This window comes from Schistocerca gregaria, chromosome 1 (genome assembly GCF_023897955.1).
Source record: "Schistocerca gregaria isolate iqSchGreg1 chromosome 1, iqSchGreg1.2, whole genome shotgun sequence".
Classification (NCBI taxonomy): domain Eukaryota; kingdom Metazoa; phylum Arthropoda; class Insecta; order Orthoptera; family Acrididae; genus Schistocerca; species Schistocerca gregaria.
The window spans coordinates 258,591,584-258,735,762 of NC_064920.1; the positions used below are offsets into that span (position 1 = coordinate 258,591,584).

The 144,179-nt window shown below is 39.2% G+C and overlaps 1 protein-coding gene across 5 annotated transcripts; it reads right to left on the reverse strand.

The window, feature by feature from the left end:
• Positions 1–2,045: 2,045 nt before the first annotated feature.
• On the reverse strand, positions 2,046–101,871 carry LOC126339492 (peroxisomal acyl-coenzyme A oxidase 3-like). Of its 5 annotated transcripts, none has more exons than XM_050001638.1 (14): positions 101,795–101,871; positions 100,942–101,225; positions 86,251–86,382; positions 81,430–81,585; positions 70,442–70,588; positions 52,159–52,291; positions 47,337–47,624; positions 44,486–44,649; positions 22,258–22,350; positions 21,990–22,113; positions 17,344–17,583; positions 14,897–15,030; positions 3,186–3,318; positions 2,046–2,997 (listed from the first exon to the last, which is right to left on the reverse strand). In XM_050001638.1, the coding sequence occupies exons 3-14, from the start codon at positions 86,368–86,370 to the stop codon at positions 2,741–2,743; spliced, it is 1,989 nt and encodes a 662-aa protein (XP_049857595.1). In that variant the 5' UTR covers positions 86,371–86,382; positions 100,942–101,225; positions 101,795–101,871; the 3' UTR covers positions 2,046–2,740. The 5 variants fall into 5 exon arrangements, with proteins under 5 accessions (XP_049857595.1, XP_049857596.1, XP_049857597.1 ...); XM_050001639.1 differs by having other exon boundaries at positions 101,323–101,851; XM_050001640.1 differs by having other exon boundaries at positions 100,942–101,245; positions 101,323–101,820.
• Positions 101,872–144,179: the final 42,308 nt, after the last annotated feature.

Consider the following 144,179-nt stretch of genomic DNA (forward strand, 5'->3'; position numbering starts at 1 on the left):
ACAAATGATCTTTAAACAATGGTTCCACAACTGCAATGTCTGCTGCTGGTACAAGAATGCTAACAAGGCCCCACAGTGAATCTTATCAGACATAAACCAAATTATAGTTGAACAGGCATATAACTGGTTCACTGAAGTCAATGTCATAATTTCATAAAGACTAATATTATGCAATTTAAAAGAAACAAAAAAGACCCGGTAGTACTAGAAATATCCATTGTTGACCGTACCCAAAATGGAACATAGCATGCAAAGTTCCTTGGGATTCAGCTGGGTAACAAATCAAAATAGGGTGACGGGGAATGGTGCAAAAGACCTTTGAGAAGCTTTGCACCTAAAGTTGCTGATCTAAACCAAGTGTGTCAACTTGCTCATTTTACATACCTTCACTTTCTGTGGTCTTATGGAATTATGGAGAAATGCACCTAAAGTAAATAAATATTTATTGACCAAAAGCAGGCATTAATTATATTGTGTAAAAGAGATTATTGTACATCTTACGGAGACCTCTTAAACACGTTGACTGCCACGAGGCCATCGCTGGTCAGAGCAGAGTGTTATGCTTGATTGCTGGCCTGATGGTGAAACATCCGGTGTTAAATGTGCAGCGGTCAATGTGTTAAGGGTTTTGGAGTTATTATGCTCACTTCCTTGAGCATTTACTTCTTAATGGTATCTGTTGCCGATCATAAAAAACAGTTTCTGCTGAATTATGAATTCCATAATCACACTACAAAACACAAAATAATTATTATGCAGACTCCGCCTCTGTATATGGGTTCAAATAGGAGTTACATACTCTGTCACTAAGGTATTCAACAACCCTCCATCTAATATAAACCACGTAGTTGGGAATCCCTACAAACTCGAAAGAGAATTATAAATAAACCTCCATCAGCCACTACACCTAAAAATTAATGGATTGCCTAGATTCAGGAGCGAAAATTTCTAATTATGTAGCAAACAGTAATGTTTAGAATAAACTGCATCATAAGTAGTAGTGTAACACAAACAGACCTTTATTGTAACAGATGTTCATAACTATTTTCTTTGAAAAATACCATTTACATACATATTAAGCTACCAGTTTCAAATGAACAGTAGCTATTTAATATAATTAGAAAGCAACAGCTTCCCATATATTTCATTTGAATACATTTAGCTGGTGTAGGCACAAATATTATTAATCATATATGCAATGTACTGCTATTCCAACATGAGTACATAAGTACTGACATGTGGGCAGGAGATGAATTTGGCAATCATGTGCGAGGCAAATGTGGGAACATGAACTACCGAGACGTTATTACCAATTGCTTCCAAACAGGACCAATGTGCAATTGTTCTTTTGTTGCCTAGTAGAGGGCAATCTGTAATAGGCATCAGTTTGAGAATAAAAAATGCAAATGGGACAGCATATCTGTTGAAAACAAATGTGACATAACAACACATGTCCTCATACTGCAAATGTTATAATGCAGAAGTTACACCAACTCAAGTGCAACACTACTGAGCAACTGACCTATATCCATATCTCCCCATGTGATTATCATGCCTCTCATCCCTGCAAAAAGACCTTGAAGGTCTGAAGACTCTTGTCAGATGAGAATGTACAGGAGAAGTTATGGATTTCTTCACTTAGAAGGATACAGTGTTTTACCAAAAGGGTATCTTCAACATGGTGCATTGATGGGACAATTGCCTCAATGCTCGTGGCAATTTTGCCTGATCGGCATACTGACTCTGGATGGAAACTTTTGGTCACCCTTTATAAGTAATTTTTGAACCACGCAATGTTCATGGCCGCATGTATATTAGTATTTCTTAGTATTGTTCTAATAATCTACAAATGTACATAAATGTAAATTTCCTGATGATCCAGCCTATTTCAGAGAAAGCAACTTTTTGATACCAAATATAAAAAAGTACTACTACTGAAGTGGAAATACCAGTGATGTAGAAACAGATGGAGAAGTATCATAACTCATCAAAATTTAACTTAAATTATGACAAATATAATCACATGGCTAGCCAACAAGCAGAAATCCAACAGCAAAATATATTATTTATTCAATCACATAATTGTTCAAGTGTACAAAAATACCCCCTTTAAAAATAGACAAATATAAAATTTTATTTCACCACATATAAAAAATATATTCTTATTAAAAATAAAGCTTTGTACAAATCTTTCTATTGACCACTTTCTTTTTCAGTAGTAAGAATTAAACATTCAAGTGACAGATATTATCAATCTTATTTCTGACTTCAAAATGTATCTTCAAAGTAAATGAATCACAACCATATTGGTTGCTGTACTAAAACATGAATTCCTTCTGTCTCTTTTTATTCACATGTAAGCAGTTTCATTCACCTCCCATTATATATCTAACACTGGTACTGCAGAAAGTGAGAGCTACTTGTTTCTTAAGCTCCGCAGGACACTGGGACACATTTTGAAGTGATACTAAAAGTGTCTCTCTCTTATAATCTCCAGTTCAAGTAACTGATATAAGTTTCTTTTTGTAAAAGAATGTTTGTGAAAGGTTTTTTTTATAAAAAATATGAATATGTAAGTCCCAGTTTTAGGCCAACTTAATGTTTTATAAATAGGCAGTAGGGATACTGTTCTTTGTGCATGAGGAAACTAACTGATATACATAATTCCAATCACCTGAGAGTGAATTATTTTGTATATGAACATCAAATATGAATTTCAAGCCATTTCATAGAAAATTCTTCAGAGTTTTGAGTGCTGCCAAAACACAACATCTTTCCACCAAGCTGGCCGTTCAAAGGTCTGTGGATTGCTGAAGAATGAAGCTTGCATATTACGATATACATGTCCATCAGACTGTCCCAGCACAGATGACAAAAGCCTATCTGGAGGGGCCAGAACATCCACCAGACTAATAGCTTCATATTTCAGTTGTTCACAGAGTTGTAAGAGGCCTTCTTGTATGAAATGTGCTGGCTCACTGTCACTCATGTAGCCACCTGTTAAAAATAATTACTAGTCATAAACAGCAGAAGTGGGATAAGATGTAAGTAATTCTCATAGTGTCTGAGCAAAGATATTAACTATAACTTTCTCATTGTAAATTATTGTAGTTTCGCTACTCAGTTTCTATTATAAGCTGTAGTTTTGGTAACTTATTCATCACATGTCATTATCTTGTATGTACCTTGGTAGAGGAAGGGCAGGTGCTTTTCAAGGGACCATACACCATACAGGGAACACAGTTTACGGAGAACAACCTTCACAGAATGATTGTTTGCACTGTTTGCTTTTTCCACAAATTTCTGCAAGATAAAGTGCTGAAACAGAAGATTAATATTATTGACAGTGACTTTACTAGGTACTGAAAACAAAGAAATCTATGAATTTCTTGAATCACTTTAAATTCAACAAGCACAAGTGCATATACAGACTTCTGAAGTTGAGTTTTGCCCTCAAGGTTTTTAACCACAAGCCATAAACTCTTTTTTCACTCAAAATAGTTCTTCGATAACTGATCCAATAGTGCTTATTTCTTTTTCCCCTGGCAAAGTGGCAGTTTAAGCATGTTTATTTTTGTGTATTTTTAAATTAAAAATGAGCACTATATTTTTTCACATTGCTGCCAATTAAATGTGATACAGTTAAGTTGAGGAAAGAGAGGCATGTATCAAAACAATATTAGAATTAAAGCAGAGGGTGATAAGTGGAAAATTGATTGAAATCTAAATAGAAAAGTCACTTGGAAGTCAAAGGCATAACAATAATACAGAATGAAGAGGGGCAGAACAGTAAAAATTACAGTTAAAAATAAATTATCACAATAATAAGAAATAAGTTAAAAAAACAAGAAGGTCATTAAAAAGCCTGAGATATATGGTAGATTCGTCAAAGATGGGACATAGTTATCACAAGATTCATACAACTTATCAAGATGAGTGGGGTGGTTTGGAAAAAATATGAATTCTGAAAGAAATACAGTAAAAGCCATTATATGTTAATTAATGGCATGCATATAATGGAAACCATTTGTGTGTTGATCTGCCGGTCCAACTGTAGTGATTTGAAACAGTAGTAGTGGGAGAAAGTGTCTAAACTATCTGCAAACATTATGTTAACTTTCACATTGTCACGGAATGTGTATTGCAGCTCCATTTTGTGTGACATATACACAGTGAGGTAGTTAAAACAGGCCACCACAACTACACTCACACCAATGTGTGGTTTCAAGGAGTTATAGTGGAACATGTTGCTAATTTCCTGACAGGCATTAATAAAATATCATAGCTGCTGTATTATAACAGTGGCATATTTTTAACTTTTGTTATTTTTTATGGAACTGTATACTTTATTGTGTACAATTGGAAAGAGCATTCGAAGAGAGCTTTAGTGATATAAGTTGTGTAGCTTGATCAAATAGTAACAATGTAACAGTGATGCAAACAATTGCCCTACTGTACCAAATGTATGCAAACATATAATTCAGTATATTATATAACTCAGTATAGTTGGTATGTTCACTAATGTACTTGAACCTATCAGTCTTTGCTTTGCTGCTGGAGTGATCAAGCTATTCAGACTTTCACAATGTGCAGACAAAATGTGAAGTTTAAGATGAATGTCACCAAACTGTTAGGGCAGTGATGTAGCTGTATGCTGAAAGGTAAGAATAAAATACGTCAACAAAAATGTATAGGAATTGATTAGAGAAATATAACACCCATTTTAGCAGCAGTAATGCACAATCCACATGTCACTCTGAAGCAGTGTGATGTGTGACTGAGGTCAGCCAAGGAAATGTCCGGTGAATATTACAACCCAACACCCTTAATCCTGAAACTTGTTGGCAGACTAAAATTGTGTGCTTGACTGGGACTTGTACCTGGGACCTTTGCCTTCTGTGAGCAAGTGCTACAGTAACTAATCATCCAAGGATGACTCATGACCTGCCCTCACAGCTAATCCTTTTTTCCGGGCATTCTAGTCCCACAAGGTTGCAGGAGAATTTCTGTCAACTTTAGAAGATAAGAGATATTGGCAAAAGTAAAGCTGTGAGGCAGGTTGTTCATCATGCTAGGATAATTCAGTCATGAAAGGCAAAGATGTCAGGTTTGAGTCCTGGTCTGGCACACAGTTTTAATCCATCAGGAAGTTTCAGTTAGTGCACATTCTGTTGCAGAGTGAAAATTAATTCTATGCACTTGACCCTTTCCACATTTTTCTCCATCAACAGCTTCAAATGAATGACTTTCAAAATTGGTTACAGTTCTGTAAACGGTGTCTATGAAAACTGCAAAGAGATCTTCTGTTTCTGTGCGAGATTTTGTTTACAGATGAAGAATCCTTTACGAACTTTGGACAAATCAATGCTTGCAAAACACACTACTGTTCACACTGGCTGAGAGAAATGAATAAATAACAGCCAGTCGCATGGGGTAGCCACACATTCTACGGCGCCTTGCCACGGTTCACACATCTCCTCCCACTGGAGGTTTGAGTCCTTAGTGTAACTTAGTTTAAGTTAGATTAAGTAATGTGTAAGCGTAGGGATTGATAACCTCAGCAGTTTGGTCCCACAGGAACTGACCACAAATTTCCAAAAATAACAGCCTTGGCCTATCAACAAGTGGTGGGCACTTCCCAAGAATCACATAATTGGTGACAATTTTACTGATGGGACTCAATGAAAATGGGTATCTACCATGCCCAACAGATAAGCTGCCACAATTATTGCAAGACATTTCACAGGACAAAAGGGAATCCATACGGTACCAACACGATTGATATCCCACCCATTCTACACAGATAATCACAGACCCTCTTAACAGAACATTTGGAGATTGTTGGGCCAGTCCTTCAGGAAAAGCAAAATGACCTATACAGCTCTGCACTTTCATTTATGTGGAAAATTAAAATGTCTACAAGCAAACAATGACAACTGCCAAAGATATGAATCGCCTTATAGCTGGGGCCTGTGCAGGGACAAGTCCAGATGAAATTCTATATGCATATTGTCCGCTGAAATTGTTTTACAACATGCATCATTGCTCAAGGCTAGCATTTAGATAAAAAACAGATGAACGATATATTTGTGGGATCTCTTTTCTTAATAGCCTGACAGTGTCTTGCAGTGCTATTATCTTGTTATGATTGGGTCACATTACATACTTTCTGTAATCCTCTTTCCAGTGCCATGGAAAAACTATATATCTCTATTTTTAAAAAGTGTCAATAATTCAACAACAATAAACGTTAAGAATTACTTCCATATGTCAAAAAATTCTCTGCCCATACACTTTAATTTAGCGGAAACTACATGCCGATGTAATCATGTGCTTTAAATATATCTGCGGTTTCCTTTCTTAGCTTCCTACCCTGTATATTGTTTATCTGTGCTCAATATTTTGTACATATGACAGCCAACAATGTTAAGTTTTTATATGATGAAGTTTGCCCACGAGTGATATCCCTTTTGAAGAAACTGGACTTTTTGATGATACAGACGCAGTAGCTATAAGTGAGGTGGTGCAAAAGAGATATTTTAACAGGAAGCACCAAGGCAAGGTCCAGACAGCAACCAAAGTTATACTGTAGCTCAAGAATTTTATGAGAACTATATTGATTACTCTGGGACGACTGGGAAAATTTTAAAAGAACTGACCTGGTCTCAAGATTTATGGATATTAGTCTCAGGATTAAAAGTTAGTCCTCTAGATTCACAAAGGTGTCCACAGCGGAATGAACACTGCTTCTCCATTCTTTGAATCCCCTGTTAGTAGTATCTTATTGAAAACTTGGAAAATAAATAAAAAGCACTATGGAAAATTAAAAAGAAGGAAATAAATACTGACAAAATAAATTATAATATTTATATCATAAAAAAACTTGGAATGGGGATGTCAGTCCATGCAACTCAATATGTCAGTTTTATAAAATGGTATATCCTTGAAACTACAGTCTTTCATACAAACTATTATATTTAATGTACTATGCAATTATTTATAATAACAGAGTCAAAGCTATTAACTGTGGAATATAATCTAAAAATAAAAGGTTAACAGCAATACATGAAGTATTAATTTGTATGCTGAAAGACAGTTTACACAGTCTTGTATCAAAAGGGAAACTCACTCCAGAAAACTATAAAATTATGAAACAGTATTTCTGGCTAGGGGGTGAAATTTTTAATACTGCTAGACAGGCTGACTTCCTACTTTCCAGTAACTGATAATTCCTTCCATGGATAGGAGAGAGGTATAGTTTGGTAAATGTTAAAAAGGGAAGACAGGTCACTCAGAGGGAAGACAGAGACCCCTCTCCCCCCCTCTGTTGTGGGAAGGGGAAGACACGTCTCTCCTTGAGGTGAAACGTGAGTCCCTTTCATTCTTGAGTCTGAATGACAATTTTAAATAATCTCTTATGCATATTGTATCTTGTATGTATGTGCTGAAATTGTTGGCAGAGATGGGTCATTTTAAATATTCACATCTAGGGACACATTAATCATTAGAAAACTAGAAACCCGCCTCGACTGTGAAAAAAAGCACCTAGTTTTAACCTAGGTTTCGGCGTAGATAACTACACCTTCTTCAGAACAATAAAACCCTAAAGTGCCTAAAAACACCTTTGTCTATTATTAAAAGAACACCATGGCTATACATTTATAAACGATAAAAGGTGGGACACAAACAGTACATATGTACAAAGTCAAAAACCATTACTTAACTTAATGGTGTAACCTCCACCTCACACCGGCTTATGTTCGATGGGCCACGACCCGACATACACTGCAGCTACAAATGGTCGCTCACTTACATGCTCGACCTGCTACCTATGCACATGCGCAAGATAAGGGAAGTTACTTGAATGCGCATGCGCATACTAATACGTAAAAGTTTATACATGGGTCGTGGCTACATAGCCCTTATATTCCCAACCATGGATCAACATATTTCAAAAATAGAATGGATAGAATGAGTGATGAGCTACATTGGAGACGAAGCTTAAAAATAACCGCACACAGTTGTTTATGCTAGGAAAGAAACATATATGAAGCTAGCTATGGCAACAGATAAAGATATAGGGATAAAACGTGAGGTGTTCAATGGGCTAAAATCACCTTCATCGTCAAGGAAATGACGAAAAAAGAAAAGATAAACAGCTTCACCAACCGCGCTCGTCAATCAGCGCACGCATCTGAAAATCCCCAGATCATCAAATTTACAAGTATGAAGAACAAATTACAGGTGCAAAACCTTCAAAAAAATTTCTGTTTCTTAGTAGGAGTTGGGCATTAAGGATATTGTCTTTATCATGTTGCAGATGCTTAAAGATCTGCATTTCTTCCAAAACATCCAGTTTTAAGCCCTTAACCTCGGCATGAGGTAACTCGATGTTAAATGGAGGGCTTGGTGCATGAGCTGTTTGCACGAGATGTTCCGCGTAAGTAGAGCCCTTAGTACCGTCACTGCGTCTAGTAGGAATATGCTCTTTATACCTGAGACTCAGAGCTTGTCCCGTTTGCCCGATGTAAAATTTTGGACAATCCCCGCATGTAATTTTATATACTCCTGATTGGGAAAGTTTATCGCTCTTATTGTGCAAGGAGTGGATTAAATTCCTGACAGAATCTAAAGAATTTAGGAGTAAAGATACCAAGGTAACAACTTACCAGATAGTAGATGTTTTTAGTTATCGACAGACATAAAAACACAACTGAAAAACAAACAAACAAACAAACAAACAAACACACACACACACACATACACACACACACACACCAGTACAATGTGTCAGCTGAATGCTCACTGCCAGGACTGAGGTTCTATAGATTGCCTAGAGTGAGAGGATAAATTGTGTGGAGTGAGAGAGGGGAGACAGGAGGCAGGAAGCAGTGGGAAGGCTGGTTGGTGAGTTGATGATTTAGAGGGAGGCGGCTGACGTACAGGATGGGAATGAGACACACAGACACCAACACTAGTGAGTTCATGCAGCACATGATGATGATGTGGGGGAATGGACTGGGAGTGTGTGGCAGAAAAGAGGAAAGGAAAGATGGTATGCATGTCAGGATGAGTGAAATTAGGGTCCTTACATAGGAGGCATGTAAGGGGCAGGGAGCTATCTTGAGATTGAGTCCAAGAGGATTACAGGAATGAAGGGTGTGTTGCATCCATGCACTTCAGAAAAGCTGGTGCTGGAGGAAAGGAAGGAAGATTAGGGTTTTAACATCCTGTTGACTTTCACAGAAAGCAGCTTGGAAAGTTTCACGGATGGATAAGGAAATTGGCCACGCATATTTACATTAACCATCTTGGCATTTGCCTGCAGCAATTTAAGGAAACCACAGAAAACCGAAAACTGGATGGCTGGATGCAACTTTTGAAATTGAGCATGGTTTGCTCAGCAGCATGTTCCACTTCTCGGGGATCAACTCTGCTCTAGGTTGCAGTTTGGCAGTGGCCATTCATTGGAGTGGACAGTTGTCTGGAAGCCATACCCCCATAACATGCTGTGCAGACATTGCAGCAGAGCTGGTATATCACATTATTGCTTTTGCCGGTGGACCTGTCTCTAATGGGATATGATAAGCCTGGAACAGGATGCATTGGGCGGTGAAGTGTGACAGGTCTCACATTGGGTCTTCCATCAGGATATGACCAATGTGGCTGGGGGATAGGAGTAGGTGACATGTAAGGATGGACTAGGACTTTGTGAATTGGGTAGGCACCAGAATTTGACTCTAGGAGGGGTGGGAAGGATTTTGGGTCAGATGTTACTAATTTTTGGGCATGGTGAAAGGATGTTGAAATCCTGATGAAAGTTGTGGTTCATTTATTCCACTCCAGGACAATACTGGCTGTTAAGACATCATGAAGTGGAAAGAGTGAGGGCGATTGATATAGTACATTCAGTTCACCTTTGCGTTACAGCACATCGAGCAGTATGTGGTGAACATAATAGTGAAAGACATCACCCATATACATGGTAAGAATTATTGAACTATGAAATAAAATCATAGCTTGCGTTAGGATTTTCAAGCTGCACGGTCATGGAGCATGATGGGAGTTAGTATGGTTCGGTTTAATGACAAACCCCACTTTCATTTGGATGGGTTCATCAATAAGCAAAATTGGCACATTTGGGGGACTGAGATTCCACATTTCGTGATCATGAAGTCTTTTCACTCTCGAGGTGTGACTGTGTGGTGTGAAATGTCCAGTCACAGAATAACCAGTGCGTTATCCCTTGATGGCACAGTGACCAGCAAACTGTACGTGAAGGTTTTGGAAGATGATTTCATCCACATTATCCGAAGTGACTCTCGTTTCAACAAGATGTGGTTCATGCAAGACAGGGTTCAACCCCATCGAAGGAGGAGAGTGTTTGATGTCCCAGAGGAGCACTCTGGCGACTGCATTCTGGTTCTGTGGTACACAGAGGCCATTGGCATGGGCCTTGATTGGCCACCCTATTCTCCAGATCTGAACACATGCAACCTCTTTTTGTGGGGCTGTATTAAAGACAAGGTGTAAAGCAGTAACACCAAAACCATTTCTGGAAAACAGCCATTCAGGAGGTCATCGACAGCATCGATGTTCCGACACTTCATTGGGTTACGCAGAATTTTGCTATTTGTCTGTGCCACATCATTGTCAATGATGGCAGGCAGATCAAACATCTGAATATCTGTAGTGATGTTAACATGTTGAATTAAGTGTGTTCACGCAGTAGTTTCTAGCTAGTTTATGTTTTTTTCCCACATAGTTCAATAACTGTGACCCTGCATAATTAGAATGTCACAGATCAATAGTGCATCTCATAGTAAATATTCAAGCTGCCCCAGGTAAACAAAGTAAATTCTTAAGCAACTCAACCAAACAATAACAAATTTTAAAAAAAATCTTAGTTTGGATAATAAAGTTGGTAAAAAATTACTGTGTTAACGCAAAAATTATGCTTAAATTGAATTAACTAATTTTTGCTATTCCACTATTTCAATGAAAAAGTATTGTGATCATAATAATGCGCTCCGTCACCAGGCCACAAGTGGCCCATCGGGACCATCCGATCGCCGTGTCATCTTCAGTTGAAGATGCGGATAGGAGGGGCGTGTGGTCAGCACACCGCTCTCCAGGTCGTTATGATGGTTTTCTTTGACCAGAGCCACTACTATTCGGTCGAGTAGCTCCTCAATAGGCATCACAAGGCTGAGTGCACCCCGAAAAATGGCAATAGCACATCGCGGCCTGGATGGTGACCCATCCAAGTGCCGGCCACGCCCAACAGCGCTTAACTTCGGTGATCTCACGGGAACCGGTATATCCACTGCGGCAAGGCCGTTGCCGATCATAATAATGGTGAAATAATATTTTCATTTTTGTCAACTTTTTGCAAATTTTAATTTAGTATGAATATTCACATTTTCATGCTACTGCTAATTAAAACCACGTTTTTTACTAAAAAAAATTAAGGTTCAGTATTTGTATTTGAGAGTTAAATTTGATAATAAATATAGAATTCAAATAAAAATTAACAGGTATCTAAAGATAATTAAGTCACAAATAATGCTGGGGAAACATATTTCTAACTTCATTTCTGTTTCATTGCATGGTGGTACTTGACAAGTGGTGCATTTGTAGCCTTGTTGTTTTACAGACACAAATGACAAAACACAATTATCAATTTCAACAAAAATCCTCTGAGGAGATCTGTGATTATATTGGCATTAAATGCATTTTTTAAATAATTTCTTAACCAACTAGTTGATGATTATGAATTAATAGCTCAAAATTATGGACATTCTGTAAGCAACTTAATGATGATCTATCTGCCACCCTGAACTTCTGGCATGACAGCACTCTTGTGCACTCTAAAACAAGTACTTTCCCTAATAAATATGTCAAAATAGTACCGTTACCTGACCTCCAGCATCTTGAGTTTTGTTTATAGGATTGTAATAAGACACAGGTGTATATGAAATGCTGTACTGTAACCTCATAGTTGCAGTGGTATGTCAGTCCCCCCACCCCATTTTGTTAATTAGGTGAGACACCAAGGGCTGCAGAAGCCTCTGCTCCTTGTTCTAGTATGAGCTCATCAAGAACAACATATATGTAATTGTGAAAAAGTTGTTTGTTGTTGCCTCTGGATTGCTTCCTGAAGTTCGAATGTTGAAGTCAATAACGTTCAAGGCATTTTTGTACAGTTCCTCTACTGAATATAATTACAAAAATGTCAGAATTCCTTTTAGCCAAACATAATCATTATGCTTGGTGGCACAAAAAAGTATCCAGTCTGGCCACAAGGTGATAATAGTGCTACACACCAAAGTCACATCATTAGCTGTTGCAGGATGTTTTGATCTTTGTAATTAAGCTCCAAATAATAAAGTAAAAGAATGAAAAATCCAGGATGGAATGTAACAATATTATGAAAAGGAAAGTTGCCACTCACCATAAAGTGGAGATGCTGAGTCGCACATACTCATAACAAAAAGACTGTCACAAATAAAGCTTTTGGCCCATAAGGTCTTCAATAAAAACAGGTGTCCCCCCCCCCCCCCCCCACACACACACACACAAACATAAACACAACTCACACACATGTGACTGCAGTCTCAGGCAACTGCAGTGTGGCTGCAGTTGTCCCACATCCCAGACATTTCATCCTGTGAATTCGATGAGTTTGGTCGCAAAAGGAAGTGCTTCATCTCAGATAACAAAATTAAGGACTCAGTGGAGGACTGGCCACACAAATTCTGGGAACAGGGAATCCTTTGGCTCATGAAACAGTGGGATAATTGTGCTTCAGCCTCCGGTGATTACTTTTGAATAAATACTTCAATTATACTTGCAGTGTTGCTTTGCAATTTTCTTTTGAACACCCCTAATGGTTTGTGCTGATCGGACTACATCGAGGTTTATTGGCAACCTGGCATCTATAGACTGACATGTACTGAACCATCTACCTGTTCTACTACCTTTGTTGTTATTAATAAATATGTGAGGCCATACAGTGTTTACAAAGGTTGTGCAAGCCAAGGCTTCTACTGTGGTAGAGGGGAAGACAATTGTAAGATAGGGTAATCTGAAAAAGATTTGGACTCCATGTGTGCTACACCATTGATGCCATGACCTATCTTGCAAAACTGCATGGCATATGGAAGATAGTTGCACAATGTGACTGAATTTCACAAGAATGTAAGGTTCAAGTAGTGCAGATGCTATTTCCATAACAAAGATCCAATTAGTCATACTTTTCCTCTCTAATACTGTTCTATCTTGTCTTCTTGTGTAGCTATAATGACCATTAAGCAATTGGCATCTTGAATCAACTGCATTCTATTGGTTCTCACATTACCATGTTGAACTGTTGGACCCAGGGTGATAATGGCAGATTTATTTTTGTGTGTTGATACTCATCCATGATTTGTTCAACTCACATGTCACGGTCTTGGCTGTTCAGTGAACTGCTAAGGTCATTAGTATAAATGTGCACAACAGTTTTTGCACCAAAGATGCTAATTCCTGACAGTTCATTGAAGATGTCAAATGATTTTGGTTCTAGCAGTGAGCATACATTTGTTTACAGTGGTAAATGCTCTGTCAAAACCTGGTTTATATGTGACATGGAAATGGGAGTTCTATTTGAGTCTGTTGTACACTTTTTGAAGGTCTGAAAAAGTGACCACCAGTAGTGTGTGAGCTTCCCAAGATCTCAACATTCATGAGCTTCCCAAGATCTCAACATTCCGCTACAATGTCAGTCATTTTGCGTCCAGGATTGGCTGTCTTTTGATACAGTTCTATCATTTCCTGCAACACCATTTTTGACTGGACATTTGCCATTCTGTAAATAATTTAATTTCAGCCACCAGATGCCAAGATTTAGAGTACAAACTCTACAGGAAGGCTGTCAATTCCTGCAACCTCATTCTGTAGAGCCATTTTTGAGGGCACAGAGCAATTCTCCTTTTGAAAAGGATCTCATGAATTCTATATTTTTGTGTCTCTGTAATTGTTCTCAGGTTGCCTGTCTTCTCCAGCCATTCCTCAAAAACAGCACAGCCATTAAGTTCAGTGGAGGACTGCTTGATGGAATGTTGCTTCATGGTTCACTCGCTTGCATTAAATGAAATGCAAGGTACAATTCAGTGATTTTACTGATAGTTCTCTATTAGATTCCTACATCTTATTCACAGCTCCTGTCATGGTGACGTGTTCCCACATGCATGTGATGTCCCTTGATCTAATTCTGAATTCAGCTGTGTTTCCTGGTTATATCAATGATTTTGGCTTTAATCTGCCAAGTAAATAAGCAAGATCACTATATAAGTGATGTAATGCTAAGAAATAAAATTATTGTGTGTGACTTTGCCACTGTAAAACTAAGGTACTGTGTGGCATGTAACTTGCATCCAGTTCCAATTCTGTACTATCAAAGATGTCAACTAAGGATCTTGCAAGGTAATGCATTTAGTTTGCCATGCTCCTCTTCCCGTAAAACACTCTGTTGGATATGATATGCTGGGTGGTCATGGAAGGCAGTCAGCTAGAACTCCATCAGCTAGAGATTGTGAGGTATAAATTGTATCAATCCAGCTGTACTTATAACAAATGAATGTGTTACACTATCAGGGTTCTTCAGTTCTCTATTATTCTAAATTCTTGCACTAATTCTGCCCTTGGATCATCAAATTTTCAAAGTCAATTTTTTAGTGTTTTTTGGAAGTGTGCCATACTGCTTTAATGAAACTGATATATTGGCACTGACTTTAAATCCTTTAAGCATGAAGAAAATCAAAGAGATCCAACACAACAGTTAGAAGGTTATCACTATCTTTTAGTAATAACACATATGCTATTACAAGACTTTACAGCTACACAACAAACTTACTTCGATATATGCTCTTGCCAGTGGCGCTGCACAGAACACTTCACATTCAGAAAGCTGACGGCCTTGTTTCCTTAGTTTCTCTTCTGTTGCTTGCAGCAGCCAACATACTAGCCAACGGTATGTTTGCAGCAAGTCTGTAATGGAGATAAAGGCTTAGTAATAACTTCAGAGAGACGAAAAAATGAAATGTGCAGTGACAGCAACATATTGTTAACATAATCGATTGAGGTCCTGCAACTAGTAGGCAGTGATTCTCTGCTTTTCTAAAGGTTTGATGAACACTTCACGTGAGGTAGCACAGTGATAAGGCTCAGTTTCCTGTGGTTCTCCCAAAAGTTGCTTAAGGAAAATGTCATATTGTTTCCTGTGAAAAGGAAATGACCAATTTCCTTCATCATCCTTTTTGAGATCCAAGTTTGTGCTCAGTCTCTAATGAACTTGTCAAAGGGTCATTAAACCCCTTCCTTTCTTTAGTGGACATGGGTATGGCAAAAATTGTGTGCGGAAAGCTTGTGTGTGCAACATTTTCACATTATAAACAATAGTGCTTGTTTTTAATTTTGTTACTGATTAAGTACCAGTTGTGATTTGCTTTCAAAAACCCTGTTTATGGATGAATCCAGTTTCGCATGGAATAGAATTAATTACGTATAATAACCACCAGTGATCACAAAAGAACCCACAAGATACAGAACAAACATTTTTCCAACTTAGATTCTCTGTCATCGTGTGGTGTGACAGGATCTGTGTTATATTTGTAGGTCTTGTTATTATGGAGGAACAAATGACAAAACATTTTTACCAAGGAAAATCGCCAAACAGCAGTATTTTTTGAGAAATTATTTCATTTAGACAACCAGTCTCAGCATCTCAATAAGTTGTTGTCAAGTCTTGGAAGTAAACACTCCAAAAATGAATTCACTGAATCCAGATATTGATGGCTACAGTTATCCAAATAATGACATATCTGGTTGTCTATACACAGAGTGCATAGAAGCCTGAAGATGACATAACAGAGATGCTGAAACTGGTAGTCTAAACAAAATAACTTGTCAAAACATACGGCTGTTTGGCGATTTTCCTTGGTAAATATTTGACTGGTCGCTGTCCTATATCCACAGTGGACCATCAGAGAATGACAAAACAGGTTTAATTGCATTTTTAATGCAGCAAATGCACATGTAATTTTTTTTGTTGGATATGACACTCAGGAATACTGATACTTAATTCTGAGATGTCCTGATAACCAGTAGATAGCAGCTATCTGTACAATTAATCTATAATTTTTTTAAATGAATGTTCAAGAGATATGATGTGATAATGGATATTCAAGGCAAAGATAAATAAACAAATAAATAAAATAAAACAAAAAAAGGGGTGCTGGTTATGAGTGATTGCCCAGGCAGTCAGAAGTGTAGGAAACAAGAGGTAAAATGGTGTGTGTTTGGGGGGGGGGGGGGGGACAATATTTATGGTAGCAATAAAAAATAGAAGGGGTAGAGCAATGTATAAGGCGGAGCGGTACCGAGTCAGGGAAGGAACACAATAGAAGAGAAAATGATAGGGGGAGGACAGAATGAAGATAAGAGAGTTTAAAAGCTGATAGTGGGAACTAGTGAAAGTTGAAAGTTTAGAATATGGGGACTATGATAATGGAGAATGTTTTGGAGGGTGTTCTCATCTGGACAGTTCACGGAAACTGGTACTAGTACTGGTACTGGCAAGATGGGGGGCAGGGGGACAGGGAGATCCAATTGGGTGGTGTACACCTTTGGATGGTTGAGTAAGCAGTTAACCATAAAGTTGTTCAACAGTGGGTTAGTTATCACACCACATGGAGAATTGCACAATAATTGCAGTACAGATGGAAGGATGTACCTGATTACACATATGGCCCTACTTTGATTAGGTTGAAAATTCCTGTCAGTGAACTGCAGTAGTGTATGTAGAGTTAGTGTATGAGGCTGTTTTTCATATGGGTTTTGCACACAGAATGATCTGAGGGGATCAGAATTTGGAGCAGCAACACCACAAAGATGGGGTAGAATACTGCATAAGCTAAGAGCATAACATAGCACTATTTGGGGGGGGGGGAGGGGGGGGGGAATTAGGGTTGGATTTTGAGTAGGATATTCTACACCTCAGTGCACAATTAGAGATAACTGAACCACTAGCAACAGGTGTGATTAAGTTTTTCAGTGTGCAGGAACTGCCAGTTGGTCGCTATTTCAGAATCTGTGAAGAGTTTGTTAGTGTCGAGCATTAATGTACTCTGTTTCTGGCTGTGCAGAATATTGTTTACCAATAAAGGTTCTCATAAGGGCTGTTTGGAGAACTCTTACTTCCAACTGCAAATACAGTTCTAACAGGTACCAAGGCTGCTCATTATTCTACATCCTAAGGATGTGTGTTTTGCCTACACTCTTCTTGTAAATGCAGTCACTTACCTTCTGGAACAATTGTGTCATTCACTGACTTAGCTCTGAAATGTTTAGTCATTAGGTCAGTGTGCTCCCTTATGAATGCTAGTGATCCAAGTGCAGAACTAGAGAAAGGTAGTCCACCCTTCTTGTTCTTTGACCATAATTCCAGCAACCACTCACTACACTGGCACAGTACAGTACTACTACAGTGAGCAGATACATGCTCTCCATCATTATCATTTCTTATGTCACCTATGCCAGCAACTGAAAAGAGAAGCAATGATTGAATGACTAGTAGTTTACACCACTTATGAAAAGTGAAAGAAACACATTATGTACAAAAGACAAAACATATCTGTTGAATTAGGAATATATTAAACTGATGAATACAAACCTGTCTTCTTAAAGTAAGTATTATTTGGTGCATTTAATATGGGTAGATGATTTTGTGGAGCTTCCAGGACTGTGATGATCATATCAAAGTTGGGCAGGTGCAATAGATTCTTTGGTAAATAATGGTACTTCCAGGTGGGAGCAGAACACAGGTATAGATGAAGTAATGACAGCTGCTGTTGAGCAATTAAGCCCCCACTTTAGCTAGTTACCAGTTTTTGTGATATTGGCACTGCTATTCATAAAATTATATTAAGAATATGAAATAGGATAGAATGAGATTTTCACTCTGCAGCAGAGTGTGTGCTGATATGAAACTTCCTGGCAGATTAAACCTGTGTGCCAGGCCGAGACTCGAACTCAGGACCTTTGCCTTTCGCGGGCAAGTGCTCTAGCAACTGAGCTACCCAAGCACGACTCATGCCACGTCCTCACAGCTTTACTTCTGCCAGTACCTCGTCTTCTACCTTCCAAACCTTACAGAACTTTGCAGAACCTTGCAGAACTAGCACTACTGAAAGAAAGGATATTGCGGAGACATGGCTTAGCCACAGCCTGGATGATGTTTCCAGAATGAGATTTTCACTCTGCAGTGGAGTGTGTGCTGATATGAAACTTCCTGCTAGATTAAAACTGTGTGCCAGACCGAGACTCGAACTCGGGACCTTTGCCTTTCGCGGGCAAGTGATCTACCAACTGAGCTACCCAAGCACGACTCAGGCCCCGTCCTCACAGCTTTACTTCTGCCAGTACCTCGTCTCCTACCTTCCAAACTTTACAGAAGCTCTCCTGCGAACCTTGCAGAACTAGCACTCCTGAAAGAAAGCATAGTGGGGAGACAAGGCTTAGCCACAGCCTGGACGATGTTTCCAGAATGAGATTTTCACTCTGTAGTGGAGTGCATGCTGATATGAAACTTCTTGCCAGATTAAAACTGTGTGCCAGACCGAGACTCGAACTCGGGACCTTTGTCTTTTGCGGGCAAGTACTCTACCAACTGAGCTACCCAAGCATGACTCACGCCCCGTCCTCACAGCTTTACTTCTGCCAGTACCTTGTCTCCTATCTTCCAAACTTTACAGAAGCTCTCCTGCGAACCTTGCACAACTAGCACTCCTGAAAGAAAGGATATTGCGGAGACATGGCTTAGCCACAGCCTGGGGGATGTTTCCAGAATGAGATTTTCACTCTGCAGCAGACATTCCACTGATAATATTTCTGTTACATAAACTAAATTGTTACAGTTTTCATTACAAACTGTTCCCTTGCTCTCCTACTGTATAGCACAAATCAGATTCCATGTTGAAAATTTGACCCTCAGGTAGGCTCAAATGGTTCAAATGGCTCTGAGCACTATGGGACTTAACATCTGTGGTCATCAGTCCCCTAGAACGTAGAACTACTTAAACTTAACTAACTTAAGGACATCACACACATCCATGCCCGAGGCAGGATTTGATCCTGCGACCGTAGCAGTCGCGCGGTTCCAGGCTGAGTGCTAGACCACCGCGGCCGGCGACTCTCAGGTAAAATTCATGATGAATCAAGTCATTGCTATTGAAAAAGGCAATAAACACCATCTTAATCTTGGATTTTTTTTATGTGAGGAAGAAGATGAACACCAAGCAAATCACTGTTGCTTGGTCTCTGGATTGTATTGATAGCATCAGGTCTCATCTCCTGTAATGATGATTCCCAAAAACTGTGGATTCCATATCTTAATATGAGGGAATATTTGCTTTATTTGTTGGTCTCATGTTAACAGGAGTGGTTTTTTTTATATAATCACTCACTCTGTTGATAGGGTGTCTTCTAGTGGCATCTTCAGTTACAGTCATTGCCATGGTTTCTTAGATATTGTTAACCACTGTTCATAAACTTGCAAAGAAGACTTAAAATGTGTCAATACAATCACCTCTATTGTACAGCAGAAATGAGATGGTCGTCTAAACAAAGTGTGTTTTGATTTAATTATCGTCATGTTGATTCTGGTGTTATTTGACATTTGCTATATCTTTTGCACACTTTAGTGATGCATCTTTGATGTTGGTTGACTAAATATTTTAAAATAAGAAAGATTGTGACAATGTGATACTAATAATGACAGCACAAAAATTATTTTTATGATTTCTATTGGTACACAGATTACTACAAGGTATACAACTTTGCTTCTGCCATTTTTCCCCAACATTTGAGGCTTTAATGAAACTAATTGGATACAAATATATTATTCAAAGTACCTTCCATCACTGGCCACTACTTTCTCCCACCTTTCGGGCAGTGTATGAATCCCACGTCAAAAGAATTTTTCATCTTTTGAAGAGAACCTCGAATCGATCCAATTTGTGACTTCCTCATTCGTTCAGAAGCGTTGGGTCAGCCATGTCATGTGCCATTGATCTAAACAGATGATAATCAGAGTGAGCAATGTCTGGAGAATGCGGTAGTGGGGTAGGACTACCCATTTTAATGTTTCCAAGTACATTTTGACTTCTTTTGCAACATGGGGTCGAGCATTGTCGTGCTGCAAAATCGCTTTATCTTGCCTCTCAATGTATTGCAGCCGTTTGGCCTTTAATGCTCTGCTCAAACACATTAAATGCATTTGATAATAAGCACTGTGATTGTTTCACTTGGTTTTAACACCTCATAGTACACGACGCCCAGCTGGTCCCACCAAATGCAGAGCATGATCTTGGAGCTGTCAATCTACATCTACATCTACGTTATTATTCTGTTATTCACAATAAAGTGCCTGGCAGGGGGTTCAATGAACCACCTTCAAGCTGTCTCTACAGTCCCACTCTTGAATGGCATGCTGGAAAAATGAGCACTTAAATGTTTCTGTGCGAGCCCTGATTTCTCTTATTTTATTGTGATGATCATTTCTCCCTATGTGGGTGGGTGCCAACAGAATGTTTTCGCAATTGGAGGAGAAAACTGAATATTTGGTTTGGCCGTTGACGTGGAAGCATGGCCAGAATATCTCCACGATTTTTTGCATTTAGAGTTATCATAATGAACCCATTTTTCATCCCCAATCACAATGCGATGCAGAAATCTCTTCTGTTTTTGCCCCTGAAGCAACTGTTCACAAACACACAAATGCCGTTCAACATCTCTTGGTTTCAGCTCACACAGGAAGCTGTATGGAGAGTTGTGTTGTCATGCAGGAGAACAGTGGCTTTGCTTAATTTTTCATGCCTCTCATTTTTTAAAAGTTTTGCCAACAAAAATTAAGCTGTCCTGTACACTTCAATTTCACAGAAAGTTTCCAGCTGCCACACCATTTCACTCACACACTGTGATACACATATTATTTGCATCACAGCAGAACTGTGTCTGCAGGAACACCTTGCCCTCTTGTGGCAATGCACCACTCTTGTTGCACAGTTGTCTTAACGCAGTGTGACATATAACTTACTTTACTAAAGTCCCTATGTACTAACTGCTATGCAGTGTTCTGTGTAATATGACTACTGGCAGATGTCTATCCAAAATGTGACTAACCACATACTCAATCATTTCATCAACATGGTGCACTCCAGAACTGCAGTGGCTCAACAGCTGCATCAGTGTCCATGATATCACCAGAGAACCAACTATTCTGTATTTATTGCTGCAGAACCAACTATTTTGGATTGTGCTCGTAAAAACTGCCCATTCAACACATCCTCCATTATCACACTCCCATTCGACTAATCCTTCAGTAGCCTTGCCCTCTGCTGGCCTCTTTCTACTCTTTGTTTTTCTTCAGTTTCAAGATTGATTGTCTCCTACAGGAGCTTGTATATTGTTAACAGCTTATTTTGGCCATTCAGAATGGAATGTCAAGTAGAGAAAAATGAACACTTCCAACACATTTTACTCTTTGAGTTTAATTGAGGATTTAGCACTGCAGAAGCCACTAAAAGGATACAGGTTATAAATGGGAGGGAAGCATTTTCTGAGAGGACAGAACAGAAATGATTTTCTCATTTCTGAGAAGGAAAATCTGACTTGTGTGATGAACGACATTCTGCAAGACCATCTCTTTTTTATGAAAATTGTCTAACTCAAAGTTAACATGACTAATTAGAGAGTGTGATGTCTTTTATCTCTGAAGCTCAAGCAGTCTGTCCCAAATTTGATAGGACACAGATTTACAATGGTGACTACCCTTTACCTAAATTTGTTTTTATTTTATTCCTTACTGGTGCAGAATTACAAATGTATTTAGCTCCGCATATTAGCATCCTTAAATGCTGGAATCCTTGTGTCTTCTCCAAACTGCCTACCTTTAAGGTAACCGTGGCCACCACAAGCTTCTCGGCATTCTTGAGTTCCATCAACTGTTACACTAGTTACCAAATATTTTCCCACTGATGCTATCTGTTGTAGCTCCTTTGCTGCAATGATATCCTATATGAAAATGGATACAAGACACAATAAGATATTCCACAGTATGAATAGTTACCTAATAATTATTGATACTTATGCAATGAATCTGAAGCTCTATGTTAATTTCTAGTGTGTAGAGAAAAGAGTATTGCAGTAAAAATTTACCTTTGGGTGCTGGTTGTCAAGAGCCTGTCCAAGAAAGTCTGTAAAAATCTTGAAAGCAAAGCTCGATGCTAAGTAGGGGAAAAGTCTCCATTGCTGAAAATATATGCCGTTCATGAAAACTACTGCAATGTAGAAAAAAAATTAAAAGACAAAAGGAGTGAGAGGACGAGAAAAAAGAAAGGAGGAGAAATGGAGACAATGTCTATAACTTCTTAAGTGTTAGATAATTAAAGTGAATTCTGTTTTAAATTACTGCCATACTGTTACACATAAATTCAAAATCTCTGTATTTCAGATAATAATGGTGCTGAGTTACAGACTATCAACAAGTCACATTTTAAATGTGCCACATGACAACTGCACCATTCCTTGAAACATTGAAATGCTTCACATACCACTCCAAATGGACATCAATAACCACGTGCTAGAAGTGGTGGTAATTGGGGTGAAAGGTAGGTGGAGGATACACTCAAGTCTAAAAGAAGTCACTCCTGTTCCAAAACATGTCAGATTACATGAAGGCTGCATTAGATATGCCAAGCAAAGCCTACGTGTATGTGAGGAGTCTTGTAATAGCAGCAATATTTCTTCAATACCTTCTGGATGGTAATGCTCATCAAATCTGTGGTATCTTTGATAAAGCTACATGTGCCTCATTCTAAATGGCAGGAACCTCATGGACCTTGGGCTTCATTGGTTGGGAACAGGTTTGGCAAATCCAGGTTTTCTAAGCAGGGTCTGGTGAGCACTGCCAGCCAACTGCACTGTAAGCTCTGGGCATTCCTCAGCGACCACTGTGAGGCGTGACAGCGGAATGATGAGCCCAGACAGCAAGGATGTTACAAACCTGTACTTAAAAAACTCATTCTCAAGGCCAGCTGTGTGCTGACAATATGGATAGCTGCTGAGGTGGAACAGTTGCTAGCAGGTAACCCCATGGAATCTACTGCATCTTATTTGTTTAAGACTTTACCCAGGTAAGTGGGGACTCTGTCTGGGTGGAAACATGTGTTTCTAGCTGCTACACTCCTAGTGGTTCAGGTTCTTGATTGGGCAGTATTAACCCCAAAGGATCTCATCTGGCAAGTCAATATCAGATGCCTGCCAATACAAGAAAAAGCAGTGGTAGTAACAGTCTATATCCTGTGGTAGATAATCTTTTTGTTGTAATGAAACATGGGGAAGATACTTCTGCAGCATTGTAGCCTTCCTACATGTGATTGGTCGACTTATCGTGGGCAAGCTGTACCTCACCCTACACTTTGCTTGAAGTGCCAATGTTTGGCACATACCACCGCCATTTTCAAAGGTTAAGCAAGGTGTGGAAGACGTGATTCAGTCCAAGAACCAGGTACTCAATGTACTGCCCCATGCATGTGTGTCAATTGCTGCCAAAATTATACAGTTTGGAACAAAGATAAGAAAATTCAAAAATGAAAGTACTAAATGCATCTCATACTCTTAAAAACACACAGTCACTCAATTGCATGAACTCGTTCACTTCTGCATTTAAGCAGGCCTTAGATAAGACTGTATTGGCTCCCAGAAGTTGACAGCTGAACAGATCACAACAACCAGCAGTTGTAAATGTACCTACAAACTTGCATCACCAATGGAACAATCAAGCTTTCCTACAAGTGAAATAATGGTGGCATCAGAACCAACTGTCAATAAGAATAACATACCAACATGGCAAACAGAAAAAGACAATAAAAAATGTTTCTGTAAAACAGCCTTATCTCCATTCCCGGAATTCAAGGTAAGGATGAAGAAAAACAATAGCCCAAAATATTCTGGCCCAGAACAAAACATTATTAACTCAGGGATGACCAATTTGTATGTCTCCACATTTTAAGCTATCTCACACCCCTGAGTTATGTAGCCGCATTGCCCACAAAATTGACAAACTTGGCATAGAGAGAGCTAAAGGAGGGTGACTATTTTCATAAACAAAGTATACCACTCTTCTCTCTCCCTGTAACCACCACCTTACAAGCAGTCACAGTACTGGCACATGTGCACCACAGGATGAAAATATCTTCCCTCTGCCAGTGCCCAAATGAAATGCTATACAAAGAAGCTCTAAAGAACTCATAATGCATCTCCTCCAATCATTCCTTCTATATGGGGATTTTAACACATGCAGTGTGCTTTGCAGTTCTGCAACTACTTGTCCCATGGGCAGAGCAATCAAGAGCCTCCTAATGTCATTCCATACATATCTGTTGAATATTTGGCAGAGCATGGACTTCAGCATTGCAACAGAGTTGTTCACTGCTATCGATCTCTTGGTATGCTCTCCATCACTGTCCACACATGTCTCAATGGCAAGAGGTCAATGACTCACACTCAAATGCAGGAAGTATCCTCATTCACCTGACAGACAGAATGGTGTTCAAAGGAAAGCTGCCACTATGTGTGCTCAGTAGGGCAGACTGTACACAGACAGCCACTTTGCTGTATTTAAGCACCATGACAGCACCCATGAATGGGTGGATCATATTACCACAATAATCCATCACACTGTTGAAGCATCCATTCCATAGTTTTCAGGCCAGCTAAAAAGGTAGCCCGTCTCTTGGTGGAATGACAAATGCCACTCTGCAATCAGAGCCATGCAGGCAGCTCTACATAAGTTCATGTACTCATCAACAGCTTAGAACCTCATGGCCTTTCATGTAACATGGGTGAAATGTTGCCAAATTGTTAGAGAGAGGAAGAAGAGATCATGGCAACTGTTCCTGAAAACCAATACCATTCAACTAAAAGTAAAATCATATGAGAGACCATCAGAAGGCTAACTAGGAGAGGTGGCTGCTGTAATGGGGAACAAAAGTCTCCAGACCAACCTGTTAGAAACTGCCCAGACAGAGGTGAAATATTTCAACACAGTTACCACCAATGCCAGTCAGTATCCAGCTATTCAACACTACAGAGAGGCCACTGGGACTTTCAAGCGGAACTGGATTCTGCACTACCTGCTGCTAATGACATGTCAGATGGTCATGATTTGGTCCACTACACCATATTACATCTAACACGGTGATGTAAAGAATGTTTCTTGCTCTTTTTAACTGTATTTGGGCTCCAAGACACATTTCCAACACCTGGAGAGAAGAAATTTTAATTCCACTTTTAAAACCGAAGAAGGACCATACATGCTTGAGTAGTTATTATAGTGTTTTCCTCATTAACTGCAGAGGGAAGAGCTTGGAAAATATGGTCAGCCACTACCTGGTTGCATCTTAGCACACAAACAGCTCCTAAGTTGCTGTAAATGTCATTTCAGGAGATATCACTACACCTTTGAAACCTGGTTCTCCTGGAAATTTCTATACAACAAGCTTTTCTGCACAGAAACATTTTTTTGACACTGAAAGGGCCTATAATAATACTAGGGGGAACGAATCGTTGAATAGCTCTACAAATGGGGATTTCGAGGACCCCTCTTTATACAGTCCTTCCTTTCGTCACATTATTTTAAAAACTGAATTGGTGATGTCCTCTCCGAGAATGTCCTCAAGATAGTTCCTAAGTGTCAATATCTTTGCCATTGCTATTAGTAGTATAACATTCTTAGTTGAAAGTCCTATCCAGCGTACTCTGTTTGTGGATGACTTCTCCTTCTTTTGTTCCCTTCCAGTCTTGCAACAAATCATCTTAGGCGAATGGATAAAGAAGACATGTTTCACTTTATCAACAAAAAGTCTATGTGACCTTTTTAACTGTTGATGTTCTGTTTTTAACTTTTGTGAGTTGAATATGAGGGACATAGTATTCAATTTTGAAGCTTTTCTGGGCCTCACATTTGATTTTAAGCTTGCCTGTTTACCACATCTTAGGGGTCTGAAAACGCTGTCCCTTAAAGCAATCAATATTTTAAAATTTCTTAGTCACAATTCATGGTAAAATGTAAATGTCATGTGACTAGGGCCTCCCGTCGGGTATATCGTTCGCCGGGTGCAAGTCTTCGGATTTGATGCCACTTTGGTGACTTGGACATCAAACAAGTCATGGTGAACAGACCAAACCTGTCTGCTACAGTTTTACAGAATGTCAGTGCAATCTTGGCTTGACCATGAGTACATGGTGCAAGGCTCTGTATGACCTTCCTATTTAAAAATGTTGGTCATGGTGCACCATGAAGAAATTAGGCCACCAGTGCCTCTGAAAAGAGACTAGTTAGCTGTCATTTAATATCAGGTGGTGACTCCCCTTGGTGTGACAGCCTATGAGACATTTTTTCACAGACACTTGCTTACCATACCATTGCTCATCCACAAATGGAAAGACTTTTTAACCATTGACAATGACCAATGAGATCCTATGAGATTTGTGAAAAGGATTGCCTTTTAAAAACATGTGTGGCTGATTTTAAAGTTTTATAAATTTACAAAAAGGTTGGAGCAGGTCTCTGTAAATCTCTACCTTGGCTCCTATAGAGGCTCAGAATTATTCTAGACTAGTTGTACCCAGCCACACTTTGGTTTGACTCTGTCTGCTTAAGTGGAAAAAAAGGAAAAGAGAGAGCACACTTTTATAATATGTATGGGTGTTAGATATACATCCTAATCTCCTCCTCTCCCCTATCTTTCTCCATTGCCCCCTCTCTTTCCTTTGTCCATCTCCTCCTCAGTGCCCCTCTCTCCCCCCCTCTCTCAGTCCATGATCTCCTCCCCCATTTCTCTGACCACCTTCTCCTCACCCACCCATCTACCCATCTCCTACTGCTCCCCTGCCCCCCCTCGTACATATCCTGTTTCCTATGTCCATTTCCTCCTGCCCCTCTGCCCATCTCTCTCTCTCTCTCTCTCTCTCTCTCTCTCTCTCTCTCTCTCTCTGATCTTGAGCCTTGTTTGTTGTTATTTCAAATTCAGATTCTGTAGTAATCTAATCATAAATCAATAAGCCATAAATACAACTTTCCTGTTTGCTACTAAAATTTCACGTGTTTAAACATTTATTACAGTAACATGAAAAAAATCTGAAGTAAAAAGTAAATCAAAAAGGTACATTTTGAGATTTTGAGTAAGTGTTTCCAAAAACTGTAATTGTATGAGCAGACGAAACAGGATGGTTTTTGGAGGACGTGGTGCTGGAATGGATTAGGCATGTGTGGAACCGCTCTCTTGGCGCAATGCTTGGTTTACGCAGTCTTTTGGTATTAGATGCATATGCAGGCCATACAACACCTGCAGTAAAACGAAAATTAGACGAAAGCAAAATGGACATCAGTAATTCCACGTGGGATGACATCAATTTTGCAACCACTTGATGTCTGTTTGAATAAACTGTTTAAGGACAAGTTTAAACGCATGTACGCAACTGGCTTTCAAAAAGCGACAGACAATTGACACCAATGTGAGGTGTAAAACGCGCAAGTTTGTTGCAAGTGTTCCAATGGATTTATGATGCATGGAAGTGTGTTCCAAATCAGACTGTACAACAAGCATTTATTTTATAAGTGTTGCTACTCTGCATAGCACAGGATAGAAAAGCATGGAAAGCTGCATCATAGACTGCTATGGACTGAACACAACAACAACACACTCTGCACTTGAAGTCATCACTAAAAATCTCCTAGGAAAATCCGACAGGCAAGACTGTTTGGGATGTATGTCAATATGGCACCTCTACATTCTGAATTTTTTCCTACCTGTGACAAGAGATGGTTGCTAATAGGAACTTTTATGAATTGTGAATCACATGCAGTATTCTCTTATCCATAAGAAAAATCCAAATGTAAATATTATGTCATGTATTCTTTTGTGTTTGCTGCTATCTCATTTAAATCCTGTCTGCCTAATAAAACTATGAAACTAGAGTCAGACAACAGCAAACTCGGAAGAATATACATATCATGTCATGTCATGTTTACATTCATATTATTCTTATGCTGAATAGTGATACAGTCAGAAATGAAGAATGGCAACTGACTAGATTTTTTAATCTAAGATGACTCTAATTTCTGTGCAGAGTGTAATGTAGTAAAGAGGCATCTGCAAAGATTTTCAAATGGAGAAAAATGTTCGCTAAACTTTAGTTCAGAACATCATCTATCATAAGCAGTCTATTATTTGGTTATTGTTGATCATTATCATAGAATGCAGCAGTGTAAGTAACAACAAATAGCAGCATCTCGCCATTGTTTTGCTACTGAGACAATTCCTCTTTTTTATTGTAAGCGGTGGTAGTGTGCACAAAAGCATGCCATGCTGTGAGCGGCGACAGGTCCTACACACTCATTATCAGAATGTGACAAACAACGCACGACACAGTACAATAATGCATTTTCAGCTTGGAGTGACATAAACACCTATAACAAAGAGAACGGCACTTATCAGATCAAAGCAAAATAAGCAATCGATTCAAACCAGACGAAGAACGTCGAAAAGGAAGGGTACCTGTATAAATACGGATGGAGCGCCTGACGCATAGCAATGGAAAGCTTAACTGCTAAGCTTACAACTCGAACCAAACTACTGTAGCTGTATCTTCAACCATTCAACCTAAATTGTGTCTCATGTTACAATGGACTAACTTAGTTTTGATTTGGAGGTGCGGTCTAAAACTTTTCTCTCCCCTTGGATTTCGAGTCTCAAATTTCAGGTGCGGATTAGATTTGGGAATTTTTTTCCCCCTTGATTTTGAGTCTCATTTTTCAGATGTGGCTTAGATTAAAGTTTGACTTAGATTCCAGTAAACATGGTAATTGCAAGTCCCTGAAAGTTTTTGACTGAGTGCTTTGAAATTTTAATGCAACTTTGCATTGGAATGTGTACGCATTTTTATATAACTATTCTATATGCAATATATAATTTTTTATAAATTCAATAACAGGGAAACACTATTATAAAAAATCTTAAAAAATTACACATAAAAAAGTTTCTTATCTGCTCCGATTCCCTTACTGCTTTACAAGCACTGCCACAAATGTGCCCAGCAGAGAAAATGACCCAGTCAACACAAGACAAACTTTCTTCCTTCAACAGCAAGGGAAGCAGATATCATTCTGGTGGGTATTAGAGCACGCTGGAATCTGAGGTAACAAGTGTGGGGACCAGGTAGTGAAGGTGACCTACAGGGGGCATAGGCTGCCATCTATCGGCTGAGGCAGAGAGCCATGCAGCTGGGGGGGACGGTGTGGCTGGCAGTGAGGTACAACAATGTGATTCGTGAAACAAACCGTACAACCATACTGTTCCTCACACCACAGTCACCCCAACAGGATGAAGTAAGCTTGACCGTTCTCCAAATAGCACACTGTCCCCTAACATTTGGCTTCATATTGTAGCAAGGAGAACAACGCCTGTGGCATACAAATTATTATATGCTGCATTTTAACTGAATGCACCTTGTACTGTGATGAAAGGGCAGAGTCAAATTTAGGTGATGGTCTGCCCACTATTTCACGTGACGATAAGACGAGCATGGTAAAGCTTTTAAATTTTTGTATGGTGTCTGGGCTCCATCTTATGCTTTTAGCCTCAAGTTTTTAGTGTGTTGCAGAGTATCTGGCTGGCTCATCTGTTTTATTCCACTGATCAGCCAGCCGCAGTTATCTGCTCTTCTATTTTAACTCTTTTCTCTGAATTTCTCTTTTCATTCTAAACTTGAAAATGGACAAACTGCATGATTTGTGTGAGGATGTGTGTGTGTGTGTGTGTGTGTGTGTGTGTGTGTGTGTGTGTGTGTGTTTTAGTGCATTTTTATTAAGTTTTATTATTCTGCCACTTTCATCCAGAATTGTCTCACAGAATTTTAGTGTGGGTACTAAAGATCTTTCTGCCATGTGCCCAGAATATATTATCATTATCATCATCTACATCTATGCGACTACTCTGCTATGCACAATAAAGTGCCTGGCAGAAGGTTCAATGGACCACCTTCAAACTGTCTCTCTACCATTCCATGCTCTAATGGTGCGCGGGAAAAGTGAGCTCTTAAATTTTTCTGCGCAAGCCCTGATTTCTCTGATTTTATCATGATGACCATTTCTCCCTATTTAGGTGGATGCCAACAGAATGTTTTCACAATCGGAGGTGAAAACTGGTGATTGAAATTTCATGAGAAGATCCCGTCGCAACGAAAACTGCCTTTGTTTTAATGATTGCCACTACAAGTCACGTATCATGTCTGTGATACTATCTCCCCTATTTCATGATAATACAAAACGAGCTGCCCTTCTTTGTACTTTTTTTGATGTCATCCGTCAGTCCCACGTGATGCGGATCCCACACCACACAGCAATACTCCAGAATAGAGCAGACAAGTGTGGTGTAAGCAGTATCTTTAGTAGACCTGTTGCACCCTCTAAGTGTTCTGCCAATGAATTGCAGTCTTTGGTTTGCTCTACCCACAATATTATCTATGTGATCATTCCAATTTAGGTTATTTGTCATTGTAATCCCTAAGTATTTAGTTGAATTTACAGCCTTCAGATTTGTGTGACTTAGAGCATAATCGAAATTTTGTGGATTTCTTTTAGTACTCATGTGAATAACTTCACACTTTTCTTTATTCAGGATCGATTGGCACTTTTCACACTATACAGATATCTCATCTAAATCATTTTGCCATTAATTTTGGACATTTTATGACTTAACAAGATGGTAAATGAGAGCATCATCTGCAAACAATCTAAGACGGCTACTCAGATTGTCTCCTATGTCGTTAATATAGATCAGAAACAATATAGGGGAGGTAACACTTCCTTGGGGAATGCCAGATATTAGTTCTATTTAACTCAATGACTTTCTGTCTGTTACTATGAACTGTGACCTCTCTGACAGGAAATCACAAATCCAGTTGCGCAACTGAGGCAATATTCCATAGGCATAAAGTTTGATTAGAAGATGCTTGTGAGGGATGGTGCCGAATGCCTTGTGAAAATCTAAAAACATGGAATCAATTTTGACTTTCCTTGTTGATAGCACTCATTACTTCATGAATATAACGAGCTAGTTGTGTTTCACAAGAACAATATTTTCTGAATTCATGCCAACTATGTGTCAATGAATCATTTTCTTTGAGGTATTTCATAATGTTCAAACACAATATATGTTCCAAAACCCTACTGAAAATCGACATTAGTGATATGGGCCTGTAATTCAGTGCATTACTCATACTTCCTTTTTTGGGTATTGGTGTGACTTGAGCAATTTTCCAGTCTTTAGGTATGAGTCTTAATCTGAGTGAGCAGTTGTACATAATTGCTAAATACTGAGCTATTGTATCAGCACACTCTGAAAGGAACCTGACTGGTATACAATCTGGACCGGAGGCCTTGCCTTTACTAAGTGATTTAAGCTGCTTTGCTACAAGAAGAATACCTACTTCTATGTTTTTCATCCTGGCAGTTGTTCTTGATTAGAATTCAGGAATATTTACTTCTTCTTCTTTGGTGAAGAAGTTTCGGAAAACAGTGTTTAATAACTCTGATTTAGTGGCACTGTAATCAGTGATGTCACTGTTGTTACTGCGCAGTGAAAGTATTGACTGCATCTTGCCACTGGTGTGCTTTGTGTATAACCAGAATCTCTTTGGGTTTTCTGCCGGATTCTGAGACAGAGTTTCATTTTCAAACTTCTGCAAAACTTTGCCAATCTTGGGGATTTTGTGTTCTTTTAAATTTGGCATCCTTTTTTCATTGCTTCTGCGACAACGATCTGACGTGTTTTGTGTACCAGGGGGGATCAGCACCATCACTTATTAATTTATGTGGTATATATCCCTCAATTGCCATTGACAACTATCCCTTTGAAATCATTTCACATCTTTTCTATGCATACATGATCATGTACGCTTACATCATCATCATTATCATCATCATTGTTAATGACTTCCCATGATTATTCAGTATGAGCTAAAGAAGGAATGGTTGATGCTACCCAACAACTCATCTCTCCTACTCTCCTGTGGCTCACTACAAAGTAATTGCATTTTGTTTGATTTCTTACACATTTATCTTCACATCTGTATTGCACTATATTTCTTGTTTGGTGACAAACATGTTCTGTTAACTCACAGTACTTACTGTTGACAACAGTAATGCCTGCTTTATTCTTCACCCTCAAGCTTGCATTCAGCAGTGCTCAGTTTGATATCAGGTCTGTTTTTCTGGCAGTGCTTGTGTTATGTTAATAGAGAATTCTAACAGTTTGGATGTGTTTCATCTACATCTACATGACTACTCTGCAATTCACATTTAAGTGCTTGGCAGAGGGTTCATCGAACCACAATCATACTATCTCTCTACTATTCCACTCCCGAATAGTGAGCGGGAAAAACGAACACCTAAACCTTTCTGTTCGAGCTCTGATTTCTCTTATTTTATTTTGATGATCATTCCTACCTATGTAGGTTGGGCTCAACAAAATATTTTCGCATTCGGAAGAGAAAGTTGGTGACTGAAATTTCGTAAAAAGCTCTCGCCGCGACGAAAAACGTCTATGCTGTAATGACTTCCATCCCAACTCTTGTATCATATCTGCCACACTCTCTCCCCTATAACGCGATAATACAAAACTTGCTGCCCTTCTTTGCACCCTCTCGATGTCCTCCGTCAATCCCACCTGGTAAGGATCCCACACCGCGCAGCAATATTCTAACAGAGGACAAACGAGTGTAGTGTAAGCTGTCTCTTTAGTGGACTTGTTGCATCTTCTAAGTGTCCTGCCAATGAAACGCAACCTTTGGCTCGCCTTCCCGACAATATTATCTATGTGGTCCTTCCAACTGAAGTTGTTCGTAATTTTAACATCCAGGTACTTAGTTGAATTGACAGCCTTGAGAATTGTACCATTTATCGAGTAATCGAATTCCAACAGATTTCTTTTGGAACTCATGTGGATCATCTCACACTTTTCGTTGTTTAGCGTCGACTGCCACCTGACACACCATACAGCAATCTTTTCTAAATCGCTTTGCAGCTGATACTGGTCTTTGGATGACCTTACTAGACGGTAAATTACAGCATCATCTGCGAACAGTCTAAGAGAACTGCTCAGATTGTCACCCAGGTCATTTATATAGATCAGGAACAGTAGAGGTCCTAGGACGCTTCCCTGGGGAACACCTGATATCACTTCAGTTTTACTCGATGATTTGCCGTCTATTACTACGAACTGCGACCTTCCTGACAGGAAATCACGAATCCAGTCGCACAACTGAGACGATACCCCATAGCTCCGCAGCTTGATTAGAAGTCGCTTGTGAGGAACGGTGTCAAAAGCTTTCTGGAAATCTAGAAATACGGAATCAACTTGAGATCCCCTGTCGATTTTTTACTGATAAAGAGTTTGCCGACATGCACATTATGTATATGTTCCCTGAAAGCAGTGGACAAGTGGCACAGTAACAGTATGCTGAACTGTACCAATAGCAACACCACACAAAGCACCATACTTCTGCATCAGCATTGTTGTAATACTGTGTGCTTTGTGTTGTATACTTAAGTAACTGAATATTACAAGCTTTATCACAGTTGTGAAGATATTTTCACACAAAGGTAACTTGGCTAATAAACTGAACTAATCATACTTACATTAATACTATGTAATAAGTCATTGGAGGCCACAGCTCTGTTACACCAAAATGCCCACAAAATTTTCCAGATCAAACTCTGAAGTTCAAGTTCCCTTGTACATACTTCATATCCATCAAATAACACTAAGAGGTCTGGGAGGCTAATTATAAATGTATAGTATTTTTAAATGTGTGCTCACACATGTTGTATAGCATATTATATAACTGATTTCAATAGGATTTAGTAATCTATCTACAATTAAATACTGTTATGCACTGTACCACAATCTATTGGTTATGGCCTGTAGATTAAAACTGAAGAAACTGCAAAAAGGTGGGAATTTAAGGAGATGGGACCTGGATAAACTAAAAGAACCAGAGGTTGTACAGAGATACAGGGAGAGCATAAGGGAGCAATTGACAGGAATGGGGGAAAGAAATGCAGTAGAAGAAGAATGGATAGCTTTTAGGGATGAAGTAGCGAAGGCAGCAGAGGATCAAGTAGGTAAAAAGACGAGGGCTAGTAGATATCCTTGGGTAACTGAAGAAATATTGAATTTAACTGATGAAAAGAGAAATATAAAAATGCAGTAAATGAAGCAGGCAAAAAGGAATACAGACGTCTCAAAAATGAGATCGACAGGAAGTGCAAAATGGCTAAGCAGGGATGGCTAGAGGACAAATGTAAGGATGTAGAGGCTTATCTCACTAGGGGTAAGATAGATACTGCCTACAGGAAAATTAAAGAGACCTTTGGAGATAAGAGAACCACTTGTATGGACATCCAGACCTCAGATGGAAACCCAGTTCTAAGCAAAGAAGGGAAAGCGGAAAGGTGGAAGGAGAATATATGGAGGGTCTATACAAGGGCGATGTACTTGAGTACAATATTATGGAAATGGAAGAGGATGTAGATGAAGACGAAATGGGAGATACGATACTGCGTGAAGAGTTTGACAGAGCACTGAAAGACCTGAGTCGAAACAAGGGCCCTGGAGTAGACAACATTCCATTGGAACTACTGACGGCCTTGGGAGAGCCAGTCCTGACAAAACTCTACCATCTGGTGAGCAAGATGTATGAGACAGGCGAAATACCCTCAGACTTCAAGAAGAATATAATAATTCCAATCCCAAAGAAAGCAGGTGTTGACAGATGTGAAAATTACCGAACTATCAGTTTAATAAGTCACAGCTGCAAAATACTAACGCGAGTTCTTCACAGACGAATGGAAAAACTAGTAGAAGCTGACCTCGGGAAAGATCAGTTTGGATTCCGTAGAAATGTTGGAACACATGAGGCAATACTGACCTTACGACTTATTTTAGAAGCTAGATTAAGGAAGGGCTAACCTACGTTTCTAGCATTTGTAGACTTAGAGAAAGCTTTTGACAATGTTGACTGGAATACTCTCTTTCAAATTCTGAAGGTGGCAGGGGTAAAATACAGGGAGCGAAAGGCTATTTACAATTTGTACAGAAACCAGATGGCAGTTATGAGAGTCGAGGGACATGAAAGGGAAGCAGTGGTTGGGAAGGGAGTGAGACAGGGCTGTAGTCTATCCCCGATGTTATTCAATCTGTATATTGAGCAATCAGTAAAGGAAACGAAAGAAAAATTTGGAGTAGGTATTAAAATCCATGGAGAAGAAATAAAAACTTTGTGGTTCGCCGATGACATCGTAATTCTGTCAGAGACAGCAAAGGACTTGGAAGAGCAGTTGAACTGAATGGATAGTGTCTTGAAAGGAGGATATAAGATGAACATCAACAAAAGCAAAATGAGAATAATGGAATGTAGTTGAATTAAGTCGGGTGATGCTGAGGGAATTAGATTAGGAAATGAGACACTTAAAGTAGTAAAGGAGTTTTGCTATTTGGGGAGCAAAATAACTGATGATGCTCGAAGTAGAGAGGATATAAAATGTAGACTGGCAATGGCAAGGAAAGCGTTTCTGAAGGAGAGAAATTTGTTAACATCGAGTATAGATTTAAGTGTCAGGAAGTCATTTATGAAAGTATTTGTATGGAGTGTAGCCAAGTATGGAAGTGAAACATGGACGATAAATAGTTTGGACAAGAAGAGAATAGAAGCTTTCGAAATGTGGTGCTACAGAAGAATGCTGAAGATTAGATGGGTAGATAACGTAACTGATGAGGAAGTATTGAATAGGATTGGGGAGAAGATAAGTTTGTGGCACAACTTGCCCAGAAGAAGGGATCGGTTGGTAGGACATGTTCTGAGGCATCAAGGGATCACCAATTTAGTATTGGAGGGCAGCCTAGAGGGTAAAAATCGTAGAGGGTAAAAATCGTAGAGGGAGACCAAGAGATGACTACACTAAGCAGATTCAGAAGGATGTGGGTTGCAGTGGGTTCTGGGAGATGAAGAAGCTTGCACAGGATAGAGTGGCATGGAGAGCTGCATCAAACCAGTCTCAGGACTGAAGACCACAACAACAACAACATGCACTGTACTGTGAATCACTTAATCTTCAATATTCATTGGTTTCCAGCAGAGCTCAGTGGTTTTCTTGTATGCCAATGGTATGGACAGTGCTCGTAGTTGTAGGTTGCCAGCTGAATGAATGTACAGGGTGGAGCAACAGAAAACATGAAGTCAGTGCAGTCTTCTACTGAAGCTGGCATTGTTTCTACCTTGTTTTTGGGACACTTTGTTAAGTATTTATATGGTTTATATATATAAAAAATATTGAGCCATTAATCATAGAACTAACTCATGAGAGTAACATTTTAGATTGCTTGGTTACAGCGTTGGCCAAATATTTTGACTCAGTTATTGTGGAGTACAGAATTAGAGGTCATAAGGCTATTATAATATCACTGATTATGGATGTCAAGATGAATGTAAAAATATTAGTAACTGCAATAATAAGAGATTTCAGATTACCTGAGGAGTGAACATCAAACATTCATCTCTGAGGCTGAAAATAGACCAAGTTCAGGACTACTGTACAATGTGCCTTGGACAGATATATGCCACGTAAAGTTGTGAGGGATGGAAAAGACCTACTGTAGTTTGACAGCCAAGTTAAGAAGAATTCCAAAAGCAAAGAGAGCTTCAGCCCAGATTTAAAAATAGACAAAACTGTGCTGGTGTAAACTGTAGCCAGCACACCAGTCAGCAAAGAGGTTGAGAGAAGATCGATAGTAGGCACTGGAGCAAGCTTGCCTAACAAGAGAGAGGCCAAAGACAGGCTCACAAGCAATTTGCTGCCAACACCCTCTTGACTGCAAGTATTTAGACCACCACCGCTGACTGGAGGGGTCAGTCCCAGTCAGTCACAGAGCCAGTCGCAAATCAACTCAGTTACTAGCTCAGTCACTATTCTAGTTGGCGTTTGTCAGTTCACGTCACCAGCTATGGGAGTGTAGGGTTTATAGTGGAACTTATACTTCACCAGCAGTGAGGTTAATGTGAACTATTACGGAAGAGCTTGTACCAGAACACATGGACTTGCTTAAAGATAAGTAGCTTCCTGTTCTTGTGAATAAAGAACCCTGTTAATACAAGTGTGCAGCTGTGGTAGGATGCTGGCCACCAAACAACATCCTCTCCCTCGCTTACCCTGGTACAAGACTCTACGGTGGCTAACAACACAACAGTGGCAACAAGGATAATTAGTGCAGATTGAAGTTAATCAACTTGGCCTATGATTTTCTTGCTTCTCTTGTGTTTTAGCTTGCAGGAGTGATCATTTTGCAAATTTTTTGTTGTGCTTCTGCATGCATTCCAGGAATGGAACCGCAGAACCAATAAAATTTCTCTTTTCAAAGGCTTTGCTTGCTTTTTTGCTATAACGTATTTGTGTAAACCATGGCTCCCCACCCTACTCCATCTCCTACCACAGTCATAGACAACCAATGTGATGGATCTATCACAAATTTTTCAGCTTCAGAACAAACAAATTTCTACCTTGCTGACGACGGTACAACAACTTCTGGATGCATAAGCTGCATTGGCCACACAACAGCAAAAGATCAACAAACCAGCCCAACGAGTGCTGCCGACTGGCATACCAACATTCCAGCAATTTAATGACACAAAAGAAGAATGGCTTGAATATCTGACTCAGTTCCAAGCACACTGTCATGTTCATCACGATCAAGTACTGTAAAGCTACAATAATTTCTTTCGATTGCATGGTCCCCAGTGTTCAGGTTGATACAAACGGGCATGACTAGGATAGGTAAAGTTAAGTGTGCTTGTGGCAACTTTTACAGTGATTTAATGATAAGGGATGCAATAACATTCATTGTTCCAGGTAGCAGAATATGGGAATAGATCCTAAAGTACACTGATTCATCACTTCTCAATTATTGCAAGTCTTTGAGCAATATGATTCGGGTGCCATAGCAACCAATAAGTTTGTTCAGGCCCAAATTTGTCAGGTCGAATCACCCCTTGCTCGTGACCACCCCAAGCAGCCACAACAATGAGCATGTACACAGCTGTGCAAACAGCCACATAGACATGTAAACAAGCCCGTGAATTTAGTGAAGTCTTGCCCTAGATCTTTTGCTAGCCATAAAAGATAGGATTGACATCACATAACACAATGTATTACACATGTGGAAAAAAAGGCCATGTCCAAGCAACTTGTTTGCAATGACACAAAAATGCCAATCTTTCTCCCTCCCAGAAAAAAAAGCTTGTGCACAGGCAGTGCACGCTGTGTTTTAAAAACCTATGACAGATTCTGACAAAAGTAAGATTAAGGTTGTGCCTTCATCTCACCCTAGTGCTGTGCAACAACGTTCTAACAAATTATTTGTCTCATTATGCATTGCTGGTCACCGTGTGAACTTTCAGTTAGGCACAGGTGCCTCAATACCTTTGCTTAATCATGCCATGTATGAACAGTTAGGCTCACCATGCCTTTCTAAATCTAGCAAGCACCTCACTGCTTACAACTGACAGGAAATTCCAGTGCTCAGACAGTGTAGTTTACCTACCACTTACAAATCTCACACCAGGACAGTGAATTTTACTGTGTTGAAATCACAAGACAGTAAGAACTTTTTGGTTTATATGCCTTTGATCTGTTTGACTTAGCATCCACGAAAACGTGCTTTCCATATCAGCTTTTGCACCAAAAGACAGTATCACTAGCTTGCTTAACGAATTTCCTGAACCATTTTCAGAAGGAATGGGAGAAGCTAATAACTTTGAAGTCCATGTTACATTGATCTGTTTGACTTAGCATCCACGAGAATGTGCTTTCCATATCAGCTTTTGCACCAAAAGACAGTGTCACTAGCTTGCTTAACGAATTTCCTGAACCATTTTCAGAGGGAATGGGAGAAGCTAATAACTTTGAAGTCCATGTTACATTGATTTGTTTGACTTAGCATCCACGAGAATGTGCTTTCCATATCAGCTTTTGCACCAAAAGACAGTGTCACTAGCTTGCTTAACGAATTTCCTGAACCATTTTCAGAAGGAATGGGAGAAGGTAATTACTTTAACTTTGTAGTGCATGTTACATTGAAAGACAATGCACAGCCTAAGTTTCTCCAGCCCCCCCCCCCCCCCCCCCGAACAAATTGTTTTAAGAGATCAAATAACCACTGAAATGCAAGAACTGCAAGATAATGGTGTAATTTCTCCCATTCAAGCTAGTCAATGGGTAGGCCCTTTCGTGTTGTTACCTAAGCCTTCTGGTCACTTTCGCATCTGTGTTGACTTCAAGTCTACAGTCAACCCACAGACAGAAGTTGACACTTACCTGTTACCTCATCCTGAGAAACTCGTGGGCAGGATTGGCGCAGGACATTACTTTTCTGAGAAAGATTTGCGTGGTGCCTACTTGTAGATTCCAGATGACTGCAAAAGGGCCATTTTGTTCAAACTACTTTGACAATATTGTTGTTTCAGGTTGTAAACCAGAAGAACACACTGCCAATTAGCGTATTTTTTTTCCAAGTGTTGTCAGAAGCAGAACTCAAGTGTCATCTCAAAAAGTGTGACTTTTTTCAAACTGAACTACGGAACTTAAGTCATATGATAAACAGTCAGGTTGTACACCCTTGCCAATATCATTTGCTTTCAAAACATGACCTACCTGTTCCTCACAATGCGTCTGAACTGAAGTCAGCACTAGGCAAAATGACATACTAGATTTGGTTTATACCAAATACCACTCAGATCACGGCTCCACTGCATCGCTTGTGTTGCAAAAATGTGCCTTTTGTGGGGACTACAGATTGTCAAGACGCGTTTCAGAAATTCAAAAATGCTCTGCTAAGTGACAGATGTTTAGTACATTTTGACCCTGCCAAGCCAGTAGTTTTCAAGTTGACACTTCTTTCTACGGAATTGGCACTGTGTTTTCACACAGAATTGGTGCACATGACAGACCTATTGCTTTTGTGTCAAAGTTGCTTACTGAAACTCAATGCAATTATTCACAAATTGCTGTTGTGTATGGTGTGACAAAACTCCATCACTATTTGTATGGTTGCAAGTTCTATTTAATGACATATTATAAGCATTGCAGTCCTTGTTTCATCTGTATAATCCGGTTCCTACATGCCCTGCTCAAAAACGGCAATGTTGGGCTTTGTTACTTTTGCAGTATCAGTATGAAATTGTGTACAGATCTACAGCAAAGCACAGCAATGCAGACGCCCTATATCACCTTCTGATTGGCCAGGCTTTGATTTTGATGTGTCTGCCACATCTTGTTACCAAATTGATGTGCAGGACTCTGAATTGCTGGAATCTTTTTCCTTGCACTAGTAAAAAATTGCACAGTCCATGGAAACAGACCCATATCTCAATACATTTGCATGTCTTGTTGGCCTTATTCATTGAACAGTATCCAGAACTCAGATGTGCACAGATATTTTGCATGTCGGCACAACCTTTAAGTTCAACAGGGTTGTGATTCTAGTTCAAAATGACAGTGGACAATGTGTGCTTATTCCCAAAGTGTTGCAAAAGGATGCATTGCAATTGCTCCACCCCACCAAGGACATTGGGGAATTGTTCACACTAAACAGTTAGCGCATCAGCACTGTGCTTGGCAGGGCACGGATGTCCACATTCAACAGATAATGTCACAGTGTCAGACATGCGCGGAAAACCAATCTGCTCTGCCACAGACATTCGAAGCTTGGCCTAAGACTCAATCGCCACGGCAACGAATGCACATTGGCTTTGCAGGACCATTCTGGAACACTCGTTGGCTCTTAGTGGCAAACTCTATTAGCACGTTTCCATTTGCAGTGTCCATGGCTTCTACTGCATCATGGAACCCCATTCAACTGTTGTCTTCCACATTTTGCACAGAAGGTTTCCCTGAAGTACTTGTCTAGGACAATGAACAACAGTTCACTTCACATGATATTGAACAGTTTTGTGAATGAAATAGCATTCGTCATCTACAAAGTGCTCCATTTCACCCCCAGAGGTCCGGGCGTGAGTCGTCCTTTGGTAGCTCAGATGGTAGAGCACTTGCCCGCGAAAAGCAAAGGTCCCGAGTTCGAGTCTCGGTCGGGCGCACAGCTTTAATCTGCCAGAAAGTTTCATATCAGCGCACACTCCGCTGCAGAGTGAAAATCTCATTCTGGAAACCTCCCCCAGGCTGTGGCTAAGCCATGTCTCCGCAATACTCTTTCTTTCAGGAATGCTAGTTCTGCAAGGTTCGCAGGAGAGCTTCTGTAAAGTTTGGAAGGTAGGAGACGAGATACTGGCAGAAGTAAAGCTGTGAGTACTGGGAGTGAGTCATGCTTCGGTAGCTCAGATGGTAGAGCACTTGCCCGCGAAAGGCAAAGGTCCCGAGTTCGAGTCTCGGTCGGGCACACAGTTTTAATCTGCCAGGAAGTTTCAAAATAGGTTTTGTCGAACTCTGCAAAATACTTATTGACTGCAACAATATGTTTCTCATTTGATGAAAATTTCTTCCCAGCAAGCCAAAGTTTCAAGTTAGAGAACAGAAGGAAGTCGCTTGGGGCTAAGACTGGTGAAAAGAGTGGTTGAGGAACCAATGCAAAGCCCAATTCATGTACTTTAGCCTCTATTATCATTGATGTGTAGGATGGTGCATTATCCTGATGAAAGAGCTGTTTTTTTGCATACTAACCTTGGTCTCTTTTCAGCCAGCCAACAATGAAGCATAATACAGTCCAATTATGATCTTGCCTTTTCCAAGTAATTTCTTTGGAATACCGAAAAACAGTGACCATCACCTTGCCAGCTGACAAAATGGTCTTTGCCTTCTTCAGTGTACTTTCACCAGCCTTTGTCTATTGTTTTCACTGCTGTTTTGACTATGTTGTGTAATGATGGATCCAGGTTTCATCATCAGTCACAAATCAGGACAAAAACTGAACACTGGTTGAACACTGCTGGATGTTGTGTTGAAATGCTGTGCCAGATGCACTTTTGGTCAACTATGAGCAATCACAGCACCTATCTCACACACAGCCAATTCTCCATGCAGGATATTATGCACTCACTCAGTTAAGATGCCTGCAGTCTCAGCAATCTCACAAATTTTCATTCGGCAACCTTGCATTACCATATCGTGGACCTTGTAAATTGTTTCCTTTAAAGTGGCATGAATTGTATGGCAAGAGTGCGCTTCATTTTTATGGTTCTTGTCCAGTCACATTCAAATTCATTAATCCAGAAGTAATTGGTCCTCTCTGATGCTGCAGAGTCTGCAAGAAACTTCATCAATTACTGCTTTGATTTGTGCAGCAGTTGATACTTCAAATGAAAATGTCTAATAACAGCACAAAACTTTATTTTCTCCATTTTCAATCGCAGTTGACACAATGACCAATTCAGACAGCTGTCAACAATGAACTGTATGCTGTTGAAATTATTTATATGGTCCTTAGAATAATCAACCTTACCAACCATGAAGGCACAACTAAAATGTTCCCTTTCGTCATGGAATTTAACCTGTCTTATCAAACCACCCTAGTCTTTCACTTACAGTAACGTACTGTCTAAAATATAGGAAGTGGTTAACTGCACACCATCACACTTTCTCAGTACAAGATTTGTTAATCAAGTGAACATGGTTCACAAATAGCGTCCTGACTATTACTAGTTACGAAAAGGTAAATGGTTTATTAAGAAGCTAAGATTTCATACTACCATAAGTGAAAATAAAATCAGATTTTTTAACTGCACACTTGTCAAAACAGATCGAGAAATGATATGGAATTAAAAATCATGCAAAATGAAAATCAGAAGTTTTCTTTTTTCACAAGGTAAATGAAGCACTTGATGAAAAATAAGTCCACAAAATGATGTGTAAAGAACAAGCGTGAGGGAAGTCACATGCAATTGTTTCCTGCGAGAAAAGTGACGACACGGGTATATGCTAGACTTTCACAGAACTATATGCACTAAACACTTCAAGTGAGCATAAATGCTAGATTCGGAAGCTATGGAGTACCATGCATCCAAAATGCTTTTTTGATGACCAGCATACTAAAAATTCATCCACACAGACATAGCCTGGACAATATTTGAACCAATCTACAACCAGTTCACAGCAAATTATTAAAGACTTAATGTCTCAAAGATCTGTATTGCACCATTTAAACAAAAAAAAAAAAAAACACTGGTTCAACAAACTGACATTAATAGTCATGCACTAAATGAAATACTATATGCAAAATTCCTTAATGTTGAACAACAAGCCAAAGCTAAGTCAGCACAGAGATCAAGTGCAAATCTGGAAGTGCACTGGCATGTTTTGTATTTAGAAGTGTACTGATATGAAAACCACAATGCTAGCTTCTTTTGCGTATTTGCACTCCCTATTCTATAATGGAATTATCTCTTGGATCAATGCACCAAAAGCAAGGAAAGTATTTATTCAGTAAATGTAGGCAATAAGGCTTTAAAGAAGAGGAATTTTCAAAGATCTATGAATTAATACTCTCATTTCACAGTGCATATACTCTTTAAGGATGTGTAATGTTAGTTTACACAAAAACTGGTTCCATGTAGACTGTCTCCTTGATTCAGTCACATTGTGGTTGTATAATCATGTATAAAGGTTTTCAGCAAGCTCTCATTGAACATACATGAGGAAATGGGAACCCTTACGAATTCAAAAGAAAATTAAAAGCGTACCTTGTTAGCTAACCCAAAAAATTATCTAGCTATCTAGATCCAAGGATTTAAGATTCCTGATAGTCAGATGACAAGTAACAACACTCACTATAAATAGGATGCATGCATGTAAATGTCTGCAGTACAAGTACAGTTGTGTAGATGTTAGATTGACTGTAGGAGACATATAGCAGCAGTAGCTTCTTTCATAGCAGTAGCTTTCCTGTTCATTTTCTAATATTAAATTTCTCCTAAATGCGAAAAATAGTGACTGACAGTTTAAGGGTAGTTAATTATTATGGAAACTTTTAACAGCTGCTTCTCTTTATCAGTTTAAAGCCTGAAAGTGCTAAATCCCTAAGCTTGTCCTTCACATTAATCCCTATGAACAAAAAGACAAAAATCTTACTGCTGTGAATTGTTCTTTATACAAGGCTCAATCTTACAAGTATTGTGCTAGGAAATTGTCCGTGCTATGCTGACTGGACAACAAAAACTACAGACATAAAAGTAAGTGCTCTAGACCACAAAGTTATTATTACTCATGGTGAAACTATATTTATCACAGTATTTATAATTACTTGATATTTGAAAGTCTTACTTGAAGCTGATATTCAATAACAGGAAATTCTTGGTTTGGTGTTGGACCAAACTGTTTCCGAACAGCTGAGTAACGAACTGCAATGGTTACAGCCTTTGCCAGCAATGCAGCCGATAAATTAGCAGAAGTCACCAAATAGTGAAGTGCCAGTTGAGTTTGGACATCTGTAAGTACAAACGTTGACTAGAAGGATGAGGATTTTAAAACATAATATCATGAATCAAGCTAAAGTACTTCTATATAGTTGAGTCAGCATAAGTTTATCACTGACAGTTGCAATGAATTCAGCAGGGTAGCTTCATGTGCCTACTTCGACCAATAATATAATGCAGTTTTGCTAACATCTCTATGGCAACACCTTGTGTTGTCACAGCTGTTTAGATGGCTGTTGTTTTTGCCTACATCTTTGCGTACACTTTGAAATTGAAAGCTTGCAACAGTGTTGCAAGCTGTTGGGGATCTTCTTATGCCATCTCAACTACATAACAGTTAAATATTCATCATAGTTACACTAAGAAACAATAGCGTCTACCTTTTCCCAGTTTTGTAATAAGTCAGAGATAGATTGTTAGAAGCCATACTTGGTAGAAGCATATACGGAGCAAAAACAAAGCTGAGATCTTACATTTTCGAAAAAGTTATGATAATTATTGATTTATTGCACAAATATTAAAATAAGTTAATGCCACTGAGACATTACCTCACCTATGGCAAGGTAGGAGGGGATTTAAATAAACAATCATCAATGTTCTACTTTCAAGGCATCGCTTACAAATAAATCTGGCATGAAAACATAAGTATGATTGTTTTACACCAAATGGCTCATGGGCCATCTACAGAAAAAATTTCCAATCACCTAGACTCCTAAATTCCTCATCCAGTTCAAATTCATTGATGATTTATTTATTAAGTGGACCAATGGTGAGGCCATCCGTATTCTCATTTTCCAATAATCTCATTATTGCTCCCATTCATATCACATGGTCCTCCTGAACTTAGTAAGCAAGTGTGCTTAGTCTCAACATCCACCTCACTGACAGCTACGTAAAAAAAATCTCTGATCACTCTATGACTATTCACTGACTACTTCTGCAACCAGACATACACCGGTGACTAGCAGGTCTCCAGGCTCTGTCATCCAGCTTACAAGCTGGCAAGCCAGTACCAGCTGGTGTATGCACCACAAGTATGTAAACTTTCCAGACAAGCACCAAAATGCCAACACAGTACACTTCAACAACAATGGCACTGCAATCAAATCATGTATTCCAAGCAGAAATCCTTTTGCCTGTCTATCAAACCACCACCAAATGTCTAGCAGGCGGCATTCACTTATGCTCTGTCCCACCCAGCAGTCAATCCTTCAGAACACAGGCATTCTGTCAGCATCTACTCTGGGCACGGTGCTTGTCAAGTCCAGCACCCCATTAGTTGGAGCCCATGCTCATCCTTTAAAAATAGTCTTCACTCAGCGTATGCTCTGGGGTTTACACCTTCCTATGTTAGTTGTCCCACACTGAACCAGACACTAACCAGGACTCCTGCATTTCAAAAGAGTTACTCACCAAGTGTTATTTCTTCTTGCAACACAGTCAAGAACTCCGCAGCTACTTACCAATTGTTCTCTCTTCTTGTAACTGACAACATAACTCTGAAGTGTTCATTATGTTGTAACCAAGAAAATCTGTTCTTAGTCTACTTGAGAGATGATATGTCTTCATGTTCCATGTAGTGATCCCAAAAGAATGTTTGCCCTCCATGAAGGTCCACTTGCTGATTAGGAGTGGGGTTGTGTAACTGCTGTTGTGATTACTGGGTACATGGTTATTTGTAATAGAATTGTAGAAGCTACACACTCTGTAACTCGTTCACCATCAGAATGTCCCTCCCCCTCAGTCTGGCCACTCATGGACAATACACATGCAGTAACATTTAGTCTTTCTTTCAGTACACTGAAGATCTTACAGAACCCTATGTAGACTAAAATTACCCTCTGCACTTTCTCCAATAACAGGTCTCTCTTTGCTTTACCCCGTATACAGTCAACACCCTTCACATATCTACACATTCACAAGAAAAAAGCACCCTGAATATTCTCTCCACACTGGCCAAAATTGCATTTTGCTGCACAGCCAACCTGCACATGATATTCTTATCTGTCCTATGCCATTTCTGTCCCAACTCTCTGTCCTCACAGATCACAGCCCACAGAATATGCATGAGCAACATCTATCTTTACAAGAATGTGAATTTAGAAGCTGCAAAGGGATAGCTGCTTTCCACTCCTTATTGACCTCTCTCTGTACACAACAAACCATGACACTGTGGATTACAGCTGCTATTATGTACATATGCAACAGTGTGTATGTCAGTTTCATCAATGATCCAGAGACATCTGGAGGATGAGCTGATTACTTTAAAGGATTAAAAACCCTTCAGTTGTCTAGTGTATTCTATTCAATTAATAAACATTTTTCAGGTGAACAATGTTCAGACATCCTTACAATTCTCCTCAGCTTTGTTTGTTATTAGCATTTACTAAGTTTCAACATTTAAAAGTGCTAGCAACAGAAACTGCATGGCAATAATACAGCATGAAACCAAAGGCTTATTTAAAAACACACACACACACACACATGGGAATCTGCAGTATTGAGATCTTCAAATTATTATTTTTTATCCCTATTTGTCATTGGACAAATATTTATTATTTTTAATAAATTGATGCTTTTGGTATTTAATTTTTCATTTCACAAAGAAATCATTTTTAGGCTGTTCACATCTTACGACAGTGACAGTTACATGCTATACAAATACTTAACACAGTAAACTGTATTTAAATAACAATTACCATCAAAGGTCATGGCATTTGCTGTCCTTGTATACCTGCCAGAAGGTGACACATCCGCAAGGCTATTAAGCAAATTTTCTTGTGGTATACGGTATTTGTTGAACATCAGAAACCCAGTGTCAACTCCATTTTGCCCAGTCTTCTCACCCACATTACCAACAATAATTCCTGAGTATGACATAAGAGTCATAGGATCTCTAATTGGTACCACGAAGTAGTGCACACCATGATTCACACTATCTCCAGTGATAAGATTTGCAGAAACCACAGCATGTGTACCACTAGTTCCTGCAATAAAAACAAAAATTAAAGTCAATGAAAACTCCATTGTGTGCTTATGAAACAGAAAACATTATTTGAAATTAAAAAAATGCAGTTTAGAACTAATACACACACACACACACACACACACACACACACACACACACACACCACTTCCAAAGGTCTCCAGGTACCATACTGAACAAGCTATGAGTTGTGTTAAGCTCTGAAATCAAAGGTGCATACATCAAGGCACAATGACTCATAATCATCATATTTATATATTTATTTTTATTTTTCCAGCCATAATGAATCAACAGAAGAATTTACTGAGTTTGAATAGGGCATGATTTTAGGGACTCCAAAAGTTCAGACTTCCCATCAGAGAGATTTTACACGAGTTATAATCACCCAAATTCACTGTTATCAACAACATTATCAGAAGGAAACATTAAAAAAGCATCAGAGTCAATCATCATTCAGCACTTTGGCAGTGCCACTGAAACTTATCAACATTAACCTCTAAAATATGTTGTAGAAATGAATCATCATACATCCTTGCCAACTGCTGCAGATGACTCCCATTTTAGCTGAGGTTGAGAAATCAGTGGCAAACTGATCCTTCAAGGGGTGGTAAATCTCATTCTTTATGGCTGTGCTGCTTCTGAGAAGCCACTGACCATAAGAACAATTACACATTACGCAGAGTTATGCTAACAGTGTCATCACTGGTCTGTGGGCACTAGAAAAGCTGTTTATATAGTGATAATCACATTTTATCACATGCTCAGAAGGGAATGATGGACATGCATGAACCTGTCAGATACCTGGAAAATAGTATTCATCTGCACGTGTTGTGGCAACAGGAGATGGAGTGATGGTGTGTGGTTGTTTCCATCAATTGGTGAGATTGCAATGTTCTTATTATCTATTTTCTCTATGTACTTAATCACATCAAACATCAGCAAAGATCAGTAAATAAAGTGCTATTTTCCACTGTCATGTGGTACTGTATGCTTAGTTATAACATGATAAGATATTCAGTTTTTTTTCATAGAAAAAATACAATGTAATCAGTTACATTAAAATGTAAATATTTGTGAGAAATTGTGCCAAAATTAGTATTATCATTAAGTCACCACTTCTATAAGTTTACTTCAGTGTTTGCCTTGACTGGTCAAACAGCATAAATGTTAATTTCTCATTACTGCCAGCGAACTTCCCATTTTTCCCCAGTTGCTATCCAACCTCACAATTCCCTCCTATACACTTCTCACTCTTATTTGCCAATTTTCATACACTGCCTGGCAGAAAATGTGAAGTACCTACAAGAAGGAAAGGAAACAAAATGAAACTTCCTGGGTTGAGGGAGCTTATAATTACAAAATCAAGTCAAATTTACAAAGAAAATGACAATGTGAGCCCACTTACAGTGTGACATTGCAATCACACTGGCATAGATGCCTGTAGTGATTCTGGTTGTCAGGGTGTGATAAAGTCGTCATTTTGTCTCCTGAGGTAAGGTGGCCTGCAACTGTTGTAACAGGTCCTTCATGATATTTTGGATACTGCCACTGGTATGGAAATGATGTCTGAACTGGTCCCACATATGTTTTACAGGGACAGATATGTAAATATTGCTGGCCATGGGAGTAGTCCAACATGATGCAGATAGTTCATAGACAAATATGCTACATTGAAAAACAGCACCACAATATTGTCACATGAGAGATAGCACATGAGGATGCAGGATGCCCCTGACATACTGTTGCGCTCTCAGGTTCACTCAATGACTACCAGCAATGACCTGAAGTTATAACTGATGGCTCCCCACACAATGATGCCAGGAGTAACACTGTTGTGAGTCTCCAATACATTGGAATTTTTGCCACACTCACTCATGACGATGATAATCCAGGATAGTGCAGAACTATGATTCATTACTGACACCATTCACCAGCAGTGCATGCTCCCCAGTCATTGCACCATTCCAAATACAGCCATTATGTTGTGTTAATGGCAGACTACACCTGGGACAGTATTTAACTTGTCTGTCTGTTGCTAGTCTCTGGCGATTGGTGTGGGATGACATAGAATGTTGCAGGGAACCTATTGTTTTAGATTTCAGGTGCAGATGTGAAAGAGTTATGATGTGCTCAGTGTACAAATTGGCAATCCTCCCTTGTGGCGGTCAGACATAGTTGATACAAACCTTGACAACAAGTATGCATTCCCTCATATTCTGATGCAGGCCAATGTTGAGCCGCTGTCACATTCAAATGTCCCAAAAAACTGGATACTTACACTCTTCAACCAGCTATTGAAATGGAGACCCACAAAGAGGACCTCTCCAAACCCTTAGGTTGATGTTTGATAAAGCAAGATGGGATCTTTTTACTCCCTCTCCTGTTTTGTCATCTGCCTCCTTAAATTCATTTCATTTTCATTTTTGCCTAATTACCATTAACATATGTCAGCATTTTCATAAAAGAGAAATGTTGGCACTCAGTTTCAAAGAATATAGCACCAGGTCTAACTATGGGCTTAGTTTTGTGTATGTAATTAACTGCTAATTTATTTGGACTATTCCTAGTTAACATATTTTGTTGTAGGCTAAAATATATACATGTACAAAGTTAATGATGATGTAAATAAAATAGAAAGAAACTTCCACATGAGAAAAATATATTAAAAACAATGATTCCAAGGCTTACCAAGCGGGAAAGCGCCGGCAGACAGGCACAATGAACAAAACACACAAACACACACACAGAATTACTAGCTTTCACAACCAATGGTTGCTTCTTCAGGAAGGAGAGGGAAAGATGAAAGGATGTGGGTTTTAAGGGAGAGGGTAAGGAGTCATTCCAATCCCGGGAGCGGAAAGACTTCCCTTAGGGGGAAAAAAAAGGACAGGTGTACAGTCGCACACACACACACACACACACACACACACACACACACACACACACACACACACATATCCATCCGCACATACACAGACACAAGCAGACATATTTAAAGGCTCAATAAAGCTCTCAAGTGAACTTCCGAAGAGAAAAGTGAAAAAACTGTGATTACATCACAAGCAACAAAAATATTGCAAAAGCTTAACTCTAAATATATTGCATTCATGGCTACAATGTGGAGGAATATTTTAGAAAGTTTCAATGCAGTGAGTACAACACTACGGTCAAAAGCAGTTGACATATTTGGAGTAGTGAAACTTTACACTTCACTTCTAACTTTCACAGACGAAATGTCTTTTGAAGTGTACAAAAAGTTGTGGGAAAGAAAATGGGAGATTACAAAAAAAAACTTGTTCAAGTCAATGAAACAAAAGAAAACCATGATGAAATGCAAGAAGTTCTTTCATGACTCCGACTCTGAGTCGGAAAATGAAACTTTGGTTTGAAAATCTGATAGTGGCATACTGAAGACAAATTATTTAATTATATTGGACAATTATCCACAGAGCTCAATAAGCATCTTGGTGTCAACAGAAAGTTTTCTGAAAAGTTCTCATTCTTATCCAGTTTGATGAAAACAGACCCCAGTGATGTGTAAAATGCTGGAAAACAGTGGCAGCATGTTTATTCAGGGAATTAGAGCAGTCTTTGGGACAGAATGTGTCCATCTCAAAAGCTTCCTTTTGAGTTTGGATATGAGAATGATCCTTCTTTGCCTGCCTTAATAAAATCCTAAGAGGGAAATCTGTGGTATTATCCAAAAATCAGCATCACTCTTCACATTTATTAGAGCATACCAACCTCAAACTGGTCTGGTGAATGATCCTTCTCAGTTCTTGGAAGGAATAAGAACTACTTGCACACTTTTCCAAGTAAGGAATGTTTGAATAAACTGGCAGTAGAAAATGATCTGACTGAAAATAGATTTTGAGTTTTTGTTTGCAAATAACATGGCAAGAAGAAAGCCACTGAACTACTAACATTCTTTGTTGCTATATTAATCATTTTTGAGTTACCCTGTGTGTGTGTGTGTGTGTGTGTGTGTGTGTGTGTGGTTATACTAGTATATGTCTGTCATATCCAATCTGAATTTTGGACATGCTGCAAGCAATCATTTTGCTCCGAACTCAAGGTTAGGACCGTAATTCCGTACAATATTTCCTTTTTTCAAAGATTTCTTCTTTAAATAGTATATATCTATTTTAAATTCCCTCTTTACTATTTTGCTGTCTTTTTTTAATTGTCTAAGTTAGTTGTTTCAGGGTGGGGGCAAAAAACGATTATTGAGCTCTTAGGCATTAACTTAAGCTAAATAGAGGGTTGCCTCAGTTGTCTAGGAGTATAACATAAAGGATCTTCCTAAAAGCTTCTGTAACTAACCATTAAATAGCTCTCTGTTTATCTGTTTGTGTGTAATTTCTGCACCAATAGCTCCTAGTTCAGCAGTAAAGAAACATTTTTTGTTGCTACACATCAAAACAGCTGACTTTTAAATTAGTAAAAAAAAAAGAAAAAAAAAGACTGGACATGTGTAACTTCATAAACTTCACTTCTCTTGCAAGAGGATTACTGGCTCTCCAAATGTTACATACCGAGTCTTGGCTGCCAACATTTTGCAGATTCAAAATCAGGAGAATGAAGCTCAAATTCTTGTGATGTTTGGTCATAAGTTGCTGTTGTCCTGCAAGAACCGCAGATCTCTTCAGTTGCCACACATCCAGAAATCTGTACAGAAAAATGTTCGGACAGTTATAATTACAGGCTTGATAATGGCAAATGTTTGTTGAAGGTAGTTCAAAGTTTGTGTGACCAGGGGGGGGGGGGGCCTTATAAAAACAAAGAAAACAAGACTGCCCATGTCACTAAGAAATTATTTGTCATGGCATATAAGTGTACAACTCTTTTATGACATTAAACTGAAGCAGCACCCTTACAGCATATTTTAAGTTTCAACTTTATGTTATTCCTGGATGGAAATAAAAATCTGTTCACAAAAAATAACTTGCGTGAAACACAAGTTGTTTCATTCACACATTATGTCCCACAAATAGTAGATGTAGGTGGACAGATGGATTTCAAGTTCCTAGATTTCTGAAGAAATAGTGTAAGGCACTAAGGTTAATAACTGTAAACCTCATACCATTGAGTCTAATCCATTTGTAAAAGAAGCAGTTCACTATGTTTTTTTTGTTTCAAATACATAACTGTTGGTGGCTTGATTGGTGGAGACTAGCTGTGAATGTATAACTAATGACTCCTTACTGAATGCTTCAGGGATGGTGACTTGTGTTGTCCAGTGTTTTTATTTGAAGACTAGCATAGGGAATTTTCACTGAGTTATTTACAAAACATTACAAAACAGCTTCATAACATATTTGATAATAACAAAAAAGGCAGAAACTGAAGGCAATACCTGTATCCATTTAGAAATCGTATTTCGTTTAGCTATTAGCTGCATATAAAAGTGGCATTAATATTGGGGTATTATTTTAATGAGTGGATTTTTTTACGTGCACAAATTTATCTTGGGTCATCTAATACAGTTCACAAAGATTATTCCAGAAACAAATACTTATACTTTGAATACTCTATCAGCTATCATATATTTTCCATTAATAAAATACTTTTTAGCTACAATATGCTAATACTGGAATTTAAAGGTTTTACATACTAAAATTTGTACTGTCTAACATTCCTCAAGAGAGCAACATTTTTGATCAGTATTATTACCAAAACTATAAAATTTTGAAAGAAGGTTGAATTGAATTGAATATTATTTGATCCTGTAAGATTACATTGTGTACAGTAAATGTACTTGTAATATAGGACATGTCAAAGTGTTAACATTTCTTATCACTTATTTTTCTACACCTTTAGCTTACATTTTTACATTACTGATAATGAGTAACAATATATACAAATTTAATGGCATAAGTATTCTGCAACACTGTAAAACTCTTTTTCAATGAGATAGTCTTTAAGTTTCTTTGGAAAGTCATTGTGGACTACACTATCTTTCAGGGTTTTTGGCAGACTTCTTAGTAGTCTTATACCAAAGTACTGGGGTCCTTTTTCTAGCATTGCCAGTCGGTGGGGTATGCTCCGTACTTCATTCTTCTTTCTTGTATTGTGGGTGTGTACACTAGCATTTGTAATCCAGCCCTCACTACCTTTTGTGATGTACATTATTGTTTTGTATATATACAACGATGAAAAAGTTAAGATATTTAAATTCTTGAAACAGTTTCTGCATGTTTCAGAGGTCTTTCTTCTTAAAATGGTCCTAATTGCTTTTTTTTTTTTTGTAATGTGAACACTCGTTTTGTCTCTTGTTTGTTTGAGTTTCCCCACACAGTCACTCCATACTGTATGTATGGTTCGAAAAGTCTATGATACACTGTACACAGAAGGTTCTTGTCTGAATACTGTGATAGCTGCATCATTAAGAATATGACAGAGCTCAGTTTCTTACAGACATTATTAATATGTTTTTCCATTTCAGTTCATTATCCACAAGAATACCTAAGAATCTAGCAGATTCTACTTCTTCCAGTCTTGTTCCATCAACCTCTAAATCCATGTCTACAGCCTTTTCCTTGTTTTTAAACACTGCATACATAGTCTTTTTTAGATTTATAACCAGTTTATTTTCCAACAGCCATTGAGCTGTGACATTTGCAGATATGTATGCTCTTCTCTCAAGCTGTTCCATATTTTGGTCACTATTTAGTATTGTCATGTCATCAGCATACAATATTTTCTTTTCTTCCTCCTCTGCACCTATACCATTAACAAATACATTAAATAACAATGGCCCCATTACCGAACCCTGTGGCACTCCATATTTGATGGATTTGGTTTCTGATTGGTACGAGTTTCCTAATGATACATACTGCTTGCGGTTGCACAAGTATGATTTTATCCATTCACCTGGTTGCCCCCGAATGCCATAGTTGCTTAATTTTTGTATCAGCATTTCATGGTCAATGGTGTCAAATGCCTTTGAAAGATCCAGAAACATTGCAGAGACAACCTTTTTCTCATCCAAGGACTGTAAAATGTATTCTGTTAGACTGACAATTGCTGATTCTGTAGATTTACCCTTTCTGAAACCATGTTGTGTGGGCATGAGAATATTATGTTTGTCCAAATAGTTAACTAATATGGTATACATAAGCATTTCTAGGATTTTTGAGAAACCTGATATCAGTGAAACTGGTCTGTAGTTGTTGGGATCATCCCTACACCCTTTCTTGTACACTGGCACTACCTTCGTTATCTTCAGTTCTTCAGGAAAAATTGCATATCTGAAAGAACAGTTGGCTATGTTCTTCAGTGGTGTTATTGTCTCCTCACATACCAGCTTTATTACATGATTTGATATTTCATCATCACCAGCTGATTTCTTGGACTTCAGTTTCTGTATAGTTTTCCGTAATTCATCTTCTGTGACTGGTCTTAAGAACATAGTACTGCATGATCTTTTTGGTACCTTAATATCCTTCTGTTTTTGACTATTTATTTCCAATTTTAGGTTTTCTACTACACTGATATAGTTATTATTCAGTATGTTTGCTATTTCCATACCATCTGTGACCACTGTGTTGTCTATTTTAATTGACCTAATACCTTCTTCTTTGTTTGACCCATCTTTTTTCTTTCTTTCAGCATTGATTGCATTCCAAGTTGCCTTTGCCTTGTTTTTTGAGTTCGCTATAGTGGTGTCAATTGCTCTTGCTTTCGCTTCTCTTATTGTTTTTCTATACTTCTTTTTTAACATTTTATAGTTTTCAGCTTCGCCCATCCATCTCATGTCCTGAAGCTTCCTTCGCTGTTCTAGTATTTCACTGTGTTTGATCTTGCTGCCTTTCTTGTCTCTTTACTTTGGGAAATGCTACATTAAAATGGTACTTAATTGTTGAAATAAATGCATCATATTTTTCATTTACACTCTGGGCCTGTAGGGTTTGACTCCAGGTTTCCTTACTTAACATTGTTCTAAAGATGTTGATATTTTGTTCACTGATGATCCTAATTTCTTTGGTTTTTTGTTTTGGTTCTGATACTGAGTCATTACTTCTGCAAAAGCTGATTAGTTGTCCATGATGATCAGATATTTCTGTCTGAACTACATGTGACTCATAGTTACACATATTAGTAATTATGTTGTCAATAATTGTCTCACTTTGTGAAGTCACTCTTGTTGGTGCAGTTATTGTCACTTTCATGTTATGCTGTATTAACAATTCTTCAAAATCCTGTCTTATTTTTGTGTCTTTTCCCATGTCAATGTTGAAGTCTCCACATATAATAAGATTTCTCTTCATGTTCATTCTCAATAAGCTAGCAATTTTTTTTAGAAAGATGCTAATATTGCCACATGGTGACCTGTACACACAAAACACACTAAAATCCTCTGCCACTATACCAGTAACTTCAAAGTCTTTTTCTCTAGCTATGGGAAATGTAGCAGATTCACTGTTTACATTCTTTGATAGAGTACCTGTTTTAATATATATACAAACGCCACCACCCTTATATTTAGATCTGCAGAAGTAACTAGCTAGTTTGTAGTCCTTTATTGCCAAATTATGTATTTTACTTTCAGTTAGTCCATGTTCACTTATGCATAATATATCTGCTCTTACTCCACTCAGGAGTACTTCTGTTTCTAATTTTTTGTTACCAAAATATTGAATATTTTGATGAAATACTTTTATGTAATTTTTCTTTTGTTGGTTTACATGTTGTGAGCTGTATTCTGGGGCAAATTTTTTAGTATCATCTTTTTTTGTATGGTGCTTATATTTTTCTTTTCCAGCTGGAGTGTATGATTTTTCACCCCCTTGAGGCCATATTAGTTTCCCTTGCATCTAATGATTTTGCAGACATCTGCAAACATTCTGCTGAATGTTACAGACCCCAGTCTACTTAAATGCAAGCCATCCTTCGCTAGTGAGGTTTCACATAGGAATTTGTTTGGGTCTATAAAAATTGCCCCAAGACGATCACATTGCTCTTTAAGAGCACAGTTTATTTTGTCGATATATTTTTCACTCACCGACCTTCTGTTTATGATTCCGCTAAGTATCAGACGAGATCCTGCATACATATTTCTTGCAGAACGGATCATGTTTCTTGTTTTGCTTGCCATTTCTTCCTCACTGCTGCTCCTTAATCCTTAACGAATTCGTTCCAACATGTATAAACACCCCGTTATAGTTATGTCTGGTTTCAGAATCTGGTTCTGTAGTATCTTGTCTTGCATTTACCATATTTTTAAAATGTTTAGCAAGTTGATGCGTTCTAATACCAGGTCGTACGTCGATCTTGCAATTTGGAACAGCTATAATCTTCAGCAGCGAATCGTCAATTATTAAAAAGTCATTTTCCTTTTGTTGCGTATCTGTCACCTTCTATTTCCTTTAGCTGTATGTCACCACCTTCCATTTGTATTTATCTTCCGGTTTTTGGCTTACTGAGTTTACCGGGACATCAACGGGAACACTCAAAATGTTGTTTTTAAAGTATGATCGGTCATTCGTATTTTCGCGATCTTCTTGCTTTTCTGTTTGATGGCTTTTACACACACAGGACTTCTTTTCTTGTATTAACGTATCGTTTTCTTTCTTGATGGTCGAAAGTTCAGTTTTTAATGTCACTTCGTAGTAACTTTATAATTTCGTTTTTTGTATCAACTGCACTTACAAGATCGGCCGTTTTGTCACGTAAACAACCATGACATGTCCACGGAAAATCATCGCTGATGAACTTTAGATTTACTTTCGCGCACTTTTCGCGTAACCAGAAGTTGCATTTGATACACAGAATACCCTTCATCACACGCTTTTTACATTCTCTACACGAAGAACTGTTCATTTTTTGCCTTTTTAACGAGACAGAAGCGTCACTACACTTTCCTATCGGCACCATCTTGAGGTAAAGTGATGGTTAGATTTAAGTAAAACAGGGATTTAAAATAAGGTATATAAATCCTGAATTAGGTACTTATTAGCAGTTTGAAAGTTTGTGTGCACATGGTTTTACTGTTCTTTAAATGTTGAATATTTCCTTTAGCAAGATGACTAAGTTACAGTTTAAATAATAAATAAATAAATGTGTCACTAGGGCCTCCCATTGGGTAGACTGTTTGCCAGGTGCAAGTCTTTTAATTTGACGCCACTTTGGGGATGGGGATGAAATGATTTTGTTTAGGACAACACAACACCCAGTCCCTGAGCAGAGAAAATCTCTGACCCAGCTGGGAATCGAACCCAGGCCCTTAGGATTGACATTCTGCCGCACTGACCACTCAACTACTGGGGGTGGACGACAGTTTAAATTATAAGGAATAGAAAAACACATCTCATTAAAGAATTTTGACATTTCATGTAAATACAGCTCACACATTAGGTAAGAAAAAGAAAGAAAAAATAATATTTGTTATCACAAATACATCAGAGCAAGTGAAGCTATTCCTCATTGTTGTGTTTCAACATGGTAGGCATTGTACCACATTGCTAATTAATAATGAAGATATAATCATAGAAAGTGCCCTGGGCTCAAAGATTTTTTTACTATGCTCTGAAATGTAATGAACACAATGAATAATAAACTATTTGGTACTATCTGCATTTTTCAATATTTAATGCATTGCCTTTCTGGGAATATGCCATGTGCTGGTTGGTAGAGAATTAACATATTCAAATCTATTTATGAAGTTATTTACTTTTAAGCAGTTGAGCCATGATCTTGCTCTTTCGGCTGTTAATCCTGTGTAGTATAATAATTAAGTTGCATGAACATTGTCTTGGTACTGAAGCAACAACAACTTTATTCACTGGTTGAAATTAGACAATATTGTAAGGCACTCTCATTGCAGTGAATGTGAATAGATGTCCTTGTGAGAAATGCTCTCTTTGTGTGTGACTAGAATGACTGATAATTCTCTGTGTGTGGAGCGGACATAAAAACATAAAATTATCAACAGGCCTAAGAATAAACAGAAACATAGAGAATATAACAGAAACACAATGTCCCTGGCAGCTGGTGGGGAAACTGTTTTTCACAAGGAGAAGTTTTTAAACACATGCATCACAACACACACAGACACACACACACACACACACACACACACACACGCACACACACACACACACACACACACACCACTGATAGCCGCAGTTGCTGCAACAGTCTCCTTGGCAGAAGCAGAGTGCCATCCAGGTAACACACCAGGAAATGGACATGTTGATCAGACTTCATGCTGTGCTGGTCCCTTGGTGATGATGTTGTGGCTGGTGCTGGTGTAGGAGCTGCTGTTTCTAGAGTGTGCTTGGTGAGGCTGTGTCCATGAAATATCAGCAGGGGACAGCCCTGTTTCACTCAGTCAGTAGAGAATGTGGCATATGTCCTGTTGACTGAAATGTCTAGTGTACAGTTTCCTCTCGAAGGCTTGGTGCAGCCCAGTATATGGTGGCTGAAGGGCTGGTTTGAAGCCATCGGTATGCAGCATTGCGTGTGAATATGGTGCTCAGATTGCTATGGAAGAATGTGAAAACTGTTCTGTATCTGGACAGTTGCAGAGGTCAGATCTTGACAAGCGATCTCTCAGACATCTGACAAAGATGTCTGGATCAGGGGGAGTGGTCACATCTATGAACTTGCTAGGTAGTTGCACTGTCTCTCCATGTACCATTTCTATGGAGGAGGCATCTACATTGATTTTGCAGGTGTTTTGCAATCCAAGCAAAACCATTAGAAGAGTATCTGTCCTTCTGGTTCTGTCGCACTTCAGTGCTGCTTTGAGAGACTGGTGCCAACACTCAGTCATCCAACCGATGACCAGATGGGAGCTTATTGTTATATGATGACTTGTACTGCAGTATGTTGGGAGCTTGGCAAATAGATCCAATTATATCTGTTTTCTCTACGATGTGGACTAGGCAACCAAATCCTGATGCTCAGCTGAGCACAAAGGAGTATGCCAATGTTTCTGTGTTGCGAAATGGTCGATCATAATTAGCAGATAGCAGTAACTGTTTGAAGGAGGCAACAGTACCTCACAGTTTATGCATGAAACAAATGGTAGTGTCTGGGAAGTCACCAACTGGTGCATGTAGGTGACAACAGACCTTGCTGCACTGGCTCTCGATGCAGAACCTTGGCCACTCATGGCAGTTTTTCATAATTCCTCTCAACACAAAATGATCCAAGATCATGCACATTGTTAGTTGTGCACCAGGGTGGCACAGGTTGTGGAAGGACTCAAACACACTTCTTCCAAAATAGCATGGTAGATAAGGATGAGGTACTGCTTTGGCCATGTTGCAATTATAGCTTGGCATTGGTTCTCAGAACATTAATTAATCATAGGTGCAACAAAGACATCACTTTCTGCAACAGATCTTGTAGTTCTCAGCCCCTAAATTGCACTTCAGTGAGCTCAACATATTTTTTTATAATGGAACTGCTGCACAGGAGAGGCAGTTCACAACCACATCCTTAATTCCACATTTATGTCGAATACCTGCTGAGCTGTGCAATGTGCAATCAGTTGGTTATGTTGTCTGAGTGAACAATTGATGATGTTCTGCCAGAAGGCATACATTAACAGCTTGTGCTCCGTACAGTTGGTAAATTCTCGGTGTTCCACTCAAGGACAGAGTACTTACTCACCTTCTATATCACTAGTAACTTGTGGTCATACAGACTCTATTTTTGTTGTAACATCAAACAGTATGCATGAGAGAAATGGCCAGAGGTTGCCACATACTATTGTTTCATTATTGCAACACTGTGCCCTCTGCTGTCTGGCTTGTATCCACTACCAACACTAATGTTGTGTTCAGTTCCAGGTGAGCTATAACATAGCATTTGCTTGATCTTATTCAATGTGGCCTTCATGCAGTTTGCCCATGAAATTGCTGTGTTTCCTTTACATTTAAGACCTGCAAGCACAGCATACAAGGATTCTTGTATTTCCACCACACATGACAGGTGACAGTGGTAAAAACTGAACATTCTGAGAAAACACCATAGTTCTTTGACTTTGGTCAGCCAAGAAATCTGGAGGATGGCTTCCACTTTGAGAGGTAGCACTAAAGAGCCTGATGGAGAAATGTGTTTTTCAAGGAAGTCCACTTGCGGTCAACAGAAGATACATCTTGCTGTGTTTAGTACCGCACTGCATTCGTCTAGCCATCTGAATACCCCTACAAGGTTTTGCAGATGCTGTTCCAACAAGACTGAGAATACCAGTATGTCATCTAAGTAAGCAAAAGAGCACAGGTCTTGCAACACAGAACTGATGAACCTCTGCCAAGTTCTGGAGCATTCCAGAAGCCAAACATCATGACCTTGCTCTCAAATAGGCCAAACAGGGTTATTATGGCTATCTTTGGGATGTCTTCTTCAGTGACTGTAGCCCATGGTGTTGTTGAACAGTCATGCCTTTGTTATTTCAGGTGTCAGGTTGTAGTATAAGAGGAAGTCTTTCATATAATCAGATCCACAACGTCTGCAATTACAGCATTGACCAAAAACAAATCAAACTGCTGCATGCCATATGTTGCTATGAAGGAATTGTTGGTGGCAGTCAGGTAGACTATTGTTGGCAGGCTACAGTGGTATATCACGACTCATGGGTAGCCGCACAGATTGGAATCCATGTCCACTAAATATTTCCAAACTGTTCATTGGTCACTCATGAATAGGCACTGTGACATAGATCGTCAGTCAGAAGAGGCACCTATGTCTGACTGCCACTGCAGGCCGCAGTGGCCGAGTGGTTCTAGGTGCTTAAGCCTGGAACCGTGCGACCGCTACAGTTGCAGGTTTGAATCCTGCCTTGGGCATGGATGTGTGTGATGTCCTTAGGTTAGTTAGGTTTAAGTAGTTCTAAGCTCTAGGGAACTGATGACCTCAGATGTTAAGTCCAACAGTGCTCGGAGCCATTTGAGCCATGTCTGACTGCCACCAGTATTTAGGTATGTGCAGAGCATAGAACAGTGACACACCTGTTTCCCAAATCTGCTGTGATACCAACAGATGCCCTGTTGTTGTTTGGTTACTGGTGCAGAAGAGTGAGCCGATGGTCTGCTATGTGAGCATCTTTGGAAACTTGGTCAGGCACAATCACTACTAGCATCACAGCAAGACAATAATTGACTGAATTGCTGGGTCAGTAAGTTCACTTTAACTGACAGTGCATCATACTTGGCATGTGCACAGCTGTCAACTTGCCCGTGCACTGTGCATTTCCCATGCTGATGGGTGTAGGCGGCATCACATCTTGTACTTTATCCACAAGATCTGCCACTGCATCCAAAGACATACCTGACTGGGATGCTATTTTCACCTTGGTGGGAGGTGGCAAACGGCTACTCCATATAATCCATAGCAGTTTGCCTAGAATCATATCAGGGTTGATCTTACTCTGCAGGTGCAGCAAGTACAGTGATGATCTGCAATCCCTAATGTCCTCTTGTGATAGAGACGTTCTTCTTGTGAAGCCAATAACCTTCTGTTTTACTCTGCCTTCAGCCAGTTAGATAAATAGCTATCAGATGGCATGGCAATTACATCCTGCACCTCAGTAATGTGCTGGTGGTTGAGCTGACTTACAACCAACGCAACCTTCATTTCATCAGCAGTTATTCCAAGTAGAACAAGCTGGCTTCAACTTGTGTGAACTTAGAGGCCAGATTCCCAGATTGTGAGGCCAGAAAAGTGGCAGTCAAACAGCGAGTCTTGACACTGAAGTGTGTCACTGCCGGGCTTCCCATCATCTCACAAATCATACTCTATAGTATCACGTCAAATTCGTGTGTTACACAGACGTATCATGTCAGGGTCTTCACTTTAGCCATTGAGCCATGATCTTGCTCATCTGGCTGATAATCCTGCGAGATGTTATACTTAAATTGCATGAACAACATCTTGGTTATGTAGCAACAACAACTTTATTCACTGGTCAACATTAAATAATACAGTGAGACCCTCTGGGCAGAACAAAGGTGAATAGATGTCTTCGTGAGGAGAGAATGGAACTTCTCTGTTTATGTGTAGCTAGAATGACACAGACTTTAACTGTTCTCGATAGCATGGAGCATACATAAAAAACAAAATTTTTTAGAGGCCTACGAATAAACAGAAACAAAGAGAATATATTAGAAACACAACACCTCTGGCAGCTGGCACAAAAACAGTTTATCACAGCATGAAGTTTGTACACATATGCGACACAACACATGCACACCACACTGCACAAATAGTCCTGACAGCAGCAGTTGCCACAACTTCATTTGCATTGGAAAATATAATTTTACAATTTATGTTTGTGCATTGCTAACACATTTACATTGTGTACTTCATTGTTTAGTATAACACAAGTCTCTGAATTTCCTACAAAAAAATATTCTTATTTAGCAAAACCATATTGTACGTGAACAAAACTTAATAAAAAATTATTGAATGTGTGTGGACGAGGGTTGAATCCATTACAAGCAGAAAATTTTGCATAACAAATGTATGGCTAGTTCAATGTAGAAACTATGAACTTATGTCACAAGAATGTAAATTTCACAAAGGGCTATAATGTTACTGATCATTGGTGGAAATACTGAACACATCATCATGGGACAGAGTTTGTAAAATTGTTATTTTAAAACTATTTTCATACACTTACATGCATTGTGATTTGTAACGATTTCATTTTACTGTTTAGAAAATATAAATATACATGTTGCAGAGGCTATGGGGTCTTTTGTTGCTCACTTTTTTGTCATGTTTGGTCACTATCCAACTAAGTGGGTTGTATTTGATCATTTAATTTATGTGGAAAAAGTGAAATTGAAAAGTTTTTAACTAAGTGCAACACCTTGGACCTCTTGTTTATGTTAACAAGGGTAAGTATTGATTTAAACTTGCAGTTACAAGTATTTCACTTTCTTTTTTTTGTCAACTGAATGTGGTGCTGTGATATAACTTTTAACTGAACATAAACCGTCAGCAGTGTGGTTTGATGTTAGAATAACACGAGGCATATTTCAAAACTAAGGTGTTTGGTCATAAAACAATAAGCCCATGAGAAAAGGTTTTTATAGACAATAATATTTTACTGCATATCTACTTTACTTATCTGCCCAATTGCCATTCACATCTATACACTTTCTGTAATAATGCACCAGCTCCTCTGCTTGAAGTCTAACACCTGGAAATTGAACCAGCTGGTAATGCCGGTCTTGAGTTAATCATCATTTTGAAATTGTTGTCCACCCAATCACTTTTCAAATGCAATAAGAAGAAATAGTTACCTGGTGCAAGGTCAGTACAGTATGGAGGATGTTCAAAAAGTTACCAATGAAGAACTTGAAAATCTCCTTGGCTTTGGCAGTGGTGTGAGGCATGCATTGTCATGGAGGAGACAACAGTTTCCCATGTTGTCAGTTTTGGATCACATGTCTCTATGTGGTTAGCATTTCACAGTATATGTCAAAGGATGCCTTTTTCATCCTGAAAAAATGATAGCCATCATTTTTCAATTTGACAATGTGATTGCTTAAATTTTTGTGGATTGGGTGAACTTGAAGGGTGCCATTGCATTGACTATTGTTGTTGTGTCAATTCTGTGCTCATACGATATCCACATCTCATCACCCATAACAATGCGGGGCGGAGGAGGGGGGGGGGGGGGGGGGGGAAGAACTGCCTCTGTTTTGTGTATGAGTATAATGCTCCAGAAGCAGTCAAACACTATGCATTCTCTGCTCTTTGTGCTGATCATTCAGCATTTTTGGAACTCACCTTGCACACAGTTTGTGATATCTACGCTGTTCAGTGACAGCCCTGTAAACTGAAGTTGGAGCAACATTTTGGAATTCATTAGCCTGACCACTAATTGTTAGTTCCTGATTACATTGAAGTTTTTGATTCACTTGATCAACACTGTCACTGACCCGACTATTGGGCTTGCCACTCCACTGTTTACCATGAACATTTGTGCAGCCAATCTGAAATTCTTGATACAATTTTCAGATTTGTTTGTCCCTCATTATTTCAGGTCCATGCATTAGGCACAGCTCATGATGGATTTCAGCACCTGAAGATTCTTTTGCCAGCAGAAATCAAATCATACCACACACTTCACGATTTGTATGCTCAACGATTGTCTTGGCCATTGTGCTGCTCTCACTGACTGGCAGACGTTTACTGAGTTAAACCAACACTGCAGTAGTTTCCTAAAGAGTCACTAGATAGCACTGCATGCATGAAACTTCATTCAAGCCTACCATCAGTTAAATATTGGTCACTAGGCTTTAGTTTTGGAATATGCCTTATACTTATTTTTTATTATTTAACGTATGGGAAGGGAGCAGTAAAGTAATGTTGGACAGGATATGTTAAACAAAAATAAAAGTAACATCAGATGGGCCCCAGAAAGACCACTAATGTTTTGAATGTACAAAAACAATTTATCAGGTGGAATCAGCAGCCCTGTCAGATTAATCACTGACAATTCTATTATCTACAGGAAAGTATTTTATGGACATTTAGAAAGATTTGAGCATAATTTCTTTTTAGCATAATGAATGGCAGCTCTAATTAAGTGTGAATAAATCCAAGCCACCATCAAAAAAGAAAAGAAGAAGAAAAAGAACGTAGTATGATTAGGAGTACACTTCAGGAACCCACACATAATTTAAATAATTAGTGGCAGTACTAAGAAACAATATGAAACGAAATGAATGTGTGAAATGAGTAGACAGGAAGACAAATGAACAATTTTTTTTTTGAAAGGTTCTTTGGAAAGTGCAGTACATGTGTACAGGACATTATTTACTGGATGCTACTGTGACAAATTCTTGAGTACTGTTCCTGCATTTTGGGAGTCATTATCACTAGGTGTGGCACAGATATTGAGCAAAATCAGAAACACCCTACTAGGATCATAACATGTCAGTATAGCAATTCCCAAAGATAATAGAGGTGCTCGGAGACTCAAATGGGATTTTTAAGGGATAAGAAACACTGCTCTCATGAAACTCCATTGAATAAATTTAGAGAACCACTAGTCAAGGATGACTGTACAACATTTCTGTTGCCACCCATACACATCTTACCTATGGGTCACAAAAGTAAAATAAGAGATATTAGAGCATATAAGGAGGCATAAAGACATTCATCTTTGCCCTTGCTCAATATGTGAACTGAACCGGACAGAAAATCAATAATATTGCACTCTACGTTGTTCACATTTCTAGAACTGTGTAACATACCTTAACTCTGTTTTCACCAAATGAATTATGATAAAGTCTTCACTAAACAATGTGTAGTCTCTTGTCACTTACAGAGATATTGATATCAACTTCACTTTGTGAAATGTAGCTGCAGTAATTTCTGCTACTAGTACTGTAATTGTAAAAGAGACAAATTCATTGGAATTTCACTCTTCAAAATCTGCCCACTAATTTCACAATAATTATTATACTCCAAAGTTAGAATGGAAAATCCAGGATGGACTGTAACAATATTATGAACCATATAGCAGAGATACTGAGTCGCAAATAGGCACAACAAAAAGACTGTTGGAAGTGGGCTTTTGGCCAACAAGGCCTTTACCAAAGTAGAATGTGTGTACACACACACACACACACACACACACACACACACACACACACACACACACACACACACACATGCAACTCACACATACACACACGAACATAGTCTCAGTGTGTGTGTTCTCAATTTTTGTACTTGTTGGCCAAAAGCTCGCCTTCTGACAGTCTTTTTGTTGTGCCTATCTGTGGCTCAGCATCTCCACTGTATGATAAGTAGCAACTATCCTTTTCATAATATTGCTATATTGCAAACTTACAACTTATTTGTTATGAACATGTTTTTCAATGCTGTCTTATACAAAAGTTCATTATTTCATGTCCAAATATGCTAATATGTATGTTGAATGAGGAGGAAACAGAGTGTTGCACCATTGTGATTCTGGTATAACTGGGGCACAGAGGAAATGTACCTTTTGTCCTGTCTGTGGTTGTTCACATGTGATGAGTGCTGCTTAGTTTGAAAAAAAAAATGTATTTTACAAGCCAAGAGAAACAAGATATGATACTTCTTTACACAGAATACAGAAGGAACATGAAGAGAACAACTGAGTTGTACACACAAAAGTATCCTGACACATGGTGTTCAATACAATGACAATTCGACAAATGTGCAAAAAATTGCTATTGGAAGAGCACCAGAATATTACACAGAGGGTAAGAAGCCCACTGGCAATGAGTGAAATGAACAAAATAGATGTTCTGGCAGCTGCTGCTTATAATCCACACGTTAGCTCCAGAGAAGTTGTGTCTCTAGAACAAGTCAGCCCATTATTGTTAACATTTTGCACATAACTGGCTTCCATCCGTATTATGTGTCTCATCAGTGTGACTGTAGGAAACACATGGAATTCTATTGCATTTGTTCTGATGCAACATTGGACAACAGGTTCTTTCTTTAAAATGTTTTCTTAAAGCCATCTTTACAAATTATGGATGAATGTAAGAAACGTGCATTATTGGGCCACTGAGAATCCACACTGGTTGAGAGAGGTAGGACTTCAGAGGCAGTGAAGTGTGAATGTTTTGTGTAGAATAATTTGACACTATATGATTGGTCTTTACCTTATTCTAGAAACCTTAACAGGTAAACCGAATGCACAATTTCTTCCAGAAGTGCTACCAGCTCTCTTGAAAAAACTACCACTTGAAATATGTAGATATATGTGGTACCAGTCCAATGGGTGCCCAGCTCGTTACTGACTTGAGACTAGAAAGCACTCACCCAGATCTTTCCTGATTTCTGGACAGGATGTGAAGGCAGTATCAGTTGATCTGCATATTCACCTGATTTAAAGCCATTGGACTTTTTTCTTTGGAGTAAACGCACAGATGAAGTCTATGCACAAGTTCTGATGGCCTAATATGATTTAAAACATTGCATATTGCAGCATGTGCAACAAAATCAAAGGAATCTGTTCAGACTGTCTGGAAGTCCTTGCACTAGTGACTTGAAAACACGAATTGCAGTAGACTGCAGATATTTTGAGCACTTAATCACAGAAAAAGAATTTTAAGAAAATGTTTATGAGTGCATTCTTCTTTGATTTTCCTTTTGTTGCTGTTGATGATGTAATTTTGATATATAAGTGTTTATCTTGACATGACATTCATGGTGTGAAGCTGTTATTTGACAGTTGGTGTGTAGGTACAATCTCGTGTAGCCTAATGTAATTAATATCTGCTTTAAATTAGACTTTTCCCCACTGTTCCACTTTTGTAACTAGACTCTCTTAGCAGCATCATGTTGGTGTGTCCATTCACCCTGATTTGACAGTTCTCTGTAACAACACAAGCTTTCACATAAGACAGTCATCAGTCTGACCTTCAGTGAGATAAGTCCTAAGTTTTAAATGTTGTAATTTTTCATACTTTGAAGAGTGAAATGCCATTAAATTTATCTTTTTCTTTTTTATTTTTTTTTTAATTTTTTCAAACTACGATAATAGCTGGAAAAATTACGATTATAGTTTCATTTGGAAAAGGTAAGCTGATACTGTTATCTGTGTAATTGACATAGGTATGAAACAAGACTATACACCTTTTAACTGGGAGTTTGTTGCTGTGTCGTCCAAACAAGACACAGCCACAGCAAAAGCACCACAGGTGCAAAGCCATGAGGTGGTACCAGTGCCATAGAGACTCACCACTTGCACGAGTTCCACCAGTGCCACAGGCAGCGTCGGGGATGACATTACCAACTTCGCCCCGGTCAATTGCTGGCCGAGTACAATCTGCCAATGACTGGATGACAACAGATAGAAGACTACTCAGAAGTTAGAAGAGCAGCTCTCATCCACTTGGTTATAGATCATTGTCCAGGGCTGACTAAGACAGGGAACATCATTTCGCAAACTCTTAGAAGTGAACAGACAGTTGTTGTAAAATGCATTTGCTATGTCTTGTGAAGTCTATCTGTGATTATTTGCACTTAGCCATTGAGGGCCTTTTTTGTGTTGTATTACATGCATTGTTGCAGACTTAACATTCAACAACTCACAGAGATAAGTAAATCTTATTAACTCATTTGTGTGACTTTGCTACTAATTTGTTGGAGTGTTACAGAACTTTGTTCTCCTATCCTTTTACCTCACCCTGGCGCACAGCTGTGTATGAACTTTGCACGAACTTTTCAAATGCCCATCATATAATTTATTACGTTATGTTTAGGTGTTTACCTACACCAATTTTTGAAAATGTTTCATGGACTCTATAACTATGACGCTGCCCATTCTTTGTATTTACCAAATACGTTCAGTTAGTGGGTAGCTGTTGTCACAACAGTACCCATTTGAGAACACAAACATTTCTAGCATTGATTGTCACGAACAACACACACACACACACACACACACACACACACACACACACACACACACACACAATATCTACGATTTGGTTATTGTTTTATTATTTGGTGGTCTCTGGAATTCCTACATTCCATTGGTGAATCATACTGGTCGTAAGAAGACAACTTCTGTTAAAAGTTAGTCAAAGGAAAGAAAATCCATTCGGCAAGAGGAGTCAATGAGGATTAATTAGTTCAAAAGCATTCTCCACCAATGTTTTGAAATTTATCCAATGGCAGAAGAGACTTCTCACTATGGGAGAGGAGGGACCACAGTCACATTCGGCTAAGCTCATCTTCATCTATTGTAATGTGACATAATTTACAGCTTACTTGAAATCAACAAAAACATGAAACTAAGATTTTGCAATGAAAAATTTTTGATAATACAATGTAACTGGATAGACAAAAAATCTACTCACCAACGGTGGTAGAACACACACATAAAAGAAGCAAGAATTAGGCAAGCTTTTGGAGCCAGTGGCTCCTCCTTCAGGCAGAAGGTTTGAAGGGGAAGGAAGAGGGGTGAAGGAAAGGGATGAGAGAGGTCTAGGAAAAGCGGTAGATTTGGGAAGAGTCACCCAGAACCACAAATCAGGGGAGCTGTATCAGAAGGGATGAGAAGGAAAGATTGATTGTTGAGGACTGGGCAGTCTCGTGGAAAGGGGAAAAAAATAGTGTACTCAAGTGATTTTCATTCTAGAAAATGATTTAAAAGTCCATTTTACACAGGTTTTTAACAATGTAGAGACTGAAACTTTTTTATGACTACTTACAAGTCACCATTCATCCCCCGGAATATCATAAATACTTAATAGCCCCCCCCCCCTTAGTTTGTGCCCTTCTCTCCAAACTATCATTCAGGCACTCTTGCGTGAGTGTCATATAGAGAACTAGCAGCACAAATCATGCTTACAATAAAAAGTTTCTCAGCTTCTAATTCTCTTCAACTGACACAAAGTGAGCTATGTATTTCTGCTTCTCTCCATTTCTGGTGTAGGACAGACTTTCATATCACTAACTTAACTTACTACTATTGACTAGTAAGATAGAAATCTCTGTCATATTTTTCTTAATATTTATTTCCCTAAAAGAAAAATACCAAATAAATAATTTGGAAAATATTATGCTCCTTCAGGCTTACTGTTCTCTGTGTCAAATAAACTGAATTTTTTTTTAAACAATAGAGAACATCTTAAATGGTTATAAGTTTAAGACATTTTTCAGTGTGCTATACTTCCTCCCACACTGACAGAATTCTTATGAAAATATAATACAATAACAAAATTTTGGGTGTTAGCAATAAATAAGGTAATAATCATTAGCAGAAATGTGTATTTTAAATGACATAACAGGGATAAGTTGTCATAAAAAACCATATTCAGTGTTAACTAGTAATGAACATACCTTATTGTTCAAGCAGTCTTGTATATACTTCTTATGTCGCTGGGTACCAAAGTCATTAACTGCTCTCAGGAATGCCACAAGTTCTCTTGGGTAAATTAAAGCAAGTGAAGCATCATACTGACCGAGTGTTGAAGTTAATGCATTTACCTGAAAACAGTATAAAATTTCATATCAATTAGTGTGCACAACAACGTGCTACAAAAGTTCACACAAATAACATATGATGGCTGAAGACAGCACCTTGTATTATTCAGTACAGCAAGGGAACAATCAACATCCTAGTACAATGAAGCAAAAAGTTGTAAAAATATCAAGATCACAAAATTTCAGTATCCATCTGCAGTAAAATTTATATGAGACAGTAGTATTTACAATTTATGTAAAGAATAGCCATGGCACCTCATTTTTATTATTTTTTATTTTTATTTATTTACTTATTTTTTGTACTTTCAGCTACATAGTTTTTTTGCAAACTTAAATCTCTCTAAGGGAATTCTGGGCTGAATAGCAACACAATGAAAGGATAGACTGCTACTCCCGACATAGAGGAGGCTTGAGTGATGACAGGCACAATGAAAAATGTTGCTAGATACTGTTCAGCTATCAGACTAAGTCCTTCATCAGACATAAACAACAAAACTCACATGCAGATAGAATAGCTAAGTCTCAGTATAAAATTAAAACCATATGGTCAGTCGTAAAGGAAGTGGCTGGTCTGCAGAGACACATCGAGGATATAGAATCAGTGCATAGTGGGAATGTCCGTGTTACTGATAAGTCGCATATATGTACAGTATTTAATAATCACTTTTTGAATATAGCAGGAGAACTAAATATAAACCTAGTCCCAACAGGGAATCGTATAGCGCTCTTAGAAAAAAAGTGTTCCGAGACTGTTACCTGAAATTCTCCTCCATGATACTGACAAGAGGGAGATTGAGTTAATAATTAAATCACTAAAGACCAAGAACTCTCATGGATATGACAGGGTATCTAGCAGAATACTGAAGTATTGTTCTATGTATGTTAGCCCAGTACTTAGCGATATCTGTAACTTTTCCTTTAGGAGTGGTCGGTTTCCTCACCGATTAAACCACAGTCAAATGCCACATATCACCAACTCCAATTCAGTTCTAAACCTCTCATCCAGATCCCTCTCTCCTCAAGAGACATCTGTTCTATCAAAAGGCTTAACCTTTAGCCCCACACCTAAATTCAACCACACTGCCCTGGTTAAAGATCTCCTCTCTTTCACCCGGAACCTCAACTGGAAATATCACTTCACCACCCAAACACAGCCCCCAAATACTAGACCCAGTGTTGAATCTTGTTTAGAACAGTTCCGACCGCCTTCTCAAAGGGATCCTCCTCCCCTCCCCCAAAACCATCCCTTGCAGACGTTTCAGGAATTCCTCACATCCAGTGTTGCCTCCCAGTCCTTCTTGAAGAACATTCCGACAACCCCCAACATCACCCCAGCTGAATCCCGTGCCATTAAGCAGCTGAAAACAGACCGCTCTATTGTAATCCTTCCGGCGGATAAAGGCTCCACAACTGTGGTACTTGACCGTGTGGAGTATGTGGCAGAAGGACTGCGTCAACTCTCCAACACCTCAACCTACAAAGCTGTTACCCTGGATCCCATTCCCTCCATTCAGACTGAGCTGCAGAAAATCCTAAAAATCCAAGATCCCTCACAAGGCCTCACAATGGCTTCCATAGACTTACTCACTCCACCTGAGCCACGTACCCCTACCTTCTACCTATTACCCAAAATCCACAAAGAGAACCATCCTGGCCGTCCCATTGTAGCAGGCTTCAAAGCCCCAACAGAACGTATCTCAGCTCTGGTAGACCAACACCTCCAGCCTATCACCTGCAGGCTCCCATCCTACATCAAGGACACAAACCACTTCCTAGAACGCCTCAAATCCATTCCCACTCCTCTCCCACCTGAAACCTTTCTTGTCACCATAGATGCTACATCCCTTTACACAAACATCCCACACACCCATGGCCTCTCTGCCCTTGAGCACTACCTCTCCCAACGCCCACCCGAAGATCTTCCAAAAACCTCGTTCCTTATCACACTTACCAACTTCATCCTCACCCATAATTACTTCACTTTTGAAGGCCAGACCTACAAACAAATCAGGGGAACTGCCATGGGAACCAGGATGGCTCCATCCTATGCCAACCTCTTCATGGGCCGCATGGAGGAGGCTTTCCTGAAGACCCAACAGCTGCTTCCCCTGGCCTGGTATAGGTTTATAGATGACATCTTTGTGGTCTGGACTCATGGTGAAGAAACACTCCTTAATTTTCTCCATAACCTCAACTCCTTTTCGAATCTGAATTTCACCTGGTCCTTCTCCAAAACCAAAGCCACCTTCCTGGATGTTGACCTTCATCTTGTTGAAGCTCACATCCACACCTCTGTCCATATCAAACCCACCAACAAACAACAGTACCTTCACTTTGATAGCTGCCATCCATTCCACATCAAACGCTCCCTTCCCTACAGCCTAGGTATTCGTGGCAAACGTATCTGCTCCAGTGACGAATCCCTCAACAATTACACCAATAACCTGACCAGTGCTTTCCTCTCCCGCAACTATCCTGCAGACCTTGTCCACAAACAGATCTCCCGAGCAATACATTCCTCCCCGTCCAACAACAATATTCCTACCCTCAGACCACACAGAAGCATCCCCCTTGTCACCCAATATTATCCTGGCCTCGAATACATCAATAAATTACTCCGCCAGGGATATGACTTTCTCAAGTCAACCCCTGAAATGAGATCATCCCTTGACAAAATTCTCCCCACACCACCCAGAGTTGCCTTTCGTCGTCCCCCTAACCTCCGTAACATCCTTGTTAAACCCTGCAATATTCCCAGACTACCTTCTCTACCCAGCGGTTCCTACCCCTGTAACCGACCCCGCTGCAAAACCTGCCCCATGCATCCCCCCACAACCACCTACTCCAGCCCCGCTACTAGGAAAACATACACAATTCAAGGAAGGGCCACGTGTGAGACTACACATGTCATTTATCAGCTGACATGCCTGCACTGCACAGCCTTTTACATCGGTATGACAACAACTAAACTGGCTGAGCGCATGAACGGACACAGACGAACTGTCCGCCTAGGAGATGTCCAATACCCAGTAGCGGAGCATGCCCTCCAGCATAATTCTAGGGACCTAGGAACCTGCTACACTGTATGTGCCATTTGGCTTCTCCCACCCAACACCAGTCCCTCTGAACTGCGGAGATGGGAACTTGCACTCCAGCACATCCTTTCATCCCGCCATCCCCCTGGACTAAACCTACGTTAAACAACCTCACTCCCATTTACTTTTCAGTTTTCTCCTCTTTCCCTTTCCTCTTTAGCCATTCATGCATCTTTCCATCCTACATCTTTATACTATACACCTCTTTACTTCTGTATGCATCCTCTTTGGTTTGAAGCTGGCACAGTACCTGCAGTAGAATATCTTTGGCTTCCCTCTGACAACCATGCCTCCATCCTTGCTGCCTTCCCTGTTTTCCTTTCCCTGTTGTTTCATAACCTGGGTTGTGAGTAACTAAATCCACTTTCCCTTCTTCCCTTTCTTTCCCCTCTCTCCTCCCTGACGAAGGAACATTTATTCCAAAAGCTAGGAGCTTAAATTTTCGGTTGTTTTTTGTGTTTCTATCGGCTGTACTGAGCTGAGGTAAGTACTGGCCAGCCCCTCTATCTCTTTGTTAGTAATTGTTTCACATCTTTATATGAGATTTTCCATTAATTAGTTAGATCATCTATATGGTCCACATTCTTCATTGTTTTGTCCTTTTTGTTAGCTATCACTTACATCTGTCATCTAAACACTTTCTCTTCTTCAGTGTATATATATATTCGTCACCAACTGTGCTAGTTTCATTTGCCTCCTATTGTCTTGTTCGGTTTATAGTCCACTTCTCTTTTTCTATTTATTGATTTATTTATTTAACATTCCATTATTTAACATTCCATAGTTTTAACGTTCGTTATTCGCTGTTTTCCAGCCAACATTCACTGCCAACAATCTCTTCCACACCTATCAGTATCATCCAATTCCGTCGATTTCGTGTTGCTGGTGATATTTTTGTGCCATTGCCTATCTTTCTCTGCCACAGGAAACATTTTTTGGAACATTTCTGCGCCACCCGCGAACCTTTTTGCGGCACACGCGATCTTTTTTGCGCACGCACGATCTTTTTTGCGGCACGCGCGATCTTTTTTGCGTCACGCGCGATCTTTTTTGCGTCACGCGCGATCTTTTTTTCGCTACTCGCTATCTCTGTTTTTGAGCAGCGTGTGTTCTTTTTCCCCTGATCTGGACATACTTGCTTGGTCTGTTCAACTTTTTCCGTATTTTTCTTATTCGGTGGTCTTTCTTTGGTATTTAACGTTACCAACACAATTTCTTTCTTTCTCGCCCTTCCTTCCGTGTTTTATTCCTTCTTATGATTACTATTCTAACTTTAGTTATTTAATTTCCCTACCCACCAGTTACCCACTATGTACCCTAATCCTATACCACATTATTTACATTCATTCCGGAAACATGCATTTACCGTAGCCAAACTGCAATCCCACATACTTTTCCTCCGTTCCTGCTTAACCTTTGGAATTACCCCTAAAGGACTTACCTTAAAAGTTCCCATCTCTGGGTGCAATTCCTCCTTCCACCAATCTCTCCTGGACTTCCAGAACCTTCAATCCTTAGCCCTTACCCAACTTGTCCTGAACCTCTACACTACTTCATGTAACCACCACTCCCAACAGCTCCTATCTCTCTTCAAAGTCCTCCACCTCTCAAACCCTTGCTTGGAGAACACACTCAGGAACATCATCCTAGAAGCCAGCCGCAAACTTGAGTCCCATGCCACACACCACCTGAAAAAACTATCCACAGTGCTAGTGCAACACCTAAGAAGTGGGCTCCCTCTCCCTATCCCTCACAAACACCAACCACAACAGAACCGTCAACAAACCCCCCTCATAGCCAACAAACCTAGCCTAGCCACCCTACTCAATCTCCCCATCCCAGCACATACCCCACACAGACCAAATCTCAACTATAACCACAGTCAAATGCCACATATCACCAACTCCAATTCAGTTCTAAACCTCTCATCCAGATCCCTCTCTCCTCAAGAGACATCTGTTCTATCAAAAGGCTTAACCTTTAGCCCCACACCTAAATTCAACCACACTGCCCTGGTTAAAGATCTCCTCTCTTTCACCCGGAACCTCAACTGGAAATATCACTTCACCACCCAAACACAGCCCCCAAATACTAGACCCAGTGTTGAACCTTGTTTAGAACAGTTCCGACCGCGTTCTCAAAGGGATCCTCCTCCCCTCCCCCAAAACCATCCCTTGCAGACGTTTCAGGAATTCCTCACATCCAGTGTTGCCTCCCAGTCCTTCTTGAAGAACATTCCGACAACCCCCAACATCACCCCAGCTGAATCCCGTGCCATTAAGCAGCTGAAAACAGACCGCTCTATTGTAATCCTTCCGGCGGATAAAGGCTCCACAACTGTGGTACTTGACCGTGTGGAGTATGTGGCAGAAGGACTGCGTCAACTCTCCAACACCTCAACCTACAAAGCTGTTACCCTGGATCCCATTCCCTCCATTCAGACTGAGCTGCAGAAAATCCTAAAAATCCAAGATCCCTCACAAGGCCTCACAATGGCTTCCATAGACTTACTCACTCCACCTGAGCCACGTACCCCTACCTTCTACCTATTACCCAAAATCCACAAAGAGAACCATCCTGGCCGTCCCATTGTAGCAGGCTTCAAAGCCCCAACAGAACGTATCTCAGCTCTGGTAGACCAACACCTCCAACCTATCACCTGCAGGCTCCCATCCTACATCAAGGACACAAACCACTTCCTAGAACGCCTCAAATCCATTCCCACTCCTCTCCCACCTGAAACCTTTCTTGTCACCATAGATGCTACATCCCTTTACACAAACATCCCACACACCCATGGCCTCTCTGCCCTTGAGCACTACCTCTCCCAACGCCCACCCGAAGATCTTCCAAAAACCTCGTTCCTTATCACACTTACCAACTTCATCCTCACCCATAATTACTTCACTTTTGAAGGCCAGACCTACAAACAAATCAGGGGAACTGCCATGGGAACCAGGATGGCTCCATCCTATGCCAACCTCTTCATGGGCCGCATGGAGGAGGCTTTCCTGAAGACCCAACAGCTGCTTCCCCTGGCCCGGTATAGGTTTATAGATGACATCTTTGTGGTCTGGACTCATGGTGAAGAAACACTCCTTAATTTTCTCCATAACCTCAACTCCTTTTCGAATCTGAATTTCACCTGGTCCTTCTCCAAAACCAAAGCCACCTTCCTGGATGTTGACCTTCATCTTGTTGAAGCTCACATCCACACCTCTGTCCATATCAAACCCACCAACAAACAACAGTACCTTCACTTTGATAGCTGCCATCCATTCCACATCAAACGCTCCCTTCCCTACAGCCTAGGTATTCGTGGCAAACGTATCTGCTCCAGTGACGAATCCCTCAACAATTACACCAATAACCTGACCAGTGCTTTCCTCTCCCGCAACTATCCTGCAGACCTTGTCCACAAACAGATCTCCCGAGCAATACATTCCTCCCCGTCCAACAACAATATTCCTACCCTCAGACCACACAGAAGCATCCCCCTTGTCACCCAATATTATCCTGGCCTCGAATACATCAATAAATTACTCCGCCAGGGATATGACTTTCTCAAGTCAACCCCTGAAATGAGATCATCCCTTGACAAAATTCTCCCCACACCACCCAAAGTTGCCTTTCGTCGTCCCCCTAACCTCCGTAACATCCTTGTTAAACCCTGCAATATTCCCAGACTACCTTCTCTACCCAGCGGTTCCTACCCCTGTAACCGACCCCGCTGCAAAACCTGCCCCATGCATCCCCCCACAACCACCTACTCCAGCCCCGCTACTAGGAAAACATACACAATTCAAGGAAGGGCCACGTGTGAGACTACACATGTCATTTATCAGCTGACATGCCTGCACTGCACAGCCTTTTACATCGGTATGACAACAACTAAACTGGCTGAGCGCATGAACGGACACAGACGAACTGTCCGCCTAGGAGATGTCCAATACCCAGTAGCGGAGCATGCCCTCCAGCATAATTCTAGGGACCTAGGAACCTGCTACACTGTATGTGCCATTTGGCTTCTCCCACCCAACACCAGTCCCTCTGAACTGCGGAGATGGGAACTTGCACTCCAGCACATCCTTTCATCCCGCCATCCCCCTGGACTAAACCTACGTTAAACAACCTCACTCCCATTTACTTTTCAGTCTTCTCCTCTTTCCCTTTCCTCTTTAGCCATTCATGCATCTTTCCATCCTACATCTTTATACTATACACCTCTTTACTTCTGTATGCATCCTCTTTGGTTTGAAGCTGGCACAGTACCTGCAGTAGAATATCTTTGGCTTTCCTCTGACAACCATGCCTCCATCCTTGCTGCCTTCCCTGTTTTCCTTTCCCTGTTGCTTCATAACCTGGGTTGTGAGTAACTAAATCCACTTTCCCTTCTTCCCTTTCTTTCCCCTCTCTCCTCCCTGATGAAGGAACATTTATTCCAAAAGCTAGGAGCTTAAATTTTCGGTTGTTTTTTTGTGTTTCTATCGGCTGTACTGAGCTGAGGTAAGTACTGGCCAGCCCCTCTATCTCTTTGTTAGTAATTGTTTCACATCTTTATATGAGATTTTCCATTAATTAGTTATATTCTCTTTTCTCTGTGAGGTTTTGGACGGATTAAATAAAAGGTTGTGAACACTACGTGTTTTTTTTTTTTTTATTTTTTTTTTATTTAACGAAGGCTTTTGACTGCGTTGACCACAAAATATTACTGCAGTTGGACCATTCTGGAGTAAGGGGAGTAGCTTACAATTGGTTCACCTCTTACTTTAAGAACAGAAAGCATAAGGTAATTCTCTGCAATATTGAGAGTGGTAGTGATGTTCAGTCCCAATGGGGCACTGTTAAGTGGGGCATTTAGCAAGGGTCGGTGCTGGGGCCACTGCTGTTTCTTATTTATATAAATGATATGCCTTCTAGTATTACAGGTGATTCAAAAATATTTCTGTTTGCTGATGACACCAGCCTGGTAGTGAAGGATCTTGGGTGTAATATTGAAACAGTATTAAATAATGTAGTTCATGAAATAAGTTCATGGCTTGTGGAAAATAATTTGATGCTAAATCACAGTAAGACTCAGTTTTTACAGTTCCTAACTCACAATTCAACAAGAACCGATATTTTGATCAGACAGAATGGGCATGTTATAAGCGAGATGGAACAGTTCAAGTTCCTAGGCATTTGGATAGATAATAAGTCCATGTCCAGGATCTTATTCAGAAACTAAATGTTGCTTTATTTACCATTAGAACAGTATCTGAAATAAGTGACAGTTCAACATGAAAAGTAGTCTACTTTGCATATTTTCATTCGCTTATGTCGTATGGTATTATTTTTTGGGGTAATTCTTCTGATTCAAAAAGGGTATTTTTGGCTCAAAAACAGGCTGTTCGAGCTATATGTGGTGTTAAGTTCAAGAACCTCTTGTCGTCCTCTATTCAATAATCTGGGAATTCTTACATTGCCCTCACTGTATATATTTTCTTTGATGTTGTTTGCTGTTAGCAATAGTAGCCTATTCTCAAGATTTAGCAGCTTTCACTCAGTTAATACTAGGCAGAAATCCAATCTACGAATGGAATTCACTTCCTTGACGCTTGTGCAGAAAGGAGTGCAGTATTCTGCTGCATCCATTTTCAATAAGCTACCACAAGAACTCAAAAATCTTAGCAGTAGCCCAAACTCTTTTAAGTCTAAACTGAAGAGTTTGCTCATGGCTCACTCCTTGTATTCTGTCGAGGAGCTCCTGGAAGAGATAAAAAATTAAGCAAATTCCAGTGTTACATTGTTGATTTTCTTTATTTAAACTTATGACTTTCATTTTATCTGTTTCTACTATCATGTTATAATTTCATGTATTGACTCGTTCGATGACCATGGAGACTTCTCCTTAATTTGGTCCCACGGAACAATAAATAAGTAAATAAAAATAAATAAATAAATGCATTAAACAAAATCACAACTCGCAAACACATGGCCACTGTCATCTGTGGGCATCCCTCCCCCCCCCCCCCCCCCCCCCCCCCCCCCCCCCTGCGGCACAGCCTCTTGATGCTGCACTGCACTCACTATCTTGTTTCTACACAAGTCCATGCTCCCAGTCCTCACCCCACATCTCCTCTGTAACACCACTACCCACCCCAGCAAAGATTACTCCTCACATCTGATGAAGTCGCAGTGGGATGTTATTGCCCTGTGATAACAGTAGTCCTGTGTGTATTGAGTTGTGCGTGTGTGATGGTGTGACACTTTTGTCGTCTACACCTGATGAAAGACTTAGTCTGATTGCTAAACACACCGTTTATGTTGTCTTTTCATATTGTTGCTAAACTTAAATTTTTAATACTTTGACAGTTTTACCTAAATCATATATGTAGTGAATACAGACTTGTGAATGATAGTAACAGAGACCATTGCCACTTTAAATAATCATAAAGTGACAGAAGTATATTATCTACTCAAAAGTACCCAGACAGCTAGTAGTGGACAACAATATAGATTGCGTTCACCCTTTACTTTTATTACAGCTTAAACTCTGCTGGGAACACTTTCTTGACGTAACTGAATATCTGGGCAGGAATGGCAGCCCATCCTTCCTCAAGAGCGAAAACTAGAGAGTGTAGAGATGTCGACCGCTAAGGTCCAGAGTGAAATTTATGTTCTAATTCATCCCAAAGGTGTCCTAATGTATTCAGATTAGAACTCTGTGCAGGCCAGTCCATTTCAAGAGTTTATTGTCCACACACCACTGTCTCATAAAGGTTGCTTTATCATTTTTAATTGTCTCTCTACTGTACCCAATGCTGTGTTTTCTTAAGCTCAATAAGGGGATCACTCCCTAAACATGAAAAACATGAAAACACCACCATCTTAGCACTTTATTATTGGCACTACACATGATGGCAGATAACATTCTCCAGGCATTTGCTAAACCACAATCCTCCAATCAGGTTGCCCCAGGGCAGAGCATGTTTCATCACTCCAAATTACTGGTTTCCAGTCATCCACTGTCTACTGGTGTTGCTCTTTACATCCCTTCAAGCTCCACTTAGCACTGACTACAGAAATACATGGTTTATGAGAAGCTGCTAGACCACTCTTTTTAACTCCCTATGCGTAATCATTGTGATAGGTGGACTGTTAATAGTACTTTGGAACTCATGACTGATTCCTTCTGCAGGTTTCATGTGATTTTTTTCCAATTACCTACCACAATGCTTGACAGTCTTTCTCCCACACATATAATGCAAAATGGCCATGACAGTAAAACCAGAAAAAACTGAGCTCATACAGATTATTACAGATATTCTCCTAGCATACCACTTACTAACTGAACAGAAAGAAAAAAAGGGGGGGGGGGAAGTGACAGGGGTACCCAAAATACCTTCATTACCTACCATAAGGTGGCTCATGGAGAGTAAATGCATTGCCACCAAATTTCACTCCACAGGAAATAAAATCTTTCAAGCAATGAATAATGTTTTAGTGTAGCAATGAATAATGTCTTTGTGTAGCATAATTCCAAATCCATCCCACATTAATAAATTCAATTTTAATAGTACATCTGAGACTTTAGTGGCATGAGAATGACATAGTAATTGTATCAGTAAACATTATTGTCCAAAACCCACTTCTTATTCCTTCTCTCTTCCTGACACGCACACATACGCACACCCACACACACACACACACACACACACACACACACACACACAGAGTGGGGATGAGACTATATAAAATATGTCTTACCTTCACATTATTATGAAAATCCTTTGGTGAGATAAGGTTCTTGGCCTGCAGATACCTGATACGCTTCATAGTTAATCTATGTTGTTCGTCAGGACTTGGTGTTAGTGAGGGCTGAAGGAAGAGTGGATCTGACTCCATCACACTCCAAATTTTTGCCTGAAATTATAACAAGCACATTTTAGACTAAAATAGTAAAATAAAATATATGTTAGTGACAAAAATACATGCTCAATTTTGGTAAATACCTGGAAGAAAACATGAACAATGCTATCACAAATTAAAATTGACAACCACTAACTTTATTGGGCAGAATTTTCACTGGCTACATTAGAATATATCTGTAGTTTATGCAAAATATGTAATACTACATGTATTATACTCCGAAATATATAATACTAAATTCCATTTATAGAAAATATGCTTCAATGTCATTAGAATCATATTCCAAATGAACTGAAATACACATTTGTGATTACACCACAGCAGTTACAGGCCTGAGAAACTCCTCCAAAACAGAGAACAACATCTATACCTAACACAGTTACTACAATGCAGAATCAAACATTGGAAAATCCACCACAAAATAATAACCATATAGACCAGGCACGACCACACACACACACACACACACACACACACACACACACACACAATCACACACACTGTCCTTTCGGGGCTTTAAGGCTCGATGTGGTGAGCAGTTATCTCAGATGTGATAACATGGCAGGCCATGGGAAGATGCTGTAATGCTGCCTGTGCAAGGGTACAAAGGCATGGTAGGATCAGAATCGGGTATTGTTAGGTGTAGTGTTGTGAGTCTGCACTGGGTGGCTGGGGGTAAGGGGGGGGGGGGGGGGGGGGCAAGGAGAGAGGAGAAAAGGGGAAAAAAACTATGTAGGCACATTCAGAGAATAGAAGGTATGTGTGGGACTGGAGTGGGAGAAAGAAATGGGAAAGAGGCAGGTGGGGACAGAGAATAGTGAAGGTTGAGACCATGGGGTTATGTGAATGAAATATATGTTGCAGGAAGCGTTCCCCTCTGGTGGAATTCCGGAAAGCTTGAATTAGTGGGAAAATTCCAGATGGTACAGGCTGTGAAGCAGTCAGTGAAGTCAAGCACACCATGCTGGATGGCATTCTTAGTAAATGTGGAGTCCAGCTGTCTCTTGGCCACATTTTCAAATAGGACATTCATGCAGACAGACAGCTTACAACGAGTAGTAGTCATGCCCACAAAGAATGATACACTATGGTTGCAGTGAAGTTGGCATACCACATGGCTGCTTTCAGCAGTAGCCCTGCCTTTGATGAGGTAGGAAATGCCTGTGACAGGGCTGGAATAGGATATATGGACAGATCTTGCACCTAGGTTTCTAGGTATATGAGCAAGGGGTTGAGAGGAAGGATTGATTAGGGATGGACAAGGATATTGCATAGTTTTGGAGAGCAGAGGAATACCACCATTGGAGGGAAGAGGAAGATAGTGGGTAGGATATTCCTCATTTTATGGCATGGGCAATAGTAGAAACCATGGCAGAGAAAGTGATTCATTTACGCCAGTTTTGAGCAGTTCTGAGACACAAAGGGGTACTTTTCTGTGAGTCAGTGGATATATGGAGTATGGTAGGTTACTGAGGAAGCAGAGTGTGGGAGATCTGTTTCTGGACAATGCAGGGAGACTATTTTTGGCTGTGAAAGCCTCACTGAGACCATCAGTATATTTGGAAAGTGACTGTTTGTCACTTCAAATATGAAGTCAGGACGTACAGAAGGGACTTCTTGGTGTGGAGTAGGTGACAGCTGTCAAATTGGAGATATTGTTAATGTTTTGTGGGTTTGACATGGATAGCTTTAACGATGGAGCCGTCCATAAGGTGGCAGTTGACATAGAAAAAGGTGGCTTTTTGAGCTGAGGAGGACCACATCAAGTGCATCGGGAGTGTGAATTAACGAGCATTTCGCTCTCATTTAAACATATGGCTGAAAGGGTCAGCCTTCAGGAATTGTGAAACAAACCCTGTTGTCCAGGACTGTGTGCCACAAAGAGCACAGATACGCCACGAGATGGGGAAATTCACAGGCGTCCATTGTGCTGAATGATGCCTAACCGCTGTAGTGTGCGAGTGAGGCAGACAAGAACCTACGTCGTAGGGAAAACCCGTAGAAGCTGTTTGTATCCAGGGAGACGTAGAAGTGTTAAATATGGCGAACCTAAGGTTGGCCATAAAAGGAAACATTTATGAAAACTATTTAATTCTATAGTAATTAAGGGAATGAAGCCACAGTAATTTTAATCTACCATCCTTCATGAATTTTCATGGTGATCCCAATAAAGCTTGAATATTGATCACATGCATATTAGGTTAGGATTTACTGTTAAAGTGAAATTAACAAGTTTTGTAACAAAGACCTGAATACTAAAATTGAACTCTCTGGTCGATCGTAACGATAAACATTTCGTATAGAAGCACATCATTAAAATGACAAATGTTGTAACTATCAACTCTCTAACTTTATTTGTTTAAACAATAGAGTAAATTTAAATTAGCAGTATTTTCAGTTAAGCATCAGATCATCATTTCCTCCATGCAAAACACACTGAACATTGACAGCATGACACCTTATTGAATCATTAGGTAATAAGAAATTTGTTGTAAAGTTTAGTGCATAATAGTTACTTTTGTTCTTTATTTATTTATTAGAAAGCACAGTGGTGCAAGGCTACTGGTCATGACATTGAAAGCTAAGAGAAATTATATTGGTTTTATGTAAAAGAACTTAATGTTTATTATGTAATGAGTATTATTGTTACTTTATTTAGAATGTGAAAGTGGTCAATCTTTGATTATTTAAATATGTTAAAATGTATAATAATGTAGAATAAGCTGTAGCTAATCAGATGGACAGCTTCAGGAAAGGGAACTGCCCTAGTCAGTGGAGCAAGGAGGTTCGGCGCACAGGAAATGCGGCCGGGGATGGGTAAAGGGACAGTGCTGATGGAGATGTGAAAGTGGATGGTCAGTCTTTAGGTAGCTAGGAAGTGAAACAACTTAGAAAATTTCGTGTTGTGTGGTATCACGGGAGCGGTGAGCAGCCACATGCCTGGTATGAACTTTTCGTGTAGTTAACGAGGTTGAGTTTTGGACTTGTAATTCTTGATGAGAATGTGAATGACTGAACTGTATCAAATAGATATGCATTTTAGTGTAATAGTAATTCTAAATAAGACCACTTTCACTATTAGTTTGCTTTATGAATAAACATTATTCTAACCAAATCACAACTGTATGGCCTACATCATTTATAGGTCATTAATTAATCTCCCGATAGTATTATTACTGTTGTAATATGTTATATTAACGTTGTGTGTTTCATATAATTTTGCAAATTTGTCATCAGCCAGATAATTTAACCAATTAGTGTGTGTAATGTGACATGAGTTTGAGCCAAGCCATTTTGACACAGAGGAACCACATGTGGGCCCGAACATCTTTGGGATGTTAGCTTGCAGTAGGAAGGCAGAGAGGAATGTGTGGAAGATGACTTCACCCTCAGTCAAGATTACAAAGATGTCATCAGTGAATCTGAACCAGATAAGGGATTTGCGATTCTGGGTGACTAGAAAGGATTCCTCTAGATGTCTCACAAAAAGGTTGGTGTGGAACATGCTATTATAGAACACAACCTTTCCCACTGTCCAACTGACTCCAAATCTACAACCTCTTTCATGGTCACCTGCACTCTCGGTCACAATTAGTTCTGTTTTGAAGGCATCATTTACAAACAAATCCATGGTACAGCAAAGAACACCAACATGGTACCATACTATGATAACCTATTCACAGGCCATCTACAGAAATCCCTCCTAACCATGCAGGAAACCGAACTCCTCATTCGGTTCAGACTTACGGATGACACCTTCATGATATGGAGCGAGGGTGAGATCACACTACAGATATTCCACAACCAAGAACAAACCTTTGGAATATGCAGGTTCAGGCAGGATTTCTTGTGTCATTGTTTCCAACTTAACTGTAATGAAAGATTACAGGCTGTTGTCAAGAAATCTTTAACCCTTATGTCAGTTGAGTTGATTTGGGACCCAACATAAAAAAAAAAAACATTGTGAATATTCATTATAGTCCATTTGATATTAATTAGGGAAAAGGAACGCACCACACCCTGGCTGCAGAAAAAAAAGAGGTGCCTAGTTAATGAAGCTCATGGACACTCTCCAGGCATTAGGTCATACATTGCTAACAGCTAAGATGATGTCTCCTAGGCATGGCCATCTATCTGGACAGACTGAAAAAGAATATAAATCCATGGCCCAGTTAAAACATAAATAATATAATTGTTCTTTTGAATACTCATCATTACAGGTGCAGATAATATGTTAAAATACAGCTAACAGTTCACAAAATCAGAAGTTCCTAACTTAATAATATTCCACAATAGAGAGTGTACAATAAAATTTAAAAACAGTTGTTATGTGTATTTTACTCTGTCTTGGTTTGCCACAAGTGAAAATACCAATAACACGCAAAATCACAGATTAAGAGAGGAGACCACTAGAAATCTCACCCACAATACTTGTCTGAACTCCAGACTTAGTGACATTCTCAGTTTTTAGCAGGTTTATCAGTTTGTCCCCTACTCACATTAACTCAACAGAAGCCACAAAAAGAAAGATCATATAAAGAATCATTTAGGGTCGGTAATCTTGATACACATATTTTTAAAGAAATATGAAAAGCATAATGGCAGATGACCTTAACAGTTCATTACCATAAAGAAAGTAAAGACTGAAACATAATTTACCTTCAGTTTAAGAATTTCTTCATTATCCAGGGAAAATCTCAGTTTGTCCCAGTCAAAATTGGCTTTCTTTCGGTACTCATTGAGAGGTCCCGAGACGCTGAATGGCTTCTTATCTGACATCTTGATGGTGTTCTGTGAAAACAAACATAATTTTCAATCAGTAATGCAGAGATGACATAAAATGAAGAAAGAGATTATTTAATACTGAATTACTCATCAAATGTTGGATTTCGGTATAAAATGTGTAATTTTACATATGTGTTGCTGCGAACTTTCATTTGCTAAATTTCATTGTTAATTTCCCATTATTTTACTCACTTCAGATGAACATAACCAAAAACAAACAATTAAATATTGATCGAAAAGACAGTTCACCAAGTACTTTGAAGGTAAGGTTTTATGTAGCAAACAGTAACATAAAAAGAAGAAGTGAATGCAGCTGAGCTTTAAAAGAAGAAATATTGGAGTTTAATGTCCCACCAAAAACAAAGTAAGTACAGATTGTGTTCGAAATTACAACAGCAGCAAACTGTTTCTAAACTTTCGTGTGCTCCTTGGGAGAGTGAAATTTCAATAACTGCTCAACGATCAGTTCTTAACAGTAATTGGTGGCCTGTCTTCTTGATCATTACTTCTATTAAAGCTAAACCTTTTTTACATAATGAAAAATAATGTTATAAATAGATTTTATTAGGCTAATGAACTGAATGAGATCACTGAAAGCTAAAATAATCTTCCCACATCGTCATTATTTAAATCTGACAGTCTTGCCAAATTGAAAATGTAATCAGTAACAGTCAAAGACAATTTCATACTTGGAGTGTCAGTTTCAAATTCAACTGGTGTGCCATGGTAGACCTGAAATGGTTATGCAGAACAGCACTTTTACAACCTGTCACAAACAATACTTTTCACTTTACAAATATAATAGACTGATATTCCCATACACTGAAAGGAATTCCAGAAAAGAACTAATTATATACTGCTGTATGTGCCATCAAGAATCTACAAGGACTGGACAAAAACAGGGAACCATCATGAGAAATGCAAGCTTAAACATAAATGATGATGCTAGCCAAGCCTGCAGCTGGTTCTGTTGTATTTGACCATGAATGGCACTTGTATAATGTCCACAATATGTTGCAAGTATAAGTAATGATCAGAACAGAGTTCTGTGTGGTGTGAGGGAATTAGGTTGGAGCTAAGTGAATTTGAACCTGGGCAATTTGTTGGTGTTCATATGGTGGGTGCTTCTGTAACCAAACTAACTGAAGTGTTTGGTGTTTCAAGAGGCATCATATTGAAGATTTATACTGCCGACATGTAAAGTGGAAAAGCATCATTCACTAAGTTACAATGTGGACAAAAGTGTGTGCGCTGAGTGATTGTGACACACACTCACTGAAGACTGTGACAAAAAACAAGAGGACGACAGCAGCAAAAGTCATTGGAGCGCTCAATGTCATATTTGTGAACCCTCACAGTGCCACAACAAGAAGGGAGCTCCATAATCTGGGAATTGCAGGATGAGCTGGAATTCAAAACAACTTATCAATGAATCAAATGTCTCTAATAGGAAAACGTGGCACTGAAGCCATAAAACATGGACTGTGGAGCAATGGAAGAAAGGCAAATGTTGGATAAGTCTTGTTTTACACTGTTTTCAACTTTTGGCTGACTTTAAATCTGGCATAGGTCATCCCAAGCCTACGACATAGACTGCTTGTTGCCAAGATTGAAACATGGTGGTGATTCTGTGACAGTTTTGGCTGCCACATTGTGGTATCCATGGGCCCCAAGGTTCCTCTACAAGGTTGCATTAGTGCCAGGATTATGTGACTGTTTTCACAGAGCACGTCCATCCCATGGCACAATACTTCAATATTTGTTCTTCAACAGTTATGCTATGTTCCAAAACAATAGGCCCTCCCGTGCACATAGCTGGACTGTTTTTGTAAGCACAGAGATGAATTGTCACATTCCCCCTGGTCACCACAGTCAACAGATCTCAATATTATTGAGCCTTTATAGTCTGCTTTGGAGAGAAGGTTGTGCGATTGCTATCCAAGTCTATTATTGTTACCTAAACTTGCCACTATTTTGCAAAGAATGATATAAGATTCCCTCAGAGAATATAATGGAGCTGTATTTATTCAATCTGAGATGACTGGAAGCTGTTTTGAATACCAACCATCTTCCTACACCCTATTAGGCAAATCAGACTTAAATGCCTGTCAGAGGGTTCATCAAACCACCTTCACAATTCTCTATTATTCCAATTTTTTACAGCTCACGGAAAGAATGAACACCTATATCTTTCCGTACGAGCTTTGATTTCCCCTATTTTATTGTGGTGATCATTCCTCCCTATGTAGGTCAGTCTGAACAAAATATTTTCTCATTCGGAGGAGAAAGTTGGTGATTGGAATTTCGTGAGAAGATTCCGTCGCAATGAAAAACGCCTTTCTTTTAATGATTTCCAGCCCAAATCCTGTATCATTTCTGTGACACTCTCTCCCATATCTCGCACAATAATACAAAACGTGCTGCCTTTCTCTGAACTTTTTCGATGTACTCCATCAGTCCTATCTGGTAAGGATCCCACACCATGCAGCAGTATTCTAAAAGAGGACGGACAAGCATAGTGTAGGCAGTCTCCTTAGTAGGTCTGTTACATTTTCTAAGTGACCTGCCAATAAAACACAGTCTTTGGTTAGCCTTCCCCACAACATTTTCTGTGTTCCTTCCAATTTAAGTTGTTCATAATTGTAATACCTAGGTATTTAGTTGAATTTACAGCTTTTAGATTAGACTGATTTATCATGTAACTGAAGTTTAATGAGTTCCTTTTAGCACTCATGCGGATGACCTCACACTTTTGTTATTTAGGGTCAACTGCCACTTTTTGCACCATTCTGATATTTCTTCTAAATCATTTTGCAGTTTGTTTTGATCTTCTGATAAATTTATTAATCAATAAACGAGAGCATCACCTGCAAACAACTGAAGATACCTGCTCAGATTGTCTCCCAAATCATTTATATGGATAAGGAACAGCAAGGGGCCTATAACACAACCTTGGGGAACATCAGAAATCACTTCTGTTTTACTCGATGACTTTCCGTCAGTTACTACGAACTGTGACCTCTCTGACAAGAAATCACAAATCCAGTCACATAACAGATGATATTCCATAAGCACACAATTTCACTATGAGCCACTTGTGTGGTACAGTGCCAAAAGCCTTCCGGAAATCCAGAAATACAGAATCGATCTGAAATCCCTTGTCAATAGCACTAAACAATTCATGTGATTAAAGAGCTTTTGTGTTAATCATCTATCAATTGCTCATAATGTATCTGACTGAAAACTCTGCGCCTTTCTTGCCATCAAATTTTCAAATTTCACTGTTTGATTTGTTTTGTTAGGCTGAAGAAGAAAGAGGTATCAATGGTTCTTTAAAACAAAGCTTTAAAAGAAAGAAAGAGAGAGACCATCATGTTTTGTTTTTATTTCTTCTGTCTACAAGCAAATCCACCAAAAGTGTTCACCAGTATATAAGGAAATTTGTGTAAATGCACAGAAAAGGTAACGAGATAGTGTGGCAATAATCCAGGACAATACAGATTATGGATGTTCATTTGTATCCTGTAGTTAACATGACACTGAACAAATCTATGTAACAATTCTGATAACTCAGTGCATGTCAATGAAGCTACATAATATGGGTTACGGTTCTGTACATGGAATTATCAGCAACAAGCTTCATCCTCATTACTGTACATAAACCATGTGAGTGCCAAAATTAGTTCTGGAAACTTAAATGTGATTATTCATAATTTGATTAGTTTCACACAATGTCTTTGCAACTGGATCCCAAAAGAGTCACTGACTAGAATAACAGAGACATGATCACTTGCCACAACTGTTTACTGGGCCCATTTTCTAATGTAGGTGAAGCTGTTTCTGAAAAGAATACTCAATAGGTATGAATTTCATTCATTCAGTACTCTTATTTCATTAATCCCATCATGGTGGAGCTCCTTTGAGGATGTGGGATGAGTCACACTATACTATAAATTATTCTCAGCCTTCTGTTGCATCACATCTGAGTGAAACATCAAGCATTCAAAGATCACTTCCATTGCATTTATCAGTGACAAATTATCATTGTGGCTTCTGAGGTAGTGGCCTTTTGTAGCCCATGTATGGTTTTGTGATTAGTCAGTGAATGTTGTAATTATGTCATGCTACCACGGATTTTGTAAACATTTGCACTGGTGCTGCGACTTCTCCTGTAGAAACATGAACAGTTCAGTAAATTTCTTTGTATCTACTCAGTACCTAGAGCTGGCTTCCGAGAGCCATGAAGATTATAGCTGCTGTCTCATATGAAGTTGTTCTTGAATATTCTAATTACAAGTTGCACATTGAAAGGCAGGTGCAACCACTGCAGGCTGTTTATAGAAACTACATTAATAACAAACTACAACTAACACTAATTGACTCACGTTGACAATATGAGAATCATGTCTCCATTGCTTTCTATGTATGTATCAAAGAAAAATTAAATTGAGAAAACTAATAAACTGCGAGACAGAATTGCTGGCCAGGGACTTATCTTCAGGAGGGGATATATAAAAGCAGAAATTACACACTATCCTCCCCACAGAAGGCACTACTAGTTACAAAAGTTCAGACAGTGCATCACTATCCTACTCTTTGGAACTTGGGGAGGATAGTGTGTCACCTATACTTCCGTGTATCTGTTGGCAGCACTATACATTTTGCTTCATGGGGGTAAGTACTAGTTAGCAATTCTATCCCACAATTTATTACTTTATATACAAACATGTATGTTAGGAGAAAATCATCTACTTTGAAAAAAAATCCATTGCTGGGTCATTCCATGTCAAATCACCACACCTCACCATTTTAGATTTTGCTAAAATTTAGTATACTTATAGTGGGTGCTGAGAGTAAGAAAAATGCCAAATTTCAATTTTTTATCTCAAACCCTTCCTGAAAAATTGCTATGTAAACTATTCAAAAACCAGCCAAAAATGTGTGAACGGACTTTTTTAAATTGCCCTAGGAGCTGCTCTAATTGAGCTAGAGAGCTGGGAAAGGTGTCATTTCGCATGCTCTTCCCAGGGATATACAACAAAACATAGCTTCTAATTAATAACCTTTTTCATAATACTAATTGATATTTTTATTTAACTGTTTTACAAAAAGTACATAACTGAAAATTTTCACAATATTTCCACAACTACTTCATACTGTTGTAAATCACATGGCAAAATATAAATGTGGGATGATGATGGGAGTTGTGGTCCATGATGTTCGGAATGAAACTATTACAAATATTAAATACATAATGCTTGTTTTTGAAGGACAGGTGTCTATACATACCTAAATTTAACACATTAGGTACTAACAGTAATTTTGAATCAACTTTCTGTAAAGTATACATTAACACTAACCTGAGACAAAAACTAAGTTTTGAGTTGAAAGCAGTTTCTCAATAAATTATCTTGGAACTTCACAGATTACATTTTATTAAGCCGACTGAGTTTGCTTTACATCACTTTCATTAAGAATATTTGTATGTTCTCCCCGTTGGAGTAAATGGATTTACTCTTTTGAGGACATCTGCAACTAACACCCACAGGACATCTGCATGTGCAGGATAGGAGAATGACTTAGCTAGTCCACAGGGATGAAGAAAAGTTATTTTCACTTCATCAAGTTTTTTTTTTCCCCCCCAAAAAAATTTACCCAAGCCACCAGTTTCTGCCCTATATAGTGGTGACATAGCCTGATACATCTTGTAACTTCAGTTTGTCTGGTGATGTAGTTACTTCCCTCTCCCAACTCTGCATCTCACCTGAAAGTATTTGACTGTTGATTTTGATGTAGTTTTGGGAATGAAAGTGTGAAATTGCTGTGTCCCTATGATTGACAAGGCCTCTTGAAGCCGGGTTTTTAATAATATTTCTGAAGCAGCATACTCTTCTTGAGTGGAATGTGCAAAATCAACATTTGTGATATTATCTGCCCACTCAAATAGATATTGTGGCGTTTGGATCTGATTTTGGTATGGCCTTTGCAAAATTGCACAAGCTGCCATTCTCTTAACTGAACCCACTACTCCATCACAAGGCCCTTTCCCATGTGATGTGGCTGAAAAGTGCCACTCAGCTTTTATGTTGAAGTCTTCCTTATGAAGGCAAAGGTTCAGGAAGTTTTTCTTATTTTTGTGCTGAGCAGCAGAACCGTCAGAATAATAGTATATCTTTTTGGAAGCTTTTGAAATTTATTTGTTAGATAAGAAATAACCTTCTTTTGAAAGGTGTAAACCACAACTGTATTGCGCTCCAGGCAATCGGAAACAATGACAAAGCTCATATGCTCAATTTTGTCCTCCTGTTTGTAATATATAACAAAAGGAGGAATGGTAATCTGTTGTCTTGTCCAGTGGTAGCTCTGAGCTTCATCCTGCAGAACTATGCTAGCCTATAATTTTCCGTAAAATCACATATGATAACAAATTCAGATTCCATAAGGTTTTCTCTTGTGGAGTTAAGGAATGTTCATTGTTGCTTGGCAATGAAGTTACGCCGAATCAAAGTAGACATCTTACTACAAAATAAATCTATGAATTCTTCAGAAGTTTTCTGAACACTTTCCAGATTACAGTGGCCAACTGACATCCACTGTCAGAACTGAACTCATTCAATAAAGTTTTTGTCAAAAGAGTTTTGTAAAATTTTACATATGACAGTTTCTCCTGGGCAATCTTCACAGTTTCCCATGTTGCAATCAACAGATGATGGATTGCAAAGCATTTTTGCAGTGCACTGCTTATAATTGTTTAAGCTGCTGTTTGTTACTGTATTTAGTCTGGTATTTTCTACCATTAATTTTATGTTTTGGTGAGTTGTGCAGACACAGACAGTGTGTGTGCCACTCCAGTCAGCAAATACACAATGTTTCAGTCTCAACTCAGCAAATTTAGAGAAACCTATTTTTATGTTAGGAAACTTGTCTTTAAAATGTTTGTAAACTTCTTCAAGGTCACACAAAATAAGTCTTTTTGATATTTTTGTTTTACTTCCACTTGTTTCCATAATTGTCACACAATTTTTAATACCTGGCATTGCCCGGCTAACTTCACCATTTTCATAAAATGAATGTACAGTTTTGACAGTTTCTGTTGGTAAACACTTCCCTGGATTTGGGTTTGGACCTTCAATGAATCCTTTCTCTTTCAAAATTTTTTTGGACTGATGAACAATGTAATTAGGAGCATTAAATTTCCTCATTTTCCTGACACTCCACATTTCAGGTAAACTTGTAAGAATCATTAGTCTTATTGCTCTGCTTATACAATTACTAAGGTTTGTTTTGAGATTTTGAAGCATGGATTCATCAGTATCAGAATCTGACGAAGTTTCAGCCGCAACAAAAAGTTTACGTGTCACTGATGATACGTTTTTAATTTCTTTTAATTTTTTGAATTGGCATAACACATAGATGTTGCTTTTTTCTTATCAATTGGAGACTCACCTAGGTTTTAAAGTGATGTGTTAAGTGTTTGAACAACCACTGAAGTTGTAGTAAAGTCAGGGTCTTGGTCTGGGATGATTATCTCTAATCCAGAAGAATCTTCTTCAACACTTTTATCACTGATGGGCTCTGGTGTATTTTTCAATGTGGTTACATCTTTCTTACATTTATCACAAATCCTGCCACCACTAGGTATTTGAGGAAATAATTTGGGCATCCATACTGTGACATTTCTCAGTTTTTTCTGTCTCTAATAAAATGATTTGACTTCTTCAATGGATTACAACACAGCACTCTTAAGCACTGCACTTTTTTACTTGTTTCCATATTGATACATAAACCACTTATGAACTCTCCTTCAATTTATAGATTTACTTGTAAATGAACTATTAAATATACTAGATACAAAGTCCACTAAAACCACAGTGCTCAATAATGCTGTAGGCACACTAAGCCTTAGAAGGTAACAGTCTTATATCCTCTCAACAATGGCTCCAGTCTTACATAGACATTTACTCAGCCTTTGTACAGTGGCTAAAGTCCGTGCTAATGAAATATGTATTTTTGGACCAGAAGTATTACATCTGTAGTAGTAGTAGTAGTAGTAGTAGTAGTAGTAGTTTTATTCATCCGTAGATCTCTTTTTACAAGGATATAGGACATGTCAAAGTATTTACAAGCTTAGATCAATTTACAATAAGCTAATTCGTATACACATATATTTACAGACTTCTAGTTAGAGACAATCATTAGATTTTACTCCTGGTATACAATAATTTATTTACAAATAACTCATTAAATAATGTAATGCCACACTATTCACTCATATTTCCCTATCAGTCACTGCACACACTATACACACATTGTTTCATAACACTTCACTCACTACACACACACACACACACACACACACACACACACACACACACACACACAGAGGTGATCCTTGGGCCATTTTCTGTACTGCAAGTTCCCATTTGCTATCCTGAAAAACTGAGTCAGCATCCCTTCATAATGAGTGAGATGTTGAGCTCAGAAAGAGGAAGAGGTGTTAGTATTGTGCTATGCATAGCTTGAGGGGAGAGTGTCTCTAGAAAGGAAAAAAGAAGAAAAATAATAAAGTGAAGGTGTTATGTGGAATATTGGATGTTTTATAATCATCATTATTATTATTATTTGTTTGTATAACATTTTTTTATCAAACCCCTACTCTGCTTTATCTAAGTAATCCTTCAATGTATAAAATGTATTGCATAACAGGTACTTTTTAGCTGCCTTCTTAAATAAGTGTATTTTTGAAATTTCTTTAATCTCTTTTGGTAATTTATTGTACAGTTTTATTCCTTGGTAGAAAATGCTGTTTTGAGTTTTATGTTTATTTTTTCTTGGTAAATGTAAGTTGAGTCTATCTCTTGTTGCATGGTCATGGACAGAGCTGTTTGTGCAGTAATTGCCAATGTTGCTTTTGATGTGTACAACTGACTGGTAAATGTGTTCACATGGAGCAGTTAAAATTCCCAGTGTTTTGAACAGATCTTTACAATGAGCTCGACTACTATTTCTGGTTATTATTCTTATGGCTCTTTTCTGGAGTTTGAAAATTGTGTTCATATTTTGTGGATTTGTTCCCCAAAAAAGAATGCCATAGCTAAGAATTGAGTGTACATATGAATAATATGTAACTAAAAGACACTGCATGTTACACACAGATGATAGAATTCTAAGGGCATAACATGCTGATGACATTCTGTTTGCAAGTACCTTTGTGTGTTCGCACCACTTCAGCTGAGAGTCAATATTCATTCCTAGAAATTTTGCATTTGTTACACAGTCTATAGAGGTGCCATCTACATTTAATTTAACATTGTCATTTTTCCTCTTCAAACTGAAGTTCATGGCATTAGTTTTCTTTATGTTTAATGTCAATTTGTTGCTTATTGACCAATCGTAAACTTCCTTGAGAGTTTCATTTGCTTTCTCGGTAAGGAGTTCTCTTGTTCTCTCAGTGACTATAATATTGCTGTCATCAGCGAAGAGAATTTTCTCACCATGAGTAACACTACTGGGAAAGTCATTGATGTATATCAGGAATAGTATTGGTCCTAATATGCTACCTTGTGGAACCCCTATATTAATATGTTTTGGTTCTGATAAGTATTTTACTAAATGTTTAGATCTATTTGAAGTATGTGTTATCTCTACTCTTTGTACCCTATCTGTTAGGTATGATCGAAACCAGTCATTAGCTACCCCTCTTATTCCTAATGCTTCTAATTTATTTAATAGAATCTTGTGGTCGACTGTATCAAAAGCCTTAGAAAGATCCAAAAATATGCCTGTGACACACTCATCTTTATCAAGAGCATTAAGTACAACTTTTGTGAATTCTACTATGGCTGACTCCGTATTTTTGCCACTTCGAAAACCAAACTGTGATTTGCTTAAAAGATTGTATTTATTCAGATAATTCATTAATCTGTCTTTCATAATTGCTTCTATTATTTTTGAGAATGCTGACAGCAGGGAAATGGGCCGGTAATTTTCTATGTCTTCTGCATTACCTTTCTTAAGCAAAGGTACAATTCTTGCCTGTTTTAGCTGCTCTGGAAATGTCCCTGATGTGAAGGATTCATTTATTATATTTGTTAATGGGCCTTGTATAATCCCTATGCATTGTTTCAGTACACACATTGGTACATCATCTAAGCCTTCTGACTTTTTATTTTTTAGCTTTTGAACAGTTTTATTGACTTCATTCTCTGTGGTTGGAAGTAACATCATTGTATCTAGTGCAACAATTTTTGCAGGTGTTATATTTGTTTTGGGGAATTTTTGCTGTAACTTCTCTGCAATACTTGAAAAATGCTCGTTTACATAGTTTGCTAAGTGTTGTGGATCATTCATTACCTTATCCCCCTCCCTTAGCAGTATGTTATTCTGCATTTGTTTGCCTCTCCCCGTTTCCTTTTTTATAACATCCCAGACTGCTTTGCTTTTATTCTCTGCATTATATATTATTTTGTCATTAAATGACTTTTTTGCAGCGATCAGCACCTTCCTATAAATCTTTTTGTATCTATGATGGAAATTTAAGAATTCTGGATCATTGTGAATCTTTTTCATGGAACTGAGGTGTTTAAGTGTTTGGGAGGACTTCTTAATACCTGCTGTTATCCATCTGTTTTTGTGAGATGTTGATACAGTCATGCATACTTTTGGAAATGCTGTTTCAAAGTTCAATTTAAACAATGTGGAGAATTTGGAGAATTTCATATTCACATTGGTTTCCTTATACACTTCATCCCAGCTTTGTTTTTCTAGTTCTTTTGAAAAATATTTTATTTTGATTTCTGATAGATGTCGTTTATAGGCTTGTAGTTTAGGGAATGATTCGATGCCTGATTTTACTGTTGTTATTTGACAGAGATGGTCTGATAGTCCGAGATCTTTTACAGCTACATCACATTTTTCCCTGTCTATATTTGTGGCCACATGGTCAATTACTGATGCAGTCATTGTAGTAACCCTTGTTGCACTATTGACCAATAGGGACATGCCAAAACTTTGAAGGATATTTATGAAGGTGCTGCTGGATTCATTTATGATATTAGTGTTGATGTTTATGTCCCCACACAGAATTATGTTGACCTTTGTACTTGAGACTTTATCTAGAACTTCTGTTAATTTATTGAAAAAAGTGTCCACACTACCACTGGGAGATCTATACACACACAAAATAATTAATTTCTTGGTGATATCGAGCCCTGATAATTCAATAGCTGATATTTCAATGTGTTTGTCTTCACTTACTGTACTGAGGTCATGTCTAGATTTGAACTGTGTTCCTTTTCTGATATAAATGCATGATCCTCCACCCCTTGAAGTAGTTCTGCAGTAAGAGTTTGCCCTTTCATACAATGATAATACTACATGTTGGATTTCTGTGTCTCTACACCAGTGCTCAGTAATACAAACTACTGTGCAGTTCAAAGATTGGAGCTCAACTTCTAATGCTTGTATTTTATTTTTTATTGATTGCATGTTTTGATGGAGGATTGTCAAGTCTGTGAAATGCCCCATGTTACTCTTTCCGATGGTTTGTTTTTCTTTGTGACATCTGGTATGTGTGATTTTTGGAGTGTTATAATCTGTCTTGTGAGTGATTGTTTCAGTATTTTTTGAACTGCTAGAGATACTCTTTAGGCAGGGGAACCTGTTGTCTGGATTTATCCTAAAAAAGACCTACTTTTCCTACCTATGACAACAGGTATTTGACCATGTGTGGCCCGATATCCACCCCCTATACTTTCATGAATCAGCTGTACCAATCTTCCCTTCCCAGTCCTGTTTAGGTGTAGGCCATGCCTAGTGAAATCCCATCTGTTGATAGTCCCGACGGGCACCAGAGAAACATGAGCAAAGTTGGCCGTCCTCAGAGCCATCCCCAGCCCCACATTGATTCGCCTCACAGCTCCATCAAGGCGTGGCTGATCATGACGCCGGAACAGCTCAACAAAGTGTACATTGGTGCCATGAGTCAGGGAAGCTATCTTGTCCAGGTCACCACCTATTTCATATGCCCCATCCCTGTCCAAACTGTTTCCCGCCCCACCCACTATCACTACATGGTCCTCTTTTGTAAAATCCTTACATAAAGACCCTAGGTCCTCTATCACATGACTTAGCCCTGCATTTGGTTTGAAGATACTGGTGGCCTGGTACGCTGCCCCTAAACTTTCCTGTAATCTCCTTATAAGTTTTTCACACCTTACATAAATCTTAGCTATAGGTCCTCAACATATCGTTTTGCCAGTTAATAGACTATTAGTTTAAACTGTAAGAAACTAAAAAAAAAAGAAAAAAAGAAAAAAGAAAAAAAAAGCAGCAATCAATTATAGAAAATGTTGTTTAGTGTTGTTTCAAGAAGGTGACGTTTTAACATTTCTGGTACTTTTTACTTTACTTTCAGTACATTTTAATGAAATTTCTGTTTGTTAAAGGTCAGTTTGGTCAAACTATGGCTCTTAGTGAAAAACAAGAGTCCGGAATAATTTCTTTACCAATGAACCCATCATCATCCCACATTTATATTTTGCCATGTGATTCACAACAGTATGAAGTAGTTGTGGAAATATTTTGAAAATTTTCAATTATGTACCTTCTGTAAAAAAATTAAATGAAAATATTAATTAGTATTTTGAAAAAGGTTATTAATTAGAAGCTATGTTTTGTTGTATATCACTGGAAAAACATGGAAAATTCTGCAAAATGACACCTTTCCCAGCCCTCTAGCTCAATTATGACAGCTTCGAGGGCAATTTAAGAAAAGTCTATTCACACATTTTTGGCCAGTTTTTGAAAAGTTTACATGACCATATTTCATGAAGGATTTGAGATAATAAATTGAAATTTGGTATTTTTCTTAGTTTCAGCAGCCACTACAGGTATACCAACTTTCAGCAAAATCTAACAGGGTGAGGTCAAATTTTTATTTAAAGTGTGTTGATTTGACATGGAATGACCCTGCTCTTCAGCACTTAGTTGCTGTTTTTATCTACTGATTTACAGTAATCCTATATGTAACTTTGCTGTTTACAGATAAAGGTTTCAGCTGTCTATGTACTGTGAAAATTAAAACTTGCAATTAAGGCTAACTAGAATCAATATCAAATATGTTAACAAATTATACAAGGAGCAGCTAATAAAGTATGGCACTCTGATTTTTAATATTTGAATTCTCAATTATAAGCATGAGAGTACACAATGCCATACTATGTCCTAGACAGGAATAAACAGTCTATAAGGAAATTATTTTTACTTCTCATATTGTGGTTGTATATTTTACAGTTCAACCTAAGTTCACTGTCACTATTAATCACAAAGACCATTGGAGTGAAAATATATTGGTATGAATCTAAAGATCCATGAAAGGGATTTTGCAAAAGTTTTAGTTATCAACTTTACATAATATTATTACTGCACACTTCTGAAAATATACATTTATGAGCTCAGCTGCTTCCCCAGAACATTATGTCATAGTACAGTGTTGAGCAACAGCATGGAAGCAATCCCATCTGCATGGCAATATATGAGAGGAGCTTTTAAAAGCAAAGCAAGCAGAAATGAGTATTTTCTATATAGTTATCATGATATAGTCATCAGTACGACAAACTGTAATTTGCTGTTAGCATAGGAAATAGCCTCACTTGTCCCAGATCCCTAAAGCCGCCCATTGATGGTTAGAACTTCACAATGCGTATGAATGAATGAACATAATGTATGAAAAATCACTTAACAATACAAACTTTTTGTCATTTACAATACACTATGACAGTCTAATGCATGCTAATGAAAGCAATATTCTCAGCACCTAAGCCTGGTTTCCAGACTAAAAGATGGAAGAGAGTGATGATGTAGTGGAAAGGCATACATATGGTTATGGTCCCAATCTCAGCAAAATTACTGGGTGTGTACGTAGAGTGTGTAGTGACACTAACCAGAAGTGTAACATTAGTTTTAGCCTTATCAATTAATTTGTTTGCCAGTACCTACAGATGCAGATATTGTACAGAACATTTAAATATTTGTGAGACTGATCACATACCATAAGTATGTCCTAATATTCATTAATTAGGTACCGCAAACTATTGTTATGTTTTACTTTTACATTAATCTAAGGCATCTTTCATATAATAACAATTACCTATGCTTGAATAAACTGACTAACAAAAGCCTATACTTATTGTGCTTCTAATTGTGGTTCAGAGTGGAAATGGAATGCTTTTTAAGTTTACACTTCCAATAACGTTTATCGAAGTTAAGGATGAATGTTCCCGATTAGTTAGTGTAATTCTATTTACTTCTGCTATTTACTAAGGAAACTGACATTAAATCTTGTTGTGGCTGGTTAATGCAATGACCCATAGCGCAAAATATTTTCGGCAGATCGCTGCATTTCTGAAGACAGGCCGTCATATCTTTAACAAATTGCTGCTAATTTGATCTACTAATGTTTTTTTTACTGTAATGACACTATCATCACACGCTTTTAAAACGCTGTATCATTTGTCTCCACTCATTATATATAAATGATTAAATGTACTACAATCTAAAACGCACCTTGAGCGCCAGTCCGTTCGAACTTTCCGCCTATCACTGTTGGTATAGATTTATTGCAAGACGTTTTTCTCTAATTTCTGTTGTAGTTAGGCTTTATCAGAAGATAATTGTACAGAATCGCGATAAGCACGGAGGTCGTTTGATCTTTCATGCATTAATGTACTCCTGAATGACTTCGCATATTACGCTGAAGACGTTAGTGCGTGCTCACCACTTGAACTGACTCTCCAATCATTAAAAAAACCCTCTGGTTTCGCTACATTTTCGCAGTGACCTATACAAACCTAAAAAAGAAAAGCAGTAACTATTCACAGAAAAAACCACAATTTACTGAAATCAACCCGAAAATATCACTACACTTATAGATGTTAATCGAATTACTTATAAATGCGTATGTCAGTTCTCAGCGGATTTAAACTGTGAGATGAAAGTAATGACTCCTTTACAGCAGTTACAGTCATCACTTCTTTGCAGGAATACTTTTAAAAAGAAATTAAGAAAAACTGTAAGTAGCGGCAGTGACACCAAAACAATGGTGTGAAAGTTCCCCGTCCTCTTGGGGAAACTACGATTTAGAGAAACTGAAAATGGAACATAAGACGTTACTATCTCGCAATAATTTCAACGAATCAAGCAATGTTCTATGCAATTGGCCATATGTACTATGCGGTTTCTACAAACAAGGATTATTTCTACAAACAAGGGTTACGGCGCATGAAGATGACACTGTGTTCCCAACAAGATCCGTTGTATGTTGAGAAATACATATTATTTTCTTTAGTACGGAGAGTCTAGCAATGTGTGTTACATAAGCATATGAATCATGTTCCACATTACTCGTTACTAAAAAAACCTTTTCGTCTGCTACACGCTGACATTCGCTTTACGCTGTGCGTCGTTCATTTGTTTTCGCAACAGGTCTACAGTAGTAAAATGCATGGAGTAAAAAAGAGAGATGCTAGATTCACCTCGGTGACACTTGTCAATGAAGGTACCACAGTGTGACGTTAGATTGGATTAGATTAGGTTCAATTTGCGTTCAATAAACCCAAAAAGTGAGATGACTCTCGTGGGTGTGGAATATGTCAGAAAGTATAACATAAAACATTTGAATATAATATTTTCTATCCTGATCATTTGTCAGGGGACTGTCGAAATAGGTGAATACAATGCAGTAAACTGGAACAGCTAATATTTACAGAATTAACACGCTGTCAGAATGAAACATTGTTATGCACTATTAATAAATTTATCATACACAAAATATCTAATATTGATTCTTGTGACCAAGTGCTATCAAAACGGAAATCTAACAGACATTTTTACTTAAGCTGGCTTAATAGTCTCCGTTACTATGACGTGTACATGCCTAGTTACTTTCGACCAGTCTATAGCCTAGCTTACACGACAACACTGGGTTGTGCCATTCGTTGCGTGGAATGAGTTGCACGCAAATGGTTTCATATTTGACTGTAGACACGACGACACTAGCATACACTTCAGTTTCGTCATTTTGTGGGTTCCTGAGTCCTGTCTGAAATGAAAGTTTTGGCAGCTGCAAGGCGGACGAGTTGTGATGGAGATAAAACTTGTCGCGTGGAATCGCTGCATAATAAAACATTAAGAAACATGTTTCGATTCGTGACTGAATGAAGAAAAGACGTGAGCTCGGTTGCTCAGCACCTTGGTGAAATAATTTATAACGGTGGATCCAAGAAGGTCTTTTAATTGTCTTAGAATCTCACCAGAACTGTTACCGTTTCTTCCAAATAGAGTTAATTATGCGGTAAGGAATAAAGATATTGTAATGCATGGAGCACTGTCACCAGATTTGAAATTACATATCACATTGCATGCATTACATTCGGCAGGCTGTGGGATGCAGTTTTAATTGGTGATGACGCTTTTTCATTAACACCAATAATTATTAAAAGTAATAATTAGTAACATTAACAGCAGTAATTATTCGAAGCAGGTCGCATTAAGAAGAGAATGGTTTGCAAACTACTCTCTTGAAAATAAATCTGTACAGTGGCAATATTTTAAAATTCTAGCATATGTGAATGGGGAACACGGCAGCGACGTTTTAAATAGATGAATATCTAATGAAGAATGCAGCTTCTTGAATTTCTACAGGCTTCCCTCCTGTCAACAATGTTCCTTAACAAAGAGTTGGCCAACTCGAACGATGGGATTTTAGTCTTGTAGACGACAGCATTGCCAAAGCTAGAATTACGCTGGTTTGTATATTTCTTAATTCAGTTGTATATGTGCTACTAACTTAATAAATTTTGCCCTGCAGCTCAGATATTGTCAAACCATCTATGTTATGATCGCACATGACCGTCTCAGCGGCAGCAATATGATGCTTATTTTTGTAATCAACATCACTGAAATCCCCCAAACACCTATGCAAAGAATAGATATCTAAAAAACGAACATTATTTTCCCGCTCCCCACTTCATATTTCAATTTATCTACACCCTACGAACACACATTCCCTCAAAACTCATTCAACTAGTGTCGCCAAAGTTGGAACACGCCGAAAGTGTATATCTTCACCAACGAGTTCCACAAACGCGCGGCGAGCATGCGCAATGGCTGGCAGCGCAGTTGCATGCAACTTAGTGTCGTCGTGTAAACTAGGCTTAACATAACACTCGCGATACTCTGTCTCTTTTTTAATACCAAGTTTATTGCAGCCAAACAGCCATAGAAGTTCAAAGTACAATTATAATAATAAACGAAATTAGAAAGCGTTCGTATTGTGGTTTCCATACTCACGTATTGACCGTGTCCTTATGGTACAGAGGTCTATAAGGTAACATTTGCATATTCGATGACACCTTTTACACTCACGCACTATGTTTGGTTCATGATATGACGTGTTGTCTCAAATAAGCTGGCGGAAATCATAGACTGCCTTTCTGCTGATTATGTGTCTCATCTCCAAGTTTTCCTTTGTCCATGTTCGCTCAATCATGGTGCTAGTGCTGTCAAAAATTCTGGAGATACGTCTTTCTTTTTTCCTTCAATGTTTTTAGTTGACTTTCCGACACGATAGTGTTGGGTAGCATCAGGTTTGTCCGTAGACCTTGAAAGAGGAAGGATTACCTCATTAGCAGGGACACGTAGATTGTATAGTTTTGGACACTCCAACTGCTTGCTTTATATAAGTCACCGTTGCTCTTTCTAGTGTCGTTAGATTTTTCACTGTGAGATGTGGTCCAATGATTTCTGTGCCGAACATCAGTGTTGAGGAGATTTTGACTCTGAATAGTGCCATTGCAGTTTCTATGCTGGAGAATCTAATGTGTTCTATTTCACAGATAACTATTATTTCTTGTATTCCTTGCTCTGTTACATGTTTTGTGCACCATTTTGCACTTGTTTGTTTGTTTGAGGTACTTGAAGTCTGATATGATTTATTTCCTCTATGAAGATCTCAGCTGATGTAAGTGCTGTTCCTCCATTTCACCATCATTTATGTTTTGTTACATTTCGGTGCAGCAATATTCCATCTGTTTATGGCTTTTTGTAGCTTTGCAATGTCTTTTGAGCCTATTACAGTATCGTCAGCATATGTGTGTAAGATTAAATCTTCCCTTTCGGGTATTTGTAAGTTTTTTTCTGCTGCAAGGATATATAACAGAGAACTCAGTGGGCCTCCCTGAAGTACTCCATTGGGTTAGAATATCGGCTGTGATGGGTAGAGGTTGTCTGAGATCCTTATTTCGTTCAATCGCAGTATTGTGCTTATTATTCATGTCCATGTGTTGTTTTCACTTAGGGTTTGCTCTAGTTTTTTTGTCACAAGCTTTCCGTTTATAAAGTCAAAGGCTTTTGTGAAGTCTATACACATTACATAAAATTTTTTTGTCTGCAAAGGCTTCCCATACGCTTTTTAGCAAGAATTCTGTTGCTGTCAGAATTTATCTTCCTTTCCTGAATTCCATATGGCATTTAGGGAGATATTCATTGATTGTTTGCTGTATTCTTGTCGTTATTATTTTTGTGAATCCATTGAAAGGTACGTTTTCTAACTTCCTATGTCTCTGTATTTCCTAGGGTCTTTGGGGTCTCCTTTTATTACTGACTGTCTCCACTGTTCTGAAATGGAGGCTGTTTATATACACTTACTGTAGACTTTTGTCCATGTTGGCGTTAGTATTTGGACAGTGATTGATTTTTCGAATATTCCAGTCTGGTTTGACTATATCAGACAACAGACAAATAATACCAGATAATGATAATAGTATGTGATCAGAGTATAAATTTCTAATGGTGCTTTATACAAACTTTGGGTGCTTAACAATGGCTTTTTGAGTAAGGTCTTCTGAAAATATTTAATTATTGGATTTCATAGATTGAATAATTCCAAAGTTTTGGATCATGCTGGACGATTCATAGGATTTGTAACACAGAAGCTTTAACCATGCCAATACGCCGTTTAATTGCAACAGTAGCTTGCAACATAAATGAAACACAAGATAAAATAACATCAGTGTACTCACAAAATATTATACTAAATTAAATTACACAGACACTTTCATTAATTCTGTTGCTGTGTGTAACTATGAGTATGCTGAGTCAGATTGTGTCTTAATAAAACAGAGTAATGGTGATGGGCCAAATAATTATCTGCAACAATCATAGGTGTGTGTCTGACCTGGAACGTTACAAGAACAAAAAATATGCCATCTTCTTGGCAAGACAATTGAACTGCGTAATTGTTTTAATGTTTCACTGGTTGCACGCCACAATCGATACAACCGCTTATACTAATTAATATTTTAAGTAAATCTTTATTTATATTCTCAACTTATATCTACGTTTTTGCAATATATCAACACCCATTTTGCAAATGTGACTTTAAATGGCCATATGAGCTGTGAGGCGAAAGGACACAACTGCAGGTGAGCAATTCACTCTAAATTGCACACAGTATAATATTTAACTACATATTCAAGTACAATTAATGGTATAAAATATTTGAATGAGGCGCATGAAAGTTGGTATTGTGGCTGCCGCACATTCACAGTCACGTGTTTTTCACAGTGGCAGTAGCCGTTAGAGTTTTAGTTCAACTTGTGACACGGTGATTACAGTTTACATACAGTTTGTAAGTGCATGTGTGCAAGACATCACTGTGACAGGAAACTCCATCAAGTTTTTACAAAAAATATGCACTAACATCTAGAACAGGTACGTTGTTGTTGTAGTCTTCAGTCCAGAGACTGGTTTGATACAGCTCTCCATGCTACCCTATCCTGTGCAAGCTTCTTCATCTTCCAGTATGTACTGCTGCCTACATCCTAGTGATTCTGCTTAGTGTATTCATCTCTTGGTCTCCCTCTACGATTTTTACTCTCCACGCTGCCCTCCATTACTAAATTGGTGATCCCTTGATGTCTCAGAACATGTCCTACCAACTGATCCCTTCTTCTAGACAAGTTGAGCCACAAACTCCTCTTCTCTCCAATTCTATTCAATACCTCCTCATCAGTTATGTGATCTACCCATCTAATCTTCAGCATTCTTATGTAGCACCACATTTAGAAAGCTTGTATTCTATTCTTGTCCAAACTATTTATTGTTCATGTTTCACTTCCATACATGGCTATACTCCAGAAAAATACTTTCAGAAACGACTTCCTAACACTTAAATCTACACTCGATGTTAACAAATTTCTCTTCTTCAGAAACGCTTTCATTGCCATTGCCAGTCTATATTTTATATCCTCTCTACTTCAACTATCATCAGTTATTTTGCTCCCCAAATAGCAAAACTCATTTACTACTTTAAATGTCTCATTTCCTACAAACTGAATAACATCGGGGAGAGGCTACAACCCGGTCTCACTCCCTTCCCAACCACACTGCTTCCCTTTCATGCCCCTCAACTCTTATAACTGCATCTGGTTTCTGTACAAATTGTAAATAGCCTTTCGCCCCCTGTATTTTACCCCTGCCACCTTCAGAATTTGAAAGAGAGTATTCCAGTCAACATTGTCAAAAGCTTTCTCTAAGTCCACAAATGCTACAAACGTAGGTTTGCCTTTTCTTAGTCTAGTTTCTAAATAAGTCGTAGGGCCAGAATTGCCTTACTTGTTCTAATACTTCTACAGAATCCAAACTGACCTTCCCCAAGGTCGGCTTCTACCAGTTTTTCCATTCGTCTGTAAAGAATTCGCATTAGTATTTTGCAGTTGTGACTTATTAAACTGATAGTTCGGTAATTTTCACAGCTGTCAACACCTGCTTCCTTTGGGATTGGAATTACACTCCTGGAAATGGAAAAAAGAACACATTGACACCGGTGTGTCAGACCCACCATACTTGCTCCGGACACTGCGAGAGGGCTGTACAAGCAATGATCACACGCACGGCACAGCGGACACACCAGGAACCGTGGTGTTGGCCGTTGAATGGCGCTAGCTGAGCAGCGTTTGTGCACCGCCGCCGTCAGTGTCAGCCAGTTTGTCGTGGCATACGGAGCTCCATCGCAGTCTTTAACACTGGTAGCATGCTGCGACAGCGTGGACGTGAACCATATGTGCAGTTGACGGACTTTGAGCGAGGGCATATAGTGGGCATGCGGGAGGCCGGGTGGACGTACCGCCGAATTGCTCAACACGTGGGGCGTGAGGTCTCCACAGTACATCGATGTTGTCGCCAGTGGTCGGCGGAAGGTGCACGTGCCCGTCGACCTGGGACCGGACCGCAGCGACGCACGGTTGCACGCCAAGACCGTAGGATCCTACGCACTGCCATAAGGGACCGCATCGCCACTTCCCAGCAAATTAGGGACACTGTTGCTCCTGGGATATTCGGCGAGGACCATTCGCAACCGTCTCCATGAAGCTGGGCTACGGTCCTGCACACCGTTAGGCCGTCTTCCGCTCACGCCCCAACATCGTGCAGCCCGCCTCCAGTGGTGTCGCGACAGGCGTGAATGGAGGGACGAATGGAGACGTGTCGTCTTCAGCGATGAGAGTCGCTTCTGCCTTGGTGCCAATGATGGTCGTATGCGTGTTTGGCGCCGTGCAGGTGAGCGCCACAATCAGGACTGCATACGACCGAGGCACACAGGGCCAACATCCGGCATCATGGTGTGGGGAGCGATCTCCTACACTGGCCGTACACCTCTGGTGATCGTCGAGGGGACACTGAATAGTGCACGGTACATCCAAACCGTCATCGAACCCATCGTTCTAGACCGGCAAGGGAACTTGCTGTTCCAACAGGACAATGCACGTCCGCATGTATCCCGTGCCACCCAACGTGCTCTAGAAGGTGTAAGTCAATTACCCTGGCCAGCAAGATCTCCGGATCTGTCCCCCATTGAGCATGTTTGGGACAGGATGAAGCGTCGTCTCAAGCGGTATGCATGTCCAGCACGAACGCTGGTCCAACTGAGGCGCCAGGTGGAAATGGCATGGCAAGCCGTTCCACAGGACTACATCCAGCATCTCTACAATCGTCTCCATGGGAGAATAGCAGCCTGCATTGCTGCGAAATGTGGATATACACTGTACTAGTGCCGACATTGTGCATGCTCTGTTGCCTGTGTCTATGTGCCTGTGGTTCTGTCAGTGTGATCATGTGATGTATCTGACCCCAGGAATGTGTCAATAAAGTTTCCCCTTCCTGGGACTATGAATTAATGGCATTCTTATTTCAATTTCCAGGAGTGTATTATACTCTTCTTGAAGTTTGAGTTAAAGAGCTTTAAATATTGCTATGAAGTTAACTCAGATATGTTAATATACTTTGCTTAACTTAACACTGGCTGAAAGAAAATGAGTTAAAGACAGTGAAAATAACAGGTTATATGTTAGCAGCACAAACTTGTAGAAATCAGTTTACACATGGAGGGAACGGCGTATACATAAAGAAAGATATCAAATTCAATAACTTAGACAATGCTGAATCCTTAAACACTGAGAAAGATTTTGAAATATCAGGTGTAGAAATTCCAGCATTCACGTTTATTGTAACATGTTTATTTAGATCTCCCAATGCCCACCTAAAAAAATTCAACACTCAGCGTGATACTTCACTAAATAAAGTAGTAACATATCGAAAAACAGTTCTTATATGTGAAGACCTAAACCTAAAGCGAATGAACATATTAACAGCCAATAATTCGGAAATTACAATCCACTCCCCGACACGTGAAACAAATAATTCTAGTACTACTATAGACCAAATAATAATTAGCTCCAAAACAAAATATAATTATATGACGAAGACTACACACATGGGCAGAACTTTCAGTAAAACTGCAATACAAACATTCCAGAATTATGACCAACAAGAATCATGGGAGCTAGTGTATGGCACAGAAAATATTTCTGATAAGTTTCAGACATTCATGAATATTTTAAAATATCATTTTCATCTTGCTTTTTCAATGAAAGCCAAAACACCCCAAACCATTAAAACCAACAAATAGATTGCTAGTAGTATAAGGAAACCTTGTGCTAGAAAATGGTACCTTCACAATAATGCAAGACAGTACTACACAACTCAGGAGTTTGATAGTTACTTTAAAAAATATAAATCCATCTTAAATAGAATAATAAAGAAGGTAAACAAACGAGACAATGACAAATACATAGAAGATGTGTCAAACAGAACCAAAACAATCTGGCAAGTTGTAAAGATAGAAACTAAAACTTACAAAAATAGAGTTAATAATATAGTATTAAAGGATGGCTTGGAAAATATTAGTAACCCACAGGAAGTAGCTAATATGTTTAATAACTGTTTTATAAATGTAACAGAGAACCTACTGCAACAGACCTCAAATAGAAAATAGCATACAGATACAGGGAAAAAAGTCTCGAGCAGATCAAGGTTTCTGTACCCAAAAAATGTAGAAGTACAGGTTAGAATAAAAAGTCTCAAAATGAAACACTCTGCAGGTGTAGATGATATACCTGATTTCATTATAAAGAAGTGTGCGGACTTGATTAATGAGCCCTTAACCCACCTATGTAACCTATCTTGTGCTACAGGAACTTTTCCTTCATGTTTGAAAACAGCAGAAGTAAAGCCATTATACAAGAAAGGAAACAAAGATGATATTTCCAACTACAGACCACTGTCACTTCTGTCTGTTTTCTCAAAAATGTTAGAAAGGCTTTTCAATAAAAGGCTAACAGACTTCTTAGGGGATAATGGCATTCTATTAGAATCTCAACATGTATTTAGAGGAAACCATTCAGCCGAATGAACAGTTCACTCCTTTCTATTAGAGGCACTGATAGCATTAGACAACAAAAAGCTTGCCATGGACATATTTTTAGATTTGTCAAAGGCATATGACACCATAAATCATGACAAATTGCTACACAAGCTAGAAAATCTTGGCCTTAGGGGAACATCTAACAATTTCTTTAGGAAATACAATGCCAAGCTACTGACTCTTAAATGTGAAGTGCCACAAGGATCAGTAATAGGTCCTGTCCTGTTCTTACTCTATGTAAATGATGTAAACATAAGCAATGGCAGCAGTAAAATATTTCAATTTGCTGATGATATACATGTTCTAATTGCAGGAAACTCAGAAGAAACTCTTGTAAAAAACATAAAAAAGCCACTGACAGGCTGACATGTTACTTTGATGACAATGACTTAATAATAGCTGGCCGGAGTGGCCGAGCGGTACTAGGTGCTACAGTCTGGAACCGCTTGACCGCTACAGTTGCAGGTTCGAATCCTGCCTCAGGCATGGATGTGTGTGATGTCCTTAGGTTAGTTAGGTTTAAGTAGTTCTAAGTTCTAGGGGACTGATGACCTCAGAGGTTAAGTCCCACAGTGCTCAGAGCCATTTGAACCATTTTTGAACTCAATAATAAACACTGAAAAAACTGTAGCTATGGATATACACACAACACAAACAAAAAATCTGGTATCACCCAATCTAGAGCTATATGGACAGACAATTGCCAAATCAGCTTGTTCCAAATTTCTTGGACTTCATCTACAAGACAACTTGAAATGGAAATCACATGTTGCGCAAATGAACAAAAAGTTAAGTACTTCTTGTTTTGTGTTACATACATTAAAAAATTGTACCAGCTACAACACCCTTCAGTGTGCATATTATGCAGTTGTACACTCTCACCTCTGGTATGGGATTATGTTGTGGAGAAATTCTGGAGATGTCATCAAAACATTCAACATTTAAGAAAATTTATAAGAATGATGGAAGTGGTAGATAATCGCAAATCATGTAGACCATTGTTTCAAAAAACGAATGATCCTGCCACTTCCTTGCATATATATACTCGAAAATATAATATATTTTAAGTAAAACTTACATACAAAAAGACCATTCATCACTCAAAATCACACAATACACAGCTATGATACAAGACAAAAATGGGATGTACGTGGTTCAATGAGCCAACACAAAGTTATTTCAAAACGGCCTTACCCATCCTAGTATCAAATTATACAATGCCTTACCAGATACCATTAAACACATACAAAACATTGGCCACTTCAAATCTAATTTGTCTATGTTAACTAGTCTCATTCAGAAGAACATCTGTATTTTATCTCTCTGTATATAGCGTAACATTTATTTAAGTATTGACCTTTAATTTATATATTAATGTGTGTTATTATGCACAAAGCTATATTATATGTAAAACTGTTAATATTAACATAAAAATCCAAGTATCTCTTGCACATTGTGCAGCTGTAGATTAAGATGGATCAAAAAATCAATCAGTCAACCAATTCATACAAGTGGTTCTCTTTTCTCCAAAGGTCTCTTTAAGTTTCTTGTAGGCAGTAACTACCTTACCACTAGTGATGTAAGCCTCTACATCCTTACATTTGTACTCTAGCCATCCCTGCTTAGCCATTTTGCACTTCCTGTTGATCTCATTTTTGAGACATTTGTATTCCTTTTTGCCTGCTTCATTTACTGCATTTTTATATTTTCTCCTTTCATCAATTAAATTCAATATTTCTTCTGTTACCCAAGGGCTTCTACTAGCCCTCATCTTTTTACCTACTTGATCCTCTGCTGCCTTTAATACTTCATCCTCAAGCCTACCCATTCTTCTTCTACTGTATTTCTTTCCCCCATTCCTGTCAATTGTTCCCTTACGCTCTCCCTGAAACTCTGTACAGCCTCTGGTTTAGTCAGTGTATCCAGGTCCCATCTCCTTAAATTCCCACCTTTTTGCAGTTTCTTCAGTTTTAATCTACAGTTGATAACCAATAGATTGTGGTCAGAGTCCACATCTGCCCCTGGATATGTCTTACAATTTAAAACCTGCTTCCTAAATCTCTGTCTTACCATTATATAATCTATCTGACACCTTCTAGTATCTCCACGCTTCTTCTATGTATACAACCTTCTTTTATGATTCTTGAACCAAGGGTTAGCTATGATTAAGTTATGCTCTGTGCAAAATTCTACCAGGTGGCTTCCTCTTTCGTATCTTACCCACAATCCATATTCACCTATTACATTTCCTTCTCTTCCTTTTCCTACTATCGAATTCCAGCCACCCATGACTATTAAATTTTCGTCTCCCTTCACTATCTGAATAATTTCTTTTATCTCATCATACATTTCTTCAATTTCTTCATCTGCTGAGCTAGTTGGCATATGAACTTGTACTACTGTAGCAGCATCTATCTTGGCCATAATAATGCGTTCAGTAAGGTGTTTGTAGTAGCTTACACGCACTCCTTTTTTTAATTCATTATTAAACATACTCCTGCATTACCCCTATTTGATTTTGTATTTATAACCCCATATTCACCTGACGAAAAGTCTTGTTCCTTCTGCCACCGAACTTCGCTAATTCCCACTTTATCTAACTTTAACCTATCCATTTCCCTTTTTAAATTTTCTAACCTACCTGCCCGATTAATGGATCTCACATTACACGCCTTGATCTGTAGTGAGCCAGTTTTCTTTCTCCTGATAACGACGTCCTCTTGAGTAGTCCCCGCCCGGAGATCCGAATGGCGGACTATTTTACCTCCGGAATATTTTACCCAAGAGGACGCCATCAGCGTTTAATCATGCAGTAAAGCTGCATGCCCTAGGGAAAAATTACAGCTGTAGTTTTCCCTTGCTTTCAGCCGTTCGCAGTACCACAACAGCAAGGCCATTTTGGTTAGTGTTACAGGGCCAGATCAGTCAATCATCCAGACTGTTGCCCCTGCAACTACTGAAAAGGCTGCTGCGCCTCTTCAGGAACCACATGTTTGTCTGGCCTCTCAACAGTTACCCCTCCATTAATTGTGGTTGCACCTATGGTATGGGTATCTGTATCACTGAGGCACGCAAGCCTCTCCACTAACGGCAAAGTCTATGGCTCATGGTGGGGGGGGGGGGGAGGGGGGGAGGGAACAGGTACAATAAACATGAGACTACTACATATATTAAAGCAAAATACATTTCATTATTGGTCATTGTCTCTCATGGACAGTATTGCATTTAAAATGTCTTTCTGTTTCAGATTAGCTGTCGTTGCACAACGTGTCGTCGTTTGCAGTTCATATTCATAACAACACAATAATAATGCAAGCGTAAGCACTGGTTTGGTAGTTTGCATGATGTAAATGTTTATTGCATATCGACATCACTGTTCACAGATTTGACAACCAATATGTGTTCATGTTCACTCATTCCACTGTTATTTTCACTGATAAAGCTGTTATTTCTAGGTGATGCTTTGCATGGTTGAAGACCAGTGGATTTCCGTTCCACAACATAAGTTCCGTGAAGGCATGGTTGCAAGACTTTGGACTGCAAAATGCTGGAATCGATCCTCGATTTGTCCAGGTGAAAGTGGCCATTGTATTCTGAGAACAGTACACTCCCTGAAGTCCCATCCAAAATTCCTCTACCCGTGGAGTTTTCTTCAGTGCTTATATGTGTAGGTACAGTGGTTCACCAATTCCTTATTTTGCACAGTTGCATCATGGTAAATGTTATTAGGTGATGCACTACAAATGTTATTGCATTTCACATACACAGTTCCATCGCGCTCACAGTTTATCCGGCGATGTACAAATAATGTCTGTTAACAAGTTTTTACAAAAAAATGGTTCAAAAGGCTCTGAGCACTATGGGACTCAACTGCTGTGGTCATTAGTCCCCTAGAACTTAGAATTACTTAAACCTAACTAACATAAGGACATCACACACATCCATGCCCGAGGCAGGATTCGAACCTGCGGCCGTAGCAGTCGCATGGTTCCGGACTGCGCGCCTAGAACCGCGATACCACCGCGGCCGGCCAAGTTTTTACATAAATATTTCGTCGCGATCATCCTCATAGCGATATATGAAGAATAGTTTTTAACAATTTAGCACACATATTCCGTTGTTGTTACAGGCATTGCGATGTATCTAGAATGTCTTTAAAGCAGTCTATTTCCCATGAATCTCGTGGTTTTACATATTACAAATTCTGATCGCATTTAGATACCAACAAATTACATTTTGCAAATTAGATAATTAGACATAAATATATCACATTTTGGCTTTATATGGAATACAGGTATTTACATAATCTTACGAACATTAGAACTTTTTAACCAAATTTTGCATTCACAAACGATGTCACCTGAAATTGGAATGATTAGGCACAACATCTGGATACATCAACAAACAAGCTCAGGTGCACATATATTAATGGACAAACGTCCACACCAACACACCAAAATCAAACCTACAGAATTCTCGTGTTATGAGTGTGTGTAGAGTGTGTATATGGCCTTGACTTCACATAAACATGTTCTATGAAATATGAAGTGCATCTAATCTGTTCCCAGGTGATAGAGTTTGGTTGTCGTGTTGTTTTGTGTACAGGTCAGTCAGTCATGAACAGTCCTTGATCAACACTACAGTTAATTAATCATGTTGTCTCAATAATATTTTCATCACACTTGCATAAATGCCATCATGACACTTGAGTTAAGACTTTGGTTGATGTTGTTTATGTAGATTTGGCGAAGTCGAAACCTCTTCTTTCTTCTTCTGATGCTGGCTAGATCAGCTGAAATAAAATTTCTTGTGCTACTTAATTTCCTTGCAGTAGTACTGAGAGGTACGTGTGTTTTATAAATATACAGTTTACTTATTCATTTCTTATAGATATATGTTCACTGCATAGAATGAAGTACTCTTAAGTCTTGATGACCGTAAAGCCCAATGATGGTATTTGTTTTTGGGTTCTGCAACAGGTATGCAGCAGGATGTGGTATGTTCACAATTATATGTGGACTGTCGTACAGCAGACGTCAGTTCTTTTTGCGTCACTTTAGTGAAAAGGTATGTGGTGCATATGCAATAGTACTAATGCCTACCTTGAATTCTTGCTTTCCCTTAATAGTACTAGAGTAGTATCTGTTTCTTGCGTTAGCATGCTTAGCACCTCTCTTACTTTTTCATCATGTGACATCTGCTGGGATAAAAACTTTGGCAACGGATCACTCCACTCATTTGATTCTTTGCGGTCGAACATACCTGTAAGATCATTAGGTGTATAGGTTGTGTCATATATATTCAGTTTGTTCTGAACTTCTTCAAATAATGACAAATTAGAATGCTGTAGGTATATATGTGCATAATTCCTTCAGTAGGATTAGATTGTGTGCTGAACTTGAAAATAAAGATGCTCTCAATGATTATCCTTTAAGAATGTGTAGAACGTGGGGTTGTCAGGTAAAATTGCCTTGGGTTTTTCCACGTGAGGAATGAATTGTCTGATGATTGCATTAGCAGTTGCAGATTTTATGCTGTACAGCTTAACATGGTTTAGAAAATATGTCATAAATGCTAAAATATACTTCACACCTCCAGTACTTATTGGATGTGGACCACTTACGTCTGTACTTACAGTCTCCAGAGGTTTGCTGGATAGTATGGAATGTAGAGCAGTCAGTGAAGATAGGTTCTGAGGTTTAGATTTCTGACAAGGCATGCATGGTTTAAGTACACTGTGAATCTTTCGTCTCATGTTAGTGAAATAACAATATGTGCTACTGTCAGAAGTAAAGCTGTGAGTACAGGCCGTGAGTCGTGCTTCGGTAGCTCAGATGGTAGAGCACTTGCCCGCGAAAGGCAAAGCTCCCGAGTTCGAGTCTCGGTTGGGCACACAGTTTTAATCTGCCAGGAAGTTTCAATATGTGCTAAGTTTTGCAAGGCACTTCTTCGTTCCATAATGTCCCCAAACTAAGTGTGTGTGCCAGATTAAGTTGTGTACGGAGTCCTTGGGGATACATAAACACCAGTTAGAGCCATCAAGATGATGATGATTGAATAACACATAATTATATATCAAATAAAGGCTAGACAGTGGATGTTCATGTTGATCTGTGACTCAAGTTCTTACCTTGTTCACTGCGGATCAGATTTTTGTAAAGCTGTTTATTTATACACAAATCAATGTAATATCGTTAATAATGTTTAATCATCGTTAGGAATATTCTTTAGTCATTCAAATTATCAAGATCAATCATTCATACCTTGTGGAAGAAGAGACAAAGTATCAGCAATGATGTTGTCTTTACCTTTAATGTTCACAATCTCAAATGAGTAGTTCTGCAGAGATGATGCCCATTGTAATAATGTAGGGTGAACCAATTTACATGTTAACAAAAATGTCAGAGCTTGGTGATCTGTATAAATTTTCGTGTGTCTGCTGTACAAATAATAGTTGAACTTTTCGAATGCCCAGACAATGGAAAGATTTTCAAGTTCAGTGGTTGAATGAGTATGTTCACATTCACTTAAACTACAGCTTGCAAATCCAATGATCTTTACTTGTTTCTCTTCTCAATTCTTAACTGCCTGAAATAGGCAACAACCCAAGCTACTGCATGATGTGTCACATGTCATACAAAAATCTAAACTAGTGTCTGGATGGTCAAAAATACTTGCATTCACCAACGTGTGCTTAATGTCACCAAAATCTTGCTTGCACTATTCCTAATAGCGTCCAAGTTACCTGGATCAGGGTATATACCTTGTGTATTAATTATGTGTCCAAGATACCTAATCTCACTACAAGCAAATTTTGACTTCTTTAGGTTTGCTGCTACTCCAGCTTGTACAAATTTATCCACAATCTTGTCAAGGGTGTCAAGAAGTTCATTCTGAGCCTTATTGGCTATCAAAAGATCATCAACATAATGTTTAACAGTCTCAACTAACTCGTCACCAAGGACAGTATGAAAAGCAGTAATAAATACGTCTTAACTGACGCTCAATCCGAAAGGAAGAATACAGAATTGATATGTTTGCCCCCCAAACATGAAAGCAGTATATTTTCTGGAGTCAGGAGTGATTGCCACTTGCCAAAACGAATTTGTCAAGTCGATTGTGGAAAAGTACTTAGCATCTAAAAATTTCTGTAATTGTTCCTCTATATTTTCTGGTTTTGTGCGTACAGGTAGTATAAATTCATTTATGGCACAAGCATCCAACGCTACTCTAATATTTCTGTTACGTTTCTTGACGACAAGTCATGGACTATACTATGGAGATATGGAAGGTTTGATGATCTTCCACTGTAACATCTGTTTAAGTTCTTAGCACACTGTAGGTCGTTTAGACAGTGGTACATTATAGGTTTTGTGACAGAAAGTTTGGTGAGGTTTGACTTTAATTTTATAAACATATATCTCAGTAATATCTGCTCGTTTAGTAAAAACCTGTATATACTCGTACTTACATAGTACTTGATAAAACTTGTTATGCCGTCACCAGTAATAACAGTGGTTTCACTTAGCTTATGGGTAATCACTGTTTGCAAATCATCGTATTTTGGATCAGCTGCGAGTGTCTGTGTTTTTGTTTCCTTGCCCTCTTGCAAAAATTGAATTTTGTACCCAGTACAATACTTGTCATGTTTGGGAGTCCTGGTATCCAAGTCAATCATGATTTCACTGCCCTTATGTCTAAGGAAACATTTACATTTTGAAAAGTCAATAAACTGTCCTTCTCACATAACATACCTAAACCTATAATATAATTATTAACTAGAGTCTGGACCATGAGGAATGGCCGTTATACTGTTCCATTACCTATTTTAATGGTTACAGAAACCTGTTTCGTAACTCTACCTGACTTACTACCTACAGCAGTTTAAATCTTACACTTTTGAACAGGAAATTCTGGTACAGCTTCAAATTCAGACATTTTCTTATAGAAATTATATGACAAAACACTCACAGCCGCTCTTGTGTCAAAAACAATACTGATTGGAAAACCTTCTACTATACCAGTGCTAGGTGAATGACATTGTGTATTTTCCTGCAATAGTTCATCAGATAAGCTATCATGATTTTATCGTATAAATAACAGTGGTTGCTGCTTAAAAATATTTGCTACATAATCATTGTGATGTTCATAACTGTGTGTATCAAACAATGGTTTGATACTGAAGTCGCCCACCAAACCTTCTTCAGTCACGACCTGGAGCACAGTAGTGGCTGTCTTTAGTTTGACTTCATTGTAATTGGTGTAGGTGATGATACAGGTGGAGGTGGAGCTTGACTTGACACTTCTGTTATGTTTACATTAGGGTATGTGTATTCCACTCTCCAATCTGTTGTGGCTTTTGTTGTTGAGCACCTTGACATACCTGCTGATTGGTGGGTAAAGTCCAATTTTGATTTTGTACAGGCTGTGGCGACATTTGACACGGACTTGTGTTAATGTTGTACTGAGGTGGTGGACCAGTTATTGTTCCAGTTTTGCTGTTGATTTTGTACAGGCTGATAATTGTTTCTGTTTTATTACAGTTGTTATTGTTTCCATTTTGTTATTTCAATTATTGTTGTTGTGGCACCTCTTGTATTGGATGCCACCTGTTTTGTATGATTGTTGTTCATATTGGGTGTGTCTGCTGATTTTGGTCGTGTATTGGTTTGCGGAAGGAAGGTGTTGATTCTGCTGCACTACGTAACCAACAGCGGCCAGTGCCATGATTAAGTTGGCAAGCTAGTGCATTTTGCATGCCACTGATGTAAACATTGTGGCAGCTGTTGTTCTCTACAGAACGTTGATCCTCATATAATATATCAACAGAATCAAGCACAGTTAGAAAATGTTCTGCATCATGTGCACTAACTTCTCTTTAATGTTAAAAGGAAATCAGGCTTTAAGTGCACGGAGTATATCACACATAGCTACAGGTTCTTCAAGAAAGTGTCCCATATCCTAATATTTCTCAAAATACCGGCGCAAATTGCCATGTTCATCACAAGTAAGTAGAGACACTATGGAGAGAGGTGGAGGAGTTGCCATATATGTTAAAATGTCATAGTGTGAAAAATTTGGAAACTAAAAAATTCTGCATAGAGAAACATATAGGAGCACATGCATGTGTGATTAAACTAAATAATGGCACTTTTATAATTGTATCTGTGTATAGGTCCCCATTGGGAAATTTTCAACTATTTTTGAAAAAAACGGGATTCTTTGTTGTGCTATCTGTGAGACAGAGGAAAGCAAATTATTGTTTGTGGGGATTTCAATATAGATTTTCTGAAAGGGTCCAGTAGAAAGCTTGACCTTGAAGTATTACTTGGTTCTTTCAGCTTGAAATCACTTATCGATGTTCCTACTCGGTTGGTACAGAAAGCAGCATACTGATACACAATGTTTTCATAGACCAACTAAATTTAATCAAATAAAAACTTTTCCTCTTAAGAATGGTCTGTCTGATCATGATGCACAGCTAGTTACAGTATATGACATAACTCCATACAGTAATGCAAAACAGTCCTCCAAAATAGTGTGTTCTATTAACGATTTAAACATTCAAAATTTTAGGAAAAGCTTGCAACAGTTAGATTGGGATGAGGTGTTCAGCGAATGTGATTCTAATTTAAAATTTAACCTTTTTGAGTATATTTTAAAACAGTTTCCCTAAGAAAACAGTGAAATATAATTGTAGGAAACCATGTAGAAAGCTATGGCGTGCTAAAGGGATAAAATATCTTGTAAACAGAAAAGGGAAATATATCTTATAGCTCGGAGGAGTAATGATGCTGAAACAGTGAAACACTATAAAAACTACTGCACTGTATTAAGAACAGTTATTAAAAAGTCCAGGAGTACGTGTATTATGTCTGAGATTAGCACATTTGGACTTTTATGAATAGAGAAACAGGGCAACCAAGAGCACAGGAAGACTGTATTTCTATGAAACACAATGAAAAGTTTGTTAACAAGAAGTCAGAAGTAGAAAACATTCTTAATAATCAGTTTTTAAGTTTTGTAGAGAATATAGAATCCAGCTCTTCATTAGAAAATGCAAGGCAGTATATGAAACAGGCAGTACCTATGCAATTTGATAAAATTGAAATTCAAACCACCTCTCCTACTGAAATTAGGAAAATAATAAATTCGCTCAGAAGCAAAAGCTCACATGGAATTGATGACATTTCCAACAGAGTACTAAAAGCTTGTTACCAACAAATAAGTAGGATTCTCAGCCAGATATGTAGTAGCTCACTGAGACAGGGCATTTTTTTCAGATTGACTGAAATATGCTATTGTTAAACCATTGTATAAAAAATGGGATAGATCTGATGCTAACAACTAATGTCCAATTCCATTTCTGACAGCTTTAACCAAAATTCTTGAAAAAGTAATGTATTCAAGAGTACCATCACATATTTGTAAAAATGAGATCCTAAAAAAATGCCAATTTGGTTTTCAGAAAGGCTTTTCGACAGGAAATGCTATACATGCTTTCACTGATCAAATATTAAATGCACTGTATAACTGAACATCATCAATTGGGATATTTTGTGTTCTCTCAAAGGTTTTTGATTGTGTGAATAATAAAATTCTTCTAAATAAGCTTAAGTATTGTGATATGAGTGGGACAGTGTACAAATGGTTTAATTCATACTTAACTGGAAGAATGCAAAAGGTTGAAATTAACAGTACAGATACTCTACAAAAACCAGCAGAGTCCTCTAACTGGGGAGGTATCAAGAATGGTGTCCCACAGGATTCAGTCTTGGGTCCCTTATTGTTCTTAATATTCTCTATATTCATGAAGATGCAAAGGTAGTTCTTTTTCCTGTTAATTCAAGTGTAGTACTCACACCCAACAAGAATTAGCTGAGAAAATTGCAAATAATATCTTTCAGAAAATTATTAAGTGGTTCTCTGCATATGGAGTCTCATTAATTTTGAGAAAACACAGTTTATACAATTCTGCACAGTACGTGGCATAACACCATTGATAAATATAGACTGTGAACAGAAGTCTGTTGCTAAGGCAGAATACTCAAAATTTCTAGGTGTGTGCACTGATGAGAAATTGAATTGGAAGAAACACATTGATGATCTGCTGAAACGATTAGATTCTGTGAAAATATATCAGTAAATTAGCCTACTATGCCTATTATCATTCACTGCTTTCATATAGCATCATATTTTGGGGGAATTCCTCATTAAGAGAGAAAGTATTCAGGGCATAAAAGTGTGTAATCAGAATAATAGCTGGAGCCCACCCAAGATCACTTTGCAGACATTTATTTAAGGAATAACTTCACAATACATATATTCACTTATGAAATTTGTCATTAATAACCCATTCCAATTCAAAAATAACAGCAAATTGCATAGCTACAACACTAGAAGAAAGGATAATATACACTATTCTGGATTGAATCTCACTTTGGCACAGAAAGGGGTGAATTCTGTTGCCACAAAAATCTTTGGTCATTTGCCAAATAGTATTAAAAGTCCAGCAGATACATAGCCAACTTTTAAAAACAAATTAGAAGAATTTCTGAATGACAACTCCTTCTTCGCAATAGACGAATTCTTAGATATGAAGTAGTAACTGTAATAAGAATTAAATAATTAATTACTTTGTCTAAAGAAAACTTATGTTAAAGTGACATGTTTCACATCATTACGAAATGTTGTATTCATGATCTATGGAACAAGGATTAATGTATCCATGTATGTATGTATTAAAGGGTCTGGTTGCACAATCTGATCCTAGGACGTTCTTGTACCGACTGCGACCGACATTTGGCCAAGAAAGCTCTCTCAAATTGCTCATGTAGCACGCATCTGTCGGCTTCATGATATGCCCAGACAGCTGCGTCGCCTTGGATGTAACCTACAATGTGAGAAATTCTCTTTCGGTCACTCTATGTTCTTGGGAACGCATTTCCAAACGCTTTCAGAAAAGTCATAGGATGTACATTACGTTTTTCTGAGATGAAAGTTTTAAATTGCCGATGTTTAGTCAGACTTCCATTTTCTTTGGATCTGTAATGTCGATTGCTTTCTCTGTAATAATTTTAGTGATTGGCTCGTGAATGGGAAGGAATGTACTGCCCATAAATGTCACGACTGTAGTTAGGTGTCACGCGTACAGGTGTGTACTGTTGTTGTTGTGAGGTGTGTGTTGTGTACGGAAGATATGTGTCACACATGTATCTGTTTTCATTACCAAAGGAAACATTTTGATTATTAGCATTACTACACTCCGGTCATTTGTCATTGTATAGTTGTTTTGCGCTAGTATTAATCTTAGCCGTAGGAAAGAGGAAATTTAATTAAGTGTCAATGAATGCACGGTTAAACGATGGAATCTGGGGCCACTGGCAGAGTGTTGAAACAGTCGACAGCTAGTAGGGCAGGAAATGCAAACATGGCAGTCGCGAGCGCGGTGCTGTGACGGCGCTGTTGTGTGCACAAATTGCTTTGTGTGAAGCAACAACGAGACAGCAAACCGCAGCGTTGCTTGAAGTTATTGCGATATGAGGCGAGGAACTAGGCCAGAGCCAAGTGGAGACTTGTAGATGGCTGACGTTTGGGAATTTATCTCTGCCGTAGTTTCTGTCTCTCTCTGCCACTACTTTTACCTTAGGACAAGGTGTGCTAGGCCAGTCGAGCGTCGGGAAGGACCTGTGCTGGTCCACACTTATAGGGGCCAGACTTTCAGCAATGTTGTAAATATTCTGTGTAAAACTTACCTTATTTCTATGTACTTGTTCAGGCTGTATTCCGCCTCCGTGGACACAACACCTGGCCGCAATGGAATGGTAGCCGGGTACTTGGAGATCGCATGGTCAGCCTGAAGGAGGGCAGTGGCAGCGATCTGCATAATCCAGGACAGGCCACATTCGCTTCCCACCTGGTGTACCTGGGTCCGGGCGAGTGGTACGCTATGGGGCGTGGCAGTGCTGGATCTGCAGCAGAGACAGCAGCGGGGATTGCCATCTGGCAAGTTGCGGCACAGCATCCAGGAGGGCGTGGGGAGCAGCAGTGGCCGAGGGTCACTGGCGAACAGTACATCCACCTTTGTCCCATGGTCGAACAGAGCAGGCCAAACGGGGCGGAGGGCAGCGAGGACCAGGAACTGTAGCAGTCTCTGAAGTAGCAGGCAGCGGCATGGCGCCAGCCGCTAGCCACGGCAGACGAGAGCGACTGGGCGAGCGTGGCTGAGTTTCAGCTGAGCGGCCTTGCAGATGGCAGCAGCAGTGTTGGAGTACCAGGAGTTGCTGAGCCGGCTGGACTCGCGACACGGTGCGCTGGGCGGCCGCCGACACTACACTGCACTCATCAAAGCACTGTAAATTATCAGAATAAAGTAGTGCCAGCAAATACCGCTCTATCACTCTGCACTGCCTCTCGACGCTATTGAGCTTGCTCGGCCTCCTGACGAAAGATGGTGGTGGGTCCCAGCTTCAGCTCAGCCATCTGGAGTTCCGGGTTTGACCATCTCGACACCCCACAGCAGTTGTTTCTGTAGTGCTGCATTAGATTGAACTGCCTCAACTATAACATGTTTATTACTTTTGACAAATTCGGCTACGGTGTCGTGCACAACTGTCAGTAATTTTTTCTCTAAACATTGGCCAAATTGTTTATTTTTCTACTTAAACCAGTCATGAAATTCTTAATTTACATGGGCAAAATGGTCGTCAGTGTGTAATTGAAGTTTGTAAGTTGTTTATCAAAGGTATCAGCTTTGCATTCAATTATAGTAATGGGTGTTTTTATTGATTCATGAACTGATGGATAATATTTGACTTTAGTGGCAAAAGCTTTGCATGTAGTGTTTAAATATTTGACTTAAGTTTCAAAACTTTTACGTCTTTTGTGGTTTTTTCCTGCTGTAAAATCAGTTCGGAACATTTTGCGTCAAGTTTGGACACTTGCCAGCTCAGTCTCGTGTTAATCTCGTCCACTCTTTCACACAAAGTGTGATTCAAGTTTTTAGTGCTCTTAATTCAGCCTTAATCTAGTCATGTCGAGTTTCTAAAACTGTCATGTGTTTTCAGTGATCTGATTTTGTATTGATGTCATGTGATTTTTGTTTTCAGTTATTTGCTTGATAATACTGTCAAATATATGGTAATATTTGTCAACTGAAAGTGCTCTATCCTCACCACATCGTTTGACATGACGTCACAGACAAGAATGGGCTCTGAGCTGGATTTAGCTGTTTGGCTAATGGTCGACATATTTACGAAATTTCGTCACTAGGCATGTTAACTGTTGATTGTTCGTTACTATTGGTGTCCACTCTGGAGTCATTGTCAGTGTTTTGTTCAATGTCAAAGTCGGATTCGATTTGAGTCTGTTGTCTCTCACTTTCCATTTTTGCCAATTGTTTACGTGTTACCACGACGCTACATGTAATGAATATTGCAAGAAAAATCTGTAAGCACGTTTGAGAATGAACTCATGAAATTAATTTCGTATTGCAACAATGTTGGCTTAACCGAGCAAGAATTGCAATTAATAGTGAAATAATTAACATTAATGGCTACTTGCCATTTTACATTGCACATGACACAATTCGGCTTTTTTGTGGAATGATATGGCTGTATTGTCGTAATAAACTGTATGATAAAAATAATTTGGAATTCGCGACCTTATGCAAAAAAATGACTGCTACAGTTACAGATAATTTTAACAAAGATATGAAGCAAGGTACAGTTGCTGACAGCGTTTGGTCTCGGGTGCTCATGTAAAAATGCGATGTCTTACCTTGGATCCAAGTATGCAGTGTAAATTCCATGTTTCATCAACAATTCCAATGGTTCGTCTTTTTGTTTGGTCTTTACAAATATTCAGTGGCAATGGCTTGTCAGATATAATCCCATCATCAATGCAGCAAAGAAAACAATGCAGCATATTGAATAAAAGGTCCATACACAAAGTCGCCAGTTTGATTTACTGGCTATTCCGGTCTGGTTTGTGTACATCAGATAACACCAAATAATAATAGATAATGATAATAGTATGTGATCAGAGCATAAATTCATAATGGTGGTTAATACAAACTTTGGGTGCTTGACAATGGCCTCTTGAGTAAGGTCAGTTCATTGTAAGTTTGACCGTGAGTGACTGTTCTGAAAATATTTATCTATCAGACTTCTTAGATTGAATAATTCCAAAGTATAGGCGCAAGCTGGATCATTCAAAGGATTTGTGACACAGAAGCTTTAGCCATGCTAGTACGCCATTTAATTGGAACAACAGCTTGAAACCTAAATGAAACACAAGTTTAAATAATATCACTGTATTCACAAAATATTATACTAAATTAAATTATGTGATTCTTCATTTTCTCCTGGCATATTTTATGACGAAATACGTCTCGGGTGAACAGCCTGGTATGAGTGTGCATAGGACACAATATTTCGGCGATCGACCACGTTGCCATCATCAGGAAGCGCCTGAGGGAGAGGGGGATTGTCCTATATATACCTGGCGCCGGCCCACCATTGCTCAGTACATCAGTGCACCTGATGATGACAAAGTGGTCGATTGCTGAAATATTGTGTCCTATGCACTCTCACACCAGGCTGTTCACCCGAGATTTATTTCGTCAGAAATTTAATTACATAGAAACATTAATCCTGTTGCTGTGTGTAACTATGAGTACGCCTAGTGAGATTGTGTCTCAATCAAATAGAATAATGGCCGTGTGCCAAATAATTATCTGCAGCAATGGCAGATATGTGTCCGATCTGGACCATTACAAGAATAAAAAAGTTGCTGTCTTCTCGGCAAGACAACTGAGCTGCGTACTTGTTCTGTTTCAGCGATTGCACGCCACAATCGATAAAACCACTTATACTAATTAACATTTTAAGTAATTTCTTATTTATACTCTCAAGTTATATCTACGTTTTTGCAATATATCAACTGCCATCCTGCAAAAGTGCCTTTAAAAGTACCTTTAAACATTCGTTATACAGTCTGTCAGAGCCTGTGCCTGTTTTTTGTTCTTGGTGCTGTTACTGGCATCTTTGACATCTTCCATGGCCAAAGGGGAGGGGAAGAGGGCTAGGTTAATGGAGGTAGCCCAATTGACCTATTTTCATGCCAAAATATGAACTTCCTGTCATGATGCCATTGTGACGCTGTCACATCTTTGGCCGCCATCTTGAATACATTTGGCAACAATGCAGAGTGAGGCTGCAACGCCCTTCCCATACTACTACTGGACATGAGCATGAAAACGCTAAAAATAAAGAAAAAACTACCCGAAGAAGTGAGATTAGCAACCCCTAGACAGAGAGACAGGACTGCAGCATTGTGGAACAAGTAGAGCCATCTGTTGGCCCAATGCAAGAAATTGAGACTGGTAAGTGTCACATACCAACACCTAGAGGGACAGCCTCTTGACCATGGCAAAATACACTCCTGGAAATAGAAAAAAGAACACATTGACAACGGTGTGTCAGACCCACCATACTTGCTCCGGACACTGCGAGAGGGCTGTACAAGCAATGATCACACGCACGGCACAGCGGACACACCAGGAACCGCGGTGTTCGCCGTCGAATGGCGCTAGCTGCGCAGCATTTGTGCACCGCCGCCGTCAGTGTCAGCCACTTTGCCGTGGCATACGGAGCTCCATCGCAGTCTTTAACACTGGTAGCATGCCGCGACAGCGTGGACGTGAACCGTATGTGCAGTTGACAGACTTTGAGCGAGGGCGTATTGTGGGCATAAGGGAGGCAGGGTGGATGTACCGCCGAATTTCTAAACACGTGGGGCGTGAGGTCTCCACAGTACATCGATGTTGTCGCCAGTGGTCGGCGGAAGGTGCACGTGCCCGTCGACCTGGGACCGGACCGCAGTGACGCATGGATGCACGCCAAGACCGTAGGATCCTACGCAGTGCCGTAGGGGATCGCACCGCCACTTCCCAGCAAATTAGGGACACTGTTGCTCCTGGGGTATCGGCGAGGACCATTCGCAACCGTCTCCATGAAGCTGGGCTACGGTCCCGCACACCGTTAGTCCGTCTTCCGCTCACGCCCCAACATCGTGCAGCCCGCCTCCAGTGGTGTTGAGACAGGCGTGAATGGAGGGACGAATGGAGACGTGTCGTCTTCAGCGATGAGAGTCGCTTCTGCCTTGGTGCCAATGATGGTCGTATGAGTGTTTGGCGCTGTGCAGGTGAGCGCCACAATCAGGACTGCATACGACTGAGGCACACAGGGCCAACACCCAGCATCATGGTGTGGGGAGCGATCTCCTACACTGGCCGTACACCTCTGGTGGTCGTCGAGGGGACACTGAATAGTGCACGGTACATCCAAACCGTCATCGAACCCATCGTTCTACCATTCTTAGACCGGCAAGGGAACTTGCTGTTCCAACAGGACAATGCACGTCCGCATGTATCCCGTGCCACCCAACGTGCTCTAGAAGGTGTAAGTCAACTACCCTGGCCAGCAAGAACTCTGGATCTGTCCCCCATTGAGCATGTTTGGGACTGGATAAAGAGTCGTCTCACGCGGTCTGCACGTCCAGCACGAACGCTGGTCCAACTGAGGCGCCAGGTGGAAATGGCATGGCAAGCCGTTCCACAGGACTACATCCAGCATCTCTACGATCGTGTCCATGGGAGAATAGCAGCCTGCATTGCTGCAAAAGGTGGATATACACTGTACTAGTGCCGACATTGTGCATGCTCTGTTGCCTGTGTCTATGTGCCTGTGGTTCTGTCAGTGTGATCATGTGATGTATCTGATCCCAGGAATGTGTCAATAAAGTTTCCCCTTCCTGGGACAATGAATTCACGGTGTTCTTATTTCAATTTTCAGGAGTGTATTACGATCATTCACACTCTGTACTCGTACTTACTTACTGAAAGTTATTCAAACTAAAGGCTGTTAGAGGTCATGTATGCATTTCTTTTGTTTAATAATGGACAAGGTAACCCCTGTCCTCCCCTCCCCTCTCCCATTTGGAAACTGGTGGGAAAAGAAAGTCTATGTTGGGCTACCAGATATGATAGGCATAAGTATGCATTGCTTATTTAAACAATCTGAGTTGTCATAGACAGTAGCTCCATCCAGTATGTTAACCAGAACGTCGGGAGTCCAACTGACATAGCTCACAACACTGCCACTAGAGGGCACTGTCATCCTTCTCCTCTCCCCTCCTATGAAGTAATCCAGGATGGTGGTCTGGGAAAAATGGTGGGAAAAGGACTCAATCCGTGTCTAGTCGCTGGACTAGTAGGACAGACGTTATTGTGTACTGTGTTCAATGAACGAGATGTCTGTGCTGGAGAAGAAGGGGTATATTAGCATTATTGAGTCCAATGTTCTTCGTTTACATTCATTTTCAGTTCTTGTGTTGTTGGTGTTTCGTCTTCATCCACGTGAAACACATTTTCTGTTTCCCTCGCTTTTTGCTGTGTCTATTCTGTGGTTTTCGCCACTTTTGTCTCGCACTTTCAGTTTCTTCCTTTATCAGGGGGATGACGTGAAAATGCATTTCAGTACGCGCCCTGATAGACGCTTGTGCTGGAACTGCCTACCTTTTTTGAAATTACTAAACACCCCACATCAGCTTAGCCCTATGTTTATCTTGAGGGTTGGAGACCAACTGGCTTACTTCACAACACCACCCCATATAGGCCCTCCACCACCTCGCTCCCTCTGTAACGTAGTCTAGAAAAAAAGTGTAGGAACCAAAAAGAACCCCAAATCTGGTCACATGTTAGGCTTCAGCCAATAGGATGGCAGTATGTGGTGACGTCATTGGAGGGTACATAGGGCAGGCTCAGCAGATCTGTGACCTCAGTCTCACTCAATCAGCCACCAGCAGCAGCAGCAGCAGAAGAAGAAGAATAAGGAGAACAATGAAGCATCAACAGCAGTTGTGATCCAGCACCGAGCACCGCCCTTCAGAAACAGAAAGATACAGAAAAGTAAGTATCCCACACCACATCTTTGTCTAGTTAGCATTATTATTATTATTATTATTATTGGTTGTTTTGGTGCCTTGGTTCATATGTAGTGCTTCCTCCTCTTTGTTCAGTAGTAGCCTTCGACACATTAAAGCCTGCAGCGGCGAGCACCAACATGTCGACTTCTGCCACGTCCAGACCTGCAGCAACCTCAGCTGCCATCTTTTTGAGACTTGCACCAACTCCAGGACCTGCAGGAGCAACAACCTACAGCATGTCTGAGATTCCATAGCGACCACATGGGACCCTGTAGTGCACATAGCCCACTTGCTGGAGTAGGACACAGAGTGGTTATTGTCTGTTCCACTCATCGATTTGTGTGAAGAGGACATGTGGTCTGTTCCCAACACATCAAAAGCAGCTGGTGATCCTAAACAACAGCAAGATGGAGGACAGTACTGGTCACGGACATATGACCCATCCAAGCAGAATAACCCTGTGTTAGTGCAGCCACAGAGTGCAGATGCTGTAGATAAGGAGGTAGCGAGTGTACCCACACTTTTCAGTTCTACACACAATTTAACTCCTAGTGGAACGAAACATGTTAGCGTGGGTATAGATAAACATCATGACTGGGGCTTTCATGTGAGAATAGAAATTGAAAATGCAGCAAAAAGTGTTAAAGTGTCTATTTCTGAGATTGACTGGGAGGAAAAATGGCGTGCAAAGCGTCAGCCATGCTGCGGCTCATGTTGGTGCTGTTTTTAGGTTTCCGTCCTCTGTTGGAGGCCAGACCGTATCGTTTAGCTGACAACTTTGCGGTTGATTGTCTTCTTGTCCTGTTGACTGGCGCCACTTGGTTTCGCAAGCATTGCCTGTCCGCTAGTGGCAGCAGCGGCGGTTATCGATTTGTAGTAACTGTGGCCCTATCTTTGGGACGACGTGGTAGTTCTCCCAGCTCATGTCAGTGGGCATTTCCGTTGGGAACTCCGGAGGAATCAGGTCTGCACAGTGTGAGTACACGCCGGGACTGCTGGCAGATCGCAGAGACTGCCGGATCGATGGCCTGTGGTTATGAGGGTGCACAATCGCATTGTAAACCGGATTGTGCAATCTTTAAGTTGAGTGCATTTGGATTCAAGTAGAGAAACCTCCACCATTGAGGTATCTTGCAATTCTCCAGTGACTTGGATTCATGTTGCTGCTCGTAATATTCCCGAGGTGAAGAGCAGTGAGTGGAGTGCTTGGGGAAGGCGGATCTGATTAGCTTTTCTGGACTAATAATTACAATTTATTGCGTTCTGTTTATTACTATTTGTTCAACCAGCTCTATTTTTCCTGCCTCGTGACCGCAATCACCCCAGTTACCTGCCCGGGGGTTAGTGTATGTAGCAGCTGTGTATGTTTCCTTGCCTTGCCACAGCTGTCAGGTGAGACGTGTAGTTTTGACAGCTTTCTTGATAGTAGGTTTGTTGGCGATTCTTCTACTCTGGCCATTCGTGGCGTTTCTGCAGGTTTAAATGATCGTGCTACCAAGTTTAGCCTCATTTTGTCTCACCCATTTGGTGATCAGTTCCTTGACCTTTTTAAATTAACCTTTGCTATTCCATTGCATGAATATCAAGAGCTCAGATGGAAACACAGTTCTAAGCAAAGAAGGGAAAGCAGAAAGGTGGAAGGAGTATATAGAGGGTCTATACAAGGGCGATGTACTTGAAGAGAATATTATGGAAATGGAAGAGGATGTAGATGAAAATGAAATGGGAGATACGATACTGCGTGAAGAGTTTGACAGAGAACGGAAAGACCTGAATTGAAATAAGGCTCCGAGGGTAGACAACATTCCATTATAACTACTGATGGCCTTGGAAGAGCCAGTCCTGACAAAACTCTACCATATGGTGAGCCAGATGTATGAGACAGGCGAAATACCCTCAGACTTCAAGAAGAATATAATAATTCCAATCCCAAAGAAAGCAGATGTTGACAGATGTGAAAATTACCGAACTATCAGTTTAATAAGTCACAGCTGCAAAATACTAACACGAATTCTTTACAGACGAATGGAAAAATTAATAGAAGCCAACCTCGGCACACGTGAGGCAATACTGACCTTACGACTTATCTTAGAAGAAAGATTAAGGAAAGGCAAACCTACGTTTCTAGCATTTGTAGACTTAGAGAAAGCTTTTGACAATGTTGACTGGAATACTCTCTTTCAAATCTAAAGATGGCAGGGGTAAAATACAGGGTGCGAAAGGCTATTTGCAATTTCTACAGAAACCAGATGGCAGTTATAAGAGTCGAGGGGCATGAAAGGAAAGCAGCGGTTGGGAAGAGAGTGAGACTGAGTTGCAGCCTCTCCCTGATGTTCTTCAATCTGTATATTGAGCAAGCAGTAAAGGAAACAAAAGAAAAATTTGGAGTAGGTATTACAATCCATGGAGAAGAAATAAAAACTTTGAGGTTCGCCAATGACATTGTAATTCTATCAGAGACAGTAAAGGACTTGGAAGAGCAATTGAACGGAATGGAAATTGTCTTGAAAGAAGGATATAAGATGAACATTAACAAAAGCAAAACGAGGATAATGGAATGTAGTCAAAATAAGTCTGCTGCTGCTGAGGGAATTAGATTAGGAAATGAGACAATTAAAGCAGTAAAGGAGTTTTGCTATTTGGGGAGCAAAATAACTGATGATGGTAGAAGTAGAGAGGATATAAAATGTAGATTGGCAATGGCAAGAAAAGCGTTTCTGAAGCAGAGAAATTTGTTAACATTGAGTAAATAAAGTAGCCTCAAATCCAGGTTTCATCAGGCAGATTATATGGGGAGATGAATGCTATTTCCCTAATGACATCACTGTCAATAGACACAGTCTGCATTACTAGGCTCCTGTAAATCCTCATTGGCTATGCCTACATCACATGGAAGTGCTCTGGGGTGTTAACATACGGCGCGACATTCTAGTAGACCACATCTTTGAACCAGTTTATTTGGCTCCCACACTAACTAGTCAGCTATATTTGCAATTCCTACAGAATGAGCTGAATCTTCCGCATCTCCTAGAAGATACACTCCTGGAAATGGAAAAAAGAACACATTGACACCGGTGTGTCAGAACCACCACACTTGCTCCGGACACTGCGAGAGGGCTGTACAAGCAATGATCACATGCACGGCACAGCGGACACACCAGGAACCGCGGTGTTCGCCGTCGAATGGCTGCGCAGCATTTGTGCACCGCCGCCGTCAGTGTCAGCCAGTTTGCCGTGGCATACGGAGCTCCATCACAGTCTTTAACACTGGTAGCATGCTGCGACAGTGTGGACGTGAACCGTATGTGCAGTTGACGGACTTTGAGCGAGGGCATATAGTGGGCATGCGGGAGGCCGGGTGGACGTACCGCCGAATTGCTCAACACGTGGGGCGTGAGGTCTCCACAGTACATCGATGTTGTCGCCAGTGGTCGGCGGAAGGTGCACGTGCCCATCGACCTGGGACCGGACCGCAGTGACGCACGGATGCACGCCAAGACCGTAGGATCCTACGCAGTGCCGTAGGGGACCGCACCGCCACTTCCCAGCAAATTAGGGACACTGTTGCTCCTGAGGTATCGGCGAGGACCATTCGCAACCGTCTCCATGAAGCTGGGCTACGGTCCCGCACACCGTTAGGCCGTCTTCCGCTCACGCTCCAACATCGTGCAGCCCGCCTCCAGTGGTGTTGCGACAGGCGTGAATGGAGGGACGAATGGAGACGTGTCGTCTTCAGCGATGAGAGTCGCTTCTGCCTTGGTGCCAATGATGGTCGTATGCGTGTTTGGCGCTGTGCAGGTGAGCGCCACAATCAGGACTGCATACGACCGAGGCACACAGGGCCAACACCCAGCATCATGGTGTGGGGAGCGATCTCCTACACTGGCCGTACACCTCTGGTGATCGTCGAGGGGACACTGAATAGTGCACGGTACATCCAAACCGTCATCGAACCCATCGTTCTACCATTCCTAGACCGGCAAGGGAACTTGCTGTTCCAACAGGACAATGCACGTCCGCATGTATCCCGTACCACCCAACATGCTCTAGAAGGTGTAAGTCAACTAACCTGGCCAGCAAGATCTCCGGATCTGTCCCCCATTGAGCATGTTTGGGACTGGATGAAGCGTCATCTCACGCGGTCTGCACGTCCAGCACGAACGCTGGTCCAACTGAGGCGCCAGGTGGAAATGGCATGTCAAGCCGTTCCACAGGACTACATCCAGCATCTCTACGATCGTCTCCATGGGAGAATAGCAGCCTGCATTGCTGCGAAATGTGGATATACACTGTACTAGTGCCGACATTGTGCATGCTCTGTTGCCTGTGTCTATGTGCCTGTGGTTCTGTCAGTGTGATCATGTGATGTATCTGACCCCAGGAATGTGTCAATAAAGTTTCCCCTTCCTGGGACAATGAATTCACGGTGTTCTTATTTCAATTTCCAGGAGTGTATTTCATTTCAGTTGGCCATGAGGCACTGGATTTAGCACGATGGTGCCCCAATCCATTATTGTAGAGGTGTTAGGGAATATCTCAACAATGTGTACCCCTGATAGGCCATGGTGGCTGATTCGATGGCTAGCGAGCTCACCTGATTCAACGCCCTGGATATCTTCTTGTGGGGTTATATTAAAGCCAGAATTTACAAAACAGAACAGGAAATTCAAGATGTGTTAAAAGAACAAATACATCATGCTTGCACTTAAGTATCTGCAGATATGTTAAGAGGTGTCCATGCTAATACCGAGAGGCGCTTACATCAGTGCAACCAACAGGGTAGACACGCATTTAAACATTTTTATTATGAATAATACAATTATAAAGATCTGTCAGTCTATAACATGGGTTTGTTGGAACATCATTTATGATATTCATTATATTCATTGTTCTTTATTGCAATCAGTGAAATGATATAATATATTTAGTACTGCCAATTATGAGGCACAAACTGCTGCAGGATGTGTTGTTGACAAATTAGATGTCATATATTGATAAGCCGTAAAACAGATATTTGATATGCTTTGGTCCTTGGGTGTACTGCTTTGGTCCAGCACAATTCTTCTACACAGACACCTACACAGGCAGACCATGAATTGAATCTGGCACTTCTCCTAAAGCAAGCAAGTTTTCTAGCAATGAAGTATAGGACCAGTTATAGCTGTGAAGTGTTTGTTTTCAAGCGTTAATGTTACTTGTAGCAGGGTCCTCTCGCTGTTAGTGTTGAGTTCCCTTTACTCTTCTCTTTAGGCAAACCTTTTGGCGTCTGTGGTATCCGGGATTACTCCTGTCAATGGAGGATGGTGTGTTTGGGCCACCTCGTGTGTTCGTCTAGACACACACACACACACACACACACACACACACACAGATATATATATATATATATATATATATATATATATATATATATATATATATATATATATATATATAAAACTTTCCATTATTCATTAATACATATTATTCTATTGTTTTATCAACAAGTCAATGCTAGTCATTTTCCTCATCTTTGTTTGGTGCTTATTTCACAGAAAATATCATTACATTTAAATGTTAACTTTAATTTTCATTCTCTTCTAGCATTGTATCGATGGAGGTAAAAATAGGAGGAAATTTTATAATGTCAAAAATTGAAGCTAATGTCTGCCATCTTAGCTGCCCCAAAACATTACCTTCAGAATACACTAAGTCCACGCATAGTCAGGAAAATTTCTGAAGAGAAATGGCTCAACATTGAACACACATCATCAGCTTCTTTTTTGGAACATGTTTTGTCATATGTACAAAATGCAGATTTCTCACAAGAAAAACATGAATATTGAATAAATAAAATGATAGCTGCCTGTGATAGTATGCCTCATTGGTTGAAATATTAGCAGAACATTCATCTATACAGAATTTTTTTTAATCACAGATTTTCTGTACTCCAAATGTTCAGAAAGATTTAACTTGTAACACCACTCTGCTTTCCTCTTATGTAGTTCATATTAAGTTACATGTTTTTCCACTTATTCAAAGTTTATATCTTGTTTGCATCTTCCTCTTTGTTTATCTTTAAATCAAGTTTAGAGCATGCAGCTCAAAATTTGTCAGATGTTGAACATGTCAGTTCTGGAGTATCCAAAAGCTGTTTTGTAGTTACTCACAAAAATTAGTCGATATTATTCGTAGGACACAGGGTATGGAGGATTTTTCTCTGAATATAATGGGTGTAACTTCCGAATATTAAGTTCTTTGGTAAATTTAACCATTTGCCAACATGAGTGCTACAATGGGATTTCCGGCTTCTCAGTGACTGTACATATTGATGTGCTTTAGATATGGTTTCTCCTTTCAATTTGTTTCGTCTAGTATTATGTTTTCCTCTGGTCTCCACTTGTGCTTTCCCTATAGTAGTCAAACATTTCAAAAAGTAATAAGACGTCTGTTGGTGATGCCAAGCGATGCCAAGAACGCTGGCTGACATATTTTAACAGACTGTATTTGTCCAGCTCTTCTATTAGACAGAAATAGGTCACTGATATGTAATCTGGTGAGTTTTTAGTATCATGGGAGACCATCTGATTGAATCCCTTCATTAATCTACCCCTTTCGATAAACGGAAATCATTTCAATAGTAAGCATTTACAAACGTCACCTGTAATGTGGCTCATTGTCCATCATCTTTCTGAAGATTCAGAAATACATCACAACACTTTTCTTTTCCTTGTATTTGCATTCTGTATATGACTGTAATTTTCATCTGTATTCTCCAATATTTTTGATGCCTTCTCTTCACTCATGAGATAACTTTAATCACAATTTAGATAATAGTAATCATGAGTGTGTCTGTTCAACTTGCTGAGAAAAACTCATTTTCCTTCCTACTTTGTGCCGCAATTTTATATCTGTCTTTATCTTATTACTAAGCAATATAACAGTTCAAAGTTCATTTACAATGTGTTAGTGAAGAACAAATATTGTTGGAAAGCCAGAAGCATGAGACTACAGAATTATAAGATGAAACATGGAAGGATAACGAAAAGCTCTAGGAAAGAAATGGAGCCTGATCATTTCTCCTCATTACCAAGTGGACCTCGATCGATTTTCTCAGGTGCATCAAAATTTAAGCCCATATTTTTGAGCACCTTGGTTATTTTTACAAATACCTACATTGCTAGATTGTAGCACTTATTTTCCTCTAAAATATGTTATGAACTAAATTTTTAATTTTGATGGACATTGGTTGCTATTCCCATGCCCCCTTCATATATAAACAATATTTGTTATTACACACACTTACGCTCATGATTGTACCTGACAGTCATATTGTACCTAATTTGATCTCCTGTATGATAAATGAATGGATAACTGAAAATGGTAGTTGCACAGTATTCCAGTATCATTATTGGTTTATCACAAAGCTTGCTGCAGGCTTATATACTTTGAAAATCTCAAAATGAAATTCAAAAGTAAAATCAAACAAGTTATTCCAGAAAAACGGGCACAATGAGCTCCAGGCAATAAATATTCTGAGAAATGAAGAAAATAGCTTACTCTTAAAAAGATGCAATAATTAAGCATGAAATCTAACTGTGAAACTACATGCTATTAACTGATTTTTTTTATTAAAATATATGTGAAACAACTATTTAAGAAGCTTGTACATGCTACAGAGGTTAAGCTATCATTACTTTAAAAATTGACTTACATACTTGTTGAAGCAAAATATCCACTTTACAGGCTGTAGGTTTTTAAGACCATTCCTTTATCCACAGCGCTGTCTTTTGCCCTAATGTAGTAGGTATTAGTTTAAATGCTCTTTAGTAGCGTTAGAACTACCTGATGATGACTTTTTTGCTTATTAGTTTTCTGAAACTTGTTTTTTAAAAATGAATTTATCGTTTTTTGCTATTATTGGCACACAATGAATGACACTCTATAGGTAAGATTTCAAAGTGAGAAGATGAGTAAACTAATATGACACCTGAGGCACTCTCAGACTAGTAAAGCAATCACTAACTTCTGGCCCATGCACTCCTGTTCCTTCGATATTGATGGATTCTTTCACTTTGTTGACACCGACAACCCATAGTATGTTGCTTACGGGCTAACAAAGAAAACATAGGTAAGTTTCTGTAAACATGAAATTAAACATGCTGTGCATATGATTTGAAAGTTGAAAATGTAATGAGTAAGAATCAATATGTGGCAGACAGATGTGACACTACATTGCAGTACAAATCGTGTGGTTTTCGTGCTAAATTTTGTACAGCTGTCAAAGTGCTTCTGCACCAGCCACGAGAGGCACTGTATTCTGGGACACTTGTGCACTTACCCTTAGACCAGTCTCTTACTCCGTTGTTTATTATTTACAGAGTTGCTTTTGATGATTCATGTTTTAGTTGTTGGGTCGATTCTACTTCCACATAAACGCCTCGGTCCAACATTTGTCATTAACCAATTCTCTGTTCATTTGAATAAAGTGTTACTGATTCTAATGTAAAGAGTATTTCGCTATATTGGCAGCTATTAGTACGCAAGAAGTAATTTGTTCCGACGGCCACAAAGACGAGGCTACTTCAACAATTACAAGTAAGCAAATAAGCATTGTTCTCTGAGTTCCAGGTTCATCATTTATCAGAGCATATACAGTCAAGGAGGATTTAAATGGATTACGGAAGCGTCCTTCCCATGCAACATACTTCTTTTCTTAATTATCTGAAATGTGTTACCCAAAAAAATTTCGTTTACGACTACCAATACATTGTTACAGAATCAAGTACACATTTAAGACCAGAAGAAAACGTTTGAAAATGCCTTACTGACAATATTTTACTAGCGTTCTCACTGTAATGTTTGCTATTTAAAACAACTCTCTTTTGCACAAAGCATAAATCGCGAAAAAAATTAATCGTTAACAATCTCCATGTACACACTAACGTGCTAATATTTTGGAACATCTAGCGTGCCGGTGGCGCCTTCAAAACAACGTACAGCGTCTACTCATATTTTTATCTCCGTGGCTCTATCATGCCTCAGTGTGTACGATTCAAATTTTAGAAGTTTTTTGCACAACTCCTTTTATTTGTCAAGTCTCTTGTCACATTCAGATACTGTCAATGGACAACAAAGCGTTCTTTTCTGCTGTAAATTAAATCACAGTTACTTTATCGGTATAGATACAGTGGTTGCTTACTGAGTACAAACACTTTCCCAAAACCTATAAATATGCTTCTTACCCTCAGTCTTTAGAAAAAGTAAACAAAAAGTACTCTCTGCTTATTGGCACTTTGTCACTATTAAAATTTATGTTATCACTTCAGTCATAAACTATTCATTACCTGGAATTTCCGGTTTATGATTGGTTAAAATGACATTAGTTCTCAAACCAAAAATTAGGAAAAGACATCACTGTTTCTGCCACTTCAGAATCAGTCCACAACTTGCTTGCAGATTAACATTTCTTGACAGTATGCAGATCCCTCCACATCCTTTTAACATAATCCTCGAAAAATTGTCGAGGTGTTTGTTAAACACAAATGGCTAATCTTTCTAATCTGCAACAAATATAAAAAAATATTAGCTCCGCAGACCATGGAAAGAAGCAATTAATTCTCCTCACACTCAGGGTCCAAAATGGTAACTACGACTATAAGGCAATTAAAAGTGATTTGTTTCCCTTCATACATTACATCACATCAATTTAATAACATTGCTAGCGGGTATTCCAAATAGTTCTTTTCTTTCATGCTTGCCAGATTTCTGAGTCATCATAATCGGCAGTTGTTTCCACTAGTTTCTACTAAATGTCTTTGATGGGGAAAGGGGGAACTTCTAGTCTCAAATTTGCTGTAAGCATAGTACTCATCGCTTCCATCTCTCACCCATAAGACATGACAAACCAAAACTCTAACAAATGGCAATCCTTTCGGAAGAACACGCTCAACTGAGCGCTGGCATAGGATGACACAGACGTTGGTTGAGCCCAATTGGAACATCTAAGGGCAGAAAGCGAAATATTACCTACATCTGCTTAGTAATGACAAAAAAGATAAGGAATTTATAGAGATAATGCTAAGGAAAGTAATAATTGTTCATGATGGTTTTATCTGCACATCTGAAAGGCAATCCACTAATCTCAATCAGTGTCTCCACATCCAGAGCGCTGCAGCAGCCCTAACACCCCATGATGGATTCGCCAAACACGCCTTCCTTCATTCCAGTAGATGTTCACTTTCGTCTTAATGTTTTTGGCACATAGAATATCTTCAGTAGGATTATACTGTGGTCCTCTCCTTTGTCCACCACTTTTGGCATGACGAGACGTGTTCTGTTTGCCATTGTTGAGTTGATGGGACAGAAGGACACATGAAATGGTCGGAGGACGGAAAGTTAGAAGAACATGCTAGCCACTCTAGTCGAACGATGGTCGTTGTCCTGAAGGAAGTCATTCACAACATGTGCACGCTGGGGGCGTGAAATGTCGTCGTTGAAGACGAATGCCTCGCCAATATGCTACCGATATGGTTGCGCAGTCGGTCAGAGGATGGCATTCACGTATTGTACAGTCGTTACGGCACCTTCCATGACCACCTGTCTAATTAATAGTGCTTTCAGTGCATTACAATTTACCAAATGAGCATAAAATACAGACACAGCAAATAATGTTTTAAAAACAAGCCAATGTGATCCCAATTAGAATTTTAAAGCAAGTAACCACAGTCACTGCTGAAGGCCTTTAGCGCCAAGAACGGCAATTTTAAAAAATTAACAAACATACTGTAAAACAGCAATGGAATGTTGTTGTTGTTGTGGTCTTCAGTCCTGAGACTGGTTTGATGCAGCTCTCAATGCTACCCTATCCTGTGCAAGTTTCTTCATCTCTCAGTAGTTACTGCAACCCACATCCTTCTGAATCTGCTTAGTGTACTCATCTCTTGGTCTCCCTCTACTATTTTTACCCTCCACGCTGCCCTCCAATGCTAAATTTGCCATCCCTTGATGCCTCAGAACATGTCCTACTAACCGGTCCCTTCTTTTTGTCAAGTTGTGCCACATACTCCTCTTCTCCCCAATTCTATTCGATTCCTCCTCATTAGTTATGTGATCTACCCATCTAACCTTCAGCATTCTTCTGTAGCATCACATTTCGAAAGCTTCTATTCTATTCCTGTCCAAACTATTTATCGTCCACGTTTCACTTCCATACATGGCTACACTCCATACAAATACTTTCAGAAATGACTTCCTGACACTTAAATCTATACTCGATGTTAATAAATTTCTCTTTTTCAGAAATGCTTTCCTTGCCATTGCCAGTCTACATTTTATATCCTCTCTACTTCAACCATCATCTGTTATTTTTCTCCCCAAATAGCAAAACTCCTTTACTACTTAAGTGTCTCATTTCCTAATCTAATTCCCTCAGCATCACCCGACTTAATTATATCACATTCCATGATCCTCGTTTTGCTTTTGTTGATGTTCATCTTATATCCTCCTTTCAAGATACTATCCATTCCATTCAACTGCTCTTCCAAGTCCTTTGCTGTCTCTGACAGAATTACAATGTCATCGGCGAATCTCAAAGTTTTTATTTCTTCTCCATGGATTGTAATACCTACTCCAAATTTTTCTTTTGTTTCCTTCACTGCTTGCTCAATATACAGATTGAATAACATTGGGGAGATGCTACAGCCCTGTCTCACTCCCTTCCTAACCACTGCTTACCTTTCATGCCCCTCGATTCTTATAACTGCCATCTGGTTTCTATACAAATTGTAAATAGCCTTTCGCTCCCTGTATTTTAAATCTGCCGCCTCCAGAATTTGAAAGAGACTTTAGAAGCGAAAAAATATTTGCGACGTTGCAGAGCCTGTGTTGTTCTGCAGTAAAACGCAAAGTTCCTTCGGGCAAGCATACATGTCGGATGGAACAGGCATTGCGACATTTACAGTCATTTTGAAATACATGTAATAGACTCACAGTTGCGAATATGGACACCCGACTCCAGCACAAATTTTCGTTGTCCTCATACCATTATGCAGCTGATGGTTGTCCACATTCGAAATGTAATACATTTCCTGTAAAAATATTTAGCTTTGAGGGTTTATAGAGCTGGCAGGTGTGGTACACGCACTGAAATTTCTTCGTAAATGAGGTTGCTTAACCTAAAAGTTTCTATTAGTAGTGCCATTATGCAAGTCTCGAGTGTTTTAATAAGTAATACAGACAATTTAAATGTTGCAATATTTTATCTGGAGCGTCGTTGTGCTTGCAGCATCCTAAAATCGAACACTTTATTCCTGCTTTACCTAAAGAAAATTGTGTTGTTCAATGTGGTGGTACTTTTTATTAGATGTTGTTATAGCTGATTACAGGTTTTATTTCAGAGAGCCATTGTTTCCCGAAATGTAACAGTAGTTTGTTTTAGAAACATTTATATTTCATCTTGTGATTCATAACCTTCTCTCCTCCACTCCTAAACTTGCAATGAAAGTAAGAAACGTTAGGTGATATCAGTACACACACATTATCAGACCGAAAACACTTTATGAATTTGGATACTATTGCAATGTAAGTATTACATTTTGTGAGGTATTTTAGAATATTGTGAGATCATAGAAGAGCCTTACAGCGTCCTTTCTTGTACTTAAGCTCAACTAAATCTCCAGATAATTGATTTTGCCAACGTATTTTGCAGATATTTTAGGATATTGCGACATCATAGATGTGAAAAATAATTAATTAATGGCTTTTTGTGTCTTTAAGGAAGTGTGGTTCCAAAATCAGACTTTGAACGATTTTACCCATTACTGTTACATGTTGGTGGAAGTGAGATCAATCCATGGTAAAGTGACGAATTTCTGTTCCTTTTTAACAGTGGAGTCATTTGTTGGGGACAGTAAGCAACTGTGGTGTCAAATATGAGTTAATTTTATTTCCCGTTCTCAGGGTTTACAGAATAAGATTTAAGGTAAAACTATCGTTCAACAATTATGTATTCCTAATTCATTGTTTGTATTTTATGATCAAACATTGGTTTTTGATTATTTACAGAGAATGTATTATATACTTGTGCTAGCATTGCATAGGAAACAAAATATACCGATGTGATTAATAAGACAGTCCAGGAACGAATTTTCAGAAGTCAGTGATGCAAACTTAGTTGACAACATGTGCAGTACCAGTATTGAGGCAATTCAGATATTTCACTTTGATAAATATTCTGGATATCCCAAGTAGTATTACACTGTAATAGTTATACAAGGCTCTGGTTGGAGGGAGAGAATATAGAGGTTTGTGATGCATTTTTCAGTAACTAATTCAGATCGTTTGAATACTTTTGGGCAGACAGCCTAGATGAGACTATGTTATAACTGGCTGTTGCTTTTTGATATGAGGCCCTGATCAGAGGAGAGGAGAGAAGGGTGGAACCATGTGCAATGTGTGTGCTCTATTTTACATACACACAGAGAACATTAATAAAGCCAACAAACTGTAGGGGCGAATTCCTGATTGGAAATGGAGGAAGAAAGATTTTATGAACATGTGTCTGGAAATGTATCGTTGCCACAGTAGATGGCTTTGATGAATGAAAGTTCCTCTGATCATATTCCATGTGGTCCAAGTGTGTTGCAGGCCATGTAATTGAGACAATGTACTGCCAGCAGCAGAATGGTGTGTTATTCATGTCGGGAACGAGCCAAGATGGTGTTTGTGTAGGGCCAGGCAGATGGAAATGTTCGAGAGGTAGCATGGTTATACCAAAAGAAGTACCCTCGAAGACACCAACCGCACCAAGCAACATTTCAGGCCCTTTCTCGGCGTTTGTGTTATCATGCGTCCTTTCAGACAGAGAAACATGCATGGAGGCTGAGGACTCCATGTACACTAGATTTGGAGGGCTAGTTCTATGGGACATTTAGACAAACCACTGTAGAAGCGCCTGACACGTGGCCCACCAACATAGTGTAACCCAAAGTACGATTATGCATATCCTACATGACTACTGCTAGTATTCCTATCACCTGCGACGAGTGCAAGTCTTACTCCCCTACCGGAAGGATTTTGTCGACGGTTTTTGCACCATGGGATTTCTGTCATCAATCCTATTTCCAGACAAAGCAACCTTCACCAGAACTGGTATCATCTCTCTGGATAATCGTCATCTGTGGGCTACAGACAAACGTCAGGTAATGGTTGAGCCATCTCATCAGCATCAAACTGTGAGCAGGGATTCTTGGCAACAACATACTTGGACTGGGAACTCTTCCGCTATGCCTCAACAGAGGAATGTACGTGGAATTACTGGCCTGCTGAGAATGTACCTTGGTAATACGACAGGAACCACCACACTTCCGCATTACAGATCGCTGACACCTCAACAACATTTTCCCCAGACACTGTATACGACACAGAGGCCCTGGATCACTGGACTTGAGTCCCCTGGGTTTTTACCTGTGGGGGTGTCTGAAAAGCGTAGTTTATGCTGAACAAGTTCCTGATGTGCAGACCCTTCGACAGCATATTCACAATACCTGTGATGATATTCCAAGAGAGGCTGGAACATGCGAAAGAGTGCTGCAGTCCATGACAAGACATGTGAACACGTGCATTTAATAGCATGGCAGCCCCTTTCAACATTGTTGTGATGTGTATGCAATGCAGTTCTATACAATGTTCCAGGACGATTTATTGTCGATGCACGCACACCATCATTTTCTAAACACATATTCATAAGACCTTCTTTTCCTCCATTTTCCATCAGGAATCCGTTCCCGCAGTTTGTCAGTTTTATTAATGTTCGTGCTATACAATTCTAACCTTCAATCTTGCAGTCATTTTTTTAATTACTTACATCAGAGGTATATATATATATATATATATATATATATATATATATATATATATGTGTGTGTGTGTGTGTGTGTGTGTGTGTGTGTGTGTGTGTGTGTAAATAATTTAATTTGATATTTCTAAGCGAAAGTCTTTTGGAAATAATGAATATCTT

What these genes read in the sequence shown, in the direction of transcription:
- LOC126339492 (XM_050001638.1), bottom strand. Translation starts at nt 86,370, where the DNA reads ATGTCAGATAAGAAGCCATTCAGCGTCTCGGGACCTCTCAATGAGTAC. An exon ending in AAATGCCATGACCTTTGATG is followed by an intron (nt 44,650 to 47,336) that starts GTAATTGTTATT and finishes TTGTACTTACAG; the next exon opens with ATGTCCAAACTCAACTGGCA. An exon ending in TGGCCACGGTTACCTTAAAG is followed by an intron (nt 17,584 to 21,989) that starts GTAGGCAGTTTG and finishes TTCTCTTTTCAG; the next exon opens with TTGCTGGCATAGGTGACATA.